The sequence below is a fragment of the Artibeus jamaicensis genome, unplaced genomic scaffold (assembly GCF_021234435.1).
Source record: "Artibeus jamaicensis isolate MK-2021 breed Jamaican fruit bat unplaced genomic scaffold, CSHL_Jam_final scaffold_612, whole genome shotgun sequence".
Taxonomy (NCBI): domain Eukaryota; kingdom Metazoa; phylum Chordata; class Mammalia; order Chiroptera; family Phyllostomidae; genus Artibeus; species Artibeus jamaicensis.
The window spans coordinates 12,113,294-12,257,472 of NW_026522049.1; the positions used below are offsets into that span (position 1 = coordinate 12,113,294).

Here is a 144,179-nt window from a genome sequence, read left to right on the forward strand (position 1 = left end):
AGAGGGAAGTTTGGATACGGACAGAAGGGGGAGATGATGGGGGCAGAGGCCAGAGTGACACAGCAACAGGCCAACGAACACCAGGGTGCGCCAGCGGCACCGGAAACCAAGCAGACACAGGGAAGGTTCGGTGCAGAATCCCCAAGGGAACAGGCTGACACCTTGATTTCAGACTTCTTGCCTCCACAACTGTGAGACAATAAATTTCCGTGTTTCGAGTCAGCCAGTGTTTGGCACTTTGTTATGGAAGGCCCAGAAAACTAATGCAGTGGTGAATTATTGAAGGCCTCCTGCCTGAGATCAGGAATCAGCTGTAACTTCCATTAAATATTGAATTTGATGGTCCTAGCTAGTGAAACAGGTCAAGAGAGGGAAAAGTTTAAAACTGTTTGATGTGGCAGCTGTTATGACTGTACATTTTTTAAAAATCCATAGAAAAATGGCTGGAATTAATAAGTGAGTTTAGAATTTCACTGGATACAAGAACGACACGCAAAGATCAAATGTACTTCCACACATGCAACAATTATAGAATAGAACATTTTTATTAACATTTAAAAAATTTTAACGAATTCATTGGGGTGACGGTTAATAAAATCATAACGCTTTCGAGGGTGCAAGTCAACAAAACATCATGGGCATCATCGGCACACTGTACCGGGCGCTCACCACCCAAAGTCAAGTCTCCTTCCATCTCCATTCATCTCCCCTTTGCCCTCTTCCACTTCCCCGAGCCCCCTATCATTTTACAAGCATGAAGCATCAATTGTCTATGAATACTTCTCATGAAAGTCTCCCAAAATATCTATGCTGAAAATGATCAAATATTATGGAGAAATATTAGAGGAGGTCTAGATAAATGGAAGAAAACACCATGTTCAGAGATGAGAGATCTCAGCATGGTGAAGACATCAGTTCTCGCCAAATCAGTCTCAAGTCTCCACAGAATCCCCCCCTCCCAAATTACAAGTGAATCGTAGTGATATCAGGATGAAAAGAGTCAAGCATACCCAAGACAGTCTTGAAGAAGCAGAAAAGCAGGCTTAAAAAATTCACACGATCAAGTAGAAAGACCTATTATGACGTCAGAGAAGTGATGAGCATGTGGTATCCGTACAAGGATGAGTAAACAGATCCAAGCCACAGGTGCACTGTCATTTGACACACACAGGTGACAAGACAATACAGAGAGAGAAAAGGTCACCCTTCCATTATATGGTACCAGGTCAACCGAACACCCGTATAAAATAAGGCATCTCTATTGCTACTGTACTTCATAGCATGGGCGAAAGCTAATTCCAGATGGAGGAAACATTTCAATGTGCAAGTTAAAAGCCTAAAGCTCTTAGAATCAACATAGCCTGGAATCTTCATGACCTTGGGGAAGGCAAAGAAATCCAAAGCAGGACACAGACAAGGCAAACTGTGATTCGAAACGTCGACCCATTGGACTTACATTAAGATTGAGAACACCTGTTCCTCAAAAGATACATTAAGAAAGCAAAAATGAAGCCACAGAGTTGTAAAAACAAAAACATTTGCACTATATACGTCTGAGAAAAGACGCCTATCCTGAGCAAAGGATGAATTCCTACAAATAACTAAGAAAAAGACAATCTGATAGAAAAAAAATGAGCAAAAATCTGGAAAACCACTTCACAAAAAAGGATGTTCCAAACCAATAAACATATGAAAAGCTACCCAACTTCCTCAGTCATCAAGGAAATGCAAATTAAAAGGCACAATGAGATCAAATTATCTACCAACTAGAATGTCTGGTATTGAATCAGAGGCAGTGGGTGAGTATGCAAAGCAACCAGATCGCTCATGCGCTGTGGTAGGAATGTAATTAGAAGAAATATGTTCAGAAATTGCCAGTCTACTAGAGCTGAACATTTGCAAGTTCTAGGAGCCAGAAAGAAATATGAGACATCTATATCTATATCTATATCCATATTTATAGAGAACCATATAAGTTGTATATATAAGCTATGTACAGGCCCTGGCTGTATACCTGGCTGGTGTAGCTCAGTGGATTGAGCTCAGGCTGCAAACCAAAGGATTGCTGGTTCGATTCCCAGTCAGGGCACATGCCCGGGTTGCAGGCCAGGCCCTCACAAGGGGGCCATATGAGAGGCAACCACACATTGATCTTTCTCTCTCTTTCTCTTTCTCCCTCCTTTCCCCTCTTTCTAAAAATAAATAAATTTAAAAAGATATATGTATGGCTTTCCTGTATGAATATTCCTACACAGCAAGGTGCAAAATAGGTATACAGTTCTTTATATGGAAAATAATACAATAATTTATAAATAATATAAGAATAAACTCTGTTTCACGTACTTACAACTGGAAACCCACTTTTGCCCCACCCTGTATTGATTAAACACACACATAACTATATATATAATCAGGTGAGCCAATTTCTGCTGAGCCTTGCATTCTCTTCCCCAGCCCAGGAGGAAGACTGTATTATTTTTCAGCTTCCCTTACTACTTAAGGTTGGGACCTAAGCTGATATCACTCATCATAACCAACAGCTTTACACTTTAAACATACTTTATAGTTTTTCAGATTGTGCTATTATCTCAGGTTGGGGGAGGGCACTGAGTCCCCTACTTATTCTGCCTGGGGACCTTCCGGCTCTTGCCTTTCAAAGCTCAAGTATGTATTGGTTTCTCTTGTTTTATTTACCATTTCTTTCTGTTGGGAATAGAAGTGAGAGGGGCGCCTGTCAGCCCTACTCTCAAATGTCCTCCACTCCTTTCTTCATTTTACAAATGAAGAAACTGAGTCCCGTAAATGGGGGTGAATATTGTCTAACTCACAGGCCCACTTACTGGCACAGCACAGAGGAGAATTTCTTTTTATTTTTCCACACGTCAGCTCTAAATTGTAACTGAGTGAACGGATGGTGCAAGTAGGTCCTCTGGGCTCCTAGTGAAACACGGGGCAGAAACAAGTCCTACTGACCTGCTGTCCCACCGGAAAGTGGTTTATTTCCAGGTTTCTGCTATTATGGGGTACGAGGGACGCAAGGAAGTGGCTATGCTTTCAGGAACATGATGCTAAATGGCCATACTCAAGATATACAAATTCCCTGGGCCCCTCTGGGTTCGCATCCTCTAGAACGGAGGGCGGGGCTTTGAGGCCCTTTCAGGGGACCTATAGGTTAGTCAGCGCGGGGAGGACGGCCCGGCCCGTAGACGTGGTGCACCAGAGATTCTTCCAGCCCAGGCTTCCTTTGCCTCCTCGACTGCGTTGTTGGGTTTTCGTGCCTTCTCTGAGTCCCTTTCTGCCAGCAGCCGATACCCGGTACTCGCTCCTTCACCGGGTGCCAGCTCTGTGCGCATCCAGGCGGCCACAGATGGTGTGCAACTCAGCAGCCAGATGAAGCTAAGGGCACGCCTGTCTGCCCACCAGTTAACATGGCCCTGGTGTCCCCTCTCCTGGCCAGATGCCTCCTGAACAGCTGGCACCTCCTCTTCAAACCCTTCTCCCTATCTGGATCTTTGCTTCCTTCCTTCAGAATCCTCTCACAGTTACCTGAGCCTTTCATGATGATTTGTTTACACGTGTACCCGCTAACAAGTGTGGGTTTGCTGTAAGACACTTCATTGCAAGACTGTCCCTTTCCTTTGTTTTCCCAAATCAAATAACCGGCTCAGTCGTCCGTCCCTGCTGCTGGGGTAAAGTCGAGGGGAGTCGCGTTTTGGTGAGCCTTTCCCTGGTTTTTGGTGTCCTCCGAGAGTCCCGCGTCTTAGCAGTTCAGAAATGCGCGCATAGCCTCTACAGGCGCACGGCTGAGCCCTGGGGGCAGTTCAGAGACTCGGGGGCCTTAAGGAAGGTGGGCGGCAGCGCCCCCTGCTGGGCGCAGGGAGTCCTGCTGCACTCCGCTGTCTACCACCCGCTGAAAGCGATCAAATCAGAGCAGGACGCCCGCTGCCCCTTCCTCTTCCAGAGCCACGCCCCCTCCTCAATGTCCAGGGCTTGACTTAGCCCCTGACCACCCCCTCGCCCCGATTGTCCTCTTTGAGCGTCTTCTTGACGCTTAACTCTCTCCCAGGCTCACAAGGAGCCTAGATCACACCACTGCCTTCCAGCAAGGGGGTGGGAGTGAACTTTCCAATCTTTTGAATCTCCCTTAGAAGAGGCTGTCACACGCAGGGGAAGTCCACCCGGGATGCCACCACACACTTTTGCAGCTTCCCTCCCCGCTGTCAAATAGCCTCCCTGGCCGACCTCGCCGCTCCTCCGGGCACTTTCAGAACCTGGCTGAGAGCCAGGCTGGCGGCGCTGAAAGAACATCTGGGTCTGGTGGGAGGTAGGAGGGGGCTTCCCCTCAGGTCTGTCTCTTCTAGTTGGAGAGACGTCCGAACCCGTGGGAGCCTGGTTCCTGGTCGCTGTCACCCAGCACCAGCGTGGAAGAGGACTGCACCCCAGAATAGTGCTGCCTTTCTCCCCAGGGATTTGTCCCAGATCAGCTTCTGTCTGAGAGCCACAGGGAGCGGAGTGGGAACAAAGGACAGCGGAGCCGGCCCTGGGCATCGCCCGGCTTGGTCTGATGCGCCGTGCGGAGGGAGGGCTCCTTGGAGACCAGGCAGGCGGGGCGCACCTCCTACTCGTACCTCCGGCTGCAGTTCCCCAGGCAGCCCGCTGGGGTGGGGGTCGGGGGCGGGGCTCGTCACGTGGAGACTCGGGGGGGCGGGCGGGGCGGGGGCGCGCTCAGCTCTTTAAAGGCGCGCGAGCCGAGCCGCGGAAGGCGGCTCCTAGCGCAGGAGCAGGCCCCGCTGGCTGCTGACTGGTGAGAGCTGAGACGCGGGGCGCGCCGGCCCGCGGCAGCTCCGGGACCCAACATGCGCCGCTCGGTCTGGCTGGTGCTGGCCGCGTCGCTCCTGAATGGTAAAGCCACGGGGCTCCCCACGCTCCACTCCTCCTGGGCGCAACGGGGGTGGCTTAGTGCGCCCCGCGCCCCGGCCAGCTATGGGGGTCGCGAGAGGGTATCGGGGAGGACTAGTCCGGCTCGTCTGAGCTGCGCTGGTGGGGTGGCTGGGATCGCGGGCAGGGGGGCGTAAGGCGCACCCCCGCCGGCCTTCCCTGAGCAGCCCCGCCGGCTCTTCTCTCCTGAAGTGTCCCTGCAAGGCGAGTTCCAGAGGAAGCTCTACAAGGAGCTGGTGAAGAACTACAACCCCTTGGAGAGGCCCGTGGCTAACGACTCGCAGCCGCTCACCGTGTACTTCTCCCTGAGCCTCCTGCAGATCATGGACGTGGTGAGTCCCTGCGCGGCTTCAGCGCTGCCCCCTCCTCGCCGGGGGCTCCCAAGGGACCTTCACGCGGCGGGCGGCTGGCCGGGGCGGCGTGGCTTGGCCGCGACACGCTAGCTGCCCCTAGCTGGCCCAGGGCCAAGCGGGCCCGAGCTCTGACCCTGACCCAGCCTGCCCTCTGCTGCGTGCCTCAGTCTCCCCACCTGCCAAAGAAGAACCAGTGAAGCTGTGCATAGCTCCAGCCACCTGTGCATAGTACTTCGGTGCCACCGGTCCCCCACTTAGAAACTCGGGACGGAAGTATCCCAGCCAGGAATCTGCAAGACCAGGGTCCGAGCGGTCATAGTTAGGCTCACATATGGAATAAGTGTGGTCATGCATTCTGACATTTGGTATCATTTGGCCATCCACAGACTTTCCTGATGCCCGGGGTTTGTAGTTTGGCCTGGCTCTCCGCTTTGCAGCTGGTTAATCTGTCCAGGCGGGGAGCTAGCTGTGAGCATTTAGGACCACCCCCCCCCCCCCCCCCCCCCGCCTTCTCAGTTTCAATAGTGCACATGTGTTGCTTTCCTGCTGCCCTGAGGATGAGTGAGGCCGCGCCCCCCAGGCATCCTGGGCTGACCCTCCAGGTCCTGCCCCAGCCCCACGGGCTTCAGGCCCTGCAGACTTCTCAGCGCTCGCTTCAATTGCGTGATCTATACAGTGGCCTTGCAACTTTGTTCTTTTGCTCATCTAGACTGCTTTGAATATTTAATTTTCATTGGCCGCCCACAACACAAATACTTCCCCTAATGTTTCTATTCACTGTAAATGGGTTGGAGGGCCTGGCTGTACGAGGCATTGGATTCCGCTCCGGCCCGTGTGTGGCGCCGTGCTAAGGGTGTTCGGGGAGAGGGAAGAATAGAGCAGAAACGAGGTGGGACAACAGCCCGGACTGCACGGACGAAGTGCTGAGAGCCACCCCAGGGGTTCAGAATAGTGCGCTAAGGAGACAGGGGGTATTACACAGGGCTACGAATAACCGGAAGAAAACGGCGGCCCAGGACCCGGCACGGGCCCCTGCCCGGGAGTGACAGCGGACACACAGGGATGCAGACTGCGATCACTCATGCCAGACAGCCAGCGCAGAATGACCAGCTTTGGGCAACAAACGAGAGAGACACACACATGAACAGAGAGGCAGGGGAGACCCCGGAACTGTCTGGGCTGAGGGCGTCCGCGTGGGGGCGCTGGCCTACCTGCAAGGTCACCGCAAAGGGTCTCGGCCACAGGGCCCTGAGCCCTTAGCCTCGGGGCAAGCGGAGCAAGTGGAGCGGCAGCGCATCAACACAGCTGTGACCCCGGCCTCGTGGCCCAGAGTGGCTCCTCCCGGCAGGCAGTGCGTGGGGTGGGCGCGTGAAGTGTGCGCATGCGCGGCCTTGGTTTTCCCACGGCTCCGGGGGTTTCCCACGGTTCTTGGTGCTTGCAGCCGGCTCGGTGGTGGCTTCTGATGCACAGGACCAGTTTCTCCGCAACTGAGACCCCAGGGGCTTCATGGAGGAGACTAGAGAGCCCCGGGAGGTTAGTTACCAGGGACCTCGAGAATCCCCAACGTCAGAGGGGCCTGTGAGCACCATTGTGAATGTTGCCTTCCACAACCACAGGATGGTTGGGGACTCTATTCAGGTGCTCGGCCCACCTGCAAGGGGACTCTAGTGTAAGTCTTAGCCTCGGCAATGAGTCAAGAAAAAGATAGATAAGGCATGCAAATTGGAAAGGAAGTTGTAAAGCTCATTATTTGTAGATGGCATGGTACTGTATATGAGAGGTCCCCAACCTTCTGGCCAGGGAAGTGTTGCCATCCGGGCTTGTTAGGAACCGGGCTCACAGCAGGAGGTGTGAATGAATGTAGTGCGCTTGAGTCAAGCCCAAACCATTCTCCTCCACCCTGGTCTGTGGAACAATTGTCTTCCATGAAACAGGTCCCTGGGGCCAAAAAGGCTGAGGACCACTGCTCTATACAGAAAACCCTGAAGACTCCACCAGAAAAAAATATTAGAACTAATTAGAGCTAAAAACGATTAGAACTAAAAACTAATAGCCAGTAACAAATGACTTCAGGAAATTTGTAGGATGCAGAATTAATGTACAGAAATCTCTTACATTTCTAGACACGTAATGAATAGTCAAAAGAAAAAAAATTAAGTACACAATTCCATTTACACTTGCATCAAAAATTATAAAATACCTAGAGATAAATTTAACCGAGGAGGTAAAAGACTTGTATTCTGAAAACTTTGTGACACTGAAGAAAGAAATTAAACAAGATTCAATTCAGTGGAAAGGTATATCTTGCTTATAGGTTGGAAAGATGAATACTGTTTAAATGTCCTTACTACCTATAACTATTATACAGATTCAGTGCAATCCCAATAGCATTCTTCCTAGAATTAGAACAACTAATCCTAAAATTTATATGGCATCACAAAAGACCCCACATAGCCAAAGAAAACTTGAGAAAGAACAAAGTGAGAAGTATCATAATCCCTAATAATAAATGATATGACAAAGCTACAATAATAAAAGCAGTATGGTACTATAGGGCCCAGAAATAAATTCTCACTTATATGGTCAGTTGATCTATGACAAAGAAGGCAAGGATATTCAGGGTTGGGCAAAGTAGGTCTGTGGTTTGTATGGAAAAAGATATGCAGGTGTCTTTAAAATTAATTAAAAATACACGAGTAAACTGCTTTGTGTGTTCACAACTGTAAATCTACTTTGGTCCACCTCTGTATAATGGAGTAATGACATTGGTGTTGAGATACCTGGACAGATGCATGCATGCAAAAAAAAAGAAATTCACCCACCTTCTTATACCAGGTACAAAAATAAACTCGATATTGATTAAAGTCTTAAATGTTAGACCCTAAACCATAAAGCTCCTAGAAGGAAACAGGCAGTAAGATTTTAACATTGCTCTTAGCGATATCTTTTGTACTGTATCTCTTCAAGCAAGGGGAACAGAAGAAAAAATAAACAAATAAGACTACATCAAACAGAAAGGTTTTTTTTTAAAGCAAAGAAAACCATCAACAAAGCAAAAAGACAGCCTATTGAATGGGAGAAAGTATTTGCAAATAATACATTGATAAGAGCTTAATATCCAAAATATACAAATAACTCATACAACTTAACACCAAAAAATTTGATTAAAAAATAAGCATCAGGGGAATGTAAATTAAAATCACAATTAGCTACAGCCTCACAGCTATCAGAAAGGCTATTATCAATAACTCAACAAACAGCAAGTGCCGGTGAGGGTGTGGAGAAAACAGAACCCTAGTGCACTGTTGCTGGGGTTGTGAGTGGGTGTGGCCACCATAGAAAACAATATGGAGATTCCTCGAAAAATTAAAATTAGAGCTATCATACTCTCCAGTAATTCCACTTCTCAGTATTTATCCAAAAAAAACCCCAAAAACAGTAATTTGAGAAGCTCATGCATCCTTATGTTCATTGTAGCATTACTGGTAATTGCCATGACATGGAAGCAACCTAGCTGTCCATCCATAGATGGGAGTATAAAGATGTGCCATATGTGTAAATGCGCCATAAATACTATAGTATGTATAAAGCATATATACAGACTATATATAGTATGGTATGTAGCATATATAGTATACATAGTATGTGTATATATACTATATATACTGTATGTAGTATATATAGTGTATATAGTATGCATATACCATATATGTATACACTATATATACTATATGCCACATACATACATACTATATGTATAGTACATGTGTACTGTATATACTGTATATACTATATACTGTATAGTATATATACTATAGTATGCTATATATACTAAGTATACTGTATATACTATATTATGTATGTGTAGCACATACATGTACATATTGTGTATATGTGTATGTATATATACACACAGATACATAGTATACACACATATATTGTGTATATGTATATTGTACATATATGTACACACATGCACACACACAATAAAAAGGAGTGAATCTTGCCACTTGCAAAAACATGGGCTGCTTGAATTATGCTAAATGAAATAAGTTAGACAGAGAGAGACAAATACCGTATGATCTTCTTATATGTGGAATCTAAAAAACAAATGAATAAAACCATAACAGAAACAGTTGCAAAGATACAGAGAATAAGCTGGTGGCTGGTGAGTAAGAAAGGGGAGGACTGGGGTGGGAATAAAACAGTACCCACACTCCCACACTGATGTGTAGTGCGCCACTCACTGTAATTAAAATAGCTGTGATGAATGGCTTCCTTCCTCATACTACACCTGTGTTAAATGTGTGCTTCCTCCGACAGATAGAACCGTGCTTTAAAATACTTAATGTGTGCAATGATGTAGACAAATTATGGTAGGAGGGGGCTGTCCAGGCAGACAAGTGCTGTCTCATAGGTTATGAAAGAGTGATAAATTGCTCTTTACAGAGCTTGGACTGCAGGAAAAGAGAAAGGATGGAGGTTTTGAGTTAGAGGAAGAGAGGCTGGGAAGAAGCTCCAATGTTGAGCTAAGCTAGACTAGAGAAATGGCAGTGTGCGGGTGCATTTGGGGGACAAGTACTTCATAGAGTGACTTCCCAGTTATTAGAGGGAGCGCTTTGTACTTGGGAGCCTTGGCAGGTTCTGCCTCTGCTCATTTCTGCATGGTTGGTCTTGCCTAAGTTTCTTGAATGTTCTGAGTCTGTACTTTCCTGTTGATGAAATGGACATGCTAGCATGTCACTGGTCATTGTGATGAGCTCAAAAAATGTGGAGGCAACCTTTGAGAGGCCAGAAAGCTAGATGCATGGCTATGGTCATCTTCATCAAAGCAAAAAGCAATCTCCTCCCACCCCCTGGCAGAGGACTAGGCAGCTGAGCTCCCACACTCTGCAAGTGGTGCACGATAGGGTGAGAATGAAGACCCCACACCTCACATGCCCAGGGCTGACTCCTGCGAGGCCGCCTCCTCATGTGTGTGCTCCATCGTTGCGTCATTAGGCTGAATGGTTGGGATGTGAGGGTGCATGACCACCAAGCTAAGGAGCAGGGGCACCAACCAAGTTGAGCAGACCCTCTTAGGGCTGGTTCAGAGACCAGGCCACTCAGCAAGAGGCTGCAAGCTTCTTCCTGGGCTCCCCCAGCCTTTTAAAGAGACCCATAAGAAATCAGGTTATAGGAAGGTTTGGGATCTTGTGGGAAGTTTAGGCATAGGCTAGGGAGACACGGTGTGAAGATGAAAAAACAAACAAGCATTTGCAAACCAGGGCAAATTTCTTTGTCAAGTTAGGAAGTGTAAAATCATAAGCACTATGTGTCCTCCACATTCCAGCATGAGAGAGGCACACTCGAAAACAGCCGTCAGCAGCCAGAGGCCATGGCAGGGAGGGGGTGGAGAAAGCCTTGGTCTCACCTTGGCCGTGGATCTACCCACGAACCCGTTGGACGTCCCAGCCACACAATGCCATGAGCCCATGGAGTGGCCTTGAGCACATTTCCCTTTCTAAGCCCTGTTTCCTCGTGTGTAAAATGAGAATAATAACAAGGGAAAGCGCCTGCCACGTGCCGGTGATTCACTGAAGGTTTGCTCGATCTTAATTGTGTAGCTACTCAACTCAAAGGTGGGGAAGTTAATGCCTGGAAAGGCGTGGTCACTTGCCCAAGGTCACTAACGGGTTAGAGGCAGGGCTGCGAGGTAAAGTCACATCCTGCGTCCCAGTCCTTTGGGCCCTCTGCCTCCTTTGGAGTCGGTGACTTCGTCAGCTCAATTTCCTTAAACTGGCTGGACTGTCACGGATTGACTGCGACTGTCCTGAGATGCGGGGTGAAAAGGAAGTCTCTCTATCAGAGATAATGAAATATGGAGAGATTTGTATGCCGCTCTGACTTGGCTCGGCCTGGTTTTGAAGCACAGCCAGGACGTTTCAGCCGGAACCTCAGCACCATGGACAGAGACTCAAGGCTGGCACTGTTTACGTGTCTCTCCCTCTCCCCTCGCGCTCCCAGTCGCCCTCCCTCCCTTCCTCTCTCTCCTTCTTCATAGGAGACAGTCTTGACTGGTACAAGCGTCCCTTTACAAATTCAGTTCCAGAGGGGCATTTGCCCATTCTAACTGGGCTGTCTTAGAGATACCCACCTCCCCCCCCACTCCCCCCAAAACCTTACTGTTCTCCTTTCTGCCAGCAGAGGTTTCCCGGCTGGAGTGTTAGGAAGATGACATATGATGCTGCATGTTTTATTTTTGCGAAAGATCCTCTCTCTTTCATCAGTTTATTTCACACATATTTACTGAGCTTGGCTTGTGAACGTTGCTAGGTTCTGGGAATTCATAAATGAATGAGGACTAGGTTCTACTTTTAAAACTCCCATTCTGGCCAGCGAGACTGATGTGTGCATGGGAGATCCTCCAGGTGCAATTCAACATAAACGCCTATACAAAGGGCCTCAAGGGCATGCAGGAGGAAACATGCATTTCCATTTAGGGTGGCCAGGAATGATTTCAAAGTTATTTTTCTTCTAAAGTGGGGAGGACTTTGCCAGTTGGAGAAAGTAGGAGAAGGCTTTCCAGGTAATGGGACCAGGGTGGGGATAGACCAAGAGCACTGTCGAGGGGAGCTCACCTTCACCAAGGTGTATTCTGGGAAACACTGGCCCCAGTTCATCTCGGCTGCAGGTGCTTCAGCAAGACCTCTCAGAAAATTGAATGTGCTCATGTTTATGGAGAATTTCTAAGAGGGATGCAGGGTCGCCCAAAATCCCTGTTTTCCTTTATAGACTCTTTCATACGCTTTGTGTTCTAGAAACACACCTTCCAAGATACAGACAAGGATTATTTTTGGAAGGAGGAGAACTCTGGAGGTGAGCTCAGAGGCAGGAGGGGTATAGAGTGGGAGATGCCTTGAGAGCCGCCACAGAATTTAGGCTTTGCCCGGAGCCCTAGTCTGGGTACCTCTGAGGCCTCCAAGGCTGCGTGCCAGGGGTTTTGTGAATCTGCAAAGTCAGCTTGCAGTAGCCCGGGTTCCTAGAAATGGACACCATCCAAACCATGGCACTTGTATTAAATCCAACAAGTATAAATTATAGATCAGAATAAAAGAGGTGTGCATACATTTTAAAGAGGAAACATGACTCTTCAAAGGATCGCCCTGCCTGCCGCGGTCTGTTTCAGTCACTCAGCCGGCCCCTTGGTGAAAGACCAGCTAGAGAATGAGAATTCAGGGTGGATATTTGTGGAGAGGGTGTAACTAGATCTGGGTTTGGATAGAGGATGCTGAGCAGGGGCAGAGGACAAATGAGAGAGGAGGGAAAGTGTAGGCAGGCGAGGAGGAAGTCAAAACTACGGTGGGCACCGTGGGCATGTAGATAAAAGGACAGATTCCAGAGACATTTGGAATCAATTATCTACGATCTATGATCTATAACTGTGTATATAAACTTCACATCGGTACATAGACAAATTTTTAAGTAACAGTACCTAAATTATTCCTAAATGCGTACTCTGACCACGGTGATTATTCACTTACTTCATGGGCCGGGAATGAGATAATATGTCAGAAATCATCATGAAGAGCCGCACCTGTGCGGTTCTAAACGGCCATCCGTTTCCGCAGTATTTCTTTTTTATTCACGCCATGCAGCCGTTCACCTGTGCGCACACATCTGCAAGCCATTCCAAGCGTGGATTTGCATAAGACAAATGTGCACCGTTATGAAAGCGCGTTCAGAAGGCAAGTCATTGAAAATGAACAGTATGAATCAACTCATAATTACCCACAAATACAAAACACATCATTATGCATGAAGGGTTTTGGTATTTGATGGATTGTGGGTTGCAGGCTCACCTCTTTTGGAAGCTCTAGTCACAAGACAGTAGAAGCTCGGGGTCGTGCTTTTGGGGTTTGCCGCCGCAGATGGCGGGCACGGTGGGAAGCCTGACATCCTAAGGGCTGGGATGTTGCCTGATGTCTCTGTGGGGCCCTTCTGCTCAGGTTCCTCAGGCATATAATCTTCCATTTAGCCAGCATCTAAAATGCTACGACTCTGTCATTTAATATTATCAAATATTAGCTGGAAAACCAACACACCTGGAACATAGTCCAGAAAGACCACCTCAGGTACAATTAAGTAATGATCCTAGTAACATTGTGAGAAGTGTTATTTTTCCTTTTTTAAGGTTTCATTTTATTTCTATTCAGAGAGAGGGGAAGGGAGGGAGAAGAAACATCGATGTGTGGTTGCCTCTCGCACGCCCCCTACTGGGGATCCAGGCATGTGCCCTGACTGGGAATCAAACCAGCGACCCTTTGGTTATCAGGCCAGTGCTCAATCCACTGAGCCACACCAGTCAGGGCTAAGAAGTATTACTTCTTAAGACTCCTGACCAAATTAAACAACCAAGACAAAAAAAGGACTAATGAGGGATTGCCCAAGTCACCATGACTCAAGACATTCTGGGACAGTTTCTCCTCCCTTTTCTCTGTACTTACAGGATGTGTACAGAAAGGGTTAAGTAGCAAAGGGGTGTAAAGCAGGATGGCGCCCTGCACACGGATTAGCAGGCATTAATACGAAAATGACACAAATAGGCCAAGTTGTAAACTGATAGGCGTTTTAAAATAAACGCCTGAATTCTTGCCCCACTATTATGTAACTCTCATCATCATTGCATATTCAATCCCTCTGCCCATTTTTATTTTAGAAAATGTTTAAAAAGTGCCTATTGAAATGATTCACGCTGTGGCTTCTCAGCCTGGTTGGTTATTTTTAAACTGAGTCCCAGACATTGTTATCTGAAAAACTGTGGAGATAATTTGTTCCAGGGGGGCGGGTCTTGAAAACACTCCCTTCCTCTCATTTGCTGTCTGTTCCTGACCAATCTCCCGGTGGCTCTGGCACCAGTGAATACAAATCACCCTAATGCAGTTAGTAGTTGAGATGGGCAGCTGGCTTCACGTCCTGTGAGGGCGGGGCTGTTTCTGACTTTCACATCTCTGTCCTGGGGTGTACCCAGAGGCAGTTGACTGGGACCCTGTATTCCATGGCCCCTGAACTATTTTGTCACTGCTCCTCTCAAGTCTGTCCGGATCTGCTTGCCCTTGAGGCCTCTCTGGCATTGCCTCCGAAGCCGTCCTCTGTAACAGTGGCCCCCGCCCTGATGATTCTCTCTGGGGTTCTCGCCCCTCCTGGACTTGGCCTTGTACTTCCTCATTACCCGTCACTTTCCAGGTGCCTGTGAGCCCACACCTGTCCCGCTTCCCCAGCTTTTCTAACTGTTCTCCCTGAAGGTTGGCAGGAACCCCTAGCTCCTCGTGGCTGATGGCAGAACGCAAATGCTGAATTAAAGCCTGTTTACGATGCACCTTGACGGCCGACCCAGGTTTATTACGGCACCAGTTTTATCTCTCGCAAACCTCTTTATGGCTCTGACGGCTCAGGGACATAACCGGGCAACATTCTGTTAGCTTTGTAGACTGAGAATTACGGGCACTTGGCCTAAAGGAGTCTTCCTTGGAAATGGTGCCTTTCAGGTCTGCTTACACAGATATTTCCCGAAGGGCTTGGTGCTGTCGAGAGCCTGCTTCATCCCTGACGTGTTGCTCAGACTCAGTCAGATTCCATCTTATCACCGAGAGACGACAGTGGAAATCTCGGTGCCCTCATTGATTCATCTGGATGAACTGGCAGTTCGCTTGGCAAAGACGAAAGTCATCTGGAACCTTCTACCAGCAATTCCCATGATGTTTATTTCAGTGTCTCCCTTATTCAAAGTCCACATCAGCCATAAACGATTATGGCACACACACACAAAAGCCCAAACTATTGTGAAATAGTGTCCTCCGTGCATATGTGTGTATAAACACACACATACACAATCTAGTACTTTTACCTCTCCTTGTTGGATTTTTGCATTTCTTTTGTCTCCTATTTAATTCCCCCCATTACTCTCCCCTGCTGTACCTACCCCCACATTCCATCCTCCCGGCCATTGTCTTTGTCCTTGGGTCCTTTACGCATGTTCCTGGACACGTTCCAGACTCTCTCCCTTCCTGCCCCTGTTATACCCTCCTCTGCCCCCTCTACTCACTTTTTCTGTGTAAGCCATTGCATAAGACGCTTGCTAAGTTTCCAAGGGGAGAAGCTGGGAGGTACAGCAAAGCTTTGAGGTCACAGCTCCTAGGAAGCCCAAGTAATTGACTGAAGCCGGTGTGAGATTAAATAAGGAGCTGTATAAAATCCTGCCTCAGGGGTTAAAAATCACAGCATGAGAACAGGTTGCTGGCAAGGCCTGGGCAGGAGGCTGACTCCAGGTTCAAAGTCAGGTGGTAAATGAAAAAGGGCTGACCTCTCCCGACTGCAGGTGGCGGAGGCGAAGGGGACGGACCTGGTAGCTGTCATGGTTACTCAGTGCCACCTGTGAGATGATTCTCACAGTGGGAAATTTTCTCTCGGGTCACTGGGAGCAAATTGTCTGTAAATGTTTCCATCTGGGGACGAATAGGTGGTATGTTTACCCAGGGCAAAGGCAGGCAGAGCCAGAACAGCCAGTAGGTTTCATTTTATGGAAGAAAAGGTAAGCATTCAGGTAGAGCTTAAAATGGCTCGAAACATTGGAAACGTAAAGCGATTTTCTAATCCAACGTATCTGTTTTCAATGGCTCCCACGTTCGAGGTTCTGTTGGGAGGTTCAGATTAAGCAAATGAAGCCAAGGCTCCTTGCTGATTGCCAGAGTGGATTGGATTAAGCCCCAATTGACAGATTTTACAATCACAGTCACTAGTCAGGCAACATTAGTTCATTCATTGTTTTTCATTAGGATGTTTTATTGGCATTTGATCCTCTTCATACACCAGAGCAGCTCACAGAGACACAAACATTTCATTTGGGAGTCTTTACTCACATTTTCAATGTCAAATTGTGGCGTCATAGACAGCTGCCATGTGCCAGGACGTCACAACAAACTCATGGATTGTCGCCCCGGAACCCACCCGGGGTTCCCCACCTAACACAGCGCTGCCGTCTGTTCCGCGGGAAAACGTGTCATCAGACCCCCAGGTTAATCCCATCCTTCTCTGCATCGTCAGTAAGCAGAATCGACTGCATGCATTCTTTTCGGTCTGGTGTCTTTTGCTTAATAATTTTTTTCCTGAAAGTCACGCCCATTGCTGCCTGTTGCCATGGTGTGTTCATTTTTATTATGCACCGTAACATGATTGATCATTCTATCAATGGATATTTACATTGTGTCTAGCTACCGTCTATCAGGGAGGTCTCTGCTGTGCGTGCACATCGCACAGGCCCTTTGAGGGGCACGGGTTTGCGTTTCTGCCTGTCCCCTGTGTCCTCGCCGGGTCACGGGGTGGTGTATTTTTAACTTCTCCAGAGGAGGCCGGGCAGTTTTCGAATCGGCTGTACCGATGAACATTCATGCCAGCAGAGTGTGAGAAAGTCTCGTTGTTCCACACGCCCACCCACACCTGATGTTCCAGTGGTTTGTGTCCACCGTCCTGCTGGGTGCGGAGGGATTCTCCCTCAGGGCTCCGATCAGCAGTTTCCTGGTTACCGATAAAGTCGAGGACACCTTCATGTCTTAATTTTTTACTTAGGCATCTTTTCCTGAAAAGTGTCTATTCATGTCTCTTCCCTATTTATTTTTTTATCTTCACCCAAGGACATGTTCGTTGATTTGGGAGAGAGAGGAAGGGAGAGACTATTATCACCTCCCACACACGCCTTGACTGGGGATCGAACCCCCAACCTAGGTGTACACCCTGACCAAGAATCAAACCCGAAGCCTTTCGGTGTGTGGGGCGATGCTTCCTACTGAGACGCCCAGCCAGGGCTCTTGCCTGTTTTTCTCTGGGTCTTTTGTTTTGTGCTTTTTTCCTTTTTGGTCTGTGTGTTTTTCTGTATTATGGATTTGAGACCTTAGTTAACATGTTTTGCACGTACCCTTCTCAGACACTTTGGCTCATCTTCTCTCCGGTTTAACATTCTGTCTTCCTCGCTTTTGTAAACTTTTAATTGAAGCATGACATAGTTATTGATACATGGTGTCTTCTGATGAACGGAAATTCTTCATTTTAACAGGATGAGATTTATCATTTCTTTCTTCTAGGCTTAGTGCTTCTGCATCGTATTTAAAAGACGTTCTTTTCTTCAGCTCATATTTTCCCCTAGATTTTCTTTTTGGGGCTTCGTGTTGTTGTTTTATCTTTCCCATGGAAATCTTGGCTGGGGGATTAATTTCTGTTGGTTTTCAGGGACAGTTACAAGGTTGTGTGTTGGATGACTGTGACTGGTGAACTCTGTCAGGATTAAATGTTGTGTTAACCCTTATGTCTGTACACAGGTGGATGTTGTAATTATTTAATGTGCGTGTAACATGGAGAAAATGCATGGGCTATGGAATTGTTTAAGAGTTTAACATGCAGCCCTGCCTAGTGTAGCTCAGTGGATGGAGCACAGGCCTGAGAAACAGAGGATTGCAGTTCAATTCCCAGTCAAGGCACATGCCTGGGTTGCAGGCCAGTTCCCAGCAAGAGACGCATGAGAGGCAACCACACATTGATGTTTCTCTCCCTCTCTCCTTCCCTTCCCCTCTAGAGATAAATGAACAAAATCTTAAAAAAAAAAAGAGAGAGTTAAAAATGCAGACACGACACATCACATACTCACAACCAGCCGTATAAAGCTGGGTCTGTAAATCACCTCAGCCTTGACCCCATGTCTCCCGCTGCTGTTATTCCCCAGAGACCTGCGAGAGTCTCCGTTATTAGCTGCCCATCATCCTTACAGGTGTGTGCATATTAAGGTCTGCATCATACCTGCGTACGTTTTACTTAGAGATTAAGTAATTCATAGTAAAGCAGGTTGGACCCAGAGAAGATTTCAGAGAGCAGCTCAGTCTTGAGACAATCAATCCTCATCTTCGTGACTAAACAGGATGAAAGAGAAGAGGCTCACAGAACAGAATTTAAACAATCCTTTATAAACAATTGGGTATTGCTGTAGTATAATTTCATGGGATGCTTTTCTTCCGTTTTCTGTTTTAATAGATGTTTTGCAAGATTTCATTCATTTGATAATATTTTTATTGTTCCATAGCATTTCCTGTTGTGGAAATGCCACAAATTATTGTTGAGCAGTTGGCTTGTTTACATGCAATATGGCCAATGCTATAAATAACACCATAATTGACATCGTTGGAACTCCCTCTCTAATCTGATGTCTGACTGCTTTTTTGGGATCATTTCTTAGATGTGGAATTAGCTCCATAAGTTAATAGTTTTTTTAAAGTCTCTTGACTGAAAAGTAACATAAAGGTTCCTTTGCAGAAAGTATGTGCTGGTATTTGCCTGACTCTCACTGATAGAAACTGTCAGCTTTGCCATAGCTGCGTCAGCTCTGAGTCTTAAGATTTTTTTGTATTTTTAAAATTATTGTTCAAGTTCCGTTGTCTCCATTTCCCCCCTCCACTTCCCCTGACTCCAGCCATCACCACCTCCCACCCCCGGCCCCACCCTCCTTTCCTCCTTTGTTTTGTCCATGTGTCCTTTGTACTTGTTCCTGAACCCCCCCATTATCTCCTCCCACTTCACCTCTGGTTACTGTCAGTTTGTTCTTATTTCCAATGTCTCTGGTTATAATGAGTCTTAAGATTTTAAAACCCTAGGTGATGTGGTTTGTGATGACATTTATTTTGCACTCACTTTTGAATGTATTAGTGCACATTTAGAGAAACGGTCCACAGTTATGGAAGCCAATCACTCTTTGGTTTTCTTATGGTCGTTTATTTCCTACTGTCTGTGGTGAAAAGCCCACCCAGAGGAAAGAAAATTCCAGAATGTAGCAGTGCTTGGCCATTGTGCATGTCACTTATAAATTTGTTGTTCCCAGTGAAAAGAGAGAAAACACACATATTGAATGGCAACCTGTCACTTTCTTTCTCACGCGCTGTTCTGGGAAGCCTCCGTTTGCCCCTCCCCACCCAAGCGGCAACATATCTCCCTGACCTTTGCCGTACTTTTATTTCCACTTCACATGCGAGTTTAGTGGGCGTGATTTTCATTTGCAGAGTGTTGGGTGCAGTTTGCAAGAACCAGAAAAGAGCGTGTGTTCTTCGATGTCCCAGCACACTTCCCCGGGACCTGACAGCAGAGCTAGCCACCGCCAGGGCTCTTAGAACAGCTAGGAACGAAGGGATGACTTTGAACTTGGGACGGAGCAAGTTAAGGGGCACCGGGGGCAGAAGAGGGAGTGAGTGCTGTGGCGCGTGGTTGGACAGGGGGGTTAGGAAGCGTCATCGGTGGGTGAGAAGAGGATAGAGAGCAACTCATCCTTGTAATTTGCAGGGTTCTCAAAAGAGATTATAACGTGCCAGGGGTGCTTCCTTCCCTGAGAATCTTTCAGTATTTCAGTACTTAATCTTCTGTTGTAACCTGTCAGTGGGCTGTAGGGGAGGGAAGATGCCTCCCTTTATTAGATGGAAGCCAAACCAGTTGTTACGGGGTCATAATAAATATAAAAAATACATGCAAATTTATTTGGGCCTCCAGGTCAAGGGCCGGTCATAAGGAGCATGGGGTGAGGAGGTGAGGAGTTGTGCGGCAGGAATAATTCAGCCACGACTACTGTGCAGGTTTCAACTCAAGCCTCGCTTACACTGGGTGCTTCCTTCCCAGGCAGTTCAGGCTTAAGAATGAAAACAGTGTCCCCCACCCTAGTAACCGGCTCACACTCCACGGAGGATAATTCACGAGGGAAGGAACCCCTTTAAACTTTACACAAACTATTTAATCATGTGAATTACCCCCAAAATGTCAAAGTGATTCTGTTCCTGCATTGTGAGGGGAGCATTTTTCTTGGTTGTGTGACGTGGTGTGAGTCACTCCACTGCACGTTTTGGAATGAGAAAGGACACTTGCGAACGGTCTGAACTGGGTTCACCGGAGCCCCTCACTGCTCCACGTCAAGGAGCACAGACGTTAGAAGAGGCTCCGAATTAGATGGGAGACGGACCCTGGGCCCGGGGGTGCAGGAAGTGGAGAATTTTCCTCGGTGAACGTTTCCAGGGCTGCGGTGATTAGTCAGAATGAATTGCCAAATTATTTCTGGCTCCAGTAATTTATTAGCTCCCCACACGTCCGAGAGAGAAAAATTAGAGCCCTAAAGAGCCATGGGCAGTGTGGGGGAGGGGGTCATTATTTATAGATTTCGTGGAGAAACAGAAAGGATGATCTGATTCCAGTGCGGAACCGCTCGCTTTGTCAGGTTTCGGGGAGCTCCTAGAGTTCTCGCCACAACTGTGGGAGCCAGGCGTCCGGGGGTCCTCGGGCACCACAGCCCTATGTTTTCACTGGTGCCCCTCCCCTTGCAGTGTCTGGGGCCCCGCCTCTACACAGCAGGTTTGCATCGTGACCCCAGCCTGGTCCTACGAGGGTAGGACTTTAGAACATGCCCCTGCCCCACTGGGTTCCTGGGCCCTGGGTGCCTCCCAGGAACTAACCGGCGTGGTAACATAAAACGCTCAGACAGCGGCCCTGGCCAGTGTGGCTCAGTCGGTTGGAGCCTTGTCCTGTAACTGCAGGGTTGCGGGTTCGATCCCAATCAGGGGACCTACCCAGCTTGTAGGTTCAATCACCCATCTGGGCGTGCATGCGGAGGCACCCAATCAATGAATGCTTCTCTCTCGCATTACTGTTTTCTGTCTCTCTAAAAAGTCTTGGGTGAGGATTAAAAAAAAAACCACCCAGACGTCCATGCTGGGCTTTCAGGTCCGGTTGGACCTCGAGGCTCCCCAGAGGATGAAGCGCATGCAGTCAGTGTTCCTGCCTTCGCATCTGTACTGCGAGGAGGACGCCCTTTGTCAGAGTGAGTCATAAGGGTGGGCGCTGGGTCCCAGCATTAGCTTGGAGAAGAAGACACCTAGGGCCAGTGGGAGCCCCCATAGGCTCCTTGACCCCACTGTGCACGTGGGTCAGGGTCAGGGGGTGACCTCTGACCCCTCTGAAGGGGTGACCTCTGACCCCTCTGAAGGGGCCCAGGAACATTGCCCTGTCTTCTTGCAGGAGCCCCACCGTCTGGCCTCTCCCTTGCCGCACCTCCAACTGCTTTAAATGCTCCTAGTTTCCTTGGCTGTGCTTTTGCTGAAATATTTGAAAGAGGAGAGGACTCCCGTTTTGTCCCTCCTGTCCGCCTTCACGGCGGTGGAGCTGGGGTATTGGAAACGGTGGGTCATCGTTCTGAGTTACAGTTGCATCCCTGCAGCGACGTTTGTCCTTGTTTTCTTTTTTAAAATATATTTTATTGATTATGCCATTACAGTTGTTCTATTCCCCCCTTCATTCCCCTCCACCCTGCACACCCCTCCCCCACCATTCCCCCCCTTTAGTTTATGCCCATGTGTCTCAAGTTCTTTAGATTTTATATTTCCCATACTATTCTTACCCTCCCCCCATCTATTTTCTATCTACTGTCTATGCTACTTATTTTCTGTACCTACTCCCCCTCCCACTCCCCTGTCGCTAACCCTCCTTGAGATCTTCATTTCTATGTTTCCGCTCCTGATCTAGCTGTCCTTTTAGTTTGCTTTTGTTTTAGGTGTGGTTGTTGGTAACTGTGAGTTTGCTGTCCTTTCACTGTTCATCTTTTTTATCTTCTTTTTCTTAGGTAAGTCCCTTTAACATTTCATATAATAAGGGCTTGGTGATGAATCTAAGCGATGAAGAAATGACAAAACTTTCAGATGCACAGTTCAAAACACCGGTGATCAGGACGTCCTTGTTTTCTGAGTCTGAGACTTTCGCAATGTGTTTCTACGGCTTACCCTCATTGGCCGTCTCTGTTGGCATGAGTTTGGGGTGTCTGCAGGCTGAGATATTTCTCTTCCTTTTAGCTAATTTCTAAAAATCTCACCGTTGACTCTGGAAGCGGCCCGCCTCACCCCCCACCATCATTCAGGCCCTTCGTCCCCACTTGGTTTTCAAACGCTAAAGTGAATGGCATTTTGACAGGGACTTAAAGGCTCTGCTCCTTCACATATCTTTTCCTCACTTTCATCATCTATAAAAGTGCATTTTATACCAATTTCCATCCATTCCGAGGTGTGCATTTTTTTCACCTTTTAATTTTCTTTTGAAAACGTGTGTCTTGCCATCGAATGGCATCTCAGAGTTGATGAAACGTGAAACCCTAGAATAAAATCTATTCGGAGGGGTAACAGTGGTTTGATCTGTCCACACACTCAGAAGTCAAAAATAACCTGGTTCTGGCCGGGTGGCTCCATTGGTTGGAACATCGTCCCGTACACCAAAACGATGCAGGTTCCATCCCCAGTCAGGGCACGTACCTGGGTTGCGGGTTCAATTCCTGGTGAGGATGTGTATGGGACGCAACCGGTCAATGTTTGTCTTTTGCTTCGATGTTTCTCTCTCTTTCTTTTTCTCTTATAATCCATAAACATGTATTTAGGTGAGGGTTTAAACAATGTGAAAAAAATTGTCTTTGGAAGTGTTTTCGGTGTTCTGAACATGCTGCATTCGATTTTTGCATCCTTTTCTTCTGAATTCAGTGTATTCTCTCAGGAGTACACCGGGTAGTAATAACTTCAGTGAGATGGTGTGAGTAAATTATCTGTCTGAAAAAAAAATACCTTTACTGGAAACTTACTCTTGGATTACAGTTTAGCTTGGCACAGAATCCAAAGCTGAATTCCATGATTACTTCCCGTGCTTTGAAAATGTCCCTTTACGGGTTTCTGGCTGCTCCTGTTGCCACCTGCTGGCGTCTCAGCTGCCATTCCCTGCAGGTAAACTCCATTTGGCTTCACGCACGTTTATGATATTCTCTCTCACAGCCTACGGTTTCAGGGGCTATGAGATTGTTTTTTAAATAAGCATTTTATCTGAGAGCAGGTCTAGATTTAGAGAAAACTTGAGAAGTTACTACAGGGTCCCCACTCACCTCACGCCCGGTGTTCTGTGTTAGTATCATCAGTCATTCGCATGGTTCATTTTGGTACAATCACCAACCATCCATGATAGATTATTTTTGCCTGAGGCCCATCATTCATTTTGGGTTTCAAGTGTTTTAACCTAATGTGCTGCTTGGCTGCAGAATTCCACCCAGGACAGCACATCGCATTAATCCTCAGGGCTCTTTCAGCTCCTCCCTGTTGCGACAGTTCCTCCTGCTGTCCTCGGGTCTTGACACTTTTGAAGGGCACTGGCATCGTGCAGAAGGTCCCTGACTGGGGACGGGTTGGATGCTTTCGCGTGATCAGACTGGGGCGATGCGCTTTGGGGTGGAGGCCAGTCTGTACCCTCCATATGACCTCTCTGTTGATCCTGACCTTGACCAGCAGGCCTCAGGCAGTGTTCACCGGGTCCCTCCATTACAGTTCCTGCGTGTCCCTCCTTTCCAAACTGTACTCTGTAGAGAAATAAGTCGCCATGCACAGCCCACACTCAAGGAGCAGGGAGTTGTTAAGTTCTCCATCCTTCCAAGGTGAATTGTCTGCCTAAGTTCTTTGGAACTCCCCTGCGTGAGAGATTTGTGTGCTCTCTCCCTTATTTATACACTTATTCCATCAGTCATTCTGTTTGTGCCATGCAGGCTCCTGGATATTTATCTTGTTCTCTGACTCACAGATATTTATCTTCTACTCTGGTTATAACCCAAGGCCACCTCATGGAGCCTGTCTCCAGACTCCTCCGTCCTTCCCAGATGTCAATGCGGCGCTTTTGTCATCTCGTGACGTCGGCTGCGCTGACCCCACCAGAGTCCTTGATTTTGTGTGTTCAGTTTTGCTTTCTTGCCATGTGGACGTGATTATGTCTAAGCTTTTTACAGGTACAGTCTGAGGAAGGGTTGAGCGTTGATTAGTTTTTGAGTCAGGCTCATCTTGAGAAGCTTGTACATCTTTTATCTGAGGATTAGTTAGTCAATTCTGGAATTTCTAAGCCATCATTTCTTCAAGTTTTCTCCTTCTGACACTTTTTTAGATGCATATTGTATATTTTAGTTGTGTCCTTCGTGTCTTTTAAGCATTTGTCTTTTTTACCTCTTTCTCATTCTTTACTGTACGGTAGGTCATTTTGTAGGTCTGCTTTGCCTTGCTAATTATTATTATAGGTCCTTATAATCTGACCTATAACCCATTTATTATTGTGCTAACTGAGATAAGCCGGTCAGCGAAAGACAGATACCGAATGGCCTCACTATTATGTGGAATCTAAAGAACAAAATAAACTAACGAACAGAATAGAACCAGAGGCACGGACACTTGGGGCAGACAGACCGCTGTCAGAGGGGATGGGCCGGAGGGCTCTGGATGAAGGAAGTGAAGGGTTAACCACAGAACATAAATGCATGACCCATGGACACAGACAGCAGTGTGGAGGTGGCCGGAGGGAAGCAGGGGGGCGGGGCTGGGTGGAGGTGGGCAAAGGGGGAGGGAAAATGTGTCAGCAAAAAAAAATTTAAAAAACTACTCTATTTTTTACTTTGAGAAACACTCAAAATTTATTTTATTTTCACCTCTGCCTTATTTTCTCTAAGAGCACATGATTTTTTTATTGTGCTTTTGATATTTTAATGTGTGTAATCATTTGAAACATGTGTTCAGCGTTAACCCTCTGATATTTCTGGCGTTTGCATTTTGGGGGGTTACTTTCTGATGATTTAGTTTACTGTTTCTTGCTCACGGAAGATTTATCACTTACATATTTTATTATTTGCAGCATCACGAAGCTGCGACCATAGTTGTATTTTCTAAGCAAAGGTGCTTTTTGTTTTTTCTGGGGGTTCTGTTTGGAGGGAAGTGCTTATGCGCTTATTCTCTTTGCTTCCGGTGCCTCAAGTTTCACGGGCCTGGAACAGCTTTTATGAAACGCTTTTTCGGTTTTGTTTGATTTTTATTCTTTATTCACTTTATTTCCTAATTGGGATTCTATTTTATTGGTTATGCTGTTATAGTCGTCCCGATATTTCCCCTCTGAGTCTCCGGAACCCCCCTCCCTCAAGCCATCCCCACACCGTTGTCCGTGGGCCACACGTATATGTTCTTTGGATGCTCCCTTCGCCTCATTTCAACCAGTTCCCCCTCCCCCTCCTCTCTGACGGCTGCTGGTCTGGCCCGTGTTTCTGTGCCTCTGGTTCCATTTTGCTCATTAATTACTATTTTATTTTTCAATTACGGCTGCCATTCAGTGTTATATTAGTTTTCAGGTGTATAACAGGGATTCGAAATTTATGTATCTTGCAAAGTGACTCTCCCTGATAAGTCTAGTACCACCTGGCCCGTACACAGTTATCACAGTATCACGGACTGTGCTCCCTGTGTGGCACTTTCCGTCTGTGTGACTGCTCTGTAACCGCCAGTCTGCAGTCCTCAGTCCCTTCCCCTTTCCCGCCAAACCTCGTCCATCCAGCCACTGTCAGCTTGTTCTCTGCCTATGAATCTGTTTCTCTTTTGTTTATTTTGTCCTTTAGACGTAAGTGAAATCACACGCTACTTGTCTGTGTCTGTCTGAGTTCACTCAGCATAACGCCCTCTAGACCCACCCATGCTGTCACAGACGGTAAGATTTCATTCTTTTCCTTTTATGGCTCAGTCGTCTCTGGGACAGCTTTGTCGCTACGTTCCCGGCTTGAAGATTCCCAGGCCTTGTGGCTGGTGTACATGTCAGTCCTGCACCACAAGAAAGACCTGTACCTTTTTAGTGGAATTACCCGTTTACCGCTTTTTATCCACTGCCAGCCCAGACTGAGACAAGCTCTGCTTCCTGGCGGCAGCTGGCCCTTTAAGATCCCGGTGACAGGTGCATGGATGTGTAGTGGGCCTGTGGGGCCGAAGTCTTCTCTCCAGTCCCCCGGAGGCACTGCCCACGCTCCTTGTGAACAAGACTGACCACCAGTCACCCACCCCATGGCTCTGCCAATGGCAACAAACAGTATTTTTGGGGGTTTCCTCTTCTGTTTTGTTTGTTTGTTCGCTTTTGAGGATTTCTCTTACTTCCTTGTGGGATTAAGTTTGTGTTTTAAAGACCTTTGTTTCCTTTTCACAGCTGAGTAGTACTCCACTGAGTAAACGTACTGCACAGCTGTTTTTATCCACTCATCTACTGATTGGCACTTGCGGGGAGAGCTTCTGGATATTGGCTACTGTAAATACCGCTGCAGTGGACAGAGGGGTGCTTATACTGTTTCCAATTAGTGTTTCGGGTTTCTTCGGGTACATTCCCCTATTTTCTAACCGCTTTGCTACACTACTGAAACTAATACAGAATACTATTGAACGTCAACTGCAATCGAAACATTAAAGAAAAAAAGGACACTGGATGTGTGGGAGGCGGCCGGTGTCCCGACCATGCAGTCTGCCGTCCTGCAAGGGAGCGAAAGCAGGTCTGCCACGCGTCCTCCTGCTCAGGGGCCGTGCCCCACCCGGTCTCCCTTCCAGCCCTGGCCCTGCGCTCCCAGCCCCGCCCCAGTCCCCGGCCTCTTCCCTAATTGACTTAATCTCTCTGTGTCTTTCCCCTGCACGGCCTCTGATGATCTCATGCCCTGCCTTCAGCCCAGTGACTCAATTTTCAGCTGAGTCTGTTTTGTTCCTTCCTGCACGCAATTGATTAGCCCTGGAGTAGTGCTGTTTTGATTAAGTTTGCTTATTTAGCTCTGCAGTCGCCCTTTCGTTTCATTGGATTATTTTAGTCTGGTCTTTGAAACCATGCTTAATTCGATCCAAGGCTTTCTGCCGTCTCAGGGCCTGAGGAGTGCGGGAGAGGCGTGTCCGTCCTGGGCGGGCCTTTTTCCAGACTCTGCTTCGTGCGTTAGCTGCGTCTATCTGCCCGCCTTCCTTTCCTCCTTTTCCTCCCTTGCATTTGCTATTTTCATTTTATTTTTTCAAATCCTCACTGGAGGATACGTTTATTGATTTGTTTTAGAGAGAGACAAAGGGGAAGAAAGAGAGAGATAGAGAGAGAAGCATCCATTTGTGGCTTCCTTTATGCACCCAGACCAGGGGTCTTATGCGTCCCAACGGAGGACCGAACCCATAACCCAGGCATGTGCCCTGACCTGGAATTGAACCCATGACCTTTCGGTTTGTGGGACAGCACTCCACCCGAGCCACACTGGCCCGCTGAGCTCGGTGCTGATGGGACATCGAGCAACCGATTTTCCCAACAGAGTTTACTAGAAGAGGGCGGTGCTAAAGCCCCACGCCTGTAACTCAGGCACTTGGGGGTGTCCGGCCGGGCACAGGGCGTTGCCTTGGGCCCAGGCAGGTGTGACTTATGGGCCCCGTGTGATGTAAACCCTGAAGGAAGTGCTTGGACGCGGAAGCAGCGAGGACAACGGCTTAGGCTAACGAGGATTTACGGTTCCGTCCACGGAGAGCTAAGCAGATAAACAGAGCCTGTGGAGTGATCGGAGCCTCTCCTCCCTCTCTCCTGCGCTCCACAATCCCCCCACCTCCCATCGCCCCCACACCCGGGACTTGCCAGCTCTGCCAACTCCAGGTGGGTCCCCTCTCTGTCAGGCGTCACTTCCACGATCCACTTCTCAGGCTTTGTTCTTCCAAACGTGTCACTGGGGGTGGGGGGAAGGTAGGGAGGCCCACCCCCTTACTGAAACAGTAAGCTGTCTCAGGTCCAGTTCAAATTGCCTCTTGAACCCCTTCCTCCTCCCTGCAGAGAATGGGGCAGTGCCAGAAGTGGGCTCCACTCAGTCACAAGGTCAAGGTCAGCGGGGTAGGGGAAGTCACCCCCTGGGGCACCCTCTTGTACCTTCATACACTGGAGCAGCTGGAGCAACTGGGCCCTGGGCCTCGTGCCTTCCGGTATGGCCCTGGGCAGTGACTTTTAAAAGAAGAACAAAGTTAGCACTGCCCAAGTGGACAATGCTGTGTCTCAGCTCAGACACACCCGCCCCTCTTCACCTGGCACGGAAACTCCCCAAAGCAGCCATTGTGCCACCACGTGTCATGGCGTGTCTCACGGGGGATTATGCAGAAGGTGACCTGTGGGGAGGAAATAAACAGGTGTTACACCCTGGCCTAAGTTTTGAAGATTCCTCGAGTATTCTAGAGATGTGGAGGGTTAGCTTCAGGATAAAAATAGAGGAGCCCTGACTGGTGTGCTCAGTGGGTTGGGCATCGTCCTGTGAAACAAAAGGTTGCCAGTTCGATTCCTGGTCCGGGCACAGGCCTGGGTTACAGGTTCCCTCACCAGTTGGGGTGAGTGCGAGAGGCAACCGATTGATGTTTCTCCCTCACATCAGTGTTTCTCTCCTCTCTTTCTCTCTAAAAATAAATAAAAATAAATTAAAAAAAAAAGCAGAGGACAAGAGCCCATGATCACTTTGGACAGTTCTAGAAGCAGAGGCTTTTAAGGTGTGTAGTCCGTGCCTCAGGGGTGTTCTGAGGAGCAGCATCTATATACAGCACCAGGCTCTTTGGGGGACTGGGTTTTAAAGGGTCCGAGCAGAATACATTTCCTTTTCTGTTGGTGCTTAACAGTACTGTTAGAAATAGGTATGTATCTCCAAACAGTTTAGCTCTGACCAACCTTTGTGGGGAAAGAGCAACATCCCTCAGTGAAGCCCTGCTGTGGGCAGACAGCTGCGGGGCAGAGGGCAGCTTCCAGAGTGTGAAGGACGTCAGGGTCACACGGCCTGTTGGAAAGGATGCACATCTGCACATCCTGCATCACGGAATAACCACTGGCTCCCCAAGAACATACAGTGCGGACATGCAAACGTTTGCCTTCTAAGGCTGGGTTTCAAGGAGCACGAAAGCAGCGTTACTATGGGCACCGTCTCAAAACCGGCCGTTGCAGGGGAGAGAAGTCCCCCATTTGGGCCAACTCTCCAAGTCTTTTGATTTTTTTTTGTATTGGAGGAACTTGTTCCTGAAAATTAAAAGGTGGCGAAGTTTACTACATTTTAGGCACTTAAATTTTTTTTAAGCTTCACCCAAGGATACGTTTATTGATTTTAGAGAGAGAGGAAGGGGTGGGCAGAGAAAGAGGGGGAGAGAAACATCGATGTGAGAGAGAGACATCAATTGGTTGCTTCCTATATGCACCCTGACTGGGGATTGAACCCATAACGCAGGCATGTGCCCTGACTGAGAATAGAACCTGCGACCTTAAGGTGTATGGGAGGGTGTATGAGACAGTGCTCCAACTGAATGAGCCATCCATCCAGAGTATTAGACACGTTTCATTGCCTTACCCATGTAATCCCTGTATCATTCTGGAGCGGTGGCAAGCGCCCTGTTTTCAAACAGGAGTCTCAGAGAAGCTGGATGGCCCCAAGTCCACAGTCCCTGAGGAGCAGAGCACAGGACTGCAATTTATTTACAATGAAAACAAGCCAGTGTTACGTTAACATATATAATATTGTATGAAAAATAACTCTGTTTCCCCGAGCACAGCACATTTCCTGAGAAGGGTGGCATTGTTTCATCTTTTCGCAAATCTCTTCAGTGCTCAGCTTCCAGAAGTCAGCTGGGTCTTCTTATCTGCTCCTGTGTCCATTCTGCTCCCGACACCACAAGCCCTGTGGTCGGGCACCATTTCTTGTTACCAGCACCAAAGAGGTGGCTGTTGTGGCATCAGGAGCAGTGTGCCTGGTGGCTCACACTGGTGTTGAGTTGGATTGGTCAGAGGTTGCCGGGTGACCCAGGGACAGGAGCGTGGCTGGTTTCACCGCTGTTTTTAAGCCGCCCCTACGCTCCTGGTGATGAAGGTGATGTACGCTCACTGCAGCAGAGACACACGGAGTTTGATGTGGAGCTCGCTCAGGGTTCGGGTTCCTGAATGAGAACGATGGCGGTACGGATTGCTGGCTGTGTGCGCGACAGTCAGAAAAACGTGCTCTGTTTAAAGGTGAGCCGTGTTACTTTCAGATTATCACTGACCGACATCCTCGGCGGTGGAAAACATGTGCTTGTTCACCTTTTGCCCATTTTTCTATTGGATTGCCTGCCTTTGCCTGATTGATTGGTCGGAGTTTGTGTCCTATCTTGGATATGAATTTTTTGTCAGACTTAATATCTCGCTGACTCAGGGAAAATCAAACTCGGAACTTATTAGTCTGCAGAACTGGGACAGAGATACGATCGGTGGAAAAGAGTAAATGAGATAGGAGAAGTAATTCTTGTTATAAACCGCAGAGCGCAATGCAAATGGGAAGTCATATTACCCAGCTCTTTTCTGTGCAAACAAGAATGTAGAGACAGTAAGATCTATTGTTATCTGTTTTTCTCCTCAACATCTCCATAAAAGCAGAGAAAAAGCGTTGGAGCTTTGCAAAATAGGGAGCAATAGGGCTGCCTTATAACTCCTGCAACTCTAATGGTGTAAAAATGCAAGGTAGCCCATTACGCATGATTGGACTTGCACTTGCAAGCCGATACAGGACTCTCCCAGGAGATTGATTTTCAAAAGCTACTTAAATCCAAGTGTAATTTTTTAAAAGCCACTTGATTGAGACGGGATGGATGTGCAGAAAGCAATACATATGTAATGAGTCTCATGAGTTTGGAAACGGGATCTGCTTGCAAAACCCCCACCACAAACTAGGCCGTAAATGTAGTCCCCGCCTCCCAAAGTTTCTCCTGCCGTCTTTATTTATTTTCCATGATTGTTAGCGTTATTATTTCTATGAAAAGAACACTTAACCTAAGCTCTACTTTCTTAGAAAAATGTCAAGGCAGCAGCAGTCGTCCCCTTGCTGCGCAGAAGGGCCCTGTTCATCTTCCAGAACTTGAACTCTGAACCCGAGGACTGACCCCTCCCATTTCCCCCTCCCCCACCCTGGTGACCCCCACCCTCCTCTCTGCTTCTGCAACATGGGTCACTTCAGATGGTTCAGACTCCTGGAATCTCACATATTTGTCTTTCCGTGTCTGGCTTACGTCCCTTAGCACGGAGTCCTCCAGGTTTATCCACGCTGCCACAAATCACAGGCTTTCCCTCTTTTTTTTTTTTTTTTTAAGGCTTAGGAACATTCTGAAGTGCTCAGGTTCAAAAACAAACATGAGGCTCAGGATGGTTGACTTTGGGGGCCTTCCGCCACTCCAGCCCCCTGTGATTCCCTGGCACATGGATCCTACCTCCTCCTGTGTGGTCCCAAGGATGGGCAGGGGGTTGGTCTTGCAGGAGAGCTTTGTGTGTGTGTGTGTGTGTGTGTGTGTGTGTGTGTGTGTGAGTGAGAGAGAGAGAGAGAGAGAGAGAGAGAGAGAGCACACAGGGCCAGCTGCTGGCCTCCACCTCTGCCACTCTAGAAGGAGGGTGAGGAAGCTGCTCTCTCCCGGTTTCCAGGAAAACTGAAATGCACATAAACCGAGGGCCTGAGGGTTGGGGAGCTGGGGCAGGGGCTCGGAGGATCTTCCACCAGCCTGGGCTCCACCCCATGCTGCCCTCCTGGGTTGGGACAGGGCAGTAACAGCCAGGCGGTGGCCCTCGGGTCTGGAATCATTGAAGCCCACACTCGGATCCTGCCGCTCAGGAGGTGCGCCTGGCGCCTATTTCTTCCACACCCTCGGCCAGGGTTGGAAAGTTCCCCAGCGTTCCCCAGTGTGTCATCCTTCTTGTGAGGGAAGAAGCTATTAAATCCGACTCCATCGGCCGCTTCAGGATTTCAGAGAAGCTCAAGTGCAGCACATGAGGCTGGCGGCTTTGGAGCCAGCAGAGGTTAATTGGAGGAGAGGGAAGGGAGCTTCCCTCCCGGGTGAGGAGCCAGATTTTATTCCTAAGCAGACTCCAGGCAATGGGGGTGGGCGGGGACCCCTCTGTGAACTGCCTTCTGCCTGTGGCCCGAGGGACATCTGGAACTTCAGAACCATCTGCCATCTTCCTAAAGCAAAGGCTTGGTCTGTGGCTTCCACCTGGCTTCTGTGTGTGCAGAGATGTGCAAACCCTGAGGCTCTGCAGTCGAATGCAGAGCTGAACTCCTGTCTCAGGCCCCCTTGCAGAAGACTCAGGAAACAGGGCACAGTGGGTGCTGAGGGTGCAGGAAGGAAGGGCAGGGGGCCAATGGTGGCCGTGAGCATTGCGGTGTGGGAGCCCTAGTGCATGCGGACTTTGTGGGCACTCAGTCCCCCGGGCTGCAGCTTCAGCGGGGCAGGTGGCTGTCCTGTGTGTCGACAGCCCCAGCGCTGGCTGTTGGGTCCTTTCTGAAGCGGGCAGGACTGTTGTTGGACAGGATGGGCCTTCTGCACGTCACACTGACCTCCACCTCCCCCGGGGCCTCCCCTCCTGCTCCCCGTTCTGTGGCTCCCTGCTGGGGACCCCGGGGAGTCAGGAGGCAGCCCCCACTGGTGTGGCCCACCTCATCCTGGCCCTGAGCAGGAGGAAGGAAGGCTGGGTGTGGGGCAGGGCAGGCCCAGAGATGAGGAGCAGGGAGGTCTCTAAGGACATGTGGCAGGTGTGGCGGGTGTGAGGACCACAGCCTTTCAGGTTTCAGGGTCATGGGGTGTGCAAGTTAAGGCTCATCCTGAAGACTCTGCCCCTGGTCCTTCTGGGTACAGCCTGTCTCTGTCGTCCGTTCCTGTCCTTTGTCCACTGTTTGAGATTCTAACCTGTAACTGTTGAATTGTGCAATTCTCTCCCCGCCCCCGTGAGCTCAGGGGCAGGGCCTATTTGGTTCCCACAGTACCTGTCATGGGGGCCTCATGCCTCAGACAGCAAGTGCTCCCTAAATATTCATTGAGTGAGTGAGTGAGTCAATGAACGAACGCCTGGCTGGGCTACGGCTTGTGGAAAGGGCTTGCATGTTGCCCTGGGGCCCTTAGACACAACTGCCTGGGCTACGCAGGTGGAGGGCAGAGCTCCCCCCTCTGGAGCTGAGCAAGGTCAGACTGTGGGCTCAGGCTGCTGCAGCCACCATTCTATCAACAGAGCCCCGACACATCTCTCTCTCTCTCACATCTAGTGCCTGCACGTCTGAGACTGAGGGCCCGGCAGGTGTGGTGTCTGGTGAGGACCTGCTTCTGGGTTCAGGAACAGTAGTAGTCTGTCTGCTCACTGGCTCAGCACGTGGTGGGAGGAGCGAGGGGCAGTCTGGGTCCCCTGGATAAGGGCGCTCATCCCCTCCATGGGGGCGGCACCCCCTGACCCGAGCACCTCTCAAAGGCCTTGTCTCCTAAACCCTCACGGTGGGGGTTAAGTTTCAACATAAGAAGTTGAGGGGGAGGGGACACTGCCATGGGGCAGGAGGGATGGGTTGTGACACCCGTCGTGGGGCAGCCCTGGACGGGGAGGGGAGGACGGGGACCCACGCTGGGATGACAGCCACACTGGCCGGGCACACAGCAGCCCCTCTGCTCCTCCTACAGGCTCATCCTCCCCAGTCTTCCCTACCTGGCACCGCGACGCTCTCAGACGGCGGCTGCCTGCGGCCTTGTGTTGATTACAGTTCGCAGCGCCGCACCGGGTCCCTAGCTGCTGCGCTCCGCAGAAACCCCATCTCGCTCTAATGAGGTTTCGGTGAGATGCTGCAAAGAAGAAAGCCTTTTAATTAGATTGGTAGGAGTCGAAGTCCCAAACCACAGAAGCCTTTCTCAAAGAAGATGAAGATACCAATGCAATTAAAAGAAAGGGAGCCACCTCAGTGGAACACAGTGGCTAATTTTAAGTCCATTAAAAGCAACAACTCTGTAATACATCACGGCCACAGATGCGTAAAACAGAGTCTCGGCGCTTTCAAGTTAATATTGGAGATGGGGCTGGTCCGAGAGAACTCTGCCGTTCAAATGCACGGCTCTGTTGGGGTCGTTTGCTCGGCGGAGCAGAGAATGGAGAAAGGTTATCGCCACAGCTTTTTCCATGGAAAACCTTGGCATGTGTTGTTTTGCAAAATGGGATTTTTCCTCCTGTAATTAAATTGGCAGCTTCTTCTAGACACAGCCCCTGACCTGGGATCCGCTGGGCTTCATTCCCCGTCCCTCCACAGGCTGCCCAGCCTCTCTGCAGGATTCATTCTCTCCCCGGAGCCCCCCAAATCTCACCTCTGGAAGGTGCCCAGGGTGTGAGCAGCTGGAGCAGGGGCGCTGAGGCATTCAAGTCTCTGCCGGCTCCTTACACAGCCAGCACATTTTTATTTTAATGAGAAGCTGAAATCCATTTCTCATTTGCATCCCTGTCGTCTGGCCGCGCCCCCGCAGATGCCACGTTCTTTCTGCCGTGGCGCTGCGAGTGCCACCCGCAGCCGTGCTGGCACTTCCTGTTGGAAGGGTTCACGGTCTCGGCCCCTGGGCCTGTCTGCCTGGGATCACTAATCAGCACTTTCTCATACAGAGGCTGGAGACTGCTAATTTGCAGAGCCCTTCAGGGGGGAACTGAGCAATAAATACTGCAGGACATGTTCCCAGTCTCACTGTGGCGGGAAACTTGCTCATCTGTCTCCGCTTGTGCTGGCTTTTGCTTGGCCATGGACTTGGCTGGCCACGAGGTGCCATCCCAGTTGGCAAGGCCAGTCGGTGTGGAGTATCTTTTTCAGGTGCCCTGTGCTGGGGCAAAGCCATAGCGGGTACACTGGTTGGTGCCCTTCTGCCACAAAGGCAGTTGGAAACATTGGAAAAGGGGCCCACCTCATGTCTCCTTTCTGACCCTTAGTTTGCTCACCTGGGCCGGGTTTACCTCGAAGGTGTGTGATAAGGGCCTCGCCTGCTGCCAGGGAGATAAAAGAGGAAAGATGAGAGATAAAAGATGAGAGGCAGATCCCCAGGGGCCAGGACAAACGGGTCACACAGCCCTTGGGGCAGCAGCGGTCACAGCTCACTATCTGACCCCTGGGAGGGTGGCGTAAAATATTTATATTCCATTTAAACTCTATACATCCTGGTAATACACTTGACTTCAAAAAATGGGACTTTGCACCCAATTTAATTTTTTAAAGTATAAAAGATGGTGCGGTTGCAGGGTTTTAATTTTCTATTTTATGCTTTCTAGCCTTTTGTAAGTGCTCTATCATAAATGTGTATGACCTCAGAATGCGGAGAAAAGCTTCACTCAGGGCGCGCCGCTGGTCCGGGATGCTTGGGAGGGCTTGGTGCATTCTAATTCCCACACGTTCCCGCCGTCTCAAACGTATGCACCCTAGTTACCGCTCTTTTCTCTTTCTTTTCAAGGACGAGAGGAACCAAGTTCTAACCACCAACGTTTGGCTGCAAATGGTGAGTTGAGACACACGGCCGTCCCCACCCATGGATGTCCCCACGCTTGCTTCTGGGGTGCTAGTGTGTGCATTGTAGGGAAAGCAGCAGACCCGGGAGAAAAGCGAGGACTGGCTGTCATCCCTGACTGCACATGTGCAGACAGTGAAGTCCCAGGTTCCGGGCAGGCCTGCATTTCCTGACAGGGTGACCTGGGAACATTCCGAAAGCACATCAGGCCAGACAAGTAAGACGATTCGGGTTTGCATGGAGGTGTTCACCTGCGCTGTTGCTGGTCCGGAGGACTCGGGAGAGTCTGCCTCACTCTCTACGCTCCCCACGTCGACGTACTTGAACCCAGAGCTTTCCTCACTCCCTGCGCCCGTGACCCCCAGGAGATCTTGAAGGGCTACATTCTTCCACTCACGGGTTTTCGGTGTGACATCTAAAATTCCAGCCTGAAATGGATTAGTTGCAAATGATGCCACTTCCATCAAAGTGGAAATACTGAGATTTAAAAATAAGACTGTTAGTCTCTATTTTGAATGGAATCTATTTAAGTAGCACATAATTTGCTATCCATAGCAGTCAATCAAAACAAACAAACAAACAAACAAACAAGCCCTTCTCCGAACCGTCAGGCAGTTTACATGGTGTCTTTTTGTCTTTGTGTTCTTCTATTCCACTTTGCATACCAAATTTCATCCTACTGTGGTAGAACGTAATGTTTCAAAGTCTTTTATTAATCACCCTGTCTTGGTTCTCTCAAATGTAAATATTTGCATCAAAGTATTCCTTCAAAAAATAAGTATGAAAACTTTGTCTTCAGGATTAATTTAGGATCATGAATTTTGGTACAAAATTCATCAAGGGGACACTAATTGCAAATTTTAGTAAGTAATTATTAAACAAAGAATTGGAAATTCATTGCCTTACCAAGGGTGTAACTTTGTTCTCAGCTCATTCACACACATATTTATAGTGGCTATTTTTTATTGCTAGAGTTGAGACATCGGTACAGACTCCACCCACTGCATCACTTTTAAGAACAGATGCCGTGATGTGTGGAGTTCACAATGACAGGCGCTTTGTCACAGTGGTGTTGTGCAATTCCTCGAATTTCTTCCACATGACATGCCAAATATCACATGCCGTAGTTTTCTTCAGGGCGCACCGCCAGCTGACAGTGTGATGAGTTTTCCCTTTAACTGTGTTGAAAGCAAAGAATGAAAACACACCTGATCTTTGAAAGTGTTTGTCGCCCAGGTTTTAGCACCTTCCACATAGTGCTTTGAGCTGACCCTTTAGATCTTGGGTCACGTCGTGTACTGAGAGCTGAGCTAAGGGAAGTGGGGGAGGCAGGCGCTCAGGAGAAGGGGTTCCCAAGGGCCTTCTCTGCAAGCGAGTTTTAGCGGGAATGCAAGTGGGAGTTGATGTGAGGAAAACGAATCCACTTCCATCATCTGCCGTGTGTCCCCTGGGCACACTTAGCTGTGCGTGAGGCCCCTTGCACAGCCTACGTATGATGAGTGAGGCAGAAATCTCTGAGCATTTTCTGAGAAGGATTGAAAATAGGGCTCCTCAGCGAGCAGGCCCTGCCCTCACACCTGTGCCCACCCACTGGAGCCTCCCTCCTTGAGCCCAGGGTGCAGGGCCTGTGCTCCTGGGACGAGGTCCCACCTCCTAGCCCCTGCAGAGAGCCTTGTGGTAGACGGCGTCTCTATTGCCTCTCACATCATAATAGGATGTGTGGGTCCTGCTTAGCAGACAGACAGGCCACAGGTGGCCCCCAGTCCCCCCAAGACTCCCTGGTCTCGTCCTCTCCTTATAGATTCCTCCAAGCAGTATCACCCCAATGCCCCCATCCTGTCCCCTGGAATCCTCTGGAAACCCACCCTTCTCCGGCTCTGGGTGACCCAACCACTGACCCCCCAGGTCACTAAATGCTTTTGGTAGTTTTTTTCCACAAGTTTTTAATGAGAATCTTCAGACATGCTGGAAAGCTGAACTTCCATTGAGCACCCATACACCTGCCTCCTGGGCTCTATAATTATTTAGCACTTTGCTATGCTGACTTTATCACACATCTGGCTAGCGATCCATCTTTCTATTGATCTAGCTTATTTTTAAGTGCAGTTCCAAGTAGAAGAGTGAATTGCATACAGATCTTAGAGTTTATATAGTTTTTTTTTTTCTTTCACGGGTAAATCCGCATACAATGCAATGCACAAATCCTAAGGGTCCAGTCGTGCATTGCCAGGAACGCCTTCAGCTCAGCAGCTCCCCCTCTGTCATGAAGCAGAACTGCACCACCCCACCAGGTGATACCTAGTGCCCCTTTCGGCCAGTTCCTGCCCTGCCTAACCCCGCCTTGGGTAGAACTCCATTGTTCTGGGCTTCCCAGGGATTGGTTTTTCCCCTTTACCTTACTGAACTACTCAGGAGCGTGTGGTGGAGCTGACTGTTTTCCGTTTCTTGAAATCCATCCTCACTTGATGTGCAGACACCTGTTAGGTTGTCCTCCTAACTCACTGGTCACTCCCAGAGTCCTCGGCTGCCTCCTCCTCTCCGTCCAGCCACTCATCCCCATGGGAGCTGGAGGAACCACACTCCTGGCTGGAAGCCACACCTGTGCGCTGATGCCCTCGGGCGGCCTGCCCCCTGTGGCCTCAAGGCCATTAAACCCAGTGGGCTCCAGACCTGCCCCCCTGTGCTCTCCCTGTCAGGATGAATGGGGACTCCAGGCGTGGGTTGGCTCAACCCAAAAGCCTCAGGGCCACCCACGGCTTTTATCTTTCTCCCCCTCATCTGATCTGGCATTAAATTCCACCTTCAAAACAGATCCAGGGGCCAAACACTGAGTGTCACCCTACGCTTCCACCCCATCTAAGCCAGCATTTGCGCTCACCTCCGCTGTCTCAGACCCTCCGAGCCTGGCTTCCTCGCCGGCCTTTTCTTCCCCGGCAACGTCTCTTCTCCACAGAGCCACCAGTGTGATCCTAGTGAGAGAAGATAGAGGCTCAGCCCTCCGGGGGCTCCTGGCTCACTCTGCGGCTCAGGGGACGAAGGCCTTGAAGTGGCTCTTGACCCCCTGCCTGCCCGGCCCCTGCCACCTCTCCAGCACCTCCCTCCTGATGTCCTCAGCGCCCGCCCAGCTCCCTCAGGGCTGCTGCCCATCCTGGCCCTGTCTGAAAGGCTCCTCCCGAAAGAATCACTTGCTTTCCTTCCTCACTTTCTTCTAGAGCCTCTTCCTAGAGATTGACCTTCTCAGTCAGGTCCTCCCTGAGCTCCTACCCACTGTCCCAAAGCCTCCCTGCTCACCGCCAGCTCACTCTGTTCTCCTTACTGTAGTCAGCTTGGGCTGCTATAGCAAAATGCCCTGAACTGGGTGGCTTATCAACAACAGATGTTTACTTCTCACGGTTTTGGGTGCTGGAGGTCCAAGGTCATGGTCAGACAGGCACCGTTCCCCGGTGGCCTCTCCTTAAAAGAGCACAAATCTCCTTCTTGGGACCCCACCCTCATGTTCTATTCGCTCCCATAGGCCCCACCTCCAATCCCATCACACTGGGTTTCAACAGAGAAAGTTCAGGGGGAGACAGACATGCAACCCACAGCACCCCACCCCCTCTTGTCTCAAACACTCATCACCTTGTGGCAACCTTTTAATCCTTTACCTGTCAGTGGGCTCCGAGTGCCCCTCCCCCCCCGAAGGAGTGCTTCCGGAGGGCCGGGGCTCTCTCTGGATTTGTTTGCTGCTCTACCTGGCTCCGAGCCCGCTGCAGACCCTGAACACCTTTTATATGACAAATGAATGAAACAGAAACCTCAAGATGAACCTGGGAGGGGCTAAGATATTGTGATACAAAATAAAGGCCACTCCCAAATAGTATTTGACCATTGAAGTATAAGCGAAAGCCCTGGGAATTCTGGGGGGGGGGGCAAGGCAAACACTTCCTTATTCATATGAAGCTGGGCATTTCCTGTCCCTTCTAAACTACGGAGCCGGAGCCGGAGCCGATGTTGACATTGAGAGACGCGCCATGTGCTCTCAGCATATAGGGTCATGGCCAGGCCTGCCCCCCCCCACCACCTGTGTCTATATTTCTCAGTCCTCAGGAAGTAGCTGCTCTTGGCCATTTTTTTTGTTGATTTCCAGGAGAAAACTGTAACCGCATTATCACGCAGTGTTTTGAGTTCAGCTGCTCCATAAATAAACATCCTTGTTTCGGAAGATCCACCAGAGGCCTATAAATCTCTTCCAAGCGCATCGTAGGTCTAATTAGGTCTTGTACTCGCAGAAGCATCCCCCGCTTCGGTTGTTTCAGAACTCGCCTCTTTAATCTCACGTACTTATTCCACTCATCCTTCTGAGCACCTGCGTGGGAGGCATTGCCGTAGGTCACGTGAGGGGACCCAAGAATGGGGGAAACCCGGTTTCTCCTGCCAAGCCATTTTGCCGGCAGGCTGTGTCATTTACAATCTAAAGAAGGGTTAAATGTCCAGTAAGTCCCTGAAAGGGCCACTGGAGGTGGAGTGGACAGCGGGGTTCACAGCAATGGTGTTTCTAGGCGTGGCATCGCTCACTAGCTCCTGTTCCCAGGTGCTCACCATATGGACCCTGTGCCAGCTGCCTTTAGGGCACGTGTGACACATTCACCTGGGAAGCTGCCCCTGCACCTCTTGCGGCCACTGTGATGCCGACTCCAGGCTCAGTTTGAAGGACTCGCAACTACCTGGGGTTTAGAAGGGACCGTAGTGGTCACCTGCTCCCAAACTTTGTCCTGTTCAGAGTTCCCATCTGGAAAGCTGTGCCCTGGCCACTGCGGCCAGAGCCTGGACACGGAGACTCAGATGTCACCAGGGTGGCCTTGGAAGCTGCCCCGGGACCATTGAGAAGACAGCTGCCACTTGGTCCCTGCTCTTCGGGTTCTTTCCCTGGGGACCAGCCACCGCAGCCAGCCTGGCTCACGGGCAGATACGAGAGCAACTCCATAGTGCAGGCTAGTGGGCCGGGGTCCCCGGGGAGGGTGGCCTGTGGCCAGGACGGGGACGGAGAGCCCAGGACGCCGGGCCCCTGGGGTTTCGTGCCGCTGCATTCCTGGTCTGGAAATCTAAAGCCACATCGTCTCCCCGAGGTGTCTCAGGTCAGCATTCTGCAAATGCTAGACTTTTCTATACATTCAAACTAGAAGAGGCAGAAACGTAAAAAAAGAAAAAGAAAAAAGAAAGAAATACCATAAATTCTCAGTTTATTGATTTTGCTTCCCATCCTCGCACTTGTCCTTGATTCTGTCCGACTTTCCGGTCACTTGGCCTGAAGGAGGAGAAAGCGGCTGATCTGTCTCTTTGCCTCTTTACAGTTCTGGGAAGAAGCGTTTGGTGGATTTTCTCTGTGGGTCAGTTCTATCGTTTCCGAAGCCCGTCAGACACAATCTGATTTAATCTGTGAGACCAAACAGTGGAGGCAGCTGAGCCACCCGGGGAGCTGCACACATTCTGTAAACAAACCAAAAAAATATCTGTCTTCTCTTGGCTTGGAATTCCGACCAGTCTTCTGGATCTAGGTTTTCAATCCTTATACTGCTGTATTTTGCCGTCTTTAATGCGCACTTTCCCACCATAATTCTGAGGGAAAGTAAGGGTGCACGTTATACATGGGTGTATTGGTTATATACCCTGGGTAAATAATCCAATGTATTATATGCACAAAAACTGCGGGGGCACAATACACACAGCAACATGCGCTATTCTCTGTTTTTCACTTCCTAATTCTAATGATGCGTGTAGGAGTGTTCACACGGCCGCGTTACACTGTAAACCGTATTGCTTTCTAAAGTGTTTCCTGACTGACTTCTGAAGGATTGCTTCACCTATTGTGCTTGTAGATAAGTGAGCCAGGTGGCCGGCTGAGGGCCACGCTGATACCCCACAGTCAAGGGTGACCTTTCCATCACTCTGCCACACTGACAGAAGACAAAGTTCCGGGGGCGGGAAGTGGGAGGTCCCTTTCTGCCCCTGACATCACAACAGTTGACCGGAAGACCCATCAGAATGTGGGTACATAGGTTTCAACAGCAAATACATGGTGGCTTCCACAGCACCAGCCCCTTCTCTGATTTTCTGGGCCCCTGCTGGGGGTCCGTCCATGTGACTCTACTCTGACACTGTCTCCATGGGGAGTGTAGGGTCTCAGTCATTAAGGGCTCAGTCCCTCACAGGTGCCCCTACTTGAGGTGCCAGCTGCAAAGAGGGGTGCCCCACACTTCTGTTCAGCCGAGTTCAAGTTCAAAGTTCCCCACTGCCCCCTCTCAGGGTCCGTGTGCCTGCATCTGCTACGGTCAACAGGAGTGACAATCAGGCCAGTGTCCTGCATTGGAATGATCAAGGTCACCCATGGGGCTGAGCAAGCGACATGGCTGGGTTCGGGCCCATGGGCATGTGCCACTGAGTGGGGGCCTGAAGGGGGAGACAGGACATGTGAACCTGCTGGGGGGCGCCCTCAGCTCAGATGTGCGGCCATTGGAACCACCTGTTCTCACTTCCTGGGGGCCCTAGGGCCCAGGTCAGCACAGAGGTGGTGGGGACAAGGATGGGCTCTGGGACAACCAGTTAACAATGCAGAGAGGCACCCCAGGGTGAGACAGGAGATCAGAGAAAGGGGGCACAGGTGTGGGGCATGGGGGGGCTCATGCCGAGGACAAGAGAGAGAGAAGCGTGGCAGGTTCGCCATCAGTGCTGGGACGGAGCAGGCCATCTCAGACACAGTGCAGCAGGCGCCTGGGCATTCCCGTGATGCTACTTGAACAAGACTGGCACTTCTGGGCACCAGCCTCCCCTCCTTCCACCACCCACCTCTGATAGGAGACAGCAGCCAGGTGAGTCTGTCCAGGTGCCCAGGTGACTGACTCTTCAGCACACCAGGCACCAGCATGTCCCCATTCGAGAAGGTGAGTGGCTGTAAAATGACATGACTCACCTGGCTGTCCCCTCTCATCCGGTCAGGTAGCCCCAGAACTGGGACCACTATTCTGATGCTGGCCCGCCCTCTCCGGGCAAGGGGCACAACCTTGCACCCCACTGCACACCCTTGCACCCCACTGCACTGGCTCTAGGAGCATGTTCCCAAAGCTCGATAGCTCTGAATAGTGACATGTCCCCTCCTTGCTGTTTTTCTTGTGACTTTGCATCCAAGTCCTTGACTCTGAGATCAAACTGAGGGGGGCAGTTTGCATCTCACTTAGTACAAATACGAATGCTTTGCTGTTGAGATAGTAATATGTTTGCTTATGACAAGTCTCCTGGGTCTCTGCTGGGCAGGTGGCATCATCTAACTTTCTATCATTCTTTTAAAGATTTTATTTGTTTTAAAGAGAGGGGAAGGAAGACAGAAAGAGGAGAGAATCATTGAAGTATGAAAGATACATAGATTGGTTGCCTCTCGCATGCCCCCTACTGGGGACCTGGCCTGCAACCCAGGCACGTCCCCTGACTGGGAATTGAACTGGCGACCCTTTGGTTCGCAGGCTGGCACTCAACCGCTGAGCCACACCAGCTAGGGCTCCCGCAATTTTCTAAATCTGAAAAAGTGTGAGCTCCAGAGCATACGCGGTCCTCAGGGGCCTGGGTACAGGATGGGAGCCTGCCCTGCTTGTAAGGGCTACTGAGTCCACACCTGCCCGGCCTGAGACGCTGGCTGGATGAGGCTTGGTTGCATAGCAACCTCAGGCCGGCCCCCCTGAGCAGTCCTTACACAGTGATTGGTCCAGGTGTGGCTGGTGGGTGTGGTCCTGGGACAGCGTGGGGCGAGGGGTGGGGGTGGGGCAGGTTTCTGCCTTCTGGCAGAGGTCACTCAAAGTCCAATTTCGGGCCACCTGAGGAGATGCTCTGCGTGCCCGCATGTTTATGGATATTTCCCAGTCCTTCCCCGCACCCTGTGTCCTGACTCAGCATTTTCCAACCAAGGCCAAGCGTGTGCGTTTTGGGGTCGTGGCATCTGAAGCACTGTTCCCTCCTGAAAATAAGACTTCAGGGCCCCAAACACGTCCGGTAGAAGTTTCCGAGATGTTTTCCTGCAGCTGTACAAAGTGTTTCATGGAAATAAAGAGACTATGTCTTTTCAGCCTGGTGCTTATATTTCCAATGGAAATAAGTCCATTTATTTTTACAAAGCATCCTTATGGAAAACTTTGAAAGCAAAACATTTTATTCATTTGGCTAGAAAACACCCATCCTTGGGTGAGGAGGGGGTTGCTGGGAGGCTTGCGATGGACTAGAATTAATTTGCATGCGTCCCTCTGAACATGGTCATAGTGGCGGCGAGATTTGAAATGTGGCTTTTATGTCACTTGTGGTCATTTGGGAAGGAAGGGATCATTTAATTCCTGGTGCCTTTGTATTCTGTAGCTAGCAACTCAATTGTGTTAATAAATGTCTGGATCCCTTTTTTGGCTTTGCGCTTATCTAATAACCTCATAGACGTGCTATTAGTAGGCGAGGAAGCCAGGTGCGCTCAACGCCCTTGTCTGTGTTTGTCAGTCTTGGACAGATCACTACTTACAGTGGAACACGTCAGAATACCCGGGCGTGAAGACCGTTCGCTTCCCGGACGGCCAGATTTGGAAGCCAGACATTCTCCTGTATAACAGGTAAGCACGCGGGGTGAAAGAAGACATGCTTTCACCCTTGCCCACACTTCACGATCAAGCGTGGCTGAGTACTTTGTGGATATGCCTGATACGTGGTCTGTCCTTTGGGGCCATGGCTGCCCCGCACTGCCAGGCTCTGGAAGTGGCCTTGGAGAGGCAGCTCCGCCCCCTCCCCAGTGTCCTCTGCATTGGCAGGCAGCCCCCCCACCCTTGCACCGACTGGCTCGGCCACGTCCCTGGGGCTGTGCCCCTGGGGATGCGCAGATGTTTCTGTGCATAGTGATGCTGAGGACATTCCCCTTGGGATGTCCAGGGGGTGTGACATCCCCCTGGATGTCAGCAGTCACAGTCCCATTAGGGGAAGTGGCCTGGGGCAGGGGGCCAGGACCGGAGGCTGCTGTCTGGACCTAGTGCTCACGGTGCATGGGGAGAGCCCCGAGCAAAGGGCACCACTGTCATCCCTGGCCACCCTTGGAAGCTCGTCCCACAGCTGACAGAGAAAGGCAGAGGGTGGCCATATTTCATAGTCCTCCTGAGGTCAAGAAATGTGAGACTCGCCTGTCACCTGAGGCCGCCTGATTTATGGGCCAGATTCTGCACAGGCAGGTATCCAGGTGGGGTCAATGTCCAGAAGCGTTAAAATCCTTTGCTATGTCGCAGAGGGAATTCAGAGCATTTCGTCACAGGAAGGTCTATAATGGCATAAACAGCTAAGTATTTTAAAAATAGAGAGTTCCTAACGATGGCTGCGGCCTTCGGTCCTGCCTGGAAGGGAGGAAAACCCTGTTCCTCTGTGACCACGGCCACTGGCCTCCATCGTGGCATGGTGATCCCCCAGGCCCCGAGATGCCTTCGTCCCTCACTGACTGCTTCCAGGAGGCTGGTGGGTCCCCTTTCCTGTGCTGATTTCCATTCTCTCTGTCCTTACCGCTGGCGATTGTGTTTTTCATGAATCAGTGGGCCTGTCCCTGGACGACTGTTCCCCTCCAACTTGCTATTACTTTCTAGCTTCTTAAATTAGTTCCGACGCATCTCAGGCAGTGGCCCCTAGTGACCACAGCCTGGGTGACTTAAACAACAACAATATATTTTCTCACAGAAATTCATTTTCTCATAGAGGCTGGAAGTCCAAGGTCAAGGTGTTGGCAGGTGTGGCTTCTCCTGAGGTCTGTCTGCCTGAGCCTTTTCCACGTGGGGCGGAAGTCTCCCAGCGTGGTGGCTGATATGCCCCGAGGGGACATGGGGGCTTCCAGTCCCTTTAGAGACTCAGCTTCCGAACCCTCAGCCTGTTCAGCACATGCCGGTGGCCAGATGGATAGGGACCCAGCCCAGATCGAGGGAGGAAGTGACCCCCAGTTCTCCAGGGTGCCCAGAGAGGGGGGGAATGAATGCATGTTCTGCAGAGACCAGCCATCCCCTGGTAAGCAAGGAAAATGGTGGAACAGGAAAGGAGGTGGAAGATTTGCATGGGGGACGGGGGAGAAGGACCAAAGCAGACACGGACAGCAGGTTCTTGAATGACAACATGGTTTCGTTCAACATAGTGTCGTTACATCGCTGACGGAACACTCTAGGATCTTAACTCTTGTTTGTACTCATCAGCCTGTGGAAAAACTGGTTTCATTATATACTGACCCTCTTCAGGTCGCAGAACCTATGGAGGATGTTAAGTGAGGACTTACTGTGCAATATAACAAAGGGAGTGGCTGAAAGGTGCAGTAGCTAAGTGCATCTGGTAAAGCCTGTAGGAGGGCCCTGGCCTGGTGGCAATGTTGGTTGGAGCATCATCCCATACACCGAGAGGTTGCAGGTTCCCAGGTTCCCAGGTTCGCAGGTTCGATCCCTGGTCAGGATACATCCCAAGGTTGCAGGTTCCACCCCAGTTGAAGCGCTGATGGGAGCAACCACTGGATGTTTCCATGTCACATTGATGTCTGTCTGTCTGTCTCTCATTCAAACTCTCTCTCAAATCCATTAAAAAAGAAACAGATGAGGATTAAAAAAAATAAAGCCCTAGGAAGGCAAATGTAGTATTCTGCTGACGCCCTGACCCCATCCACCAGCGAGAAGATTGGTACCTGACCCCTCCCCACCAACCCCTCCTCACTACACGCCCACAGGCTACACGCATTTGCCTGGTCTCCCCTCCCCTCCTGTCATCTGGTCTCCTTTCATGCCAAGCCCATCTCACACGCCTCCAGCTTGACCTCCCTGTCGCCACCAGCATCCCAGACATGTCTCTCTGTCACACGCTGTCATAGAAAAAAACCTGCCTCCCCACAGCACGTTGGGTCTGTCACCGCCCCCGGACACTGAAAGCATGCTCAAAAAATATTTGTGCACAGACAGGATGGCAGGAGGCAGGGACGAGGAGGTGCGAAGGGGCCCGGTCCCCGTGACCACGGCAGAGCTAGGGAAGGAGGAGAAGGATGGAACCGGAAACTGGGACTAAACCCAAAATGGACACAGGAAGAACCCAAACCAGCTTGGGTTTAATGAGGTCCTGACCTTCTGATGCTGTTGGTCTTGGGGATTTGGAGAAATGAGCTTAAATCTTTCCGCCAGGTGCCAGGCACTCGCTGATAAGCTCCCCCTGCAGCCTCATGAGATGTCTGGTTAATGTGTGTGTGTGAGGGGGCTTTTCCCGGAGGAGGGGCTGTGCCATCGCTCGGGGTCGCCGTGGCTCTGACTGGAGCCCTGGATCAGCGCAGGAGAAGCGTCACAACACGCCATCACGTTGCTCGCTCTGCTCCAGGTGGACGCTGAAGTCCCAGCGTGCGCCACTAATGGCTGGTGAGGTGTATCAATAATCCATTTTCCCTGCTCGGAGCAGGCTGGGTGCCTGCAAACCAGCCGTCTCTGCGTCAGCTCTGGGATGGTTTGCTTTATTTCCTTGATGGATGGAGAGCAGGGCTCCGTGTTTCCAGCCGGGGGAGGGGGGGGCCAGGGCGCTTGATGAGAACACGGGCGTGGTGAAAAACACGCCTGCCAGGTGCTGACCCTAAGAGCTTCTTGCTCGCTTTGTTCCCCTTTACTTTAAGCCTGAGGTTCAGGGATTTTTCTGAACACCGTCAGGCCTCAGATGAGGGACAGTTCTGGATGGCTTGTCACTCACTGCTTTTCCATTTGGGCAGATAAATGCCTCGCTGGCATTGGTAATCAGCCTGAACCTGGCCATCTTGGCTGCCCCTGTGCTGTGCAGCCTCGGGCAGCTGCCCCTGCCTCTCTGGGCTCTGTTCTCAAGCCACCCAGGCAGAAAATCCCGCAATGACGATGTTTGTTGATCTTTGTTGGTGAATATATTGGAGAAGCTTTTGTTGCCTCTGCATTTTTAGGACACTGTGGGGTGAAAACCATTCTTTTCTTTCCAATCCTCACCCAAGGATACATTCATTGATGAGCTAGAGAGAAAGCAGCATTGACATGAGAGAGAAACATTGATCAGTTGCCTCTCGTACGTGCTCTGACCAGGAATCGAACCTGCCACCTTTTGGTGTATGGGACAGTGCTCCAACCAGCCGAGCCACACGGCCAGGGCTCCACCATCCCTTTCTTACAGCCTATACAAAGCTACACTTGCGTGTCTCAGGCCTGGCTCTAAGAGTGCTGTCCTCTGGCCACAGCCCCTCTCTGTCACATGTTCCCATGGCCCTGTGGCTGACGGCAGAGTCTGGGGCGGGAGCAATGTGTGTAGGACAAACTCAGGTGTGGTGTGATCCAGCCCGTGAGGGCTCATACTGTGCTAATCGACGAGTTGTCAATGAAATAGAATTTATTTTCTTCCCAAGTGTCTCAGGTTCCCCCAGAAGTCCACCCAAGATGAGGGCTTCAGTGCATGTAGTTTCCTTGGGAGAAGAAGTGAGAGGGGAGGGAGGCAGAAAGCGGACACAGAATGCATTCCAAAGCAAGCTGCTTCTGTGGGCCATGGGGCCTGTGCCTGTGGGGGAGCTCAGGGCGACTGCCACCGGCTCTGACAGGGGTTGACGGCTGCTTCCAGGGGTCAGCTCCACTCGCCTGCCTCACGCATGGACGGAGGATGCTTGGTGGCCAGGGCCCCTGGCCTCGAGCAGGGAAGTGGGTGCTCAGAGTCGGCAGCTGTCAGGGCCCTGGGCGTGGGAGGGACAGTGGTCAAGGCGGTCAGCCACTGCACACCAGAGTCACACACTAGAGTTCCAAGCCTTTCCCCCGGGGCGGGTGGGAGATTCGGGCCCAGCTTTGGGTGGGAAGCACAGCGGTGAGAGGTGGTGGGAGAGGCAGGGACAGCATCCTGGGACTCAGGGGGCGTCTCAGCCTGAAGCAGGGCAGGCAGAGGGCAGAGACTGCAGAGAAGAGCTGGGATGGCCCCCTTGTGAGTGGCAGCAGCTTCCCTGAGAGCCGCGTGTGTTCCAACAGCGTGGGCTGCCAGCAGGGGGCCTTGGCCTCTCTGCACGGTCCCCCTTCTCTGCAAAGCGCCCCAAAGTTGGTATGAGCACCCATCTTTACCAGGGTGGAGAGGTGGTGCTCAGAGCCGGGGCCACTTGCCCCAGGTCAGCCAGCAGTGTGCTGGGCTCCGGCGAGTCAGGGGCCTCGGACCAGGCCGCCTCTGGTGTGCTTTTACACGGCCAGCATGGGGTTGTTCTGCAAGTCACACAAAGCCAAACGACTCCTCTGTGCCTGTGCCTGAGTCGGCTCTGTTCCCAGACCTCCCCTGGGCTTCATCCTGGAACAAGTGACCCCGGCCCTCCCCACGTTCCATCCCGTGGCTTCTCAATGACCTTTCCTCGGCATCCGACCTTCAGCTTGTCTGGGACCGAACCCCTTGGCAGCTGGCTTGAAGTGACGACAGGCAAGCCACTGTGCAAGGGGTTTGAACAGAATTTCGGGGCCAGGAGCTACAGTGGGCGGAGTTTTTTAGAGATGCTCTACAGGAGGCTGGCCAGGCCCGCAGCCCCAGCCAGGGCTCAGGGCTAGTCTGCCGGGCAGCCCCCTCTCTGCACCCAGAGGGTGGTGGGACCGATCGTGCCCAAGACCATGGCCTTTGTAAATGAGCTTATTGATCTCAGTGGCACCAGACAGACAGCCCATGTGACTGTGAGGGTCTGTGTAATAAATACGGCAGACAGGAACCCGATGGGATGTTCAGTCATCACCACCAGCTGGTGGGGGAGGGGCATGCAGCCCAGCGGCGGGGGGGGGGGCACAGTCAGCCCTCCCCTCCCCCTCATTCTGCTGTGAGAACATCCACTGCCCTTCAGGCTGGGCTGTCTTTGACCTACAGGGAAAGGCTCCCTTAGAAATTAGTCTAAGACTCATAGACACAGAGGACAGGCTGACAGCTGTCTGGGGAGAGGGGTTGGGAAGCCGGGTGGAAAAGGGGAAGGGGTTGAGCAAAAACTGAACTCACGGACACACACAACAGTGGTGATGACCAGAGGGGACTGGGGTGGGGGAGGAGGAAGAGGGTAAAGGGGGTAAATGGTGAGGGAAGGAGACTGGACTTGGGGTGGTGAACGCGCAGTACAGGGTACAGATGATGTGTCATAGGATCGAATACCTGGAACCTATGTAACTTTTTTAATGCCCACCTGAGAATATGTTCATTAATTAGAGAGAGACATCAGTGTGAGGGAGAAACATTGATTGGTTGCCTCCTGGATGCTCCCCGATCAGGAATGAAACCTACCACCTTGGTATGTGCCCTGGCCAGGCTGAACTAATTCTGATTTGATTTCATTTTTTAATTTGAATGGAATTCTTTGGGGATTGGGGTGACATTGGCTAGTGCAATCATACAGGTCTCAGCCCTGGCCAGGTGGCTCCGCTGGTCGGAGTATCGTCCAGTCCAGTGAGGGTTGCAGGTTTGACCCACCTGAAGGAAAGCGAGGGGACCCATGCAGTCGGGGGTGACAAGGAAGAAGTACTGCTACACGCCAGCAGCCGTGTGTCCTGTTCATGCAATAGTTAACAGTCTGACGCCAGGTAGGGGCGGGGCCAGGTAAGGTGGGGTCGTGGAGTACCTTGCCTCGGAACTTGGGAATCAGGGGAAAAGGTCTGGAAGCAAATTATTTTTACTTTATCAGGAGGAAACAGGCTCTGCCTTCTGTAGCCATCGATCTTTCTACCTGGACCAGTTGGAAAGCACAGGCCTTGGGCAGGACTTTCCTGTGCTGGGAATCCCCAGGTGTACAAGGCCCTGGAGGTGTGGATGACAGAGCTGATACCGTCCCCTCCCAGGTCCTTGCAGGGGCTTTGGCCACTCCTGTGCACAGGGATGCATCGGTCCCCCACCTCAGACAGCTGTGTCCAGACTGAGCGTGTAGGAGCAGGGCCCTTTTCCAAACAAACTGCACCTCCACCCTCCTGGTCCAAACTGAAAGGAGAGGGACGTCTGCACACGCTTATTGTAAGAGGTTACTTTTATGCTATATCTGCAAAATGGTCAGTTTGCCCAGGGGAGAGAACCCTACAACTGGCGTTGAGAATATTTAAGATTTGCATTTGGCTAATGATGGCGGCGATCTGGTCTCATTTATCTCAATTTTCTGCTTTGCTTGAGCCATACTGAGAAATCACTGAGTCACACAGGTAAGCTGTTGCTAATAGTAACAGGTTTTTACCTTTTTTAAAATTTAACCCATTTGTCTTCCAATCTCAAGGGTCTCTTCATTAAATTGACCCAGTTGTGTGCAGGAAGAGCTGGGAGGAATTTTTTTTTCTTCCTCCCAGAATCGAATCACGGTTGTAACGAATGCTGACGGTCTTCGCTAAGCACCCAAGCTGGGAACAGGCTTTCCTGCGCTTATCTGCCGGTGCGCGTGCGCCACCCCCTTTGGGTCTCTGCATGTGCTGTGGCGGGAACGCGAGCCCAGCCAGGTGCAGGGTCTGCACCGGAATTGTCAGCAAGAGTGTACACTTTCCAAAAGAGCCGTGTGAATCTGCAGTCCCACGGGATGGCTCTCTTACAAGAGGTGCAAAATACACGACCCTTCAGGGCTAGAGCAGTTTGAGTTTAACTTCCACCCGGAAAGGAGTTCAACGGGCCACGCGGATGAATACTCCGGCAGTCTCTGTAAAGGGTCAAACATTTGTAAACAGTCTCTGGAGTGTGTTTGGACTTTTATTAGGAGTTTTTAAATATGGAAAGAAAATCTGGGAATGAAACACTTGCAGAAAGCACCTCTGCGGATAAGAAAGTTTCCAGGGAACCTGGTTGCAACATCACGCTATGACCCAGGAGGAGGAAGTTTGTAGAGGTCCCTATGGTCAGCTGTTGAGTGCCCACTCGCTGTTTATCATGTGCCTGGTCAGAACAGTTGGGTGCTGCCCTGGCTGGGTTGCTGCCCAGTTTGTTGGAGCATCACCCTGTACACCACCAGAAGGTTGCTGGTTCTATTCCTGGTCTGGGCACGTGCCTAAGTTGCCAGTTTGATCTCTGGTTGTGTGCGTGCGAGAGGCAACCAATGGATGTCTCTCATATCAATGCCTCTCTGCCTCTCTCCCAAATCAATTAAAAAAAAACAGTTTGGTACAGACTACTGTCAAGCAAAGATTTCCATCCTTGGCCTGCTTCCTTCTCCTCTTCTCTTTGTGTGTTTGGAAGTACGGAGAGGCTGTGCTTCTTCATCTCAGATCACTATTCTTTTGTGATTAGCCATAATCATATTCTTTTATAATTATTCTTTAGCCTCTTCCTTCTTCCTTTAAGCTTTATTGAATTTTTGTTTCATATTCAAACCATGACTTTCTCGTACAGATTTTTTTCACCTGGAGTTTCTGGTTGCCTTTTTTTCTTTCTTTCTTTTTACAAGATTTTAAAAAACAATGTATCCTTGCCATGGCCACATGGCTCAGTGGGTTGGAGCGCCATTCTCTGCACCAAATGGTTGAGTGTTTGATTCCTGGTCTGGGCACATGCCTAGGTTGTGGGTTCAGTCCCTGGTTGGGGCACATTTGAGAGGCAACCAATTGATGTTTCTCTTTCACATCCTTGTTTCTCTCTCTCCCTCTTACTCCCCATCTCTCTCTCTCTCAAATCAATGGAAAAATGTCCTCAGGTGAGGATTAAAAAAGAAAACAGTGTCCTTAATCAAGTCCATGGTGTTTTACAGTGTGTTACTTATTCTCCACATTGGAACCCACTCCCCTCTCCCTAGAGACCCCTCATACCCTGTTATATTCTGGCTCCTGCCCCTTTCCCAGGCCCCTGTACACCTACCTCATCATCAAAACCCCTTTTCTTAGTCTCCAGGTTCAGTTCGACAGCTGACTTCCTCTTCATCAGTGTTCACGTTCGTTTCTCTGGAGCTGATCCTCAAGTCCATGACCCTGAGAATCAAGTCCTCTGTGGACTCACTCATGGGGAGCGCCTTTCCTTGCCCTCACTCTTGACTGGTTCCTTTTGGGTCTAGGAAATTTGTCTGTGTGATTTCTTGGATAATTCCTCTCTGCCTTTCTCTCTCTTTTTTTTAATCCTCATCTGAGAACATGTTTACTGATTGTAAGGGGCAGTAGAGAGAAAGAAAGAGAGAGAAACATTGATTGGCTGCCTCCTGTATACGCCCTGACCAGGGATCAAACCCACAACCCAGGTATGTGTCCTGACCAGGAATTGAATCCATAACCTTTCGGTGTGTGGGACAATGCTCCAACCAACTGAGACACCCGGCCAGGGCTCTCCAACTCTTCTGCTAAGTGAGCCCCCTGGCCTGTACTCTGAGACCCTCATTGTCTCTGTCCTACGTTTCTTCTCTGACTTTTACCAGCCCACCCTCTCAGCCACGTACGATAAGAATTTATTTTGCAACTCATATTTGAACATCCATGTTGCTTTTTGGTTTCCTAAATGCGATACGCTTTTCCCTTTTGGGGAGAATGTGACTTCTCCAAGCAGTAACTGTTCATGCCTTTCACTGACTTCTCTTCTTGGATCTTTTTCCAAGTCTGTCACACCGAAGGCATCTGTCACACCAAAGGCTGTTCTCAACTGCCTTTTGATCTGAGTTTTGCATTTAAAGACCCAGAGGAATAGAAAAGGCTGCCTCGGCTCAGCAGAAAGTGGGACAATCCCGCCAGAGCTCCCCTCGGTGCTGAAATAAATGCAGCCCTGCGCTGCGGCGCCAGCCTCTTGACCAGCTGCCTGCGTTTCTTAAGACAGTTTACTTTTTAAAACTAACACATAGGGGCTGCGTTTGGAGGGCACTCGAGATTTGCTTTAGTCAGACATGATAAGACATGCCGACACAGAAATGTCTATCATGAAGGAAGACGTCTGTCATACTCAGAGTTCCCTAGCATCGGGAGACACAGGACAGGCAGGGCCCCACGGGGAGGCACCCGGGCTACATAGGAGGCCGAGGGAGGGGACATGGGCAAGAAAGGAGGGGGGAGGAAGCTGGGGGTTGGCTTTTGAGTAATTCTAGCAGGCTCTGGAGCCTACAGACTGTCCTTAGCTGTCTGGCACATGGCCCTGGGTGATGAGGGCACATGGATAGTGGCCTGGAATGTGGGACCCCAACAAAGAAGATGCTGGGGTGGAGTCTACGCGTTGGTCAGTCTGTACTTGAGAGCTGCACTCATGAGCTGGTGGTTTACCACCTCTAGGAACTGGCTAGCCCTGGCAGGTGAGGAAAGGGGACAGCGCCCTGCCCCCTGCCCAGCCCTAAGTCAGCAAGCCCCAGATGCCAAAGAATATGGAAAACAAGAGACATTTGTCTGGTCTCTGCCAAGAATGAGCCTTTTGTGGTGCGGAACTAAAGCTCTGAGGCCGTGTGCCTCACCCGATCTCCCCTCCTGCGCAGGGGCTGAATTCCCGTCTGCTGACGCCCTCCCCAGTTGTCCTCGGGTTCCAGTTTTGCTCAGAACTTTGTTTTAGAGGCACATGAAAAAAGTTACAGTTTCTATGAAATGGGAGCGGATATTGGCCCCTTTGGGCCTGTCTGAGAAGATCTCTCAGGTCAGCTGCAAAACACGTTCCCGGACCGATGCCGGGGTGGCCTGGGAGCAAACATCAGCACCTGTCGAAGCTGCTCGGATCGGAGTGGCGCCAGGCTAAAGGGCGCTGGGGGTGGTACCAGCTCACAAAATCCTCTTCTCATTTGCAGTGCCGATGAGCGATTTGACGCTACGTTCCACACCAACGTGTTGGTGAATTCTTCCGGGCATTGCCAGTACCTCCCTCCAGGTAAGATTGCTTTCTTGGTCCCCCTACAGCGAGGCAGGCTGAGTTTGGGTGTCAGTCCTGACGGTTCTCCCATGAGCCGTGGGCTGGCTCTGACCTTTCTTAAAGACGCTGCTTATTCCAGAAGGTCCAGCTGCAGTCTGGAGGGGCAGTATGGGCTCAGGGCCTCTCTGGCCACACTCAGTGGACATGCCCTGCTGCCCTCATTGCCTCCTCTTCCAGGGGCGATGAGAGGGCCAGAGAATGTGTGCACAAAGCACCGATCAAAAAGACAGGCAGCCCTGTCTTTTTGGCTGGATGGTTCGGCTGCTTGGAGCATCGTCCCATACACTGAAAGGTTACAGGTTCGATCTCCGGTCAGGGTGTATAGAGGAGGCAGCCATTCAATGTTTCTCTCTCATGTTGGTGTTTTCCTCTCTCTCTCTCTCTCTCTCTCTCTCTCTCTTTCCATTCCTCTCTAAAATCAATTTTTAAAAATATGTCATTGAATGTGGATAAAAAAAGACATATGGAGCATCGCAAAGAATGTCGTGTTTAACTTGCCAGGCCTTTATTGGAGGAGCGAGATTCCTACTTCGTGAGGGGCGGGCATCATGTGTGGTGAATGGCACATGAGGCCAGAGACCAAGGCATGGCTGTGTGTTTATGCATTTTTGTTTTTAACATTTTCCAGCTTTACTGAGGTGTAGTTGACAGGTTGTGCAATGTGATGACAACACACGTAAACACCGTGAAATTGTTTCCACAATCAAGCCAGTCACACAGCCCTCACCTCATACCCTCCCCCTTTTAAAAAGATGCTTCAGATCTACTCTCTTAGCACGTTGCAAGTATACAACACTATTCACCATAGTCGCCGTATTGTACGTCCAATCCTTCAAACTTAGCCGTCTTATACCCTGGCAACCACCATGCAACTCTGTTTCTATGAGTTCAGCTTTTTTTCCCAAATTCCATGTATAAGCGATACCCTACATAGTGCTTGTCTTTGTTTCACTCAGCATAAGGCCTTCACGTTTCATCGATATTGTGGCAAATGGCAGGATGTCCATCATTTCACAGGCTGAGTAACATCGCATATAACGTGTATGTGTGATACAGTATACATGTTTGCACGCACACACACACACGTGTTCTGATGGCTCTGGTCACCCACACAGGCATATTCAAGAGCTCCTGCTACATTGACGTGCGCTGGTTCCCCTTCGATGTGCAGCAGTGCAAACTGAAGTTCGGGTCCTGGTCCTATGGCGGCTGGTCCTTGGATCTGCAGATGCGGGAGGCAGACACCAGCGGCTACATCCCCAACGGAGAGTGGGACCTCATGGGTAGGCCCAGCGTGGACATGAGACTCGCTGCCCAGAGGAAACTGCTTTATTCCTGTGCTGGCTTAGATGTTAGGGGCTTTTTTGTCCACTCTGCTTTGGGGGGGATTTATAGCACCCTGCGGCTCCCTCCGTGGTTTACTGAAGGCTACAGGATTAGAAACAAAAGCAATTAGCAAGTTCGGCGCTTCCCAGGAGGGGCTCGGGAAGAGACATTCCAATGACACTAGTCATATGGGCTTGCCTACGTCATCCGGATCTGCTCTGTCCCTGAAGTCGCGTTGGACAGCAAACCGCAGGCCATGGGGACCTACACGGGAAGATCTGAAACAGAAAAACAATCACTGCATTTATAATGGTGTGAAGTTTACAAGACACAGGGTCCAGCAGAAGTGATGCCTGCTTGAGTGTGTTTGGTACGGTCATGACATGTGTGCAGTAATGTATAGTTTTAAGTTGGCCATTTCACCTAAAATGTCCTCTGGTATACTTGAGCGTGCGAGAGCTCTGTTACAGAATCACATGCTTGTGATTGTGTAATAAAAAGGGGCGTTATTTGTGCCGGACCCCTATGTTATTTATAATCATGGTGTCTCAGTCTGCTCAGCTGCTATAACAGATGACCACAGACTGAGTGGCTTATAAACAACAGACATTTACTTCTCACAGTTCTGGGCACTGGAAGTCCAACATCCAGGCACCAGCAGATTCAGTGCCTGGTGAGGGCAGCTCTCGGGCTCAGAGATGGCCGCAGTCTTCTTGCTGTGTTCTCACTTGGCAGAAGGGGCCCGCCAGCAACCTGGGGTCTCCTTTCTAAGGTTCCTAATCCCGTGTCAGGAGTGTAGCGCACTGCTGACCTAGTCACCTCCCAAAGGTCCCACCTCCTGACGCCATGACATTGGGGTTTAGGTTTCAACATATGAACTTGGGGGAGGGGCAGAAACATTCGGCCTGTAGCACACGTGGTTCCAATCCATCAAACAATGCTGCTAATTTGTTCACCTGTCGCTGACACTCCCAAACAACCCTGATAAAACAAGAAGTGTTTATTCAAACACTGATTGCCCAACTTTTTAGCACATAGACTACTCCATGGCTGTGTTTGCGTGTGCTACGCATTAAACTGAACAAACAGGGTAATTTCACATAAGCGATGGTTCCCCTTCTCCCTTCCCCGTGCAGGCATCCCGGGCAAGCGGAGCGAGAAGTTCTATGGGTGCTGTAAAGAGCCGTACCCAGACGTCACCTTCACCGTGACCATCCGCCGCCGGACCCTCTATTACGGACTCAACCTGCTCATCCCCTGTGTGCTCATCTCGGCCCTGGCCCTCCTGGTCTTCCTGCTCCCGGCAGATTCCGGGGAGAAAATCTCCCTCGGTAAGTGCCCATCTTCCCTGGGGATCTGAGCCAGGACAGCAGGGCGCTGTGCGGAGTTCAGCACTCTGGACAGCGCCGGGCGCACAGCGAGAAGTTACTGCAGGGGCCGCCTGGCCCAAGACGTCACCCTGAACTACAGGCTGCAGTCGTCAGCTCTGTGTGATTGTCACGCGCTGCTGAGGTACCACAGCACCCTCTCATCCTACACGGAACGTGGGAACCCCCCAGGGACCTCCTGCCACCTCATTCTGCTTTTTGATGGCAACCAGCCAGCGTGCACCGCCTACAAGAAATAATTTCATTTAATCCATTATCAGCTTGCATTTGCAAATTGCCCTACACAGTGTAATTCCTTAGGGTCATCCAATAGCAAGATCATTTAACATTTACAATGGCCAAATGAGTTTCTCAAATTCTCAGAGTTACGAAAGAGCCTATTTGGTCCACGGAGAAACCATTGTCACAGCCATATCTTCTGAATGCGAGGCTGGGGCACGTTTGGTGACTCATCCAAGGTCGCGCAGCTACTGACTAGCAGAGTCAGGACTTTGAATGGGCTCTTCTCCTTTTCCTGCCAAACGAGGCCACTTCTCGACACTAAAGTAATAAAGAAAACGAGAGATACTAATGCTAACTGCAGTGATTCTTTTTGTGTCCTTCTAAAACTCTGGTTCTGAAATTTCGCTCCACCAAGCACTTCTCCATGCCATGACTGTCCCCGGAGAACTGCCCATCCCATAAGTACAGAGAACCAGGCAGTTGCTTTTGGGAGTGTCTTAGACACACCTGCCCCTCCCCCAGACACTTTTGAGTTCTCTGACTCGCAGGTTAGGATCTGTTAGATGGGTGTGAGGTCTTAGGTCGGTTGTCTCCAGCACCCCTTGTTTTTCTTTCAGGGATAACAGTTTTGCTCTCTCTCACCGTCTTCATGCTGTTGGTGGCTGAGATCATGCCTGCAACATCCGACTCAGTGCCCTTGATAGGTAAGCCAGCAACGGGCTGTGCTCAGAGATGGGCTTACAGGGGGCCCCGGGGCTCTCCTGACACAGGTTCTGGGCAAGGTACCTCTTCCAAGATCATGGAGAGCTGCAGCGCCCCCTGGTGTCTGCCATGAGGAGGTGGCTGATAACTATTCAAAGTGGTTCCTGGTCTCTGCTCACCTGTGCCCAGGTGAGCGCAGTGGGGAGTTCAGCTTTGCAGTTTGGCTCTAAGATGCAGAAATGCCCCCTTCCTACCTACTTCTCCCCTTCATGTTTGTTTTGGAGCCAGAGATTTTCCCACGAGAGATCCATTATTGTAGCTCGAATCATCACCTCCTCACAAACCCTTCGTTAAAATGGGATGGGCACACACTCTGACTCTTAGCCACTGTTTCCTGGGATAACGCGATGTCTCCATGTCAAGTTGGAGCATGCATGGGCATGCGAGCAGGACAAATGTGCTTTAGCCAGGAAAGATCTAATGCATGCTTTCTGCCGGAGAGGGATGGCAGGGACAGCAGACAGCATCGCTTTGTGCTGGGAGCCCCCCTGGACTGGATATGCAGGGCCCTGCAAAGGGGCACTCGGTGGTGTGCTGGTTAGGATCTGGCACCCTCACCACTGCGGCCAGGGCTCTGTCCTGATCAGGGAACCAGCCCTCCTGGCCGGATATGAAAAAAGGAAGCAAACACTCTGCCAGTGGGTGTTAGGTTTCACACTGGAGTCACCGCCCCCGCCCTTTGGCAGTGGGGGATAGAAACAGAAATGCCATCTGCAATCACTCCTGTGGTCCCACACCACCTGATGGCATCCTTTGTGGTTACCTAGGGGTAGGTGGGAGTGGGGGAGCCTCACATGGACACGCCAGGCTTCATGAACTTGAAGGGCTGCTACCATTCCTACCACCTTCCAGCACAGTGCTTTCAATAGGGACGCACAGCGGAAACCACCCTCAGTGGGCGGTGGGCAGGCCGGGCCCTGACCGACCAGCCAATGGGGCTCCACAGCCCGTGTCTGGAAGGACAGAATGCTGTTGGCCTTGGCCTAGGTTTTGACATTTCAGCTGTGAGATCCTTTCACCCCGCGTCCCTCCCTAGGTCATTGCATTAGCCTGCTGGAGACGTCCCAGTACATCCTACAGACTGGGGGCTTCCAGCACAAAAATGTATGTGCTCACAGTGCTGGAGGCTGGAAGTCCAGGGGCAAGGTGTTGGTCGGTGGTTTCTTCTGAGGCCTCTTTCCCTGGCCTGCAGATGACTGCCCTCTGGCTGGGTCCTCACAGGCGCTCCTCTCTGTGCATTCATTACCAGTGTCTCTTCCTGGGTCCAGATCTTCAAATCTCCCCTTCCCAGAAGGACACCAGTCAGATTGGATGAGATCCCACTAATGACCTCATTTTAACTGAATCACCCCTTCTGGTCCCTGGTGCTAACTTTAAGTCTCAGAGGTCTGCTTCCAGAAGCTCCTCACAGGCACCTCTAGTCTCCGGGGAGGGCAGTGAGCTCCTTCCTACCTGGAGGACATGAGGCATCCGTACCCCCAGGGTGTGGGCCCACACTTGGCTCTGTTGCAGGACGCTTCCTACTTAGAGCTCTGCCCCCCTGAGTGGCCAGCCTCATTGCAGGATTAGTCATTAGAGCTGCCAATCAAGGAGTGCCACCCTCTTCCAGGCTCATCCTGGGCCCCTGGCCCATAGAACTATCAATTTCTGCACTGAACCTGCAGAGAAGGCGTTTCCACCCTTGCCATGCTGGTCAGTGAATGACCCAAGGCCCTGGGAGGCTGGGTGGAGGTGCAGCCTCACAGATGGTGGCCAGTGGGCCAGAGGGAGCTCTTTCCACTGCTGTACGCTGCTTCTCACCAGAGACAAGGTGGAGATGCACAGGTTGCCCATCAGAGCTGAAGCTCATGTGCCCAGCCTGAAAAGTCGCTGCCTTTGCCCCCTTCCCTCTGGCAGGGAAACAGCAGCACCCACCTCCCCCAGTGCCTCAGGGCAGATGGGGTGGGACTCGTCATCCACACTAGTCCCCCAAGTCTCCAGGCCTGATAGCACAGCCGGGCGACGCCCAGTCTGTCCTCGTTACACCCCCCAGCACGTCCCTGCCCTGCAGTCATCACGAGGTGCCCACATGCTCTCCATCCAGGCCGTTTCCGTTGCAATGCGGGTCCCTGTGCTTTCTCGTGGGAGCCACCCCCTCGGCCCCCTGCAAGGTGCTGTGGAGTCTCACTGGAGGTCTGGGTCCGCCTCCACCCTGTGACTTTTGCGCCACCAGGCCGTGTCTCACCCCGCGCCCGCTCTCTCCGCAGCCCAGTACTTCGCCAGCACCATGATCATCGTGGGCCTCTCCGTGGTCGTCACCGTCATCGTGCTGCAGTACCACCACCACGACCCCGACGGCGGCCAGATGCCCAAGTGGGTGCGTCCATTCCCCGCCCCCCTGCCTCCCACCCCCGCCGCAGGGAGTCAGGGCCTCTCCGGAACCAGAACCGAGGCGCCAGGATGACCGGGTCTAGTTAAAAAGTCCCGACAGCTGGCGTTCCCTAACCAAGAGCCATGCTTCTCCTGTGACCTCACCTGCCCGCACGGCTCTGCCTGCGGGATGGTGACGTGGCTCTTAGGACCTGGCTCCGGGAGCAGGGCCCACACACTGGCTGCCCCCACGCGCCCTTCTGGCACAGCGACTTCAAAGCTCCCTTTGGCACATGCGCGTGGAGAACCGAGCAGGGGTTGGATTCAGCCAGGAGGTGAGTGCACCGTGGCACCGTTGAATCCTCCAAACAGTAAGAAGAGAGTCGCTGTTTACTGAAACAGACATTCGGCACATGGGGATGCGCGCCAGCCCAAACCCTACCGAATGAAGGTCTGTCATTTCCAGTGGGACAGAGGATGGGAGAAAAGGGAGTAGGTTAAAAAGAAAGGATTGAATTTAATAGCCTGTCCTTTAGCCCAGGCGATGCCCTCCACCCTGGCACCTGTGAGGGCTGTCCCCACCTGCTCTGGACCTGGGCCCTGCAAACCCTCCAGCCTTCCTGTCCAGAGAGGGTGGCCTGGGGACAGCGGGAAGCTAACGAAGCCCTCTTGCGTTCAAATGAGCCCGGGTTTAGAGACCCTGGCATCCAAGGTCAGGCGGCTAAATGTGCTACAAGATAAAAAGGTGCATTTTGTTGAACCTCCAGGAGCAGGGCGATCTGGGCCTGCTAACAACATCCGTTGTGCAATATTTACAGTTACACCAAGTTCACACAGGAATAGCCACTATTTTGTATGGTTTGTTATCTTGTAAGTTGGTAGCATGTATACTTTTAAAATTAGCAAAGCTTAAAGCTGCAGTAAAGGCTTTCCAGCATTATATACAATAGCCAGGACATGGAAGCAGCCTAAATGGCCATCAGTAAACAGGTAAATAAAGATGAGGTACATACATACAGTGGAATGTTACTAGGCCATAAAAAAGAAGGAAATCTCACCATCTGTGGCAGCGTGGATGGACCTAGAGGGTATGGTGCTAAATGAAACATATCAGGTGGAGAAGAACAGATACCACATACACATTTTGCTCACATACAGAATCTAAAAAAAAAAAAGAAATGGCTTCACAAAGTTCCTTTGTCCCCTTAGAGCCTTGTCCATGGCAAGTTCTTACACTTAATAACGACTCTCATACCTCATTGCAGGAGAGTGAGCTTCTGTTAAATGTCACCGCCTCATCTGCAGGGCATGTTGCCCTGCCCACGGGCTTGTTTTGAAAAAGTCCCCTCTGCTCTAACCCTGACACACTCTGTCCACTGACACATCTGTTTGAAACAGGGAACACATTCCCATGTCATGAAAGTGAGATGACACACAAGGAAATTCCGCCTCCAGCCCTGCCCCTCCCTCCACGGCCAGTGCTGAAAACCATTTGAATTAAGTCCCTTTTTTCCTCTTCCAGTGTTGGTTTATGCAAATATTAACACATATTCTTATGTCTTATATTTGGACTGATATAAAAAAATACGAAAATTAAGACAGAAAGGTGCCAAACCATTTGTAATGAACAGCGCTGGACTGTTCCAGAAACATCTTCATGAAGAGCAATAATTATTCTCCTCTTAACACTAGAGTGTGCTAAAACCAATGGCTGCAAATGAGATATGGAGCCTGTATCTCACACTCTCATTTCACATAGCATACTGCATTTTTCTTTCTTTCTTTCCAAGTGTATTTGAAACATAAACAGCCTCTGAGGGGCTTTTATGATGACCTGCAGCTCAGAAGAAGATACTGCTGAGCGCGGTGGCATTCTGTGACATTTGCACAGCCAGAATCAAAGCTGTGACCTAATGGAAGGGGTCACGAGCACAGCGCGATGAGTGCCAAGGGGACAATGTCATCTTTGGAGATAGTTGAGCCTTGAAAGCCAATGATTGAAGCTAAAATGGACTTGGCAGTGTGGATTGTATTAGCTTGCAATGAGCCCCGTGGGGAGGCACAGAGCCCCCCAGGTGGCGGGAGAAGCTGCTGGCGCTACTGCCTGGCTCTCTGAGTGCCCAGCTGCCTCTGGTTTGGACGCACTCCTGGACAACACACTCCCTCGGGCTCTGGCCCCAGCTGCCTGGTGCCTTCTGGGTGGGTTGGGGCTGCGCTCTCGGGAGTCTGAAATTGAACCCTGTGGGGCCTTGGACAGGTCAGGAGTCTACATAAGTCAAGGGATGTCTTCCCTATGATACCCTGAGCCAATGTATTGGCCTCTTCAGACCTTGGCTTCTTTATCTGTAACATGGGGGGCATAGACAGACTTTGCAGAGCCTTACAAGGCCCCAGTGACATGGCGTCTCTCCTGAGCCTTGTGGGGAGGGCTGACGTGGAAACCATGGAGACCACGGACTGTGGAAAAGCCTCGAGGGCCAGCAGAGCGGAGATCACGGGGTGTGGGTGGCAGGCAGAGAGCCACCTGCCAGGACCAAGGGCTGTGTTTACAGCCACAAGGAAACTGCTCCTGTGCTTCCTTGTCTGTCTCACGGCCTGTCCCTGTGCCCGCGTACTGCAGTCGTCCTCGGTGGCATCAAAATGATCACCAGGAAGTGCAACAGACGTGAAATTCTGGCCGCCCCCAGGGTGCTATAGGGTTCCACCGGCTGGTGCCAGTGTCCCGGCTGCTCCTCACGCTCCTTTGTGTCTCCCCAGACCAGGGTCATCCTCCTGAACTGGTGTGCCTGGTTCCTGCGCATGAAGCGGCCGGGCGAGGACAAGGTGCGCCCCGCGTGCCAGCACAAGCCGCGCCGCTGCAGCCTGGCCAGCGTGGAGATGAGCGCGGTGGCCGGGCCGCCGGCCCCCAATGGCAACCTGCTCTACATCGGCTTCCGCGGCCTGGACGGAGTGCACTGCGCCCCCACGCCGGACTCCGGGGTCGTGTGCGGCCGCCTGGCCTGCTCCCCAGCACACGCGCACGACGAGCACCTCCTGCACGGCGGGCCGCCCTCCGAGGGGGACCCGGAGCTCGCCAAGATCCTGGAGGAGGTGCGCTACATCGCCAACCGCTTCCGCAGCCAGGACGAGAGCGAGGCGGTGTGCAGCGAGTGGAAGTTCGCCGCCTGCGTGGTGGACCGCCTGTGCCTCATGGCCTTCTCCGTCTTCACCATCATCTGCACCATCGGCATCCTCATGTCGGCGCCCAACTTCGTCGAGGCTGTGTCCAAAGACTTCGCTTGACCGGCTGGCTCCCAGCGGGCAGGACACGCACAGAGGCTGGCGGTGACCTGGCCTTGGGGGGTGGATCGCCCTCAGTCGCGTCTGTTCCAGTCTCCTTGTCACTTTCAGGAGTAGGACGTCAGCGCGTTTTTGTTTCATCTTTTCAGAGGGGCTGCTGGCTGTCCTTGGAACAGCCTCCTGGTCGGCGGGAACCCTGGAAGGTCCTTCTGCCCGTCCCCGCCTCCTGGTGAGCCCTACTAGGAGGTGGAGTGGCCAAGACGGCCAGCCAGAGGGGCCTTCACACCTGGTCTTGCATGCCTGCATGTCACGTGTGTGACAATTCTACGTCTGCTTTGGCCTGTGCACACACCTAGATCGGTTCTACTTCCGGTAATAATGACCCCCCACTCACTGAATCTATTCCAATAGCTGGCTGGGGAAAGGAAACAGACCTAAACCCAGCTAAAGCTAAACACTAATGGCTAATTTTTCTATAGTTCAGATTTCATTTATCAAGACAGTTGGTAGAAGTAGTTTTATGCTGTTTCAACGTTTAAAGAAGACAGAAAGATGTAGCTGACCTTGTAAATGATCCTCTTACCAGGTCAATTTCTGCTACCTGGCCTCGTCTAGGGAGGACCGGACTGGTAAAGCCAGGGCAGTTTCTGCAGAGTCCAGGCAAGCCCCCTGTGGGTGCGGTGCCCCCAACACAGAGGGCAAGTGATCTGCTCTGCAAAACCCAGAGGGCAGGGGAGTTCTATCAGAGTTACCAGCCCAGCCCTAGCAGGTGGGGCTCATTTGGTTGGAATGTCATCCTGTAACCAGGGAATAGAGGGTTCAATTCCCAGTCAAGGGGCACACCTGGGTTGTGGGTTCGATCCCCAGTTCGTGCGCATACAGGAGGCGACCAGTGGATGTTTCTCTCTCACATCAGTGTTTTCACTCTCTCCCTTCCTCTCTCTCTCTCAAGAGGCAATGAAAAAATGTCCTCAGGTGTGGATAAGAAGATAAAAAGAATTACCATTTAGATAGTGGAATATCTAAAGCTAAATTAAGCCATGTGTATGTGTGTGTTTTTTTTTAAGATTTTTATTTGATTTGTCTTTAGAGGGGAAGGGAAGGAGACAGGGAGAGAAACATCAATGTATGGTTGCCTCTCATGTGTCCCCTGCTGGGAACTGGCCTGCAACCCAGGCATGTGCCCTGACTGGGAATCGAACTGCGATCCTTTGGTTCACAGGCCCACACTCAATCCACTGAGCCACACCAGCCAGAGCCCACGTATGTGTTTTTTAAAAGGAATGCATTAGATATGTGCTCATGTACTGGGGTGGATGAGGCTTAGAAACCTGTGGATCCCTACAAGTGTGCCATATAACGTGAAAGTATCGTGTGCTTTTTCTCTTTGTTTCCGAGCCAGGGCCAGGGGCCGGGACCTCTTCTCGCTCCCTTTGTCGGGGAGGGGATGGTGCGGCCCAGGCTTCCCTGATGACGGGCAGTCGTGGTCAGCAGGAGGGGCTGGCGGGCCAACTGTGGCTGCACAGCCAGTAACTCGAGTGCCTGGCTTTTGGGGACCTGCTTCCCCACAGCCTGTCCACCCAGCTCAGCCCAGAAAGCTGTGGGATGTGTGTTTTGAAAGCCAAGGAAGCTTTAATGTTGAACTTACATGGTGACAGAACTCACCGCTTAGGCTGTGTGGCTGACGCTAGTCCCTTGGCCTCTCCCCATCTTTCTTATTTTTAAATAACATTGGAGGGAGATACAAGAAAACACCTCCCATTCAATTGTGTCCTCCAGTCACTGCCTGGAGCTCAGATGTGCAGCAGGCTTTGTGGCCCGGGACCTCCGGTGTGCTGTGGCCCCCGAGTTAGAATTAGATTTTTCAGAGCAAAAGAAATCGCGTACATTTCTCCAGCCATTTACTGCACTCATTTCTTGCACGTGGACTTGTTTGTAGTGGGGATGATGGTGACTTGGGTGTGCTGTGTGTGCATGTGAGCATGAGTGTGAGTGAGTGTGAGTGCCTGTGTGCAGGTGCAGAGAGAATACCTTACGTACAACGAGATCCATAAATAAGGCCACGCCCACATTACTTGGGGGGGAGCCGGCACTCATAGCTCACCCGCTCTCGTGGGACGAACAACACCCAGTATTTTCTTTCTTTTCTCTCTCTTTTTTTGTCTATTAAACTACCTTTAGAAACAAGTCCGTGTTTCGATATATGTTAAGAAAATGTTTCATTGCTTATTGCTACCTGAAAATGGCTCCCTACTCCATTTTTGCTTTTGAAAAAAAGCCTTTTTGGTTTTGTATTTTGTACAGAAAAACAATAAAAAACAAACAAAAGTAGTTCATATTTGGACCATCCAAATAACTGCTCTGCATTTTCAAATGTAATGAGGACACGTGGTTAAGAAAAGTGTGAATGATTGAAAAAAAGTTTTTATCTTCATTAATTCACTCATGCACTTTGGAACCATTCTGTCTTATGTCTGCAAATATTTTTATGTTTATTGGTCTTTTGATGTTATTTATTGGTTTATTTATTGGCATAGAGAAAGTGTACAGTCCTATGTTGTCAACTTATCATATTTTCCTTCATAGATCCTGGGGTTTGTTTCTAGTTTTAAAAAGCCTTCCCCATGCTGATTATAAATAAACTTACTCCTATTTTCTTCTAAATCCTCATGGTTTCATTTGTTCACCTTTATGTCTTCTAACTCCCTGGGATTCACTTATTGCAGGTAATGGAGGTAAAGATGCCTTTTTTTTAGCCCTGGCTGGTGTAGCTCAGTGGACTGAGCGCAGGCCTGTGCACCAAAGGATCGCGGTTTGATTGCCAGTCAGGGCACATGCCTGGGTTGCAGGCCAGTTCCCAGCAGGAGACTCACAAGCAGCAACCACACATTGATATTTCTCTCCCTCCTTAATTCCCTTTCCCTCTAAAGATAAATAAATAAAATCTTTTAAAAAATGCCTTTTATTTTGTTTTCTCCAAATGGTTCATCACTTGTGCCAGTAAAATATATAAACAGTGCCATTTGGTACTACAATTATAATCTTCTCCCCACTTGTTCAAAATGCCATTTTTTGGTAACTAAATTCCTTTATAAATGTTTGGCTCTATTTTTTGAGTATCTGTCCATGATACTTTAAATTTCTAAGGCTTACTTCATATCAGCATCAAATATTCATATTAATGTGAATATTTAAGTCAATGCTCCTCCTGACTCTTGTTCTCTCTCCCACACACACAGACACACTTCTGCTTTTTAAACTAGGATCCCACTGAATTCATAAAACAAATCTTTCTACTCGAGGATACGGCAACCTAGGCCTATATGCAAATCTCATTTACATCACTGAGTGGGTTTTATGGTTTTGTTCTGATGGTCCTACACATTTCTCGTTGTTTATTTCTGAATAGTTCATCCCTTGGCCAGCACGCTCTATGGAGTGATTGCTTCTGTTTTATTTTCTCACTGGACGCACGAGAAAGTAGTAGATTTTGTATATTAATGTCATAACCACCATTTTCTTATTCTTTCTAAGATTTTTTCCTGGCCTCCTCCTGTCTTACTTGTTTCCCTTTACCAACTCGAGCATGGTGTTCAATAATAGGGGTCATTTATTAACAGGGGTTAAGAGATACACACCTGTCTTCTCCCGACAGTAATGGGAAGGTTCTAAGTCTCCCCATGGAACTTGTGTGAAGGCACATATTTTTGTTGTCATAATAAAAAAGTATCCACGCGTTCTTGAACGATCAAGGCTTTCCGGGGAAAACGTTTCTGATAGATTTTTGTCACAGCCTTGCTAATATCCATGGAGGCAGTTAGATTTCTTGCTCTCAGTCACTCTGCCCTATTATCTTAACAGATTCCTTAAGACCACTGTTCTGGTGCTGAGGTGATCCCTCCGTATGATCCCGAACATCCATATTCATAATTGAGATCAATCACTTCGCACTTAGCTGTGGTGTGACAAACACAAAAACAACCTCTCTATTCAGCAACCCCTTAATACATTTTAAGTCATTTTCCACCTCAGTGTAACGGAACCCGGCTGGAGGCTGCTCGGGTGTCCACGGCCGTGTCGCTCTCTGGGTTTAACTCCCTGGGCAGGTTCAGTCCTTGAGCGCTTCTGGAATCGAGTTCAGTTACAGGTATTTTCTTAGAACAGTAACTGCAATATTTTTCAGCATATTGGCCTCTTTTTGCAACACGGGCATTTAGAAGTTTCACATTTGTCTGTATTCCTGGTTATTTCTTTTCCATTTCTAGTGGTGTGTATGTCTCCTTTCTTCAGTTTTTATGGATTTGGCTCGCCGACGATTTTATTTTCTGTATGTTTCCAGACACTGAACTCCGAGACTTACTTATCGCTCTGGGAACCTGGCGGCAGCACTGTTGCCCGTGGGCTAGCTGGTGAGCCTACAGCAGGGGCTAGACCCGGGAGGGACCACCTTCCCCGCCAGCCTGTGGGCTCCAGCACCAGGACTGGAGTTTTCTTCGGCAGTGGGTCCTTACAACCCGCAAACGGCCACACAGCCCAGGTCCAGTAGCGAGCCCCGCCCATCCCGCTCACCCCGCCCACGACCTGTGGCGGGCCCCGCCCACACCACCCAAGTCCTGTGGCCAGTCCGTCTGACCCCTCACACAGAGGCGCACCCCAGGCTCCCCATGCATATGTTGAAGGTACTTCCCTCGCTGGAACCAGTAAAAGGCCCAGCGTGTTCACCCGCAGGTGTGGTCCCAGGGTCTTCGGCTGGAGGACATTTTCTGTTACAATATATTCGGGTAGCCCTGGCCAGGTTGCTCAGTTGGTTGGAGTGTCCCGTGCACCAAAAGGTTTGGGGTTTGATCTCCCCTCGTGGCACATACGGGAAACAACCAATTAATGTTTCTCTCTCTCTCTCTCCCCTCCTCTCTCTCTAAGATCAATGCACATACCCTCAAGTGATGATTAACATATATATATAACATATATATATGTATATGTATATATATATATGTTTTAGAGAAACATATTTGGTTAACACTCATGGGCTGATTTCCATGAGGCCTTTTAAAACATGTAAAACAGCCCTGGCTGGTGTAGCTCAGTAGATTGAACATGGGCTTTGAACTAAAGGGTCACTGGTTCGATTCTCAGTTAGGGCACATGCCTGGGTTGTGGACCAGGTCTCCAGTGAAGCAACCATACATTGATGCTTGTCTCCCTCCCTCTGTCTAAAAATAACAAAAGCGAAACCTTAAAAAAGTAAAACATGTAACAGCATATACATTCCACCCTCACCTGGCCACCAATACCATGCTAGCATACCCTTGGCCACCCCCTGGCATGCTGGAACCCTCTCAGCAAAGTTCTGAGCTAAGCGCACCCTTGCTCTGTGTGTGTGTGTGCGTGTGTGTGTTTCTGCAACACCTCCAGGAGGAACATCAGGCAGTGTTTTCTTCATTCATTAATCTCACGATTCTACCAGGGACTAATGGACCCCACGTAGCCCATTATCCGCCCTTCCCAGCCCTGCCGCTGTGCCCCTAAGCCTCACACTGCATGAGCTCACAATCACTCCGCATCTACTTCCAAAGAACATTTTTCAGAGAACAAACAAGCAAACAAAAGGGCATTACAATGGTGTCCACTGGTATGCTCACTGAGTTTCATGCAAGCTGTTACCTTCGCACACGCTCACACAAAGAAACACACAGAAGCAAGAGGCATGTCCGGGTGTTCTTGGAAAAAGGCTGGAACAGGCTGCTGTCCTGCTCCTCCAACCCAGCTCAGCTAGGCTAGCCTAGCTCTGCTCAGCTCCTGGGGCTTCTGGGAAGTTCTTCTGAAAGCCCAAGGCAGCTGCAGACGTGGCATGCTCAGCACGCACAGGGGAAGCCAGGGGACCACTGGAACTTACCAGGGGCTGGGGATAACATTCTGGACCTGACGCTGGACACCTGCCTGTCTCAGGCAGGCCTGCCCGGTAGGCACCTGCTGCCTTTGGATTTATGAATGTACCCAGTCGCCTCGGCTGCGTTTCCTGGCTGAGCTCCCTGGGTAGATGTACCCTAGCGGTGCGTCTGTTGTGGTCCAGACGAGACACATGGATGATGACACGGGACCTGTCATGAACAGCAACACTGTGATCCCACAGCCATCTGTCTCTGCAGTTCCCTTGGACTTACCACAGGCTGATTTCTTTTTCTTTTTTAAAGATTTTATGTATTAAATTTTAGAGAGAGGGGAAGGGAGGGAGAAAGAGAAGGAAAGAAACATTAATATGAGAGAGAAACATCAATCAGCTGCCTTTTCCACACACCCTCTACTGGGGACCTGGCTCTCCACCCAGGCATGTGCCCTGACTGAGAATCGAACCAGTGACCTTTCAGTTTGTGGCATGATGCCCAACCCACTGAGCCACACCATTCCGGGCCAGGCTGATTTTTTTTTGCAAGAGCTCAGGTTCCCGGCTCAGCCTGCCTTTGCTGAAAAGTCTCCTTGCAGGGAAGAGGAGCGAGGGCTCTAAATTGTAATCCTCGGCCTTAACGGTTCTAACTGTTCTAGCCCAGTTCTAACTCATTCCATTCTAACACCAAGTTCTGTCCCGAACTCATCCTGTTCTGTCCAGTTCTAATGCCAAGTCCGACGTCATCAGTGTCCCGTGTCTCCCTCAAAACCCTCCAGCTCTCCAATGCCCGGTGCGAAAGGACCCAGCCTGGCGTTGTCCCCACGGTGTCATAAGCATGTATCGTGCGATGTCTGTCAAAGGCAATTACGACATTTTCTGTCTACCCAGGGGTGTCTTTGGTTAACAATGAGCAGGAGGCTTGCGTTCCTTATGGAGCACTCTGACAACCCAGCAGTTTACAGAGTATAGACGAAGAAAGGCTGCTTTTCACCCCCTGATACAATGCCACATAACAACTTTGACACTGAACTTTTAAGGAAGGGACCCCGGATTATTGTGCACCCACGTTGTGAAGAATGTACTTTGGTCTCACAGTCAAGCTGTGCCCCCAACATCTACAGCTGTGTGTACGTGCATGTTGGGGCTGATGAGTGAGGTTTGACTTCAAAGATAAGATTTTTTTGTCTCCTGATAAAATCCCCCCAGAGCAAAGAGATCTCCTATCAAAATGCTGTGATTTGTCTGCATGGGGTTTTGACGAAGTTCTGGACAAGCCACTGTGTCCCCATAATGAAAACAGAAATGAAGTCAACCTTCTAATAGGAAATTGACAGGCAAATAAAGTAATCTCCAGGTTACCCAGTTTCCCAAGTGAGCTAAGGCAAGAAATAAATTGAAATAGAAAGTGAAGAGTCTCCAGGTATCTGTATAGATACTTCATAATTATTTTTTAAAGGTTTTATTTACCGTATTTTTTGGACCATAAGAGGCACCTGAGTTTTAGAGGAGAAAAATAGCAAAAAATTTTTGAAGCAAAAAATGTGGTAAAATATATAATAACATAAATAACATCATATTTCACCAATGTAAATGTAAACACAACTCAACAGCAGCATTAACAACCATTATTCCTCCAAAATTTGGAGGGGGGAAGATGTGTCTTATAGTCTGAAAAATAAGGTATTTATTTTTAGATGGAGGGGAGGAGAAGGAGAGAAACATCAATGTGTGGTTGCCTCTCACGCGCCCCCTACTGGGGACCTGACCCACAACCTAGGCATGTACTCTGACTGGGAATCGAACTGGTGACTCTTTGGTTCACAGGCTGGTGCTCAATTCACTGAACCATACCAGACATGGTGATACTTTTTATAATTGTCTATAATCTGAATGTCACGATTTGCCCCCAGCCTCTCTGATTGCTTCTTATTCTTACACTTTCATTTATCTCTTCCTTTTCCACTTCATAAGTGCGACTAAAATTCACACGTAAGTATCTCCAGCATGAAATGTTCATCCTGTGCTTGCTGACTGAGACTGGCCGGAGAATTCCTCACCTTTGTCTTTAATTTAAATAAGTTATGGCCTCCGCTTCATTAGAGAAAAACGAGAAATTGTGCATTGCTGCCCAGGAAACATGAGCAGAAGTTCTACCTTGACATTGAGGGAAAGGAAGGTGGACGGGCCAGCCCTGGGCACAGTTAGGAACTTGCTTTTGGCCCATGAACTCTCACACCTTTCTCTCGGTCACACGTTGCTCTTCTTCCCAAAGATTCTAAGACACTCCTGCCATCCTTTCATTCCAAAAACTCTCCCCCACAAGTCTTGCTCTCCCCACTGTGCACTGAGCCCCAGAATCAGTGCTTGGGCCTTCTCCCCTTTGTCTTACTTCCTCACACAAGGCCGACTTGTCAGAACGCCACCCTGTGTACCTGTCCAGGGGCACTGGCCTCTGCCCGCAGCACCAATGTCTTGGCCTCCAAGCCAGTATGGGGACGGACAAGGATATAGGCAGGGTCTGGGTGTGGGGCTCCTGCAGGCCCCCCAGCTCTCACTCCAGATGCACAGAAGCCACGTGAGATCCTTGCTCTTCATTCGGGGGTTCAGCCCAGAATTCGCTGTCTGGAGCAAGGCAGCTGAGACACCAGGCGGCCAGGACTGGCCTTGGTTTTAACATAGGTAAAAAGCTCCCTCTCTTCCTGTCTCTGGGTATTTTTGAGACCCACCCACCAGGATAGGTAGACAAGTCAGCAGTATGTGTCTGGCCACAAAGAAAATCTCTGCAAACTCCTGAAAGTAAAAATGACATATGTCGTATTTCCCCGAGAGGGAACACTGCCTTCCCACACCCGGTTTCCAGGACTGGGCAGGGACAGCTCCCTGCCACCAGCAGCTGGGCTGTCCTCACGTCCGTGCCTTCTGCCACTGAGCCAGTGTCTTCCACAAAAGTCCCTGCTGGATGTCAGTCTGCAAATCGACTTCCCCGAAGTCTTGCCCCCTGGAGCACGCGTCGCTAAGATAAGATGTGTAACGCACTGGAGGGAAGGGAAGGCACCCTGTTTGGACCACCTTTTTCCTGGTGTTTCCAGTGATGTACACATACCCATCATCCCCTCTGGCAGCACCGCCTGTGGAAGGTGCCACTGGCCCATTTCGGGGTGCGGGAGGCGGGATGAGAAGACGGAGCTTTCTGCCCAAGAGCTCGGGACTAACCAGGGAAGGCCCAGCTCTCACGTGGCCTCTGTTGGTGCGTGAAATTCGCCACCACAAATGCCTCTGAAGGCTGCTCGTAAGTATTTCCCCACTGACTGCTGGAATGGAACAGGGTGAGCGCTCAGGCCCACATTCAGATTTACGGGGAAACCAAACCTGCCTGGCGCTCTGTCCCCGCCCCCCAGCCAAGGACAGCTCAGAGGACGGTGCGTGATGGTGCGTGCGGAGGGCGCAGGCTCGGGAGTCTCTGCCTGTGGACCCACCGGCCCTGAATCTCACCCGATGCCGCGGCAGTTTGAAAGTGAGAAGCCTGGCTTCTGTCTCTGAAGCGTCCTCGAGCTTCCCTGAAAATTGTTATTTATTGATTTTAGTGAGAGAGAAAGGAGGGAGGGAGGGGGACAGAGAGATAGAGAAAGAGACAGAGAGAGACACCGATTTGTTATTCCACTTATTGATGCATTCATTAACTAGTTGATGCTTGCATGTGCCCTGACTGGAGATCGAACCCACAACCTTGGCACACTAGGACGTCACTCTAACCCACTGTGCTACCCAGGCAGGGCTGATCTTCTTGTTAGGAGATGTATAATTAGCACATGACTTGCACGTACTTGCCTGAGAAGCCTTTCTGAAGCATTGACTCTGGAAATTCCAGAATAAGAGTGCTGATACAGTTATGAAACCGAGCCTTCCAAACATAATACTCAGAGAGATTGTTGACAGAAGAAAAAGGCTTCGAGGCAGCCTTTCGGAGACTCTTCAATTTGAGCCTTTATATTGGATGGTGGGGTTGGAGACAACCAGAATCTGATAGCCAAGCAGCACGAGCCTATTTGATTTCTTCCACAGACTTGGAAGTGGAGTAGAAATGAATGAGCTTTTAGAGATGCGATATAAGTGCAATTTTCTGAGGACCAGCCTGCTAGCTCTTCATTGCTTACAGTGAAAGGGGGACAGCAGCCAAAAGAGCCTTGCTCTGGCCAGGTAGCTCAGCTGGTTGGAGCATCATCCCATACACCAAAGGGTTGCAGGTACGATTCCCAGTCAGGCTACATACCTAGGTTTCAGGTTCGAGCCTCACCAGGTGCATGTGAGAGGCAACCGATCGATGGTTCCCTCTCACTTTGATATTTCTCTCTCTCTGTGTTCCTCTGTCTCTAAAATCAATAAACATATCCTTGGGTGAGGGATAAAAAATTTTTTTAAAGAGCCTTTAAGGACTTTGCTGCTCAGGCTGGCTGGCTCCATGGGAACAATGCTGAATGAGGCAGAACTCCCTGGGAAAAGCGTGTGTCAGGGACTTTCAGGAACGTGGCCCCTGGGGCACACACACAGTGCTTGGTGGTTCCAGCCGGTGTTGCGCATTGACTGCTGGGGAATTTGTGTGCCGGATGCTTTATTGATGCGGCACCAGGTCACCTGAGAAAGCTGCTGCCTCTAGGAAGAGCTCCCCAGAAATGCATTTTCCTCTCATCAACAGTGCACCTGGGGACAGAACAGAATCCCCGGTGTGTCTCTGGGGACAGGCAGAAAGTGCCTGGCCTTCTGGAAGCACCTCTTCCCCAGGGAAGCCAGACAGAAGTGAGAAAAAGCCACACCTACTTACTTTATTTTTTCTTGATGATCACACGGGTTTTGTTCTGTGCCTTGGGCCCTCACAAGGCTGGGAAAGCTGCTGTCTCTATGCCCTAAGGCGGGCTGGGTGTCCCCACCGGTCCCTTCTGTGGTCATTCATTGAGTGACTCCAGCAGGTCTGGCACTCAATACAGAATCAAGAACAAGTACAATCCTGTGCTCGCTGGGTGGCTCAGTTGGTTGGAGCACCATCCCGTACACCAAAAGGTCACAGGTCTGATTCCTGGTCAGGGCACATATGTGAGTTGCAGGTCGAGGCACATACAGAAGGCAACCGATCAATATTTCTCTCTCACATCGCCATTTCTCCCTCCTTCTCTCTCTCTCTTCAAAATCAACAAAGATATCCTTGAGTGAGAATTATAAAAATAAGGACAAACACAATCCATGCTCAAGAAGATCTGAAAAGGGAGTCAATCTACGGCATGAGATTTAAATAAGGTATAATTTAGCCATTTTCAAACCAACAGCGAGGCTCAGTCCAAATCGTTCCCTTCCACACTGTGTTATGTACTACTTCAGGAAAGAGAGAAATACAGGGGGAAAAAACACTGTCAGATATTCTCCTTAAAGCCAATAATACTGTAATAACCATGCATGGTGCCAGGTGGGTACGAGACTTATTGGGGTGATCACTCCGAAAGGTATAGAAATGTCTACCCACCATGCTGTAGCTCTGAAACCAATACTGTATGGCAACTTTACTTGAAAAATACAAAACTGTTTTTTAAATAAAGAAAACTAAAATAAAGAGGTTCCCAGAGATTTGCAATAGAGATTCCATTTAATATTTCTATCAGTTTATATTGATTAATACTGCAACATTCTAAAATGTCACGTAAGGAATCAAGAAGTAATGTTGTTATGAGCAGTGGGACTGGTGTTACTGTTCCATTAGTTGAACCTTTATATAATATATACATGTACATGTATGTATATGTGTGTGAGTATACATACATATGCACACACATGTACAATATGCCAGAGTTAGCACGGCACCTGACACACAGTATGTGCAGGCTCACAGTGGGTCTGCCGTTGCTACCCTGTGCCTGTTTGATCATCGACTCTCTTTTGGACCTCAGTCGAGGTCCCTCACCAACCTGGGCACTTGGTTTTATTTCACACCCTTCGGCCCCATTCCCCACCTGATGCCACCCCCTAAGACGCCCCACGGCAATGGCTGGCCCACCTTCTTCCTTCATCTGTGCCCTGTTCTGTGTGGGCAGGAAGGTTCAGAGCCTGGGGGGGTTCAGAGCCTGCGGTCTCAGATGCCCAAGGATAAAGTTTTATGTCAGGGTAGCTCTAAGTTAAGGTGTCACAGCTTTACCTTTAAAGTTCTGGCCATTGTTTGCCCTGGCTGGTGTGGCTCAGTGGATTGAGCACCGATCAGAGAACTGAAAGGTCACTGGTTCGATTTTTGCTCAGGGTACATGCCCGGGTAGTGGGCCAGGTCCCCAGGAGGGGGTGCACAAGAGACAAACCACACAATGATGTTTCTCTCCCTTTCTTTCTCCCTCCCTTCCCCTCTGTCTAAAAATAGATAAATAAATAAGTAAATAAAATCTTTTTTAAAAGAAGAAGTCAGCAGTGGAGCTCAGGAATAGCAGAGACAAAGAATGACCAAATTTGGTGCTTTGCAGGGACGAAGTTAAGCACTGCATTTCTGATGCTATCTTTCTTTACTTTATCTGCTGAAACACAACAATGGCAACAGAATATTTTATCATGTTGAGGAGGAGGATTATAATGACTACTCAAACTTGCAGAGGGCTGGCTTCCTTTAAGACCTGGCTCTGTTGTTCAACTGCAATATTAAGACAGGGAAAGAGCCCAGGATGCTGTGGCTCAGTGGGTTGGAACATCATCCCATTGACTGAAAGGCTGAGTGTTCAATTCCCGGTCAGGGCACCTACCCAGGTTGAGGGTTTAATCACTTGTTGAGTGTATATGGGAGGCGACCGATCAATGTTTCTCTGCCACATCAATGTTTCTCTCTCTATTTTCCTTCCTCTCTCTCTAAAAGCAATGAAAGAATGTCCTCAGATGAGGATAAAAACAAAATTGTTTAAAGCAGTGACAATGGGTGGATTCTCTGTCCCTCAACACCAACAGCTCGCAGGTGATGGGTCCCAGGAATGATCTGTTGTGCCTTTCTCCCCTCTGATGGGCACGAACTCCCTGCCTCAGACTAATAAAGCTCCTTTCCGCCCCCACAACTACAGATACTATTTATTATCTTTTGGTTCCGCTATAAAAGCTAACGAGTTTCCTATTGCTTGACAAGGTTCAGAAGTGAAATACTGCAGACAGGTCCTGAATGACATGAAGGCTACTCTTCTTTGCTCTTGGGGGTGGGGATGACTCAGGACCTCAATTACGTTACCCTCTAATGCTTTCCGTTTTAGAATACGGCCTGCTTTGCAGTGTTCTTCCTGCTTTTTTAGACATAAGTGTAGAAAAGGGCATTAAATATAAGTCAGCAGCACGGAAGGAAATTGCATCAAGTCAGCTAAAGAGAACTAAAGTATGTTTTTATGGGCTACATGTTTCAGAGCAGACACACAGGCTGACAGTCTAATAAAAAATTTAATAGCATGTGCTCACCTATTTCCTGAGGGATGTCAAGGTCTTTTGCAAGAAGGATGGTTCTGGAGAATTCCAGCATAGGCTCTCAATTATTAATCACCAAGTGACCTCTGCGTTATGCTATTGATCTCATAGACGTGGACCTGAACTTGCTTTTCTGTCTCCCCGCAGAGCGTGATGTTTAAGAAATCAGTTATTCATGGGAGATAAAAGCCAAATCAGAGTCTCCCGAAATTTAGATTTGTTTTCACCCTTCAAGAACCATTCTAAAAGCAAGCGATAGAGTTTACAGTTTTCTTGATGCCTTTTATGGTGTTGATTCATCTTAGAGAAGAGGAAGCTGAGGCCCAGAACTCGAGCCGGGTGGCCACGCGGTTGGTCTGGGCCCTGCCCCACAGAGCGGCCCCCAAGGACGCCGGGAAGGATGGCTTGGAGTCTGGAGTGCACCGAAAATCCAGCAGGGCTTTGGCTGGGGGTGGTAAAGGATGGCAGCTCCCATGCAGTGTTTAGAGAATCCCATGAGAAAGAAGGCACCGTGAACAGTGGGAAGTACAGAAACGAAGACACTGGCCAACCCTCAAGGGGCTGCCCTTGCTGATTGGGAGGCACAGCCAGTCAGGGGACTTCTGGACCTGTGCAGCTGCGGGCGGATGTGAGGCTGGGCTGGAAGTGGCCGGTGGGCGGTGGGTGGGCGCCGGGGTGCAGAGCACCTGCCAGCACTGCAGACGGTGAGTCCCACATGCATTTGCGTCATAGTGACCTCTGGGAAGAGCAGGGGCCGGACGAACGCGGGGGTGCATTCCTTGGCATGCACTCTTTGATTTCCAGTTATGTCCCATAAGAAATGGGGAGACAGGGAGGAGTTTAAGTGGGGTGATACGGCAATCTGATTTACATTCTGTATAACGTGGTCATTGCCCGGACTGCAGTTTGTGTGGAAGGACTGAGGCACTGGCAGGCTGGACGCAGATGCGTGAGGAGTAAGAATTGATGGAGGCTGAACTCACTGCAGAGGGGCTGGGAGAGGAGGGGCTGACGGGAGCCAGTACCCAGGTCTGCCCAGGTCCCCCCTCTGCCACCATCCGTGGTCAGGGACACTGAGCCTAGAAGGACCAGGCATCTCCTTAACTCACACACCTTCCACTTTGCAACCACGGCTGAGTCAGTCAGTGGGGGCCCCCTCGGTCTTTCTCGGTTCACCTTTCCTGTGAGCACGTGTCTGCTCAGACTAACCTGTAGAGAGATGGGCAAGAATGCAGCCTCACGCCTGGCAAGAAGTCTCGGTCCCGCCCCTTAACACTGGTGAGCAGCCCTGACTGCATGGCTCCTCCACTGGTTGAAGTGTCCCGTATACCAAAAGGTTGTGGGTTTGATCCCCAGTCAGGGCACCTACAGGAGGCAACCAACTGATGTTTCTCTCTCACATCGATGTTTCTCTCTCTCCCTTCATCAGTATCCCTGAGGTGAGGGTTAAACAAACTGTGGCGAACACACAATATGATATACAGATGATGCATTATAGAATTGTACACCTGAGACCTACATAATTATATTAACCAATGTCACCCCAGTAAGTACAATACAAAGCAGCTGTGCAGGAATATTTTGTGCATTTTACAGCTTATGGCCTCCATCCAAAAGCTACGGCACAGCAACAATGGCAGTCTGACATGCGCCACAGCATGTTTGTTCTAAATACTATTTATGTAATGAGGACCTTCTGACTTGAGTCAAGATCTTTGAAAAATAGAAGTATTCACACTTCCTGACTCCTGGACATAAACGTAAGGTGTGTAGGGGGAGACACGCACACACACAACTAACCTGGACGAAGCCTTACACAGAAGCTCAACTTGGGTGCAAGAGAGGCGTCTGTAGCCCGCAGTCGGAATCCGGACGGCCTTCTCGCTAGTCGCCACTTGACTCCCTGCCAACAGTTCACCTTCTTTATCTAGAAAGTGTACATATCACAGAACGCACTCTGGAGTGTGTCACGAGGATTAAACGGCAACATAAGTGCCTAGGGCTCGGTAGGAAGCGTTCAATGAACACTAGCTACTGTCCCTAATACAGTGTTATCACTCGGTCCAGCCTCGCTGTTCCTCCTTTGGTTCAGCAGACACAGCATTGATATTCCACACAGCCTTGTAATTGCAGAGGATTCTGATTCCCGATTTGGGTAGAAGGATCTGAAGCCTTGTCCCCCTGATTGGCAGTCTGTCCCCTCCCCGGCTGGCCCTTATCTATTTCTCTCTTCTGCGCCTGCGGTGGCTACCCCACAGGGGAAAATGTTGTCTGAGTGTTTGTGATAAGGGTAATGTTGTGCTTCTATATTAGAATAATAATGCTCCTACATACCACCTACCTCAAAAGCAACTTCACAGGACATAATCCAAGTCCATAAATAAACCATATGAAGGAGAACGTGTTTCTGAAATATAACAAATAGCCACAGACTGCTTGATTAATAAGCGGTACCTGGCTGGTATCCAATGAAAACTACATCTTTTGTAGCTCACCCTCTGCTGTCCTCAGAGTGGGTGCATTGCTGCCCCCCTGGTGGTCGGGCAAAGTTTTCAAGAGCAGAATATCCATGCAGTAAGGTGGATAATGAAAATAGTTCTCTTGTTACACGTGCTTTAAAAATCTATCAAATACACACACTAATTATAAATGGTTTGGTATTGGTGGCTAATAATTCCATTTCCAATTTTTAAAATTAATTTAAATTTCATTTAAAAGGCAAAATATGTCCCTGGACATTGGTCAACCTGATAATCCTCACTGACACCCAGAATTTCTATGGTTGTGCAATGTGCCTCCTACAGAGCCCTCATCTGAAGGACGGGGACGGGGGTGGGGGCGGGCTGGACGATGAGCTGGGCTGAAGGAGTGCTCACGGCCCATTTCCAATACTAAAGGATTTGGGGAGGTGGCTTTAAAAACAATGCTTCCGGCACCCTGGCAGGGTGGCTCAGTGGGTTGGAGCACCATCCCAAGCACCAACGGTTGTGGGTTCGATCGCCAGTAGGGGTGGGTATGGCGGGCAATTGATCCACGTTTCTCTCTCACATCTATGTCTCTCTCCCTCCCTCCCTCCCTCTTTCTCTCTTCCTTTCTCTCTAAAATCAATAAAACATTATCCTCAGGTGAAGATTACATTTTTAAAAATTTAAAAAGAATATGTATTTTTAAAAGTATACAGCTGGAAAAAAACCCACTCTTCTGGTGCATGCATCTGGTGCCTTGTTGCCTCCCCCTCATCTGCCAGAAGACCCCTGGGACCTTCCTCTAAGTGAGACAAGGAGTCAGCCCGCAGGTGCTCACTGAAGATGTGCCCAGACAGCTCGCGGTCCCTGCCTCTTGCTCACGGCTGCTCTTTCCTACCAGAATTCAGAGTTTCCTCTAGACCTTGCTCAGTGAATGGATCAAAAGAACTTCTTTTATATCAAGGACAGTAATGAAAAGGGTCAGTTGTATAAAAGGAAGTGGGAGTATGTATACGGGAAGATCGTTCAAGGCCTTCCAGAAACAATAATGAACTATGGGTTTTTTAAAATAGGAGGGTAGCCCCAACCAGTGTGGCTCAGTGAGTTGGGTGTCCTCCCCCAAAGCAGAGGGTCACTGGTTCTATTCCCCGCCAGGGCGCGTGCCTGCGCTGCCAGTTCAGTCCCTGGTCAGGTGTCACGTGGGAGGCAACTAATTGATGTTTCTCTCACATCCATGTTTCTCTCTCCCTCTCCATCCCTTGCCCTCTCTCTAAAAATAAATAAATAGAATCTTTAAAACATAGGAGGGTCAAAAGGGTCAAATACATGGTAACAGAAGATCTGACTTTGGGTGGTGGGCGCACAGTGCAATATCCAGAAGATGCGTCATAGAACTGCGCACTTGAAACCTACCTAATTTTATTACACAATGTTGCCCCAATACATTTAATTTAATAAGAAGAAAAAAAAGGCACCAACATTAGTTGCATTAAATTTAGGTTCCCAGAGAAGAAAAGACACAACAAGAAACCATCTGAGGACTTGAAGCATAACACAAATCACATCGGATTCATGTTTTGGGAAGGTTGCCATGGTTATGATAGGGAAGAACAGCCCGTAGGGCATCCATGAAAGGGGACACTCGCCAGGCCGCTGTAGGGATGCTGGCAGAGATGCTGCTGACCTGGGCTGAGGGGCGCGGGTTGGTGGGAATGTTGGAGACCACGCCGGCAGCGCTCACACTCACAGACGGGTAAAGCTGGGTGGGAGTCAAAGCGTCTCCTATATTCTAGCTTGAACAACCCGATGTACAGCCACGACACCAACTGAGATGAAAAGATCCATGAAAGAAGAGAAACCAAAAGCTCATTTGTTTTATGCACACCAAGGATCAGAACTCCGTAAATCGATTAAGGTGACATTAGCTATGCTGGACTGAAGCTCGGAGCAGAGGTGTGGCCAGACATATAAAATGAGGGGCATCCATTTTTGCGACATGTTGAAAATTCCGTGTTGATCTGGAAAGAAAAAAAGAGAAGAGGGCCCTTCACCAAGTCCAGAGGAACCCCACATTTGCAGTGTGGAGATCAGGGGGCAGAGGCTGGGCGGGGGGACCAGAGGAGGGATGGGTGATGGAAAACCAGAGAGAAAACTGTGTCGGCACTCAAAAGCAGTTGAGCACATCGAATGCTCCTGTGTTATTCCGTGAGGTGCGGACTGGTGTGGCCTCTCCCCCTGGGTCTGTGGGGGTCACCAAGGCCCATCCCGCCGGGAGCAGACTCAGGCGCGGCTGCAGTGATCAGAGTGAAGGGAAGGAATGAATGCCGGCCCCTCCCTCTCCGTGGGAAGCGAATGAATGAAAGGATGGAGAGGGATGGTGGTGAGGGGCTTGGGGGTTGGGGGCTCATAGTATGCTTTTTAAAAAATATATATTTCTTCATTTTTTTCTTATTTTTAAAATTTATTTTTAACTTTTTAGATTATATTTATATTTATTTATCTTCAGAGGGGAAGGGAAGGAGAGAGGGAGAGAAATATCAATGTATGGTTGCCTCTTGTGCGTCCCCTGCTGGGAACTGGCCCGCAACCCAGGCATGTGCCCTGACTGGGAATCGAACCGTGATCCTTTAGTTCCCAGGCCCGCACTCAATCCACTGAGCCACACCAGCCAGGTGGTTTGCTTTTTAAGGGAAATGCAGAATACGGGTGGAGACCTGAGAGGGAGGGGATGTCTGGACCACACCCCTGCGGGTGAGCTCCAGGACTTGCGGAGGGAGGGCGGAGCCTCCCAGAGGAGTGAAAATGCGCATGTTCAGGGTTAGAGACAGGAGGAGTCCACGCGGTAGGGTGGCAGGTAGTAGGGGGTTCGCGTCGGTGTGCGTGGCTGTGCGGGCTGCACACTGACAACATTCAGGTGGTCCAGGTCACGAGCGCTTCCTGGCGCTTCGTAGCCTTTGCCCTGTCGCCGTGGGGGTCCTGAGGGAGGTCATCAGATAAAGGCCCAGAAACTCTCTCACGATGTTCAGCCACCGGCGTCAGACTGGAGGACTAGCTTATCCACAATAAGACTAATCACTCTGGCAACTTCAGTTTCTCCGCAAGTTCCCAGGGCGGGGACAAAAACGAGTCTCGTGTTTAGAGAAGCAGAATCAAGCAAGAGGGCACCGAGGGAGCTAATAGCCAATGCAATCTTATTTCCGTGTCTCTGAGCCCATTTGTATGTGGGGCCAGCTTTATTCCCAGCTCTCCCAGGGCAGGTGGAGTCCAGCTAGACCTCTGGATGTCTTAACCAAAAAAAAAAATTCTCCCCCCCACCTGTAACCTCCCCCTCCCCCACTAGCTGGGGGTGGGGGGTGGGGGAGCATAAAGGGGCTCCAAGGTAATGTAAAAAATACAGTAAAGATGAAATAAAATACAAGAAAAGAAATATAGGAATAGAAATTATGAGTAAGAAGCATGAGACAAAAAAACCTATTGAAAATCTAAAAAATTCTCATGAGCACATCTAGCAGCTGGGAGGACTTGGCACTTTGCACATCATCACACTTGTTTACGTGGCCACAAAATGCGTGTGCACGTGAGCATGCAAGCCACACACTAACGATGGGGACTCCTGGAGCATTCAGTGGACAGCGGTTACAAACTCGGATGTCAAAAATCATCTGGGTATCTAATTTCTAACTCTTCTTCAGCTCTACTTTAGGAACGCTAATTTTATAAACCAAGGTGGGTGTTTTGACGCCTAGAAACCAATTACCCTTTTTAAAAGTATCTCTGGCCCTGGCTGGTATGGCTCGGTGAATTGAGCACCGGCCTGTGAACCAAAGGGTTACTGGTTCGATTCCCAGTCAGGGCACCTGCCTGCATTGCGGGCCAGGTCCCCAGTAGGGGGCGTGTGAGAGGCAACTGCACAATGGCATTTCTCTTTCTCTCTTTCTTCTTCCCTTCCCCTCTTTAAAAATAAAATAAATGAAATCTTTTTTTAAGTGCTTCTGAAAGCTACCACTCATTACATGATCAGTCTGTGCCAGGCACCATGCTAAGCACAGTTCGCTTCTCCCCTTCTCAATAACCCTTTCCAGGTTACAGAACACAGGAAGAATAGATAACTTGCTCACAGTCACCCACCAAGGAAATGGCAGCCAAAAAGATGTCACCATAAGCTCCACAATATTAGCCTCATTAAAATAAATGTAACCACTCAGCAAGACTTACATACCTTACTCACTAATTGCCAAGTGTTGCCAAAGTCTGTTTTGCTTTTTCCCAAGGTGAAAAAAAAAAAAGAAGTGAGCTTTTTCTGGTTTGGCTGCACCGTTATTTAGACATACTAATTGATACATATGCATTTACATTGATATAAACATACTTTGATTGTCTGCTATAATAGATGTTTCTCTTCTGTTCTGTGCTCTTCAGTGCTATGCTAAAATAAGTGGTTATTTTTTAAATGTTATTTATTTATTTTTAGAGAGACATCAATGTGTGGTTGCCTCTCCTGTGCCCCCTACTGGGGACCTGGCCTGCAACCCAGGCATGTGCCCTGACTGGGAATCAAACCAGTGACCCTTTGGTTTGCAGACCAGCCCTCAATCCACTGAGCCACACCAGCTAGGGCTACAATAAGCTATACTATCCTAGTTCCAATGCACTCAAGCATTTAACTCAGAGAAGGCTGAAGCAACTGACAAAATATATAGAATTCCACATGGAAAAAAATCAGCTATCAAACCCCTCAAAAAGCAAAAGCCATATTAATGTTTATGAATAAATTCCCGATGTAATTTCCAGTCTAGATACTTGAACACTTTCGATAAGCTTTATTTCTATTTTCTATTTCAAGGAAGGTCATATTCCTGCTTCATGTCACAACCTCTGATTTGGATATTGATCTTGCTCATTGCTTATTTCAGACTGTCCTATCTCAGCAAAGATTTCCATAATAATAGGCCACGGGGCTGATAGGACTTCTCCCTTTCGGCTCAGGAAGGACTGTGTATGTGTTATCCCCCTCGGTTATTTTGTGGCTGATGAGGTTTTCCTCAAAGAATAACAGTTTATCCCAGAAGAGTTATTCCTCCAGGGTCTTTTTGATTCCCATCAGCAATAGCTAGGATTCGAAATAGCAGCTGCTGGACAGAGACCTGGCCCCTCGGAAATTGATTTCGGCAGTCATACTTCTTTTACTGGCAGTCATGGCAGAAGCAGACTGGCACAGTGCCACTAAGGGGCATTTCTGAATAAGAAACTCAGAAACGAGGAACATTTGATTCTAGGGAATAGCTAGCTAACACCTTTAGGGTCAGGCGGCCAGGGGCTCGAAGATGACAAAGCCACAGAATTGTGAGAAAGATGGATGCAGAGACAGTGAACAGATAACATGACAAAGTGACTGGGGCTCCTGGCAAGGTCACACTGCACGGTGCCAGGAGCCCACCCATGGCAGCAGTCAGGACGGAAAGGTCAGCCCTGTGGTGAGAGGACTGGGCTTTGCTGTGAGCTTGACTTCTGGAGGTCTGGTCACTGAGACCTGCACAGCCACCATGCTCCCAGATTCGATCAGCCATGCCATCGGCCCCAGGAAAAACTCGGGACACTGAGGTGTGGGTGAGTTCTCCTGCTTGGTCGGCGAAGTGCCAGGAGGGTCCCCTGTCCCGAGGAACTGGACGCTCTGCACCCAGGGCCCTGGCGGACCTCTCCCCAATGGGTTTCTGCTTTGGGCTGATCCTGGACCGGAACCTGTGTTATAACGCTTTCCTGAGCTCTCAGTCACTCTGGAAAATGACAGAGCCCAATGGGGAGAGTGGGAATCCCTGACTTTATAACAGATGACTGGTTAGAAGGGGGAGGAGAAGCATGGTCACTATGAAGCTCAACCCGAGCCTTTTCCAAAGGCCTGTGCCCGCCCCCTGGGAAGCCCTACGCCCCCGACCGGAGCTCCACTCTGAAACCTCATCCAAACTTGAGGAAAGGAATTCCTCCTCACTTAAGCCTTCCTGTTTCACCAAAAGAGGAAAACAAAACCCCAGCCAACAGGAGAGAGGGCTTTGTGGACAGATATTGGGGATTCTGTAGTCAGGGAGGGGACAGAAACACATGTGACAGCCACAGGCAGGAGATCCTGGCCCATGAAGAGAATGGCATTTAACCAAAAGGTAACAGAATGTTCCTCTCCCCATACCCTGTTGTCAAGCCAACAATACTCAAGTTCAAAACCAAAGGTGACAGCTGCAGAGCTGGAAGACATGGAATGTGTAAGAGGAGGAAAACAGGGAAAGCCACAAAGCCAAGAGAGGATGGAAGACAAAAAACAGGAAGGAGAGTCGAGGCCTCTGGTGCCCACAGCTGCAACGAATGTTAAACGCAGCCCCAAATCTAGCCGGGTTAGCATGCACTCTCACACTCGGCTCCCGCTGCCTCACACAAATAGCTAGCTCACAACAAAAATTACAAGACACATTGAAGGGAAGAAAAGAACTCAGACTGAGAGTCCCAGCTGTCGTCTGAATTGGGCTGGGATGTGGCACAGATATGAGAGGGCCAGAGAGGGAGGTAAAAGAAGTAACATGCAAATGCCCAGGCCTCTGCTGGGAAAAGTAGACGAGGTGCAACTACAAAAGGGGAATGTTGGCACAAAGGTGAAAACTTCTCAGAAACTTATAGGCCAATTCCACTTCTGAGTATTTAGCCAAAGAAATCCAAAACACTATTGTTGAAAAGATGTACGCACCCCTATGTTCACTGCAGTGTTATTTACAATAGTCAAGATATGGGAGCAATCTAAGTGCCCCTCAATAAATGAATGGATGAAGATGAAGTGTATGTGCATAATGGAATATTACTCAGCCATGCAAAATAATGAAATCTCACCATTTGCAACAGTGGAGATGGACACAGAGTGTATTGTGCTTAATGAAATAAATCAGACAAGGAAAGACAAGTACTGTAGGGATTCACTTATATGTGGAATCTAAAAAAACAAAATAAATAAACAAAATATACAAACAAACAACACTGAAACAGACTCATAGGCACAGAGAACAAACTGTTGGTGGCCAGATGGGAGGGGGTTTGGGGGTCTGGGTGGAAAAGTTGAGGGGATTGAGAAGTACAGATTGGCGGCTTCAAAACAGTCACAGGAATGTGAATTATAGCTTAGGAAATATAGTCAGTAATATTGTAATAACTCTGTATGCTGCCAGGTGGGTTATCGAGGGGATCACTTTGTAAGGTATATAAATGTCTAATCACTATGTTGTACACCTGTAACTAATGGATAAGTGAAGGAACAAAAAGAGATATATGACATGCACAGAACAAGTAGTAAAATTGGAAGTATAAATCCTACAAAGCAATCTGGAAAAAGAATGACGTTGGAGTCAGACTTCCCAATTTCAAAACTTATTACAAAGCCACATCAATCCAGACAGTGTGACGGCTGCATAACATCGATACATCGATCAGTGGAACAGAATTGAGAGTCCAAAAATGAGGCTTAGAAAGGGATTGCATTTTTAAAAAAAGATCTTATTTATTTATTTATTTATTTATTTATTTTTAGAGCAATAGGAAGGGAAGGAGAAAGCGAGAGAGATATCAATGTGTGGTTGCCTCTCGCATGCCCCCTACTGGGGACCTGGCCTACAACCCAGGCATGTGCCCTGACTGGGAATCAAACCATCAACCCTTTCGTTTGCAGCCCATGCTCAGTCCACTGAGCTACACCAGCCAGGGTGGGATTTTTTTTTTTTTTTGACAAAGGTACCAAGGTCATTATATGGGGAAAGAATAGTCTTTTTAGCAAAAGTTGCTGTGACAACTGCCTACCCATAACAAAAGAATAAAGTTGGATGAGGTCATGGTTCCTTAGGTATGACACCAGAAGAACAAGCAACAAAACAGTAATTAGATAAATTGCTCATCATCAGAATTAAAAACATCTTTTCTTCAAAGAACAGCACCCAGCAAGTTAAATCCAACCCACTACATGGGAGAAAATATTTGCAAATCATCTATCTTATAAGGCTGTAGTATACAAAACATACATAGAACTTTTACAATTCCACAAAAAATGTAAGGACAACTCAATTAAGAAATGTGCAGCTCTGGCTGGTGTGGCTCAGTGGATTGAGAGCGGCCTGGGAATCAGAACATTGCCAGTTTGATTCCCAGTCAGGGCACATGCCTGAGTTGCTGGCCAGGTCTCTAGTTGCGGGCACATAAAAGGTCACCACGCAGATGTTTCTCTCCCTCTCTTTCTCCCTTCCTTCCTCTCTGTCTAGAAATAAGTATATATATAAAAAATAAATGTGCAAAAAATGTGTAAAGAATGTGAACAGGCAGTTCTCCAAAAGGACCAGAAAAGGGGCAAGGAGCACGAGAAGGAGCAGTCTTGGAGCTGTGCCAACCACAACACCAGGGAAACAGCACTTCACACTCGCTGGAATAGATAAAAGGAAAATTAAAGATAATGAAAAGATGCTCAAGGTGCCTAGTCATTGAAAATTTCTCGTTAAAACAGCAATGAGATTGCCCACCCACTGGGGTAACTATTATTTTTCAAAAGTGTTGGTGGATCTGGAGAGCATTATGCTAAGCAAAATAAGCCAGTCAGAGAAAGACAAATACCACCCCGTCTCCCCGATGTGCGGAATCTAACAAACAAAATAAACGGGTGGACAAAATAAAACCAGGGTCATGGACGCGTGGAACAGACTGACAGCTGTCAGAGGGGAGGGGGAGGGGGGCTGGAGACATTAGCCAAAGAACATACATGCCTCATGCCGAGCCCACAGACACAGACAACAGTGTGGTGAAGGCCTGGGGTAGGGGTGAGGGGTTGGGGGGGGAGGGAGGGAAATGGGGGACATCTGTAATAGTGTCAACAATAAAAATCGTAAAAGAGAGGTTAATTAATCAAACATAAAAAATAAAGTGTTAGTGAGAATGCTGAGCAATCAGAACCCTGCGCACTGCTGGTGGGAATGTAAAATGGTGCAGCTGCTATAGAAAACGTATGGTAATTCTTCAACAATTATACATAGAATTACCGTATGATCTTGCAGTTTGACTAGGGATAGGTGGCTAAAAAAAGTGACAGTAGGAACAGACGCAGGTCGTTCATTGGACACAGACCCCCACCGCGGCTCTACTCGCTGCAGCCCAATGGTGCGGCACCCCAAGGGCCCATCCACAGACGGACGGATTAACAGAGTGCACGCCCCGTACACAACGGAACGTCATGCAGCCTTAACAAGGAAGGAGGTTCAGTGCCACAGCGTGCGTGGCACTTGACAACATGATGCTAATACGCCAGCCACAGGAGGACATCTGTGGTGTGACTGCGGCCCTAGGAGGGCCCCACAGTAGGCGAGTTCATGGAGACGGAGGGCGGAAGGGTGGTCGCCAGGGGAGGGCGGGGAAAGGAGGGGGCGGTGCTGTTCCGTGGGGAGGGAGGATGCCTTTAGAAAGGTAACAGAAGCCCTGGAACCACTGTGATGGTTGCACGGCACTTTGAACGCACTTAATACCACCGAGATTCCACTCCTAGGTACAGAAACAAGAAACCTGACCGTGTATTTTCACACAAAAAAGATTCAGCACCCTGGCTGATGGGGCTAGTGGATTGAGTGTTGACGTGTGAACCAAAGGGTTACTGGTTCAATTCCAGTCAGGGCACATGCCCGAAATGTGGGCCAGGTCCCCAGTAGGGGGCGCATGAGAGGCAATCACATATTGATGTTTCTCTCCCTCTCTTTCTTCCTCCCTTCCCCTCTCTAAAAATAAATAAATAAAATCTTTAAAAACATTAAAAAAAAGATTTGCATGTAGTGTGAATAATAGCTCAAACGAGAGACCACAACCCAAATGCCCAGGAGCTGACAAATGGATTAAACAAAAAAATGGGCCACTAGCTGGTGTGGCTCAGTGGACCGAGTGCTGGCCTGAGCACCAAAGAGTTGCTGGTTCAATTCCCAGTCAGGGCACATGCAGGGGTTGCAGGCCAGGTCCCCCAGTAGGGGGCGCTCCAGAGGCAACCACACACTGATGTTTCTCTCCCTCTCTTTCTCCGTCCCCTCCCCCTCTCTAAAAGTAAGTAAATAAAATATTTTTTAAAATGGCATGATTAGAGGACTTCCGCCAAGATGGAGGCGTAGGTGTAAACACTTTGCATCCTCGCACAACCAAGTCTAAAAACAACAAAGTTTTAACAATAATAAACGCAACCAAACCACACAGAAAATTGACAATACGGAGTCCGAAAATAATGAACCGCTCAGCTAAACCGGTGAGAGGGGTGAAGCCAGCAGCGAAGCGGGTTGGGCAAAAAATATCCCAGACCCAGACGGTGCACAGGCAGCCGAGGGCACGGATCCCAGGTGCTGGCTAGCTACGGGCAGACACAGGGAAGAGGCTCGGCTGGCTGTCTGCAGTCGGTCACGCATTTGTGCACAGATAAACCAATGAAGAGGCAAGCATTGAGACCGCGAGGTGCAGGGCAGTGGGCTCGCACATTTGCACTCAGATAAACAGGCAGGGGCAAGAGGAGAGGACCTCCATTGCTCCCTCTCTGACCCACCCCCACATACAGCGTCACAAACCAGCAACCTGGGTAGCCCCGCCCTGGTGAACACCGAAGGCGCCTCTCCTCATATGAAACAGGCACAAACAAATAAAAACATGGCTCAAGAACAACTCAGAGATCCAGAGCCAATAAATCTAAGCAATGAAGAAATAGCCAAACTTTCAGATGCACAGTTCAAAACACTGGTGATCAGGATGCGCACAGAACTGGTTGATTTTAGTCACAAATTAGAGGAACATATGAAGTCTAAACCAATTGAAATGAATGGAAATGCACAGGAAACCAATAGTAATGGAAAGGAAATTGGGACTCAAATCAAGGGAGTAGACCAGAAGGAAGGAAAAAATACCAAACAGAAAAATATGAAGAATCAAGAATTCAAAAAAATGAGGAGAGGCTTAGGAATCTCCAGGACATCTTTAAACGCTCCAACATCTGAATTATAGGGGTACCAGAAGGGGAAGAGGAACAGTCACAAGTGGAAACCTTATTTGAACAAATAATAAAGGAGAACTTCCCCATTCTGGCAAAGGAAATAGACTTCCAGGAAATCCAGGAAGCTCAGAGAGTCCCAAAGAAGTTGGACCCAAGAAGGAACACACCAAGGCACATCATCATTACATTAGCCAAGATTAAAATGAAGGAGAGAATCCTAGAAGCAGCAAGAGCTAAGGGGACTGTCACCTACAAAGGAGTTCCCATCAGACTGTCAGCTGATTTCTCAAAAGAGACCTTACAGGCAAGAAGGGGCTGGAAAGAAGTATTCCAAGTCATGAAAACCAAAGACCTACAACCAAGATTGCTCTATCCAGTAAAGCTTTCATTTAGAATGGAAGGACAGATAAAGTGCTTCTCAGATAAGATCAAATTCAAGGAGTTCATCCTCACCAAGCCCTTATTATATGAAATGTTAAAGGGACTTATCTAAGAAAAAGAAGATAAAAAAGATGAACAGTGAAAGGAAAGCAAACTCAGTTACCAATAACCACACCTAAAACAAAAGCAAACTAAGAGGACAGCTAGATCAGGAGCAAACCATAGAAATGGAGATCACATGGAGGGTTAGCAACAGGGGAGTGGGAGGAGGAGAAGGGGGGAGAAGGTACAGAAAATAAGTAGCATAGACAGTAGATAGAAAATAGATCGGGGGAGGGTAGGAATAGTAGGGGAAATATAGAATCTAAAGAACTTGAGACACGTGTTCATGTACTAAAGGGGGGAACGGTGGGGGAGGGGCGTGCAGAGTGGAAGGGAACAGAGGGGGGAAATAGAACAAATGTAATGGCATAATCAATAAAATTAAAATAATAATAGTAAATAAATGGCATTGAGGATTCAAAAAAAGTGGCATGATTATACAATTAAAAATTATTTAGCCCTAGAAATAAACAAATACTTAATACCTGCTCGAATATGAATAAACCTTGAAATATTGTGCTAAGTGTAAGAAGCCGGGCCAGACATACTGACCACATGTTGTATGAACACATACAATGTATATGGATTGTCCAGAACAGACACATCCCGAGAGATGGGACACAGATTAGTGGTGGCCAGGCACTGGTAGAGGGGTCGTGCAGAAGGACCACGTTTCTTTCTGCCAGGCTAAAGACACAGTGAAGCACATAATGGTGATTTCTGCACAACTCTGTGGATGTATTAAAGCCACTGAACTGTACATTTTAGAGAGGGGTTTTATGGTGTTTGAGTGTAACAATAAAGCTGTTATTTCTCAAATGTCAAAAGGTATTTCTTGTTCACCAGTCATTTGGGAAGTTCTACCGAAACGAGTCCTCTCAAGGCGCAGAGTGAAGGGAATTCTCACTCTCCTGCAATTTCTGATAACGTGCTCCTCTCTGCTTCCTGGTCAGAAGGCCCAGAGCCAGAGCTGAAGTTCAACCACGGAAATGATGATGGGCCCTGCGGTCTTCTACTAAGGCGTGCCTTATCTTTCTTTATTTACCTTTTCTTCTTAAAGTCCTCCTGATCTTGATATTCTATAAAAACTCTACTTTTAATAGTTTTCCAAATATACTTTATTGTTAAGTCTCTTTAAATAACTGATGGAAGCAGCTCACAGAAGGACTTGTGAATAACATATATTGATGGGAATATCAAATGCTGTAACAATTATTTGAAAAAACAGATGGGGCTTTGAATACATGAGATAACAGGTTTACTTTAACATAATTGAAATGTATATACAAACATGATATCAAATGTGTATTTATTGCTGATCTTGTTCAACAAAATACCAGTTGCTTGAGTTCTCTTTCTGGAACTGTTCTCAAAAGGTCATATTGCCTCTATAACATTTAAATAAATTAAATTCTCACCCTTGGATATTTTAAAAAATTGATTTTAGAGAGGAAGGTATTGCCTCCCACATGTGCCCTGACTGGGGTCGAACCCACAACCTTTTGGTGTACAGAACGGTGTTCCGGCCAACTGGGCCACCCAGCCAGGGCCCTCTGTAAGACTTCGTGACTTACAGAGTCTGTTTTCCAATCATAGGGAGCCAAGAAGAGTCTAGTGAAGGCTTGTAAGCTTTGGTGATTACACCATAGCTTCTAACATAGAGAGTGCCGAGCACTCTCTACCACGAGAAAGAACACACAGCAGAACCCCCAAAACAGCACTCTATCCCTCACCACAGGCTTAAGGACTTAATTTCTTGAATATCTATATTCCTATTTTTTTCTCTGCAACTCTGTGATCACTTGAGTATTCCAGTCCTTTAGATGAATGCTATTTCTTGGCCACACTTCTGTAAAAATAGATTGATGACCGATGATAAACATAAACATATGATTAATAGATAATATACAGATAAGCATCATGGTTGGGGCCTTAGTTTTTAATGTGCAAGATAATGTACATAGAACTTTTTAGGATCCATTAACTCTGTTTGTTATTCTATGGACAAGCTATGCCTAGGTGATATCCAGTCCTAGGTTCAAATTCTTCCCTTCCTATACTCAGCAAAGTCTTTTCAAAACACTAGTTATTGTTTAAGAGTTACAACTGTATCTGCATCTGTGATGTTTTCATTTCAGATCTGATAAAAAGGGAAGTTTTGTGTATTACCCTATTTATTCCTCACATACATCTTAAACATTCATATGAAAGTAACTAAAGTTAGATAAAACTTAAATATGCCCAGAAACCTGAAATTGCACACTGAACACTATTTACTTTAGCAGCCTCCACAATGAAACACTTATGTATAAATCTAACAAAATATGTACAGGATCCATATGAAGAAAAGGACAGGACTCTGCCACATTAAATCAAAGAAGAACTAAACAGATACACAGAGTTCATGTTCGTAGCCAAAGCATTGTCAGGACGTCCGCTCTGCCCACCTTGATCCGTAAACCCCATTGAGCTAGTTTATGGACGCTAACACACTGACTACAAAGTGTAAATGAGCAGCCCACACCATTGGACGAGATGGCCAAGGTCAGAGAACAGACACGGCCCAACCTCAAACCTTACTACAAAGCAACAGTGACCTAGACAGAGTGGCACCCAGTGACACAATAGCAGACGGACCCAGGAACAGAACAGCGAGCCCAGAACTAGGCCCCCAGGAACACACAGCTGATCTCTGACGAAGGAACAAGACTACACAAATGGAGCAAACACAGTGTCCTCGAGAAGTGGCACTGGAACGACGGTGCATCCTAGCCACAGGAAAATGAATGTAGGAACAGATCTTACACTCCTCACGAAAATCAAGTGGAAATGGATCACAGGCCTAAACAGGTCATGAAAAACTGGAAACTTCTGGAAGGTGAAATGGGAGAAACCCTATATAAAACCTCGGGTATGCTAATGCCTTACTAGACACAGACTACCCATGAAACAAATCATTGATAAGTTGGAATTTATTAAAATTAAAAACTTTTGCCCTGGCTGGTGTGGCTCAGTGGACTGAATGCCAGACTGTGAACCATTGGTTCGATGCCCAGTCAGGGCACATGCCTAGTTTTCGGGTCAGGTCCCCAGTTGGGGGTGCGTGAGAGGCAACCACACATCAATGTTTCTCTCCCTTGCTTCCTCCCTCCCTCCCTCCCTCCCCCTCTCTCTAAAAAAAATTAAATAAATAATTTAAAAAATAATTTAACTGCTGGAAAAATGCTATATAAAAAAGTAACTGGCCTTATATGAATCTGTGTTTGCGGTGTTAACACTTTATTTTAAGATCTCCATTTAACTTTGCAATCATGGCTTGTGAAGTGTGCAAATGTGACCTTTGAAAATTTATTTTGTAGTTTATTACACAGTAAATCTGAGTGCTCTCATTTGATGAGCTGTCTAGTAAGCCTATAAATGTTAACAAGTGCAGAGATTTATGTGGCCCTCCCAACAATTAGAAGGAAGACCAGTCTCATCCCCGTAAACAACCTCACATGGTCACATCCTCCTAACCTCTGGTGACCTTTTGTCTTGTGAATTGTCACATAAACAGAAGCCCAGTGCCTAACCGTCTGAGACTTATCTTCTTCAACCAGCAAAATGTATTTAAGATCCATCAAAGTTGTTGTGTGAGTCAGCAATTTTCTGCTTTATGAGTGGTATTCATTTCCTGAAGGACAGTTTCGTACTAAGTTTACTGCTAACCAATTTTCTTCTCCGTGACTTGAAAAAAATGCCTGTCACTTCCTGCCTGCGTGGTTTCGGGTGAGAACTCCACTTAATTCAAACGGGTGTTCCCTGTTCGTGATGTGCCATTTCTCAATGCTTCCAAGACTTTTTCTTGTCTTTAATTTTCAGAAATTTAATTATAATGTGTCCTGGTATGGATTTCTTCCAATTTATCCTATTTGGAACACTATAAGCTTCTTGAATCTGTGGGTTTCTTTCTTCCATCAAATTTGGGAAAATTTTAGCCCTTATTTCTTCAAATATTCTTTCTTATTGATTTTTAGAGACAGAGAGGAAGGAGGAGAGAAAGAGAGAGAGATTAATTTTGTTGTTCCACTCATTCGTGCATTCATTATTGGATTCTTGTGCGTACCCTGACCGGGGCTCAAACCCACAACCTTTGCACATCGGGATGTTCCTCTAACCAACCGAGCTACCCGGCTAGGTCTACTTCAAATACTCCCAGACCCACTCTCTTTCTCCTCTTCAGTCGGTTCTTCCTGTGAGTATTCCTCTGTCCACCTTCAAAGAAGTCGTGTGCTGCGGTCAGTGAGCTGGGGCAGGAATACCAAGTCCCCTCCCAGGGATCACCTAGGGACTCTGAGTTAATCCTCTCTCCTGGGGTTTCTGGATTCTGTCTGTGCTTTACTGAGCTCTCTGGGGAGCCAGGGGATAAATATAGTTTTGACTTGAATTTTCCTCGTGGCATGCCCTGCAGGCATGCAGGATATATGCTAATAAAGTGAAGATAAAAAAATCTAATAAAATTCAAATGCCTGCAATCTGGGAGGTTCTGGCTGTTCAGTAATGTCAGGGCACACTGAGATAAACCTCCCCAAGTGGAGGACAATCGAGGTGTCTTAATCCTCCTCACCCAAGGACATTTTGTCATTGGAGAGAGAGAGAGATAGAGAGAGAGAGAGGCTAAATGGTTGCCTCTCACATGAGCCCCAACTGGGAATCAAACCCGAAACCTTTTGGCGTACAGGATGAAGCTTCTGGCCAGGGCTTAATCCTCTGACTTCCAAGAAGTCAGGGCCTCATTTGTGAACTTCATTGAATTTTGGAGGAGACACAAAACACTATTGGTTGCATGGTGCTGATCCCTTTACACTGTGGTCCACAGACGTCAGAAGAGAAGAGGGATCCTCCCCGCCCCAGAGCCAGGATGGCGGACAAGGCGACTTTCTTATGGTGTCACATCATGGAACTAAGGCTTCAGTACACGTCCCCTAACATTACAGCTAGTGTTCAGCCCCCTAACAGGCCACCTGATATGTAAGACCTAAGAACGTGATAAATGTCTGGTGCCTTTCAATGTTGTTTCCATATTTACAACAAAAACGTACCAGCATCAATCCCCGCCACCCTCTCCAGGACTTCCTCCAGGCCCACACACATCAAGAATAAGACATTCATTCATTATGAGAAGAGAATAGAAGGGTATTTGGGGGTAAAGTCAACATTGCCTCAGGGTCTGCACATCAGCTTCAATCTAGATTAAATGTAAAAAGAGCTAAATTGAACAGAAAGACCAAGTCGAGGCTGATCATTCCTGTTTAGTCATTTCCGAGTGAAACTGACAACTTGGCAAATTCAGAAAATAAATGTGCCTAAGTGTTTTCACAGAGTTTTTAAGACTGTGGGTCCCTATTAAACTTTAATAACAGGCAGGGGCTTTGCCTTAGCGATCTGTATACATTCAGAGACACAGGAAGAATGAAGAGAAACCTTGTTCCTCTCAGGCAGAGTCTGTGTACTTTGGAACCAAAGGTGTGAGATGAAATCCTCAAGCCTGAAGAGGTCTCATGACTTCCCTGAGATACCAAGTTCCCTCACACATGAAATGCACACACTCTTCGGAGAACCCAATGCAAAAGTCTATTAGAAAGAAAAAAAAACCCTCTGTTTAGATCCTTCTCTGTAAGAGATGCTGAAGCGTCATCGCCAATGGCAACAGGAAGTCAGAATCAGAAGTGGGACTGAGGTTTTTAACCGGGAGCATTAGCTGGTCCATCTGAGCCTCCGTTACGTCTGCTCCAAAACCAGGGCATTGATGTTCTTTCAAGGCTATAGCAGATGGCCCAGATTGTAATTAGAATTAAATAAATGTTAGTTATGGATTTATTACAACAAAAACAATTAATTGAGAATGCCTTAACCCACAAGAGGAATGAGAACTTATCTTAGAACACACACACGCACACACACACACACACACACACACACACACACACACACACAGTATTGTTGGCTACCCCAGGACAGAGTTTCTGCTGGGATTGGCCACAACGATGTGGGTGCCCATGGGTTACTTTGTCTTCATCTGCTCCAGAGTCAAAACAGACACAGCATGGCCCAAGGTCCCCACCGTGAGTCACACTGCTATCACAGACTCCCTGGTGCAGTCCGAGTCCCCAGACAAAGACACAGGATGCTCCAAGAACTTAGAGATGACCTCCCAAGAGCAGGTCAAGGGCCAGTGCCTGGAATGCACACAGACCGAACACCCCCAAATTCTGAGTTAACCTTGCTGGCACAGGTTGCCCCCTTGGTGGCTAGCCTAGGCTCCTGGCTTTTACAGCAAAAACGTCACGGTTGTACAAGCATCTACAATTAGGGTTGTGCTTGTATAACATACCCTCCAGTAGCATCCACACGGGCATGCTTCCTGTCTGTTCATTTAGAGCCAGATTTATAGAAACGACTGTATTAGTGTTCTTCCGAGAAACAGAGGGAGTAGAATGTATGGACAGACAGACAGATACACATGCACAGAAAGAGGTTTATTATTAGGAACTGTCTGGCACTATTCTTGAGGCTGGCCAGTCCCACATCCTGCACAGTGAGATGGCAAGCCAGAGACCCGGGACAGCCGACAGTGCGGTTCCAGTCTCAAGGCCACAGGCTTGAAACCCAGGAAGAACTGACATGTCACTTAAAGTCTGATGGCAGCTGATGTCCCTATCTAAAAGCCATCTGGGAAGAAAACTTCTCTCTCACTTGGGGGAGGGTCTGCCTCTCTGTTCCGCTCAGGCCTTCCCCTGATTGGGTGAGGCCCACCTTCCTGAGGGAGAGCAATCTGATTACTAAAGCTGCTGATTTCAATGTTAATCTCATCCAAAAATACCCTCGCAGAAATATCTGGGTACCCCGTGGCCCAGACAGGTTGGCATGAAATTCACCATCTCACTATCCTATAAAGCCATTCCATACATTTTCAAGTTTCTGTACTAATTTGATTACCCATTTCCTCATCAATCTACTGTTAATTATATCTTATGATAAATTTCTGCTGAGCTATTTAGCATAGATTAGATAATGGCTAGCTAAATATAGTTCTTCCCAAGTTCAGTGATTTTTCCATTCCAACTGCATCCTGATGAGACTCGAACTGAATACTTCAAGGCGCCGGCGATCAGTGTCATGGTTAGCATATGACCTGTTTGCATAAGAGAGCTGAATCTTAGGGACAGTGCAAGCATTATACCATATCAGAGCTGGGTAGTAGATATGCCTTGAAAAATAAGTCAACAGACACTGGCATAGTACTAGAGTTCCACTCAGTTATTGACAATTGGTCCAGTTCTGCATCATATTATAAAACCAAAATTTCTGCCAGAGCAGCGCCACTTAGGTATGCAGGATTACACTTGACCTTGTCAGATTACAAAGTCAGGGGCAAATATATGGCTTTACCCCTGAGGGTACCTGGTGCAACTGAGCTGTAGTCTCACCATTGGCTAGGAACCTTGCTTGAGTTTCCCTCGTTGCACAAAGCATTTATGTATTCCCTTTCTCACAGTTACATTCCCTATGTTGCCTTCTCTCCATTTGTCATCAATTGTAAGCCAAGCTTTCCCACGCTTAGAAAGTGCAAAGTTCAGGCCCTGGGTGGGTCTTTCTTGACCAGGCAATGCAGCTGTGTTCGCTGCCAAGCCTGACTTTTCCAGAAGAGTTGATGATGCAAGCCACTCCACCAGGCCCTCAGAAATCCTGCATAAAGATGGAAGGTGTACAGCTCCTTCCTCAGGGATCACCCTTGCTTCTGATGCCCACAGCTGTCGCCCTGATCCCAGCACTATTGCAAAAATAGGAAAACAGGAAGTTGGTTCGATCTGGGGAGAACCGTGCAGTGTTACCAGCATTGCCCTCCCCCCAACATTCCCCACAAAGGTGGAGGAATCTGTCTAGTGAGGACCCTCACTTATCCCTCTTCGTGTTGACTGAGCACACGTTCCTGAAGGCACATAGGTCAGCCCTCCGTGCCTTTGTAGTTCCCCATCTTTGAAGAGCTTCTATTCAAGACCACCGCATCTGTCCAGTATTGTAAAGAGTGGCCCAGAAAGCACAATAAGATATGAAAAAGAAATAAAGGGATTTAGAAAAGAAGAAATAAAGCCGCCCCTACTCACAGGTGTCGTGACTGGGAATGCAACAAAACAAATTATCAGGGCCATTGGAGACAATTAGAAATCAGAGCTTGGAGCTGATGAGTTAGTTTTGCTGTAAAAATAACTAAATGCCGTTGTCTTTTTCCTGAAAGCCATGCTGTTTGACATTAAAACAATAGTAGTATATGAATTTGTTGTTGAGAATAGGTCAGAAATGTTCTGCACGACAAGTAGAACTACACAAAAAATGACCTCAGAAAACAAAAATTGGCTATTAATTTACTCCAGTTGATTACTCCAAGAGAGCTGCTAACACCTCTCCACAATAATTGGCCCATGTTCTAAGTAAAAATGGGAGACATGTAGTCCTGATTTGAGATCTTTTTATTTATTTATTTTACAAAACCTATCTGTATAAATGATTCAGTAAAATTTCTTCAGTCAAGAGAAAGTAAGCAGCTTAAAATTTCTTTTTGAAACTGGCTCATCACCAAAATCGCCAGGGATGTAGTGAGACTTGGGCACCCTCTGGTGGTGATACAGAAAAACGCAAGTATGGATCCAGGAACCAGGATTCCCTAACCTGATACCACTCCGTCCTCGAAATCTGTGTTTCGCCCTCTGTGTCATTACCGCGTTCTTTTCTACTCCTTGCCTTTAAAATCGTGTGCTCTGTGCTTGGGACAGACCTTAGCCACTCTCAGTGCTTGCAATATGACTTCTATGCAGAAAATCCCCAAATCCAAACATTAACCTTCTTCCTATGCTTGAGGGATACGATTCCTGCAAACATATCCTGTTGGGTTCACCAATCTGATGTCAGAATCCACATTTGTAAAGTCATCTTCACCCCCACCTGCTTTCACAGCCTCAACTTTCTCCCACGTCCGTAGGCGTGGCTCGTGGGTGTCACGTACAGAGACACGGCTTTTTCTCTTCTCTTTCCTTCCAATAGGCACAGAGCCCAGAACTTTGTTCTTTATTATCAAACAGATATATTGACTGGAAGCTCCGTGCCTTTGTAATATGCTGCAGTTATGATCTCACTGAGTAAACAGTCCAGTTAGTCTTCCTAAAATAATGCTCTTATCAGTTACCACATTCTCCATAACATTCAAGGAGAATTCATCCCATTGTAAATGCTAACTATTTTCTAGGCACTGAGCGAATTGTTTTCATTTTTGTTTGTTTTTAGTTACGTTTTATTGTTTATGCTACTATAGTTGTCCCAATTTTTCCCCCTCTGCCCACCGCCACCCGGTGTCCTTCTCCCCTCTGGCCATACCACACTGTTGCCTGTGTCCATGCGTCAGGCATATTCGTCTGCTGACCAACCCTTCCCCTTCTGTCATCCAGTCCCCCCTCCCCTCTGACAGCTGGCAGTCTCTTCCATGGATCCGTGCCTCTGTTTCTATCTTGCTCAACCATTTACTTTGCTGATTAGATTCCACAAATAAATGAGATCATATGTTATTTCTCTGCCTGGCTATTTCACTTAGCATAATAATCTCCAGGTCCCTCCATGCTGTTGCTTGCAAAGGCTAAGAGTTTCTTTTCTTTTCTTAAACATTACTTTAAGGATTTTATTTATTTTTTAGAGAGAGGGGAACAGAGGGAGAAAGAGAAAAACGTCAATGTGTGGTTGCCTCTTCTGCGCCCCCTATTGGGGACCTGGCTCCAGGCATGTGCCCTAGGTGGGAATTGAACCAGTGACCTGTTCTTTCACAGGGTGGCACTCGACCAGCTGAGCTATGCCAGCCAGAGCAGAGTTCGTTTTCTTTTTACATACCTACGTACATGCCCAGATCGGGGATAGAACCCGCAGTCTTTTGGTGTACAGAACATCATTCCAACCAACTGAGGCGCCTGGCCAAAGCGGTTCCTTTTTTTAGATGTCTGATTCAAGCTGATTTTTCTTATCCAAAAATGCTTCTTTGAATATATTTCATTCCATTCCTAGTGCTGCTTTAGAGTTTTATTCTGATTCCTGATTATTTGACCGGGGGAATTTTTAATGAGTTGAAGTATACTGAATATGATCTTTAAATAAAAACTTTGTAAGACTGAATTTTCTTCCCTTCATTTTTGTGGATTTTTGCTGGCTTATGAGATTCCTAGTTCAAGAGCCTGAATTTTCTTCCCTTCATTTTTGTGGATTTTTGCTGGCTTATGAGATTCCTAGTTCAAGAGCACCCTCTTCTGTCCATACAGCAAATTTCAGTGATGTCGAGGATTTGTTTTGATGGTTTCTGGGAGATGCTGGTGCGTCCTCCAATTGTTTGGTTTTCTTTTGTCTCTTACGATGCCAAAGATTCCCTTTTACTTCACGTGGACTGCACCACACAATTGCCAAAGGATGCCTCCTCCTTTCTTTTCTCTCCCAGAAATGACCTTTCAAAGTCTGACGTTTCAAATCGCATGTACTTTTATGTCCTGTCTCCAGACTTCACACCGCACCATTGAAATGGTGTATTTTTACCCTCCTTTTACATTCGTTTCCCTGAGATTTTATATTTAGATGTGTCTGTTATGAACAGCTTAGAGTCTCTAAATATAATTGGACATTTTTTTTGTTTTAAACATGGAGCACTTAGTCAACTTATATTTAATTATTAATATTTTGTTTTTAAATCTACCGTGCTGTCCATCTATTTTTCTGACCTCTGGTTTGGATGGACTATTGTCTAGTCCTCATTGTTTCCTCTTCTGATTCGAACTCTATATACTGTTGACTTTTATCTTTAATGGCTATGTAAGAAATTATTAAAATTTTCCAATGTAAAGTTACTCAAGATATTGTTTAATTTCTTCCTAAATAATAAAAAGGTGGAACCATTAAATCCATTACATCCCCTTCTTATGCATTATATCATTTTTAAAGTCCTATCTTTTCCTTTAACCCCATCAAATACTTTTATTGCTGTTTTTTAAAAGATTCTATTTATTTACTTTTAGAGAGGAGAATGGAAGGAGAAAAAGAGGGAAACATCAGTGTGTGGTTGCCTCTCACATGTCTCCTACTGGAAACCTGGCTCGCAACCCAGGCATGTGCCCTGACTGGGAATCAAACCAGTGACCCTTTGGTTCACATGCTGATACCCAATCCACTGAACCACACCACCCAGGGCTGAAAGGTACATCTTTTAGAATATTCTTCAGTTAAAGTCTGCTGGTAATGTACTGGAACGAAGACTGACTCTCTTTTTTCTTATTTATTTATTTATTTATTTATTTATTTATTTATTTTCAGAGAGAGAGACATCGATTTGTTGTTCCACTTATTGACACAATCATTGGTTGTTTCTTGCATGTGCCCTGACCAGGGATCGCGCCCACCACCTTGGTATATTGGGATGAAGCTCTAACCAACTGAGCTATTCAGCCAAGGTTTCAACTTTTCTTTTCACATTTGCCTCCTGTCTCACATTTAGATGAGCTGGTAAAAAAAAAAAGCCCAGGTGCTCCTTCCTTTGACAGAGGTGGGATGTCAAACAACAGTGGGAAGCCTTTTCCCAGCCCTACGCCCGACCACCATAAAAACTCCAAGCTGATCTTCTTCTTTTATCTCTCAGTACATTTCCAGACCAGCCCCGCTCTCCTAGTAAGCCTCACTACGTAATAAACATTTTCTGATTCTACTGGAGTCTTGACAAGTAAACCAAATTTTAGGTGACAGTCTATTAGCTCTGAAAGATGGCTATGACAAGGACTGGCTCATTTTTATTGGTGGTGTTATTTCCTTTTGACCTGAAAATACCTTCATTTCCCCCTCATTTCTTTAAAATATTTTTGTTGAGCATAGTATTTTTGTAGGGTTTTTTCCCCATTCATTTCAAGATATGATTAGCGATCTTGAAGCCTGTGGAGCCTGCCGGGAACAGGACTGCTACAACAACAAATACGTCTGGAAGATGGTGGCCAAAGCCATTTTTGCTGGTTATAAACGGGGTCCCTGGAATGAGAGGGAGCACACAACTCTTCTTAAAATTGAAGGTGTTTATGCTCAAGGTGAAACTGAATTCTATCTAGGCAACAGATATGCTTATGTGTACAAAGCAGAGAACAACACAGTGACTCCTGGTGGTAAACCAAATGAAACCAGAGTCATCTGGTGGAAGGTAACTCGTGCTCATGGAAACAGTGGCTGGTTCCTGCTAAATTCCGAAGCAACCTTCCTGCTAGGGCCATTGGATGCAGAATCCATGTAATGTACCCCTCGAGGATTTAAACTTACTGATAAATAAATAACAGACCTGATTGTGTGGCTGGGTTAGGGGCCCTCTGGCAAAATGAAGGATTCCAGGTTGGGGAACATGGTTGGGTTGCAGGTTCAGTCCCTAGTCGGGATGCAAAGGGGAGCCAACTGATGAGGTTTCTCTCACATATCAATCATCCTCATCTCCTTTTTCTCCCTCTCTCACCTCTCAAATAAGTAAATAAAATCCATTTTAAAGAGTAAATTAAAAAAATATAATTTGCTACTTCCTGCTACCATTTGCTTTTTTTTTTTTAACTCACGTAAGGCTGAAATACACCCCTAAGATAAGGAAAACCAGGTAAGTCATTATCATCCTCCACACTTAGGTAACTGTGAGAATTCCTGCTCGATGAGAACTAAGGTGATAGGAAAGCAGGGGGAAAACCCAGGTCTCAGGTATTACAAGTATAAGACCTCACTCAGGATATCCCCAAATTTAGATCACGTGAATTGTCTAGGGAAGCTTCAGCTGTGTTTTTTGTTGAACGTGACCTTGCACTAATAATGCCCTGGAGAGGTTGGCAGAAACAGCGCAGATCCTCCCTTGGGAAAGTAACTGAATCTTAGACCCTGAAGAATCCCCAGACATAATTTTCAAAGTCAGTGAGGAATACACAAAGGTTACTAAACAGACGAAGGTATGATGTACTGTGAGTGAGAACCTACAGGAACAAGCTTCCAGATAATGCAATGCTGAAATATTACTCTCAGAGTAATATTAATCTCAGAGAGTAATATTATTGTAAACTATAGAGTTAAAGGGCCAACTTGTCTACATGTGAAAGAGGAATCTAAATAAGTTGACAAAGAAGAGTTGAAAAGGGAACACGTAGATTCTACATGTCAAAAACATAATCATCCTTAGTTTGGATAAGTTCGTATTGCATGAGTTCGGCTGGAGATTGGACATCAAACAACAGAAAATTAGCAAATTAGGATACACCATGAAAAATTACCCAGGATACTAAGGAATGGAAAGGCCGGAAAAAAAAAAAACACAGAGAAAAGCATTTTAAGAGACGTAGAGAATGGGCAGCAAAGTTCTAATCTAATTGATTTTTAGTTCCCAGACTAGTTAGAATAAAATGGACTCTTTCCTTCATAATGTTAATAATTTTAGCAGCTTGGCTAAAGTGACTCCACTTTACATATTCTCTATCTTCAATCTCTGCCGAATATTTAAAGAGGATTTCGCGTATTAAAGTCAGGGAGCTGCACCTCCGAAGTACCATCACCTAGGTGGAAAGCCCAGAAACCGGAAGGACTCCCTGGGCATTGTGGGAAATGTAGTCCACACTTCTCCGTCCCAGGCTTTTCCGCTCTGGTCTCCTCGTCAGAGTCCTGAGAAGTCAGCTGACCCTGCTCCGGAGGTGACTGGGGCCAAGCGGTGTCCGGTTCACGCCTGGGTCTTAGGTGTTGGAGTCCCTGTGGGCGGGGAAGTGGAAAAAGGGTTGACGGGTTGGGTCGGAGAGATTTGGCAGTGGGACCCGCCCGTGTACGCCGGCCGAGAATGCCAGAGAGTGCGCATGCGCTCCAGTTTAGTGACTGTTCCGTAACTATTTGCGCTCTCCCCTGTTGTAGACCCGTCTTGAGTCCTTAGAATGCGACAGGTTGACAGCCTTCAGCGGACTCAAAATCTAACTGGGAGACGAACTAAATGGCCACGTTTGAAATAAGTTTATAAAACTTTACTCCCAAGCCCTGGCCAGGTAGCTCAGTTGGTTAGAGCATTATCCCCATACATTAAGGTTGTGGGTTCCATCCCCAGTCAGGGCACATGCAGGAATCGACCAATGAAGGTGTAAATGAGTTGGTCAACAAATTGATGTCTTTCTCTCCCCCTCTGGCCCTCCTTCCCTTCCTCTCTCTGTTTCCCTCCTTCCCTCCCTCCCTACCTCTTGCTCCCTCAAATCAATTTAAAAAAAAGAAAAGAAAGAAACTTTACTCCCATCAAAAAGACAAATGTCCCTGTCCTATGACCTGATGCTTTAGTCTTCAGCTCCTAAGGGGCCAGGGTGTGTCCTACCTGTGTGTGTCCTTAGGTTCCAGCTATAAGAGGAATAATTTCTGGAAGTGTGGGATACAGTACTGTGACTACAGTTAATCTGACAGGTGCTGAGTGTAAATCTGAAAAGTTCTCAACACAAAAATATAACTACGTGAGGTGGTAAATGTGTTCACTAACATCGTGGTAATCATTTGGGTATATATACAATATATGAAATCATCACATTGAATACTTTAAACACACAACGTTATTTGTTCATTATATCTCAAAATAGCTGGAAAAAACAACACTATATTACAACTAATTTTTGATGTCTTGACAATTTTAAGCTCAATCTTTTGACATATTTGAGTGACCTAAATAATAGCTGAATCTTTCATAGAATATAGCATTAGTTGACCCAGAACTGTAGAAACATTTGATTATGAGAATTCAAAGGAGGAAAACACATAGAAATATATTCTTATAGACTGGTCCATAAGCAAGTTCCTGACTTATGCCATTAGCCAAAAAAAAAAAAAAAAATTAAAGTTTCTGGAGTCTCCAACACTATATTACTGAAGTTGTATGTTAAACATTTGAATCATATTTCTGTGATGATTGTATCTTGGTGTATATCCTGGGTCACAGTGGCAGATCTAGCTGTTCCATTGTTGGAATGTATGAACTCATAGTGTAGTCAGGTACATGGAAAGGTTAATGGTACTTATTTTTGACCAAGGGGAAAGGGGGCTCTGCTGATCATGGTCCCAGGCCCTGGACAAAGGTCATGGTGGGAAGCTGGAGGAGGAACGTAAGAGGGGACAAGTGGGAGCAGAAAGTCCCATTTAGGTGTCTACTTATTTTGTAATTGAAACTGGAATTTTTTTGAAGAGCTCTTTAGTTCTTTCAATTAAATCAGCTTCCTGGGATGTATGGAGGAGATTAAATTTTACTGACTGCTTTTTTTTAAAGGGCCCACCATTGTGTATTTTGAAAAGTGGAATGTGAGATGTGGTTCCTGCTCCTGCAAAGGGGACGGTGTCCTGGTGAGGGTTGTGTCATGGCCTCAGTACCCGCAGAATCACATGTGGCCTTGATTCATATTTCCTTTTTTTTAATCCTCACCTGATGATATGTTTATTGATTTTAGAGAGAGAGGAAGGTGGAGATCGAGAGAGAGAGACAGACAGACAGACATCGATCAGTTGTTTCCTATATGCACCCCAACCAGGGATCAAACCTGAAACCTAGGCATGTGCCCTGACTGGAAATCAAACCATAACCTTGGTGTACACAGGACAACGCTCCAACCAGCTCAGTCCCTCAGCCAGGGTGATTTATATTTTCAGTAACTAGGATGAACCTCACCCAAAATTTGGTTTTGATGCTCAGACTATTAACAACACACACATACTAAGAGAATATGGAAATGGAGGTTTTCTGGGGAGAGCTGGGCAGCTCCCAGGCAGGCCCTAAAACTGGCTTGTGACACCAGGGGTGGGAGGCAGGGTTGGGTTTCTGTGGGGGTTGGGGTGGAGCTGAGATGAGGATTCCAGGCATGGTCTGCACCTGCCCTTGCTCCAAAGGAAGGGGCATGAAATGCTAGTCACTCGCCCCAGTTCTGAAGCAGAAGTGGAAGGCAGAAGTGTGGAGCTGAAAAGTTTAAATGTCAGAAGCTATATAGAAAAATACATGGCATTTTATAAACAAAGATTATGGCTGAAATTGATAAAAGATAAGCATCTACCAAAATTAAACAAGGTTTAGCTTTTAAGGTATTTCAGACCTACAGCAACTATAGCTGCTAAGTATGTATTCACATGATGGGGGGACAAAAGAGGGTTTACAGTTGTGAGCATGAGAAACACAGTTTATTTTTGTATTAGTATCATTATGTAGTAATTATTATATTATTTTCCATACAAAACCTACTTTTTTTCCATCTGGAAACCTACTGTTGCCCCAGCCTCTCCAGGGCAAATGTTCATATTGATGTGCACATGCACATACACAAAGAAATATAAACATAGACCTATTTATGTCAGAATTCCTAAACAAACACAACATAGGTAATAACCCACTTTATCTCTTAGCATAATTTTAATTGAGAAGTTCAAGTGTATTCAGATGGCAACCGTACTAACTAAAGTGACAAAAAGCCTTTTGTACAAGATCTGAAAAATATGTGTATATATGGATGCCTTGTATATACCCATATATGTATATATTGCCTATATACATATGTGTGATGTACACGTATGCTTATATTGAATATTTTACATATTGTACATACACCTGTATGTGACTCACATATATGCATACAGGCATGGTGATATATATGCATTCTGCACATACATCTGTGCATACATATCTGTGCATGTGTGTGTACATGCGCGCACATATCATCAGTACATACACATACCCACATGCATCTTCCATGTATTTATGTGTGCATATACTGTCCCTGTGCATATCACATGTGATACAGCAACTGTATATAACAGCTGTGCATGCAGCCGGCCAGCCTTGGAGACTGAGGGGTGGTGCTTCCTGCATGTAAGGCTGGGCGCCCTGCTGGCCGCCTGGGGCTGGTACGCCGTCTGCAGCCGCATCCTCCTCTCCCTGGCCCTTCAGCAGACCCGGTGGCCGAGGACCCTGAGACACGGGCAGCTGGACCGAGCTGTGGCTGCTGGGGAACCTGATATTGTTGTTCAATGACAAGAGGCTTGAGTAGCTGCTTGCGTGAAAAATCCTACAAGAATTAAATGTATAAGTTGAAAAGCATATGGAAAAACTTAGCTATTTTGAAGAACAAAAAAAAGAAAATAGGAGACAGTACATTGGAATGCGGAACAGCACCTAAAAAGGAAAAAGTTTCGAAGGCGATGCCCAGGATCCGTAGGAAAAGCCCCTCAGCCTCCAGAGCATAATAGCAGTAGCACAGCCCTGGCGCGGTGGCATCCCAGAGCACTCAGCGAGGCCCGGGGAGCGTCCACGGGGCTTCGCGTTTATGAAGGAGTATGTGCCCCTCAGGGGTCCTAGGAGACACCAGCACAAGGTGTTCAGGACACTTCCGTTTGTTTGTTAGCAACACCACCCACCAGGGATTGACCCACCACATCGCTACTGGGTCAAGGGACACAGTCCAGCAGCTCTGAGTGAAGTGGTGACAGAGATGGCTGTCGCCAGCCTCGGCTGCCTTTCCTTTTGTTGGATACCATGAGCTCCCACGGCAAGGCCACTTCACTGGCTGCGCGAGGACATGCAGTCCTGCCCGCTGATGCACGCAATTTCAGTGTCGTCATCACGCACAGGAAGCCTTCCTGACTCGCACACCCGGGGACAGTCGTTACCCACCTGAAGATACGCCTGTTCTCACTTAACCAACAACCGTAAGCTCATCTTATGTATCAAAGATTTACCCGAGTCACAAGAAGTCGAACAACATTTGGGTTAGTTTCTATATTTCCAGGGGTTTTAGAAATATTTACATGTGTCCATTTATCTATAAACCATTTGGAGTAGAATTCACTTAAGAGGTTTAATAAATTATTTTGGTAGTACCATACAAATATAAGAAAAATATCATATATACATAACATACAAACATATGGACAGATGCAAGCCGATCTTATAACCTTCGTTGCAAAATCTTAGTTATGAGTCTGGTAACATAGCGATACAACCTCATTGGTTTATCTTCACTTCATATTTTTCCCCAAATTAGGTTTCTGACCAAAGTGGGACAAACTGATACTACCTACTCAATAAGGGCTAATGCTTTTTACCAATATTTGTGGAGAAGACTTTTTAGGTTGACCTTCACTCTGATGCATGACCACGCGTAGGAGGTGGACTACCTTTTAGGCTGAGGAGACATCTAGGACCCATCTCAACGTCTGAAAAGTGCATCTGAGCGGAGAAAATATTTTTGCCTTTCTCCAGTTTGGCCCCAGGGAGTAGTTTTCGGGTGGCTCTGAGTCCCCTGGGAGCTCCAGAGCGAGTCAGGGGCCCACAGTTAGGCGGCTGAGGTGCAGGGGTGGAAGGGAAAGGGGTGACAACATGGACACAGGACCAGGGCAGACACTTCTCCAAAGAGGACAGACAGACAGCCAATAGACATGTGAAAAAAATGCTGAACGTCACCAGTCATCAGAGATTTGCAAGTTAAAATCACATTGATATCATCTCCCAACTGTCAGAATGGCCACCATCAATAAATCCACAAGCAAGTGCTAGTGAGGATGTGGAGAAAGGGGACCCTCGTGCACTGTGGGTGGGAATGCGGACTGGAGCAGCCACTGTGGAAACCAGCATGGAGTGTCCTCAAAAAATTAAAAATGGATCTGTCTTTTGACCCAGAGATCCCACTTCTGGGAATACATCCCAAGAATCCTGAAATGCTAATTCAAAATATGCATATATACATGCACCCCTGTGCTCCCAGCAGTGTTATTTACAATAGCCAAGATCTGGAAACAGCCCAAGTGCCCATCAGTAGTTGAACAGATAAAAAAGCTGCAGAGGAAATCTTACCTTTTGCAACAGCATGGATGGACCTGGAGATTATGATGCTAAGTGAAATAAGCCAGTCAGAGAAAGACAAAGACCATGATTTCACTAATGAACAAAATAAAGGGATGAACAAAAATAGAACCAGAGGCATGGACACATGGGACAGACTGACAGCTCTCAGAGGGGAGGGGCTGGAGGGCACTGGATGAAAGAGGGGGAAGGATTAGCCAAAGAAGATAAATGCATGACCCACGGACACTGATGACAGTGTGGGGGTGGCCAGAGGGAAGGGGGGCAGGGGTGGGAGGAGGTGGGCAAAGGGGAGTTGGGAATTGAGGACAACTGTAATAATGCCAACAATAAAAATAAAGTTAAAAATGTGGTGAGAAGAGGAAGGTGGAGTGGAGATGATGTGGAGGTCCAGGTCTTACAAGAGCCAATGTGGGGAACCCTTAACTTTTCCAAAATGTGACTGAAGTTCCAAATTATCCTCTGCAACATCACACCATCAAGTGGGAGGTGGACAGAGTCGATGGAGCATGAGGTCAGCAGGGGCTGAGGAAGGGGAGTGCAGGTGACTGAGAAGCCAAGCAGGACTTCCAGCCACCCAGGTACCTTTCTTATGGAGCCTGGGGGCACACCCCAGCTTCAGAGAACACATCGGAATTTTAAGTACCAAAACCTGTCCTTACCATGCATCCAGGGACTGTCCTCGGAGCACCGGCTCAGGAGTCGTGCTCACCAGCAGCTCCTCCATCAGTCGGCCAGGAGTGAAGACTCAGGCTGCACCCCGCATCCTGGGGGAGAGGCCGAGTGGTCCAGGGATGAGTACGACCCCATCTGAGTTGCAGGCTCCTGAAGGAAAGATTATTCATGGCTCTTCTTCAGGACCATAGGACTCTTTTATTAAAGATGGTACTCTAATGATCTTTTTAAATAATGCTTTTTCTTTTTCTTTTTTAAAGATTTTATTTATTTAGAGAGGGGAGAGGGGGAAAGGGAGGAAGAAAGAGAGAGAGAGAGAAACATGGAAGTGCAAGAGAAACATCCATCAGTTGCCTGTAGCATGCCTCCCCCACTACTGGGGACTAGGCCCACAACCCAGCCATGTGCCCTGACTGGTAATTGAACCGGTGACCTTTCCATTCACAGGCCAGCGCTCAATCCACTAAGCCACACCAGCCAGGGCTGTAATGAGGCGTTGTATAGGAGACTGAAATTGAGCTTCATTCCTCCTCCAACAAGGAAAAACGAGGACTTGTATCCAAGGAGCAGGGTGGGGGTCAGTGGATGAAAAATGACTAAGAGGAAACATCAGAACTAGGAGCAGGGGATCCCGGTGAGGCTAACTTGACAGAATTCTAACTGAAAGCAGCCCGGGCTACTAAGATATTGAGGGAGGAGGGGGAGAAACTGGGTCATACACCCAGGGTGGGCAGGTCGCAGGTTGGGGGGGCTCACTGGGCTGCCTTAGCAGCATGGATGCTGGACACAGGATTCTTAACTGGATTCCGTGGGAGAGAGAAAGCCAAGCAGAACTAGAAGAACAGAGGGCTCCGGAGAGTCTGATTACAGTGTGGTCAAAGGAGAGAGTCCTTGTCTTGGGCAAACAGCTTTAGCTGTCTTTCCATCCTTTTGAAGACAGAATTCAAGTTCTCACAATAGAGTTTCAAAAGACCAACGAATGGATTGCCATTTTCTCAACACGAGTGCAATGTCTTTGTATATGTTTTTACTACTTAATACCTTTTAAATTTTTATTTTTAATCTTTCCTCTGTTTTAAAAAAATCAGTTGCATGCATTTAGATCATCCTAAACATATATTCTTCCCTTTTACGCAGGTTTGGTCTACATTTTCGTAGCAAAGCCAGACTCCCTGTAGGCTTACTTATCTATTCATTGATGTGTGTGTGTGTGATAGACTTTTGTGTAAATTTTCATTTTATTTTGAAGATTCTGCCGCACCAGCCTGCTGCTTTGAAAACACAGAACTGTTGAAAATATTTACCTGTGCCAAATAAAATATGCATGTATAAAAGGGGCTTTCTTTGACTCATGGATATGAGCGGTGTGTATAAAATTTTGCTAGTTAGTGCTTCCCAGATTTAACATGGTGTCAAAACAAACTGCCCCTTCCCTAACTGCACCCAGAACTGTGAGTGTGGTCCCTGAGTAACACATGGCAGTTTCAAAGACTATATCTAAGTGTTGCAGAACAACTTCTACAAAATCCTTTTAGACCACTATAGATCCAGATTAAATGTATTATTTATAATTATTGTAATTCTGGTGTTGGCACCTAATTACAACTTTTAAAATATTATTGATTCACCCTGGCTGGTGTGGCTCAGTGGATTGAGTACCAGCCTACAAACCAAAGAATCGCGGGTTTGATTTCCAGTCAGGGCAAATGCCTGGGTTGTAGGCCAGGTCCCCTGTAGGGGGCACGTGAGAGGCAACTACACATTGGTGTTTCTCTCCCTCTCTTTCTGTCTAAAAATAAATAAATAAAAAATTTAAAAAATATTACTGATTCATGTTTTAAGATAAGACCTTTTGGGCCCTATTCTTGTGGCCCACCTGGGCATTAATAAATAAAGATGTTGATGTACCATGAACTCATGATTGTTTTTCACAAATGGAATTTTCTACAAAAGAAATCATATAGCTCCCCTCTCCTTTTTTTAAAAAAGAATTACCCCTGGTGTTTTATTTAGTTGAGCTGAAAACAACAGGGAAGCTGCCCGGACTGCAGTAAACGTGAGATAGAAGTATCGCCAGGCAGACATGGGCCTGGCCTGGACGTGGCCAGCAATCTGAGGGGAAGGGCCTGCCTTTAGCAGGGAAGCACCTCAGAATTACGAGTGCAAGGGAGCAACTCAGTCAACAACAAGAAGGACCTTGGAAGAAGACTCCGGAGCTCTAAGCTAGGACACAGCCAATCAACAAGGCAGCTGGATTCTTCTAAGACCCTGCAGAGAACACAGTTAATCCATCTACAGGCTCTTGACCAAATAAGCTTCAATAAATTTGTGTCGATTTTTTCAAAAGTAGAGTCAAACTCTTTGTTATGCATCCCAATGTGATATTAGATAAAACATTTAAATAAACATTTCAACACGGGAACGTTCAAGTAGCTGATGAGTGAATGAACGGCATGCTCAACATCTTCAGCCATTAGGAAGGTGCAAACTAAAACCACAATGCATAACTGCACTCCCAGCAAACAGGCCACATTTTTCAGAAAAACTGACAACATCAGGGGCTGACTGTCATGAATTGATGGTGAACATGAAGTTTGTTCAAGTACTTTCAAGAACGCTCCTGCCCTGGCTGGTGTAGCTCAGTGGATTGAGCACGGGATGTGAATCAAAGGGTCGCCAGTTTGATTCCCAGTCAGGGCACATGCCTGGGCTGTAGGCCAGGTCCCCAGTCAGGGCCATGTGAGAGGCAACCACACATTGATGTTTCTTCCTCTCTCTTTCTCCCTCCCTTCCCCTCTCCCTAAAAAGAAATAAAATCCTTAAAAAAAAAGAACACTCCTAATGTCCATTGTACATCTTTGTCAGTATGTGTGCATGAAAATATATGAACAGAAGTGTCCATATAAAATTTCTTGTAATTGTAAGAAAAATGAGAAAAGTTCATCTGTCCATCAACAGTAGTTTGGATTATTTTAAAATGTGACGTGTTTGTACAGTAGAGTACTATACTTCCATGAAAAGTGACACAAGCAACTCTTAAAATTCAACACAATACTGGTAGATTAATATTGGAGACCCTGGGAATGTCTCTAAGGGTAAATCATGTCACCACACAGAAGAAGGGACACATGCCCAGCCAGCAGGAAGCAGAGCCCAACACAACACCGAGTCCTGCAGTGCAGGTTAAAGCCAGGAGAACAGGCAGTGATCACTTAAACTTGAACTCCCAGATGGCTTTCCGTCAGGGGTTGTGGAAGGCACCCTGGCCCAGTGACCCAGTGGACAGGAGGCATGGACAGGAGGTACCCAATCAATGTTTCTGTCACACTGATGTTTCTTCCTCTCCCTGTCTGTCTCTCCTCCCTCCTCCCCCTAAAAAAATGAATAAACATATCCTCAGGTGAGGATTAAAATAAAATAGTTGTTAAAAGCAAAGATTGATATAGGGGTTAGGGGTCATGAATCTGCTTTTAAAAATGATTTTTGAAATATTGGCGTTGTATTGAATCCAGGGAATTAACCCTTGCTTGTTATTCATCTTTTATCATTGTTGGAGCTCCTTTTTCAATTTTCTGTTAATTTGTGTCAAATCATCAGAGCAGCATGAATCTATAATGTTCCTTTTTACAGATGTAATAAAACTTATTGTGATTCTATCCAGGCCTAGAGTTTTCTTTGTAAGAAACATTTTCATTACAATTAATTCCTTTAATAGCTAGAAGGCTTTTCATCTTTCCAATTTACTTTCATTTTACTTTTGGTAATCTGTGTTTTCTAGGACACTAGCCATTTCAACTACAATTCCATGTTTAATAACCTAAAGTTGCCCATGATACCATCCTATAATCTCTGTAAAATATGTGCGAGCACTTGGGATATTACTGGATAATATCTTGATATTGGTCACTTGCAAAATCTCCATTTCTCTTCAGCGAGGCACGCCAGAGGTTAATTTGCATCCTTGATTCTACTAAAGAACCAACCTGGGCTATTCTGCTTTCCATATATTTGTTTTCCTTTATTAACTTATGTCCTTATTTTTTCAATCCTTCCATAAATTTCTATTTGGTTAGGTTTGTTGCCTTGTCCTGGCAGGGTTGCAAAGTTGGCTGAAGCCATCATCCCGTATACAGGTAGTCCCGTGTTTTTGGCAGCCGGGTCCGGCTTTTCCACAAATGGCCAGCAGAGGGCGGAGCAGACACGGAGCTCTGGCGAGCTCCACCGGCGCCTCCCACCCTGCCTGCAGTGAATGGGTTTGGGCGGGGCAGGGGGCTCAGCCGGGCTGGGAGCGGGGCAGGGCGGGCGGGGAGCACAGCAGGGCAAAGAGTGTGGCGGGATCGGAGGTGAAGCTCAGGCAAGCATCCCTCCTGGGCCGGGTCTTAACAGGCCACAGATTCCTACCGGTCCGCGGCCGGAGTTGGCGAACCTTACGGTATTAATTTCCTCTTCGGGACACAAACTTGCGTTGTGGGTTCAGTCCTTGATTGGATACAATCGATATCTTTCTCTCTCAAATCAATAAATATATGCTCCGGTATGGACCGAAAAAGAGTGTTGTCTTTTTTGGTAATTACCAAAATTGAGTGACTGTGTCAGAAATAACCAGACTTTTTCGTTTTCTGACACACTCACTTCAAGCTATCAAATTCCCTCTAAGAAGTATTCTTTCCATCAGCACTTGCATTATTAATCAAAGCCTAACATTTTCTAACTTGGTGATTTTTTTCTTTGACCTGTGGATTTAGAGATATACACATTAATGGTCTAATTCAGAAGTAATTTCTAGTTAGACTTTATTACTGGTTGCTGGCTAAATTCCAGTCTGGGGTCTGAGAATATTTTCTGAATTATTTCGATCCTTTGAAATGACTGAGACATCTTTTATGTCCAGATGTTACAGACAAGCCAAAGTGTCCAGTGCGTTTGCACAGACCAGACGAGATAGATGCAGTGGTTTTGTATACATCAGTTAAATCAGCAGTACTAACTGTGTAGCAAAATTCCTAAACCTTTCTGGTTTTCCTCTCTGCTTATTCAGTCAATCACATCTTGCTTTCTAGTGATCAGAAATATTAATGCACCTTCCTTATGACAAACTGCATCACCTGGGCAGTTATGGATGATGGTTCATGATTCCCTTTAATCACTTCTTAAACATTTGCAGGGGAAAAGGAACATGGCAAGGAACGTGGCAAATTATATGAATGAGCATTTTAATATTTGTATATTTTTTGCATCCTCACCCAAGGAGATTTTTTTTTCATTTTAGACAGAGAGGAAGGAGGAAGGGAAGGAGGAGAGACAGACATCGATGTGAGAGAGCAATATCCATCAGTTGCCTCCCATATGTGCCCCTACTGAAGATCAAACTCACAAGCCAAGTATGTGCCCAGACTGGGAATCGAACTCCCAACTTTGGTATATGGGATGATGTTCCAACCAACTGAGCTGTGTGGCCAGGGAGAGTATTTTTATGTTTTCGGAAATGAAAATCACTCCTCTAAGGACCCAAACTTCAGATTAAAGCTGTCCCTTTCCCATCCAGCCACGGCAGGCAGGTCTGCATGCAGCCGTGACGTGACCCCTGTGGGCTTCCCTACAGGGAAGGAGGTGTGGGACTCCAGCCTCACGGGGACAGTCTTTCCCTTTGTTCCCCCATCTGTTCCCTTTGCTTTTGTTTATTTGCTTTTTTTTCCTCCCAGAAGCAAAGCTTCTTCCTTCCTTATTAATGGACAGGGGCTGGCACGAATAACGCTCCTCTTTAATTACAAAATCTTTTATTACAAAAGCATAAGCATGTCATTCTGTAACATAACAATATCACACTCAAGCACACCACGTGAGATTTTAAGTGAACTGTTCAAATTAAAACTACAAATTACTACACTGATATTATGACCCTACCAACCACACTCAGGTAGGTGTCCCTTCTGCCAGACCCTGTATTTAAGGCTATAAATTTTGCCTCTAAGCGTGGCCTTAGGTGCATCTTAGATGTCTTAATATTTTATATTTTCACTGTTGTTCATTTGAAGCTACTTTCTAATTTTCTTTGTGATTTTTCAATAATGCACAGGTTATTGAGGTTAATTCATGCTCTCTCTTGGGTTCTGCCTTTTGAACATAATTAGCTGTACACTAAGTCCTTCAAACATTGATTTCATGCATTTACCCAGTACTTACTATTGTTACGATAGAAACATCAGCCTCATGTCAGCTATTTCACATAGCTAGACATTAAAATTTAAGTATGTTGGAAAAAATTGAGGTAAAACCATAGCAATGTGAACATGACAAAAGTCTGCTAAACACACTAAAGTGTACATGAAGCTGAATTGTTGGCACTTGTGGAAAAGCACCTGGGAGATGTATTGAAATTTTCAGTGTTTAATTACAGTGTAGATAATTCAGTGTAATGTGTATCATGAGAGCAATTTTTTTATAATGCCAAACTGAGTGTTTGAGCAGCAGTTACAGGTTTTTTTTTAATCCTCACCAGTGGATATGTTTATTGGTTTTAGGGAGAGAGGGACAGAGAGAGAAATGTAGATATGAGAGAGAAACATTGATTGGTTGCCTCTGGTATACTCCCAACTGGGGATCGAACTCACAACCTGTGTACACTGACCAGGAGTTGAACCCACAACCTTTTGGTGTATGGGGTGATGCTCTAACCAACTGAGCCACCTGGCCAGGGCAGTTACACTTTTATTTTAATATCCATGCTGATATATCAAATTAGAAAGGCATTTTTTGAGTATTTGATGTGGATTCCTTGAAACAGCTCCCTTCTCCCAGTCTGTTCTGTGCAGAATCTCACAGGATGAGAGGGCAAAAAAACAAACAAGCAGACAAAAAACACTGCAAAGACGTGTTTACCACTGAACTTTTTTTTTAAGTAACATCTTATTTCACCTGGTTTTAAAGCTCAACTTAGTTTTCCCAGCTTTACTGCAGCATAACTGAGGTATACTGCACATAACTAATATATTCAGCTTGGTGAGCTTGGACGTAGGAATTAAGAGTTGGAGACACCTGCCTCTGTAAGTTTCAAAATAAAAGTCAGTTGGTCCATCAGCATGAGAAAGTTAGTACTGACTCACTACCTCTCATGTGCCCCGAACTTCCAAAGATCTGTAGATATATTACTGTTACATGCAGAGAACCAAAACGGAGGATGTCGACAGTGACTTTGGTTGCAGGATTCTTGGGATGATTCTAAAATACAAAAGACATCCACGGGGGTCTCCAAGACTGTCCCTTGTAACAGGCACTGGTGCAATAATTGTTATAAGAATACTCGCCTTCAATCCCCCCTCCCACCAGCTCACTCCCCAAACCAACACATACACCTGAACGCTGGACTGGAAGCAGGTGTGTGTGCTGGAGGAAACTGCTATGAGACAATGTGTGTTCTTTGAATACAGACCTATCCGTGATGTAGGGCTCCGCCCAGCAGGCCTCAACCCGTTGGGATAAAAGATTGTCCTTTTCTGTCTGACCCTACAGTCCACTTCTGAGCTAGGCTCCCGCCTCTCAGGCTTTTGTTAGGCTGTCTGGACTGTGTCACCGTTGCATTGCTGTAAAGCACCTCCCACATTGTCCCTCTGCTCCCTGGTAACCAGGGGGCCAAGCACTGCCCACTCAGGTGGAATGCTGCTTCCCTTCCTTTAACTTGGACCCCCAAATGCTGACCAGCCAGAAATCCTGTGCGGCCCTTCAGACTGCTGTGGGTACACCAGTTTGTCACAGTAAAGTCCCAGGCCTTGAGGCACACAGTGCTTTGGGGGGCGGTGAGAATAAACTGAGAGAAATGGCCAGATGTCTATGCTCAGAGACTGCATAGAAAGTGAAAACATCAATGCTGGGGGGGTGGGGAACAGGACAGGAAAATGGACTATGACAGAGAAAATTCTTTAAGATTATAATTTGACTGGGATGGGAAATACTTGTTTATTTCTTCCAAGATGCACTGCCTGCTATTTCCAGTTATTCAGTCTCACATGCTATAATCAGGAGATAGGATTTTATTTTTTTTTAAGATTATTTATTTGTAGACAGATGGGAAGGGAGACAGATAGGGAGAGAGACATCAATATGTGCTTGCCTCTTGCATGCCCCCTATATGGGACCTGGTCTTCTATCCAGGCCTGTGCCCTAAGAATCCAACCAGCGACCCTTTGGTTCACAGGCCAGTGCTCCATCCACTGAGCCACACCAGCCAGGGCAGAAGATAGGGTTTGAGTTTCTGATAGTGCACATGCAATTCTGTCTCATGCACTATAAAACTAAATGGTACAGTTCACTGTGAGGGGGTGGGACATGAACTTGATTGGGAAGCACATGGGTGGGGACTGGAAAGCAAGCAGTGCCTGGTGACAGAAGCACAGCCTTGGGCAGGTTAGGTAATCTCTGTTCCCTCCTGTTCGAGGAAATAAGATGGCCAGGCACTACCTGGAACTTCACTGTCTAGTACAGTAGCTACTAGTCATGGGTAGCTATTTAAATTAACTCTGAAATTTACAAAAAAAATTCAGCCCTGGTTGGTGTGGCTCAGTGGATAGAGTGGTGGCCTGTGAATCAAAGGGTCACCACTTTGATTCTCAGTCAGGGCACATGCCTGGGTTGCAGGATGGGTCCCCAGTAGGGGCTGCGCAAGGGACAATCACACTGATGTTTATCTCCCTCTCTCCTTCTCTTCCCCTCTGCCTAAAAATAAAACACATAAAATCTTTAAAAAAATACAAATTCAGTTCCTAAGTCACTCGAGCTACATTTCAGTTGCTCAAAAAGCCACATGGAGTGAGTGTCCATTGCACTAAAAATCATATATACACAATCATCATAGAACTGGTTTATTAAAAACATAGATCAAATATAATTTACACAGTGCTTGGAACATATTACTATTAAACAAGTAATAGGTTTATACTCAGGATTCTTATGTTTGTGAATCTGTGAAAAGCCTGGAACTTAAGCCTGGTATCTGTGCCCCAAATTTTTCTTCTGCAAAACTCTTAGGGGTCGTTGAAGGAAGATCTGTGAACAAATGTATTTAGAGGAGGTCGGAGAATGCAAGTGAGTCAGACCTCGGAGGAACTGCTATCTCCAGCACAAAATTCCACAATGATAGAAAGGAGGAAAATTCTAATTCGTGGTGGGAAAGTCCTTCATGAACAAAAGTAATCTCAAGTTTCACCATTTTAATTAGTTTAATTCCTCAGATGGTTATCTTTTAATGTTGGTGTAAATGCTGTGAGTTTTAAATGTTTTCATGTCATTGATTATGCCTTTGTAATGTTACAGTGTATAGAAATACAACTGACCTTGTATGTTGAAGTCCTATCTGATGTCCTTGCTAAATGGATTTATTAAACCTAATATTTTTTACCAATGTCATTTTCATTTTTGGATCTTTCATTAAAAATTCCTTTCCAATTTTAACATCTTTTCTTTGCTTGCCTTTTTGTACTAGCAAGGATTTGCAATAATAAATACAGGACTTTTTGCCTTTCTATTTTTTTCAGGCAGAAGTCTTTAAAAGCTTTCATTTAAAGAATTGTTTTTAACTACAGAGTAATTTATCCAACAGATCAATATGTATGTTTCTTATTTCTGCCCATCATTTTTATTAATAAATGTGTTTCTAGAAATATGACCATTTCATATAAAATTTAAGGTTTAATAGTCTAACCTCGTTCCTGATATTCCTTCATGATTTTTAATGTGTCATTAATGTAGGGATACCAGTTTTTAAATTTCTGATCCTGGTTATTTGTGCCTTATTCATTTTCCCTGATAAATTTCACCAGGAATTTCAGTAATCATTTCAAAAAATTTTGTTTGATTCACTCCCCTTATTCATGCTTGTTTTCCTTTGATTAATTTCCTAACTTTGTTATTTGCTTCAATCTGATTAAGGTGCTATATCCAGACTTTCTCTCATTTTAAGATATAAATTTAGGATATAAAATTCATTCTAAAAAACTTGTTTTAGCAAACAACATTCAGTACTATATAAAATGATGATATATCATACCAGATTTATTCTTGGGACAATGGTAAATCTTTAAAAATCTATCAGTGCAAATAATCACATGAAAAGAATAAAGAAGAAACACACGATAATATCTCAAAAATATTCAGAAAACTACCTGATAAAATTCAGGATATATTCATGATTATTACCCTTAGCAAACTAGAAACAGAAAATATTTTTACTAAACTTATTAAATGTATCTACAAAATGACAAAGAGCTCGCAGGTGGAAATTAAAAAGCACCACTTGTGAGCTGATGATAGAGAATATGCTGTGAAAGGCTGTTCTACCACAATGCAGCACAAACCCTGGTGAAAGAAAGCAAGGAAAACAAAGGGGAACCACGACTTAAACTAGCATGAGAAAATAAAAGCCTGGGTCAGCCCGGGAACAGCGGCTTATTAAGTCAGCATTAGGAAAGAAAGAAGCCTGCAGCTTTTGCACAGTGGAGAAAGGGGACCATCAGAAATCCTAATAAACTGAGATGCCAGAAAGGCACACAAAAAAATGGACTCAGATCAAAAGCTCCCCCTGCTCATGCCTCGCTGACCAAAAGCATTCTCAACGGAAGCCCCTACGAATTTCCAGAAAATAAAGACCAGAACAAATTTTGTCAATAAAACAAAAATGATTAAAGGTTCCATCACTGACTATCGTGGGGCAAAAAAGAAATAAATTAAAAGCCCCACACAGACATAATAGGAACAATATAGTTCATAAAATTCACGTGTCAGATGTGTCGGAAACAAGGTGAACTTTTCAACATGGTAGGGAGAAATGACGGTTATGGTTTAATGATTTTTAAAACAAATACATCCGAATGAACAATCAAATGCAATGCGTCTGCGTGAATAGCAGAGGAGATTAAATTAAAACCTCAAAGGGTGGTGATAACATCCTCCGGACGAGCCCTTGTGCAGCGCGGCTGCGGCGGCAGAGGCCAGGTGACAGGCGACAGGCAGAGAGCCCGCCTGCCAGGAACAAAGGAGGCACGAGGTCTGTGTTCCCGCGATAAGATTTTACTGTTCGCGCGGACCGGGTAGGAAACTGCAGGTGCACCCACCGGAAGTGTCCGTGTTGCCTGCCGGGAACAGAAGGAGGTAGGAACCTATAGTAACAGGAAGTGGTGGTAACACGGACCGAAAAAAAATGCACACCTCCCAGTAAGGAGCGCCGTGCCGGCTCCTGGCCTCGAGCCCGAAAAGAAGCGATACTGGGGCGGTTTTGGCGCCGTTTTGGGGTGTTAAAGGTGCAATGGAAGAGCCTGCAGCTCCCAAAGAACCCCACGAGGCGGCCGATGCCCCAACAGGTGCCCAGGGAGAAGGTGAGGGTCCTCCGAGGCCCAGCCACCGGACGCGCCCAGTTACCCGGCATCCTACGGCTGCAGGCCCAGCCCCCTTCCGCACGGTACGTCTTAGGCCTGCCTATGCTTCCGGGGGCGGGGCCGGGCCCAGCTTTCTTCCCGGCCCACGCCGCAGCGGCAGCTGGACAAAGCAAGTCGTCTGCAGGTATTATCTGCATGGGCTGTGCAAGGAGGGGGAGAACTGTCGCTACTCCCACGACCTCTCAGGCCGGCAGGAGGCCAGGGAGGGCCGCGGGTCGCCGCCTGGGGCCTCTGCAGAGCCAGGCCCCAGCGCGGCTGCGCAAGACGAGCCCCTGCCTCAGGAAGTGGCGTGCGCCCCTCCTGCTGCGTCCTCACGCTACTTGCCTGTGATTGGCTCGGCTGCTGAAGGGGGCTTCTTTGAAGCCGAGACCGAAGGCGCAGGCCTGGAAGCTGCGCAGGGAGCGGGTGCGGAAGGCTGGGCGGGCGCGGCGGCAAGCTGGGCGGATGCCGTTGAGTTTGTTCCTGGGCAGCCCTATCGGGGCCGGGGGACCGTTTTTGCCCCCGAAGCTCCTTCTCAGAGCTCGGCGACTGAGTGGGAGTACGTTGCTCTGGGCGCTGGGACGCAGCTTTGCCGCGATGCTGCCATGGGGCAGTGCTTTCGTGGGGAGAGCTGTGCGTATCTCCACGGAGAGATATGCGACTTGTGTGGGCAGCAGGTCTTGCACCCGATGGATGCTGACCAGCGGGCAGACCACATAAGAGCCTGCATTGAAATGCACGAAAGAGATATGGAGCTCTCGTTTGCCGTGCAGCGCAGCAAGGACAAAGTGTGTGGCATCTGCATGGAGGTTATCTATGAGAAAGCCAACCCCAGTGACTGCCGCTTTGGCATCCTCTCCAACTGCAACCACTCCTTCTGTCTTAAGTGCATCCGCAGGTGGAGGACTGCCAGAGAGTTTAGGAACAGGCTTATCAAATCCTGCCCGGAGTGCAGGGTCACCTCCAACCTTGTCATTCCCAGTGAGTTCTGGGTGGAGGAGGAGCATGAGAAGGAGGAACTTATTCGGAAGTACAAGGCGACCCTGAGAACCAAGACCTGCAGGTATCATATTCCAGGCAGGGGTTGCTGTCCCTTTGGAGCGACTTGTCTTTACAAGCATGCAGACCCTGAGGGCGAGGGAGAGGAGGAGGAGGAGGAGGAGCAGGAGGAGCCTGAGAGGCAGGGGAATGGGGCCCGCGGCGGTCACCCCAGGAGACCTTCGGAGCCTGAGCAGGTGGGAGAGGGCAGCATGCTCTTTCAAACCAGTAAAAAAGAGCTTGTCACGCTTTGGCTGGCCAGTCTGTTGTTGTTTAAGTGTTTTTTTCCACTGGGAGATAAGGAGCTTTTCTCAGACACCCAGTGGGACTTGCTCCGTGGGGCGCTGGGAACATATCCCCGCTTGAGTCTGTGGCATTTCGCTGTGGCATGTGGTGTAGTGTGCTGAGGCTCTGTCATCGGCCGTTGCCTGTTCCCTGTTTATAGACACATCTACCATGTACGGCAGCTGTTGGAGCCATTTCTATAGATCATCCATCCGTTTTCTTGCCCATCCCCATTTCTCTCCCCCAAAGAGTGTGGTGTGTCACAAAAGTCACAAAACGTTTTTAAACTTGTTGTTTGGTGAAATGCATCATTGCTGTCAGTTTATGGTTTATTTTGTCATCTCTGTTTTCAACAGGATTGACTCAGTTCTAGTCTAGTGTTTACAGGATTTCCACACTCATTTTGAAGCCCCTCAAGAGTAAATGGGACAGGGTGAAGGGAGAAGTCTTAACTGAACGAGGAAGTTTTTGCTGCTACAGCTTTAAGAAATGGACCCTCGGGGGGCCTTGTGCGTGCAGCTGCTCGTCTCTGCTGTTTACATGTCTGTTCTTTCCCTGATTCCTTTCAAGTGCACTTTTTAACTTGTGGTGACCTCGTGCGTTTGTGTTTTACTTGACCAGAACCAGGTGTATATGTTTACATGTTTTCATCCTGCTTAACTTGATGTGAAATTATATGTGGACGTATATATTTAAAAATTATATATAAGCATATATGCATATGAGTGAGTATAAAAGTTATCTGAACATATATATAAAGGACATATATATCTCGTAATGTAGTATATTGTGTGTGTAATAAAATAAATACAGAACTGGATGCTAAAGGTCAAAGGCTGACAGCATTCACTTTTGTGTGAGTGTGAGGTGAATGGATAATTCGTCTGTTCCTTTCTCAGGCTACCATGGTTTGCATGTAATGAAAAAGGGTGTTCAAGTCAATCTGGCCAAATATGGCACAGATCTTAAAGGACTTACTAAGTAGGACATTGGTGATTTCCATGACAGCATTAACGGCTTGCCCTGCTGTTGTAAATGCAGAAGTGTGTGTGTGTGTGTGTGTGTGTGTGTCCACAGTACAATTCTGGGCACAACGCTCCATGTTTGGTATTCTCAGTTATCGCTTGACCATCCACACAATGGGCTTTTGACAGAAGTTTTCTGCATGGAATTGAAAAGCTCACGAAAGAAAAATAAAAATGTTGAAACTAGTCAGAATACAAGAATGGAAAGGCAAAAACCTGAAATCTAGAAAGAACCAAAAACTAAATGCAATAGTGATGCTGAAAGTTTATAACACAAACACACCATAACTAAGTTAAATGAAAGTGGTTTAAGATAAAAGTGAAATATTTTTCAGTCTTGACTATAACTAAAATGAAACTATATGCTATTTAAAACACAACTGAAATATCAGAATGCGGACACACTGAAAGTGATAAGATGAAAAAAATTAATCAAGCAGATGCCGTGACTTCTGGGTAAAATGCATATTCAGGATAAATGCATTGCCAGATAAATAGGATGGCACATAAACATTAAGTTATAATTTATCAGGAAGATAAAGCTATTCCAATTTTGTATTCTTTTAATAACTCAGCATCAGTTATACAAATAAATAATTGGTAATTATAGAAAATACAAAGCCTGAGTGACAGATTTTAATACATCTTTTCAATAACTGAACAAGGAAAGAATGAGCTGAACAGCCCTATTTTAACAACTTAATGGGCCTGTATAAAATGCTGTGTGAATTCACTGAAGAGTGCTCTTCCCTGGGCTCAGATAGCCAAAAATACACTGGAGGCCTGCTGACTATCCAACAAAGAATGTATTTGCAGAGTTTCTAGCATGTACTGAGCACTCTGCAAAGCATGAATTTAATTCTTATAACCAGCTTACTATAATTTCCCCTGTCATCCTGATGAGGTAAATAAGGTAGAGAGTTTAAATTACTTGCTGATGTTGCTGTGATAATTTATATCCTATAAATATAAATTAGTGGGACAGTGAATGGAACATGGTGTACAGGTCACAGTCATGGTGGTCCCACATATACATGCTCAGCAGAGAGGTGGGCACAACAAACTCCTACAGAGTGTGGGAGCCTCAGGGCATTATCTCTGGGCTGTCAGGCTCAGTGTTTCTGGGTCTCCTTCTCAGAATATGCCTCCGCCTCTCCTATTTTTGCACTGCCTCTCCCCTTTTACCAGATTCCTGGTTCTACATGGAAGTATCTCAGCCTGCTTTCACTGGGGTCATTGCCATAGTCCTTCCTTCTTGATTCCTCTTATTCAAAGAGTTCACCCATCAGGAGGCCCTGGATGCCTCCAGACATGCACCCATCTCCAAGGTCATCCCAAACACACAAGGTCTGGAGGGCTTAAGATGACCAAACCACTCAAGAAAAGGACGAGGTGGGGCCACTCAAGATGCGCGGATTCCAAAGGCTCACAGTGAGCTGTGAGTGCTGGCGAAGCTGTCAAAGAGGGGTTTTTAAACTGCATGTGGGAGGCTCTGAACACCGTCCTAACACACACTACCTTACATGCAACGGCACATTTTAATTCAAATGGGATCTTGCACCAGACGATGAAAAAATTCAGGGGGCTCAGTGAGATGAGGGTAGTAAAGGAGATAAAATGTTTGGGCAACAGGAAAAGGGTAATTAGAATCCTGCCTTGGCCCTTTGCCAGCCATGCATTCTGGAGCAGGTTAGTTTAATGTTCCACACTCCAGTTTCTTTATGTGAGAAATGGGTACAACAGCACATGCTTTGCAGGGCTGTTGTGAAGATCAAATATAATTGGGCAAGGAGCTTGAGTCACGTGATATTTTTTAAATGGCAACGATAAAAGTGGGATTGATGTGTGTTTTGGGGCCTGAACAGAGTTTACACAAGAATTAATATTCACTCCGTTTTTCTCTTTGGGAATCTTTGGAATGTGAAGGGAGGTAGTATTATTATTTTTATTATTTTCATAAAAATGGGGCTCATAACCTTTATGGTCATAATTCCAAAGAGACCAAGTATTTTTTTTTCCGGCAAAAGTTATTCAGGTAAAACTAAAAATGCTCTTCTAATCCTGGAGTTATAGTAAACAACAGAGATGTATTTGGGGTGGATGTCTGCATGAGTTAAATAAGAAATTTAAATCTCGGTGAAATTTAAAAATAGGACATTTCTTGTCCCTCATCAGCTCATTCAGAAAGAGGTCAAATAACAGGGACGTCACCCAGAACGAACTGGGAAACGTGTCCCCAGTGTGTCCCTAGTGCGTCTCCAGTGCCGGCAGGTGAAGACCGCGGCTGGGCAGCTGCCGCCCTGTTGGAGTCGGAACAAAGGAGCACTAGCACACAAAGGTCTGGTCTGCGAGCGATTCGCAGTGTGTGCGGCCCCTCCCCCACAGGGACGCGCGGACTCCGTCCTGGGGTCTGTCCTGAAGGTTTGATTGCAGGTTCGTGAAGAAGCAAGTCTGCTGTGCCTGCGCTTCGTGTGTCTGAACTTGGTGGGTGTACAGACTTGTGAAGATGCTAATACTTTACCTGGTGCCCCTTTCCCCTCAGAGATGATTGCCTCCCCTGTCACTGAATCCATTCACCAAACTTCAGCGGCATAAAGGGGAAACATTTCCAATTCATAACCAGTGCCCATAAGCTGCTCTGTTTTGCATTTTTTGTAAACAGCTTGTGGGGACAGTTTGTTTCCACAGCAGATGCTGAACTACAGTCTCGGCATGGAATAGGTTCGGGCGTGGTTGGCAAAAAAAGATACTTGGAAAATGGCCCAGTGCTAGTGCAGAAAAAGTAAATTAGTACAGGTCAGAATTTTTGCCGTGAAAATATATAGCATATCCCATTTTCCAGCACTGAATGGGCACTAATAAAAAAATAATTGTATTGGATCACAATGAAACTGTCAAATAAATTGAGAAATTAGTCATATAGGTAACATTCTCTGATGTCAGTGCGAGAAAATAAGCCACTACTATATGAAAATTCCTTTAAGTGTCTCTCAAACATAATTTGAGGGAAGAGTGAATCCAAATCATTTAGCAGGACAGAATGAGTAATTTAAAATTATACCATGCTCCATAGGATAGTACTGAATCTGTGCTCAGAGTAAAGCTAATTTCAAGCACTAATTAATACACACTGTTGAGAAGGGCAAATTACCTAATAAAACAGGTCCCCAGATCTATAAACTTCAAAGAAACAACATACATGCAAACATACACACATAATCAGAAATAATTAAGAAAGATTAAAGCAAAAGTTAGTAGATTAGAAAATGGGAATATAAAAGCTGCTTTTTGAAAAAAATTAATAAACAGGTAAATTAGGAAGTTGACCAAAACTTAAAGGAGAAAGCTCACAGTCTGGGAGGAAGAAGTATGGCCTCCTCCTGAGTGTGGGCGGCAGTCTTGAGAGTTCACACAGTGTGCTCCAGAATCTGGTGTTCAGTTCCCTCTTTTCAGACAGCTGCCTGGAAGCAGAACACAGTCAGCCCGCACACAGTCAGCCCGCACACAGTCAGTGATGGGAGCCGTCTGTTGGCAGCCTGCCTGTAGCTGTGAGCTCCAGTCTCTCCTGTCTCACTCTCATGCTCCGACCCCTGTGATTTAATTCTGGACATCTCAGTTTTTCTCCTGTGACCTTCCCCCATTTTCCTCCTCTTCCCGACCTGCCCCCAGAAGCCACCAACCTGTTGTCTGTTTCTGTGAGTTTTGCTTTTGTAGATTCCATATATTAATGAGATCATGTAGTATTTGCTTCTCTGTAACTTATTTCACTTAGTATAATGCCTCAAGGGTCATTCATGGCTTTACAAATGACAGGGGAGCCCTGCATTTTTTATGACTTAGTACTATTTCATTGTGTGGCATAATGGGTACCAAAGTGTAACCAGCACACCTACGATCAGATTTATGCAAAATATTGCAATGACATCAAAATAAATATTAGAGAGAAATCAGAATAGAAATATCTCTGCACTTTTGTCTTTTTTAGTCGAAGGAAAGTAATCAGATCTGCTGAGATCAGACACAAACAGGTAGATCCCTTCTCTTTACTGACAGTTAAAATTATTTTGATAATGCACTGCATACAAAAACAAAAAAAATGAGATGAAAATTTCAGCAAGAAGACAATATAACATTGCATGTTGAAACTCTAAAACTATCTGGCAGACTTCAAAAAGTGAAAATCAGTAAGGTGCTGAGCAAATTATATAACAACAATCATGTAGGAAATGTGATGAAGACCTACTTGTTATGGAAATGGTGATTTAAAGTGCATAGGAATAAAGTTAAAAATCTGAAAAAAAAACAAAAGAAACACATCAAGTATTCTTATTTTATTGCAGTGTAATTTGGTGCATCATATTTGTGTCAGGTGTATACAATTGTGATTCAACACTTGCATACAGGTGCACAGTGATTGCTGCAGTAAGCCCGGTCACTCTGTCTCACCATTCAAAGTTAGTATGATATTAACTGCTGTCCCCTTGTTGTGTGTTACATCCATGATGTACTTGCCTTGATATTGGGTCTTTGTATCCTTCGATCCCCCTCGCTCATTTATGTATGTTCCAACCCTCTTTCCCCCTGGTAGCCAATCTCTCCTCTGTATCTGTGAGTCTAATCTTGTTTTGTTTACTCTTTTTGTTTTTTGAAGATTCTACATGTAAGCAAAATTATACAATATTTATCTCTCTGCCTAGCTTATTTGACTTAGCAAAACACACTCGAGTTTCATCCATATTGTCACAAGGACAAGATTTGATTTTTTTTTTTACAGCTGAGTGGTATTCCTCTGTATCTATGTATCCATTCATCTATCACTGGATATTTATGTTGTTTTCATCTTGGCTATTGTAAATAATGCTGCAGTGAGCATAGAAGTGCTATACAGTTGACCACCAACACTCCAATCTGTTGAAAATATGTGTATAATTTTTTATTTCCCCAAAACTTCAGTCATCCTTGATATCTGTTGGGGATTGGTTCCAGGGCCCTCTGCAGATACCAAAAATCCATAGATGCTCAAGTCTCTTATATAAAATGGTATAGAATGATGCATCTCCACATCTGTGGATTGCCAGCAGCAGATCGAAGAGGCTGTTTTCATTCTCTAGTTGGTTAAATCCATGAATGCGAAACCTGAGGATACAGAGGGCCAATTGTACATTTATTAATAAAATCCACGTATAAGTAGATGCACACAGTTAAAACCTGTGCTATTCAGAGTCAATTGTGTATTTTCGAATTAGTGTTTTATTTTTATTTTTTAATTCTCACCTGAGGGTGTGTTCACTGATCTTAAGAGAAGCATCAATCAGTTGCGTCCCAAAGGCACCCCAACTGGGGGCTGAACCTGCAACCATCAGAGCCACCTGGCCAGGGCTGAATTGATGTTTTGATTTTCTTTTTTTTTTTTTAAGGATTTTATTTATTTTTAGAGAGGGGAAAGGAGGGAGAGAGAGAGGGAGAGAAACGTCACTGTGTGGTTGCCTCTCATACCCCTCACTGGGGTCTTGGCCTGCAACCCAGGCTTTGGTTTGCAGGCCCGTGCTCAACCCACTGAGCCACACCAGCCGGGGCCGATTTTCTTCTTCATGGAGATACCCAGAAGTGGAATTGCTGGATCATATTATAGTTTTAATTTTCATTATGAGGAACCTCCATATTGCTTCTCATGGTGCCTGCACCAGTTTACATTCCCTCTAACAGTGGACAAGGGTTCCCCTTTCTCCACCTCCTCGCCAACTCTTCTGTTCCTTGTCTTTTGATAATAGCTGTTCTGACCCATGTGAAGTGGTAGCTCATTGTGGGTTTAATTTGCATTTCCCTGAGGATTAGTGACATTGAGCATCTTTTCATATGTCTGTTGGGCCTCTGTATGTCCTCCTCAGAGATGTGTCTGTTCGTGTCCTCTGCCCATTTTTAAATTGGATTGTTTGGGGGGTTTTTTGATGTTGAGTAATGTGAACTATTTATAAATTTCGGATACAACTCCCTATTGCATGTATCACTAGCAAATATCTTCTTCCATTCAGTAGGTTGTTTTTTTCATTTCACTGATGGTTTCCTTTGCTGTTTTTATTTTTTATTTTTTGTTTCCTTGACTGAGCAGAAAAAATATTGCTAAGAGAAACATCAGAGATTTCACTGCCTATGCTTTCTTCTAGGGTTTTTATGGTTTAAAGTCTTACATTTAAGCCTTTAATCCATTTTGAGTTTATTCTTGTATATGGTATAAGAAGGTGGGCGAATTTTATATTTTGCATCTATTTGTCCAGTTTTCTCAGCACCAGTCATTTTTTAAAATTATTTATTTATTTATTTTTAGAGAGGGGAAGGGAAGAAGAAAAAGAGGAAGAGAAACATCAGTGTGTGGTTGCCTCTCACATACCCCGTACTGGGGACCTGGCCTGCAACCCAGGCATGTGCCCTGACTGGGAATCGAACCGGTGACTCTTTGGATCACAGGCTGGCCCTCAATCCACTGAGCCACACCAGCCAGGGCTCAGCATCGGTTATTGAATAGACTGTACCTCATTGTATATCTTGCCTTCTTTGTCATAAACAAAACAGAACCAGGCTCATAGACACAGAGAACAGACTGATAGTTGCCAGATGGGAGAGGAGTTGGGGGCTGGGTGAAGAAGGTGAGGGATTGAGAAGTACAGGCTTGTAGTTAGAGAATAGTCACAGGGCTGTGAAGTACAGCACAGGGAATGTAATTCATAATATTGTAATAACTATGTATGGTGCCAGGTGGGTACTAGAACCATCAGGGGGATCACTTCGTAAATTATATAATTTTCCAATCGCTATGCTGCATACCACAGGTGGCAAACAAGGTCCACAAGCCGAATCTGGCCCTCCACCTTGTTTTATCTGGCCTGGCACCTCGTTTCTACCTGGCAGCAGTGCCAAGCTCCTTGCCCCTAGTTAAGGAGGAGTTACATGTGTACAGTCCTAAAATTACACTCAGTCCTTTGAAGGCAACTGTGAGGCTGATGTGGCCCCCAGTGAAAATGAGTTTGACACCCCTGCTGTATACCTATACCCAAACTAATATAAAATAATATTGAACGTCAACTGTAATTGAAAAAAAAAAAAAAGAAAGAAAGGCTCTCAGATCCTGGATTTTACAGGGCTGGGCCGAGAGGTGTCCATCTCTGACCACACTCTGCTCTTCCAGGCTGGGGGAAATGGCCCCAGTGGTCACTCAGAGACCCTCAGGGCCTCTGTAGTTGTAGGGGGGGCTGTCACCTCATTTCCTACAGGCCATCCAGCCTGTGCTATGGGCTTTGGGAATGAGGCTGCCCAGAACTGCGAGGGTGTGACCCCTGCCTGGCAGAGCTGCGTGGAGGGGACCATGGCCCCAGAGTCCAGAAAGCCGGGCAGAGAACCAGAAGGATCCTTCCCAAAACTTAGGGTATGGAGTTGGCATTGCCAGGAGCTGGAATTGCTCAGGAACTTCCTCTTTCCTGTCTCCCCCTTTTGTAGTGGGAACTTGTCTGCCCTTTGCCTGTCTCCCCGTTGCAGTTTTGAGAGCACATAACCTCTTTTGGTTTCCCAGGCTCACAGGGGAGGATGGGTAGCATTTGAGTTTCTTTCATAGCTCATTTAGATGATACGTAGATGGCCATTTGGACTTGAGACATCAGAGCTGATGGTGGGAAGAGTTAAGACTTTGGGGGCTGTTGGAGAGAATGAGTGTATTCTGCATGTGAGAATTTTAAGGGTCAGGGTAGAATACTATGTACTACCTGTTTGTTTCCCCCTCCCCAAATTCATAAAAAAGAAGGGGCCCTAATCCCCAGTGTCATGGGACCTGGAGGTGGGACCTCCTTTGGGAGGTCATTGGTCATGTGAGGGGAGCACTCACAAATGGGAGTAGTGCCCTGAGAAGACGAGACATGAGAGAGATGCCCCCTCTGTCTTTGCCACATGTGGACACAGCTAGATTGGGGGCCGCTGACCTCAGACCCCCACCTCCAAAACTGGGAGAAGTGAAAGTGTGTCGTTTAAGCCCCCAGTTGGTGGTGTCCTGTTAAGAGCATCCCAACTAGCCCTGCGGCTCAGTGGATTGAGTGTGGGCTGAGAACCAAAGGGTCACCGGTTCGATTCCCAGTCAGGGCACATGCCTGGGTTGCGGGCCAGGTCCCCAGTGGGGGCCACATGAGAGGCAACCACACATTATGTTTCTCTTCCTCTCTTTCTCTCTCCTTCCTCCTTTCTAAAAATAAATAAAATCTTTAAAAAAAGAGCAGTCCAAATAGACTGAGACAAGTAAAAATAGATCACATGTAGCTAATAAAAATAAACAAATAAAACTGTTTTGAAAACTCACATGAAAAAAGCCAGTGGGACTTGAGTATTTTAGAATGGAAAAATAATCCGCCCTCAAACCTACCAGATCTTAAGACATAGCATCATGTTCTAGCGACATAGAGAGTGAGGTCCTAGCACTTGACCTGACAGATCAAAAATGTACATAAAACGGCCTGTAAATGGGCACAGGTGCACATGGGAATTGGGTCAATGATAAAGATTATAGCAAAAATAATGGGCTATTCAGTACAACACTGGGTAAAGTGAGGAGTGATCTTGAAAACTATCACTTGGGATCCACGTGTCCAACTGCACGCCATAAAAATTCCACGTGCATCAAAATTTCGAATGTAAACATGAAACCAAAACCACACAGAAACAACATAGGATATATTTTTCATGTAAGCCATACAGTCAGAAATGTCTTTCTGTGCCATGGCTGACAGAAGCTGTAAAGGAAATCTTGACCGTAACCGTAGCAGCCGTACGGGGCTGGCTCTGCTCCAGCCTGCATGACCCCCGTCAGTCCGCTCCACTGCCCTGAGAGGTGAGTGCCCTTGCCGTCCCCTCACGGCAGCTTAGAGAGCCCAGGCTCAGGCAGGTGAAGAGCTGTCCCCATGGCCACAAGGGTGGCACCACCTGACTCTAGGGCCCGCCTCTCAGCCGCTGCACGACCTTATAAATGAGCGGAGCAAAATCGACAAGCAACACCAGAAAAAAGTGTCAAGGTGCAGGAAAAAAAAACAAAACCAGAATTCGTAGAATAGGACAGGAGCTTATATTCATATTTTTAATGTGATCCAGTAAAACAGAAGACCAACAACTTTGTAGTGAAGTTGACGAATAGTAAGAATGCACCCTGCACAGAAAATAAAATGCAAATAGTTTTCATTAAAGACAGAAGTTGTCAAACATCACTAACGTGCACAGCTGGTTAAAACTGCACTGCATTTCAGCCTTTTCCTTTGAGTTTGTCAAATAACCCTCCCCCATTTGAAAGCACACCCCCATGAGAGTTGGGGAGGTCAGCACACTCAAATATCACTTGTAGGTGTGTCATGGGTACATTTTCCCTAGAGAAGAATTTTCAAAACTATTTTATTTCTTTGTTTTTGGAGAGAGGGGAGGGGAAGGAGAGAGAGAAACATCAATGTGTGGTTGCCTCTTGAGCGCCCCCCAACTGGGAACCTGGCTGGCCCACAACCCAGGCATGTGCTCTGTCTGGGAATCGAACCTCAACCCTTTGCTTCGCAGGCCAGCACTCAATCCACTGAGCCGCCCCACCAGGGCCCTAGAGGAAATTTTGATGATGCCAGTCAGAATCATGAATATGCCTGAATATACTCCTTGACCAGCCATTCTGTTTATCTAAATGTGACTTACAGGTATACTCTACACAGGAAATCACTCAAGTACCAGGATATTAATTGCATCCTTTGTTAAAACAGTAAAAGTTTTAAAAATATAAAAAATTCAGTAGGCAACTGATTAAAAAATAACAAACATGTAGTGGGATATTATGAAATAACATTTAAAAATAAACAAAAAAGTATGAAGAAATCTGCAGGGGCTAGCTTGGAAGCATATAGTGGTAAGTAGGAATTAAGTGGGCAGACTATTATGAATTATATATCACTTGTATATAAAGGCAGTATTAATTATATACAATGTCTTTACTTATATACATAATTATATTTGGTGATTTTGACCTACATGTGCATAAAAGTCTCTTGACAAATCATTTGCATGTGAAAGAATATGTCTTAATATATTATATATGTACATATATACACATATGCACAGAATATGTGTGTGTATGTATGTGTGTATGTGAAATAGAATAAGTGCAGAGCTAAAAATTTGATGTCGGTGGTGAATAAATTTGGTTCCTTTATGAGTGTGGGTTACATGAAGAAAAGATGCAAAGATGTGATTGATTCGACTCCAGTGAGGATAACTGCTTCAGTGGTTCCTTCCACATACCTCACATTCGCATTGTGAGGGTCCAGCAACGGCTTGCAGCTGGGGATCACTATGGCAACAGAGCTGACTCTCAGGACCCCACTGAGGGAGACGCAGGTTTGCTGGCAGGGCGTGGTGCTGGCCACCGTTAATCCAGCCTGTAACTTGGATGCGCGCATTTTGTACGCGGCATTCTGCATCCTCCCGAGCCTCTCCAAACATGATGTGTTTTGAAAAACAGTAATTAAGAAGTGGGAAAATGAGAATAAATACAGTAAATTTGTAAGAAGGTAAGAGAGAAAATGGGTATAGTGCACACAAGAAAAGTAGAAAGTAAGCAGTAATATTGGAAATTAAACAGCAAAAAAAAGATTTTCTAGATTTGTTTATATCAGACAATTTTAAGACAAAGGTGTTCATGGAGAAAAGTTGAAAGCATCAGGAAGTTAAACTCGTTTTAAATCCGTATTCATGTAATTACGTGCCTTCAGCAAATACAAAATCAAAGTGAGAATTAACGGGAAATGCAGGATTTCCCCTGTTATACAAGGTGGTGGATGTTTTTCATCCATCTTGTACACTTTGTACACTTATTTCAAAGAGTAGTAAGGGTAGACCAGGTTTGCATAACACAGTGGATACTGTTATGCTGGACACACCTGTTGCCTGCTTGCAGACATCTACTTTGCCATCCACCCAAATTCTCCCACCTCCCAGAGCTCCCTTTATCTTGCTGGAAACCCTGGGGCTTAGAGATCATTGAGTGGGACAGGTCTGTATGAAACAGGGGGGCTTCGGAGTGACCCAGGGCTCTGAAGGGATGAACACACCCTTAGCAAACAAGGGCTGCTGGACCGAGCCTCTCTCCTCCTGTCTGCAGGGTGCGATGCATCTCCCCACTCTGGCTGGCCAGACCGTGCATTCAAAACCAGAGGACTGCAGATTGGTGTTTCAGGGTTCTTATGATAAATTCCCAGAAGTGAGATCTCAGGGCCAGAAGGCAGTTCCATTTTTAATTTTTTGTTCCATCCTGTGTTTCCCACAGTGGCTACACCAGTCCACATTCCACCAACAGTGCACGAGGGTTCGTTCCTCTTCTCCACATCCTTGCCAGCACTTGTTTTCGGATTTATTGGTGATGGCCATTCTGACAGGTGGGAGGTGATATCTCAGTGTGGTTTTAATTTGCATCTCTGATGATTAGTAACGTTGAGCATCTTTTCATATGTCTGTTGACCATCTGTATGTCCTCTTTGGCAAAGTGTCTATTCACATCTTTTGTCCATTTCTTAATTGCTTGTCATTCTGGTGTTGAATTGTGTGAGTTCTTTATATATTTTGGAAATGAACCCCTTATCAGATGTATTATTGGCAACTCCCTATTTTCATAGCAGCATTATTTACAATAGCCGAGATCTGGAAACAGCCCAAGTGCCCATCAGCAGGTGAGTGGTTAAAAAAGGCTGTGTTACATTTACATGATGGAATAGTGCATAGCCATGAAAAAGAAGGAAATCTTACCTTTTGTTACAGAGTGAATGGACCTGGAGGTTATTATGCTGAGTGAAATAAGCTAGTCATAGAAAGACAAATACCATATAATCTCCCCTTTTTGTGGAATCTAATGAACAAAATAAACTGACAGAATAGAAACAGAGGCATGGACACATGGAACAGATGTCAGGGTTGGGGGGACTGGATGAAAGGTGAAGTGTGAGCCAAAGAACATACACACATGACCCACAGACACAGGAAGCAGTGTGGTGATGGCCAGAGGGAAGAGGGGCACTGGGGGATGGGTGGAGGCAGGAAAAGGGGCAGGAAATGGGGGACATCTGTAATAGTGTCAACAATTGAAAAAAGAACCGTAAGGGCTGGTTCATCCACAACACTGGCTCCAGAAAGTAAAATGTCAGTGGGGGCTGCCACAAGTACTGTACTCTAGGTGCAGGCGAGTGCCCCAGGTGTCCCTAGCCAATAGTGCCACCATTGATAAAACTGAGACCAACAGAAAACAGGGTGAAAGGTCACCATGGTGTGAGATGAGGCCATGATGATGAAGAATAATGTTATCCTCCTAAAAGGTGTCTCCTAGTGAAATAAAGCCTTGGCAGGAGACAGACTAGGACTTTAGTGTAAATACAGGGTGGGGCAAAATGGGTTTACAGTTGAAGTATAGAAATGGTAGTTTATTGGGTGGAAATGGGAGGGAGGTGGGGAGCACTGGGGGCTGGGATGGGAATAAAAGACAGAAAACTGTACTTGGACAATCATTACATTTAAAAAAGGTAGTTTATTTTTGTTGTTACTTACTTGTTGACACTATTACAGATGTCCCCATTTTTATCGCCTTTGCCCTCCTCCACCCAGATCCTGCCTCCCTCAGCCTTCACCATGCCGCTCTCTGTGTACATGGGCCATGCATACGTGTTCTTTGGCTCATCTCTTCCAGTTCCTCCCGCACCCCTGCCTTATGAGATCTGTTGGTCAGTTCAATGTATGTGCCTCTGGTTTTATTTTGTTCATTAGATGCAACATACAAGTGAGATCATGTATTTGTCTTTCCCTGACTAGGTTATTTCACTTAGCATAATACTCTCCCGGTCCATCCATGCTTTTTCTTTTTAATGGCTGAGTAGTATTCCATTGTGTAAGTGGACCACATCTTTTTTTACCCTCATATTATTTACTTATTTATTTTACAGTTCCATATGACCTGTAAATGTACTTTTGCCCCACCCTGTATAAGTATACAGACAGACCGAATAGGAGACATGAAGGGATCTCGTGTATTGCAGGAACTTTACAAAGCACTTATGACTAAGTCACCAACACTTTGGTTACAAGGGAGGGTTGATGCCGCAGATGAACTGTAAGAATCCGTATTTCATTGCCAGTCTCCGCAACAGTGAATTGGACCCCACGCCATTCACTGAGACCCTCCAGTAATCACTCCTAGTGTCACATACACATTATACATCCGTCACAAGGGAACACTCTCCTGTTCGTACTTCTACCTGCGATCGCCCCATTTCCTTGATTCTCTTTGAGGCCCAGCTCTTCAAAATGTTGTCTGTGCTCACTCACTGTCTCGAATTCAACTCCTGTTCTCACTCTCATTTCTTTTTTTAAATTTAATTTTATTTATTCACTCACTCACTCACTCATTTATTTTAGAGATGGGAAAAGGGAGGGAGAAAAAGAGGGAGAGGAACATGGGTCAATTGTTGAGCTAGGACCCAACCTGCAACCCAGGCATGGGCCCAGACCTGGAATCGAACTCGTGACCTTTTGCTTTGTAGGACGATGCCCAACCCACTGAGCCACACCAGTCAGGGCCTTCCTGTTCTCTCCCAAAGATACTCCACTCCACATTCACAACCTCCGCTCCACTGAGCTGCTCTTATTACCAGGTCCACGTGAATAAATCCCATGCCCCATTCACTGACCCATCTTACACTAACTACCACCTCGGCATGTGACACGTCTGATCCCCTCCCCTGCGAGGGCGAATTCCCTCATTTGGCTTTCAGAACTCCACACTCCCTTATTGCCCCTCACTCTCACCGGTTACTTCCTCTGTCTCCTCCTTTGCAGACTTCTCTTAAAATTACCTCAAGAAAAGGTACACCCTGGCTGGTGTGGCTCAGTGGACTGAGCGCCAGCCTGTGAACCAGAGGGTCACCAGTTCTATTCCCAATCAGGACACATTCCTGGGCTATGGGAGGAGTCCCCAATAGGGGGCATGTGAGAGGCAACCACACATGGATGTTTCCCTCTCTCCCTCCCTTCCCCTCTCTAAAAATAAATAAATAAAATCCTTTTTTAAAAAAAGAAAAAGTGTGTTCATTACTTGTTTGTTCATTCTGCGGGGAAAATGGAAGACACATTCTCACCCCATGGGTAGCAGAGGAAAGGGTCTCCTTCCTAAGCCAGAGCTGGTTTTCCCTATGAGTTGAACGTCAGAGCCAACTCAGCTCAGTGCCGATGGTCTTAGCATGCTAAGGCGCGTTCATCTTTTTCAAGCCCTGGGTCACTTTGAAGCCTCCCTGCGATGCTAACCTGCCCCACTCAATGATCTCTAAGCCTCAGGGTTTCCTGCATGATAAGAGGAGCTCTGGGAGGTGGGAGAGTTAAGGTGGATGGCAAAGTAGATGTAATTTCATCCCCTCAGAAAGGAATCTGCTTGCACCATTTACCTGATCAAAATCTTCCTGCTGCTATTAGTAAAACCAGAGACCAATTATGACTGTGATTTACAAGATAATACTCTCCATTCCCAGCCCCTTCCCACATGCACTTGCACACTTGGGGTTTTAGCAACAGTGCTTGTCTCTCAGTTCATTGAATGTACAATACTTTACCCTAAATCTTTTACCCCCCCACACTCTCTGTTGATGCTAGCACTGTTTCAGTTATGCAATTAAAAATAGGAGGCAGGATAGTGCGGCTACAAAAATGAAAGCCCAAGAGACTGCAGTAGTCATTGTTTTAGGTAGACATGTGTGGGCACAGATTAAACTCACTGGAGAGGGTATTGGGTAGACTGGAACTTGGCTAGTGTGATTTTTCTCTCCAGATTTGACATCTGCCACCTCACCTCGGCTTGTTCAACCCTGACACTCGCTCTGTTCCAGGCACACTTCAATTTTTGTTCCCAGTCCTTATGACCTTGGTGTTGGCTAATTTCTTTGCTTAGACTGTCCCTCCCCCCGGCTTTTACATGGACTGACCCATTATATCTTTAAAATACTGGCCTAAGTATTAACTTTTCACACAATCCTCCAAACATGCAAGGTCAGGAGTGTCAAACTCATTTTCACCAGGGGCACATCAGCCTCGTGGTTGCCTTCAAAGGGCTGAATGTAATTTCAACTTCTCAACAGTTAAGGAATACTTACATTTATAATAGTTACATTCAGCCCTTTGAAGGCAACCACGAGGCTGATGTGGCCCCCAGTGAAAATGAGTTTGACACCCCTGAGCTAGCTACACAGCCCCTTTTACTCTGTAACTCACCTTGTGTTAGTTTGTTTTAATACAGTACTGTTGCTACAGACATTTCCTGATTTTGAAAAAAATACTACTTTGCATTAAAGTTTACATTTAATATTATTTTATATTCTTTTCAGATGTACAGCACAGTGGTTAAACCACCATAATTGATGAAGAGTTTCTTCTGATATTTACAGTACCCACTTGATACCATACAGTTATTATAATATTACTGGCAATCTTCCCTGTGCTGTTCTTTACTTCCCTGTGACTATTTTGTGACTATCAATCTATACTTCTAATCCCTTTGCCTTTTTCACCCAGTCTTTCATACCCACCATTCCTTTCAGCAGCCATCAGGCCTGTTCAGTGAATCCATGAGTCTTTCTATTTTGTTTGTGTATTTTGCTCTTTAGATTCCACATCTAAGTGAAATCATATGGTATTTGTCTTTCTTAGTCTGATTTATTTCACTTTTAATACCCTCTAAAGGCATTCATGCTCTTGTAAATTCTAGGATTTCTTTCTTTTTTCGTAGCTGCATAGTATTCCATTGTAGAAATGCACCACAGCTTCTTTATCCACTCATCTATTGATGGGCACTTGGGATGTTTCCAACATTTAGCTATTGGGAAGTATACTGCTAAGAACATAGGGGTGTGTATTTTTTTTTTCTGATTGGTGTTCCAGGATTCTTAGGATATATTCCCAGAAGTGGGATCTCTGGGTCATAAGGCAGATCCATTTTTAACTTTTTGAGGTATCTCCATATTGTTTTCCACAGTGGCTGGACCAGCCTGCATTCCCACTAACAGTGCGTGAGGGTTCCCTTTTCTCCACATCCTGGCCAGCACTTGTTTGATAATTTATTGATGGTAGCCATTCTGCCGGGTAGAGTTGATATCTCAGTGTGGTTTTAACTGTCATGTCCTCATTTCTTTCTTTTTAAAAAAGATTTTATTTATTTATTTTTAGAGAGCGGAAGGGAAGGAGAAAGAGAGGGAGAGAAACATCAATGTGTGGCTGTCTCTTGTGCACTCCCTACTGGGGACCTGCCCTGCAACCCAGGCATGTGCACAGACTGGGAATTGAACCAGTGGCCTTTTGGTTCCCAGCCTGGCACTCAGTCCACTGAGCCACACCAGCCAGGGCCTCATTTCTTTATGCTTGCTTTTTATTCATCTCTCTTTATTAGAATTCCCTGTGTGATAATAGGAGCTATCTGTCTCTTCACCTCTTGTGTTTCAGTTGCCCAGAACTATGTACACACCAATAGACATTCTCTTTATCTAAGGGTAACTGGCCGACCCATAAGCAGACACTAGGGACTCTTAACTGACAGCTCATCTGAATGTAAGCTTTGCTTAATCTCTGTTGCCGTTTACCCCTCTCTGTAAACTCACTGGTGAACACCAAAATAAATAAAGTCTTGGTATTCTTCTTGCCACACATTTCTGCAGAAACATGCATGTGGGGAAAAAGATGACGGCACGAAGTTGAAAACGTGCCACCAGCCTCCTCGCTGCCCGGAAGCCCCCCAAAGTAGGTCGCAGCTGGTGGACCGCCAGTGGCTGGGTCTCAGACTGTGGAACTTGGGCCTCTCCGAACTGCATCTGATCTGCTTTGACTTTTGACTGAACTCCTCTGCGCAGGAGTGTTGGGGTCTTTGTTTTTCACAACAGACATTCCTCAAGGGGGTGAGCCACATGCTGGGTAAATGTAGCAGTAGATCAGAGAGTGTGGCCAAGTGTGATGCTGTGAGTTCAGGTTGAATCGCCGACTGAGCCCAGTCAGGACGCTGCCCAGAGCCCTGAGGGAGGGGTTGGTGCGGGACCCAGGCTCTACTAAAGAGGGAACCAATGACGCCCGTTCTTGTGTCATCCTGGGAAAGGACAGGCTGGCCTCTTCCCTTTGCAGGCTCCACCAGACATTACACTTGGGTGCGGAAGAAACCCCTTCAGTCTTGGAGCAGAACCGCTTTAGAAAGTAGTTCCTTGAAAAATCAGCGGTTTCGTTGGAGGATCCTACCAAATACGTAAAGAAGGATTAACACCAGCTTTGCACAGTCCCTTCCAGAAGGCAGTTGAGAAAGAGCTGCTTTGTGAGCCACTAACACCCTGATACCGAAATCAGGCACGGAGGGGAAATCGCCGACCAGCATCCTGCAGGAGCGTGGATGCAAAATTCCTAAACATATGAGTGACTATAACTTAGCAATTATTTATGTGTATAAAACAAAAAATGAGGTTTATTGAAGAAATATAAGGCTCTTCAATATTCAAAACTAATGGAATCCATCATAGTAATGGGTTAAAAAGGAAAAATCACACAATTATAGCAATCAATGAAGAAAAAAACCACCAGAATGAAACACCCATTCATGGTGTTTAAAAATCTTTTTTTTTTTTTTTGGTGTTTAAAAATCTTTAAAAAACAAATGGAAGGAGATTTGGTTTCAGGTGGCAAACACACAATGCAATACACAGGTGATGTATCAATTGTACACTTGAAACCTATGTAATTTTATTAACTGATGTCACCCCAATAAACCTGATTTAAAACAAATAGAAGAGAACAGCTTCACCTTGTAAAGGCCTCAGGTAACCTACAGGTGACATTATTCTTAACACTGAAAGACTGAAAGTTTTCCCTGCAAACGTCCGAATGAAGCAACATTGTCTGCACTTACCACTCCACTCCAACATATTACTTCAAGTCCAGCACAAAAAAGAATGATAAAATAAAAGGCATTCAGCTAGGGAAGAAAGAAAGAAAATGGTCTGTGTTTGCCTATGACAACTATGGTCTAGGCAGAATGCCCTAAGAAGTAAAGTGTGACTTCAAGGTTGCAGACTACAAGATCAACATACAGAATTCAGTTGCATTTTTACATACCAGCAGTGAGCAGGTAGAAACCGAAATTTAAAATGTAATACAATTTACATTCACTCAAAAAGAATGAAACACTTAGGACTTTTACACTGAAAAATGGTAATGACATAAATTCTTTAAATATCCAAGTAAATCAAGAGCTACACTGTGTTTATGGATTGGGAGCCCCGACATAGTAAAAATGTCAGTTCTCTCCACCTTGATATACAGGTTTAACTACATTCCTCTAAAAATCCCAGCAATGGATATAGACAAGCTTATTTAAAAATGTATGTGCGTAGCTAAGAGCAATTTGGGAAGGAAGAACTAACATAGGGAGAGTCACTGCCTTGATGTGAAGACGTGGTACGTGGCCACGGTGATAAAGATGGCGTGGTGCTGACAGAGAGAGAGGCGTGCATCAGTGAAACAGAGAACTCAGAAGTAGCCCACACAAGTACAGCCATCTGACTTTTTATGAAGGTGCCAAACTATAGGGGGGAAATAAACCTACACTTAGGCACAAAGGGGATTATATACTCAAGTATAAAGTACAGAAGGGCTAAAAAAAACTGCCGACCTTTATGGAGAAACCCCAGCCACATGATGGCTCGGTGGGAGCGTTGTTCCACACACCACGAGGTCACGGGTTTGATCCCTGATAGGGGTGCATTTGGGAGGCAACCCACTGATGTCTCTCCCTCTCCCCACTCTTCCTCTCTCTCTAAAATTAAGGAGACATACCCTTAAGTGAGGATTAAATATGATAATAATAAAAAACATGGAAAAAATCTTCCTTGGCTGGTGTGGTTGTGGATTGAGTGCCAGCCTGTGACCCAAAGGGTTACCAGTTCGATTACCAGGCAGGGCACATGCCTGGTTTGTAGGGCTGGTCCCCAGTAAAAGGTGCACAAGAGGCAACCACACATTGATGTTTCTCTCCCACTCCTCCCTCCCTTCTCCTCTCTCTAAATCTTTTTTAAAAGCATAGAAGAATCTTTGGAGGATATTTAGACATGAAATTAACAGCATGAGCCATAAGAAAATATATTCAATTTCATCAAAATGTAAAACTTGTCCTGTGTGAAAGGTCCTGTTAAAATGATGAAAATTCAAACTCCAGAGAAAAAATACTTGGAAGCCACATATCTAATGAAGACTGAAATACAGATTACATAAAGAATGTTAAAACCTAACACTATGAAACAGACAAAAAGTTCATTTAGAAAAAGCAAAGATGAATGGACATACAAATGACAAAAAGTACATGGAAAAATGCTCCAGTCCTGTAGCCACTAGGGAAATGCAAATTAAGGCCATAATGAGACATCACTACACACCTTTTAGGACTGATCATTTTGTTAAGTGATAAGACCAATGGCTGGTGAAGACCTGGAGAAACTGGATCTCTCATACATTGCTGGGGGAAATGTAAAATGTTAAGTCAGCCTGGAAAACATCTTGGTAATTTCTTTTAAAAAGTAAACACATGCTGCACTGGCTGCATACTCAGTTGGTGGAAGCATTGTCCTGATACTCCAAGGTTGTGGGCACATACAAGAATCAACCAATGAATGCATGAATAAGTGGAACAGCAAATCTCTCTTCCCCACTCCTTTTTCTATGTAAAAATGAGTTAAAGATCATTTCAAAATATCAATACAACCGAGCCTGTCTTGGCCCATGCCTTAGAATTTTCTAAAATCTCTCAAACAAGTAGCACCTGGCCTCAGCATGTTCTATACCTC

At 47.1% G+C, this 144,179-nt stretch overlaps 2 protein-coding genes and 1 pseudogene across 2 annotated transcripts; all 3 read left to right on the forward strand.

Moving 5' to 3' along the window:
- Positions 1 to 4,854: 4,854 nt before the first annotated feature.
- CHRNA7 (cholinergic receptor nicotinic alpha 7 subunit) lies at positions 4,855 to 63,627 on the forward strand. Its single transcript, XM_037145886.2, has 10 exons — positions 4,855 to 4,902; positions 5,131 to 5,270; positions 35,426 to 35,470; positions 43,988 to 44,097; positions 54,177 to 54,256; positions 55,414 to 55,581; positions 56,761 to 56,955; positions 57,852 to 57,938; positions 60,243 to 60,352; positions 63,103 to 63,627. Exons 1-10 carry the CDS (start codon positions 4,857 to 4,859, stop codon positions 63,625 to 63,627), a joined length of 1,506 nt encoding a protein of 501 aa, XP_037001781.2. The 5' UTR covers positions 4,855 to 4,856.
- A 39,278-nt stretch (positions 63,628 to 102,905) lies between these two features.
- On the forward strand, positions 102,906 to 103,294 carry LOC119049757 (60S ribosomal protein L35a-like; annotated as a pseudogene).
- Positions 103,295 to 121,753: 18,459 nt separating this feature from the next.
- MKRN3 (makorin ring finger protein 3) lies at positions 121,754 to 124,069 on the forward strand. Its single transcript, XM_037145885.2, has one exon. The coding sequence runs from the start codon at positions 121,828 to 121,830 to the stop codon at positions 123,379 to 123,381; it is 1,554 nt and encodes a 517-aa protein (XP_037001780.2). The 5' UTR covers positions 121,754 to 121,827; the 3' UTR covers positions 123,382 to 124,069.
- The last annotated feature ends 20,110 nt before the right edge of the window (positions 124,070 to 144,179 follow it).

What these genes read in the sequence shown, in the direction of transcription:
- CHRNA7 (XM_037145886.2), top strand. Translation starts at nt 4,857, where the DNA reads ATGCGCCGCTCGGTCTGGCTGGTGCTGGCCGCGTCGCTCCTGAATG. An exon ending in GACATTCTCCTGTATAACAG is followed by an intron (nt 44,098 to 54,176) that starts GTAAGCACGCGG and finishes TCTCATTTGCAG; the next exon opens with TGCCGATGAGCGATTTGACG. An exon ending in GCGGCCAGATGCCCAAGTGG is followed by an intron (nt 60,353 to 63,102) that starts GTGCGTCCATTC and finishes GTGTCTCCCCAG; the next exon opens with ACCAGGGTCATCCTCCTGAA.
- MKRN3 (XM_037145885.2), top strand. Translation starts at nt 121,828, where the DNA reads ATGGAAGAGCCTGCAGCTCCCAAAGAACCCCACGAGGCGGCCGATGCC.